Source organism: Hirundo rustica, chromosome 3, assembly GCF_015227805.2.
Source record: "Hirundo rustica isolate bHirRus1 chromosome 3, bHirRus1.pri.v3, whole genome shotgun sequence".
NCBI classification, from domain to species: domain Eukaryota; kingdom Metazoa; phylum Chordata; class Aves; order Passeriformes; family Hirundinidae; genus Hirundo; species Hirundo rustica.
Genome location: NC_053452.1, coordinates 83,836,281 through 83,980,459, shown reverse-complemented (window position 1 = coordinate 83,980,459; position 144,179 = coordinate 83,836,281). Strand labels below are relative to the sequence as shown.

The 144,179-nt window shown below is 37.0% G+C and overlaps 1 protein-coding gene across 1 annotated transcript; it reads left to right on the top strand.

The window, feature by feature from the left end:
* The first annotated feature begins 45,817 nt into the window (after positions 1 to 45,817).
* On the top strand, positions 45,818 to 107,036 carry MEI4 (meiotic double-stranded break formation protein 4). The gene is made up of 5 exons (XM_058419693.1): positions 45,818 to 45,866; positions 47,098 to 47,346; positions 58,517 to 59,076; positions 72,132 to 72,263; positions 106,713 to 107,036. Exons 1-5 carry the CDS (start codon positions 45,818 to 45,820, stop codon positions 106,962 to 106,964), a joined length of 1,242 nt encoding a protein of 413 aa, XP_058275676.1. The 3' UTR covers positions 106,965 to 107,036.
* Positions 107,037 to 144,179: the final 37,143 nt, after the last annotated feature.

The following is a 144,179-nucleotide window of genomic DNA, read 5'->3' as shown; positions in this document are numbered from 1 at the left end:
ACAGTTTACATCTATAATACTAGGGCACTTTTATAAGGGGAAACAAATCCTCATATTCTTTGTTTAACTGGTCAAAACGTGTCACCCCAGTATGCTGATCTCTATAGGTCCCTGCTGTATTCCTGTCCAATTAAAAATCTTCCACATTTTGAATTGCCAGAACATCTTATTACAAGAGCCCTACTCCATCCCACTCTAAGAAATGAATAATTTTTCTGCACATCGTTTCCTTTTCTTTCAAATGAGACAAGCTTCCCTAATTTTTGGAAAAGTCCTGGAGGACCCAGAGGTGAAGCACAGTCTTTGAGAGGGTGATTCAACCCATCCTGAGATGAGCATGAAGACAGATAATGTACATTACCTTTGGGAAGCACCTCTCTCCTCACTGACTGTGGAAAGTAAACAGAACATCTACATTGTGCAGTGCTGCACAAGTATCTGGGCTTGGTGTTAAAACCAGAAGCATAATGGCCATTCCACCCTCATGGGATGGTCGTTCTGAAAAAACACCAATGTGTCTGACCACAGCATCTCAGTTTGTACCTCTGCTCGACGGCTATTCAGAACAGCCTGGAGACTTTTCTGTGGCAATACACTGCAAAGGCTCAGGCAGATGTCAGATGCAGATGGCAAATCCGGGCTCAGAAGCAGCCAGGAATGTGACTGTATCTTGTCTTTGATGCTACCCACAGAAACATGAGGGTGTCACATAAAGGCTGAGATGATAAGGTAATGCTAGAAAGCAAAGCCTAAAGAGAACCTTCTGACTTTAAAATTATTAAAATGGAATCAAAGAGAGAATAAATTTCTCTAGCAATTTAAGGATTTTGAGGTTTTAACTGATTATATAGGCATTTTTAAAATTTGTGGCTCCATTTCCCTCTTTTATTATTGAATTTTTTCCCATTTCAATGTGTAGATTTTCTTTGTGTATATAGAATTTAAATCAAATTTCATTTTTCATTTTAACAGAGAAAACCAGATTTGCACAGTGGAACGACACTAGAAGAAAAAATTAGTAAAGAATATGACTTTTACCAATCTAAGACTGCTACTTATTTATTAATTCTATTTTCATAATGGATTTCTTGACAGAATTAGGTGCAACAAAAGTGGAAGCTTCTCTAATCTATCCCCATATGCCATTTTACTCAATTACAACCTGCTTGCCTGGAGCACAGGTTAGCTGTTTGCTCAGGTTGATCATAGATACTGGATTTATTCTAAACATGACTAATGCTTTTAACCAGATGGCTGTACAGATAGCTTTTTTTCAAATTTTTTTTCCAGTATTTGTTTCCTGGTTCTCTTGTTTATATTTATCATGAGATTTTATCACCATATGTCCATTTTTTTACCTTTTAATTACTTGGACTTGGTACACAACATTTTTATTTTGAATGACTCCACAAAACAGCAAAATAACCAAATTGTTGCAATTCATGGTCACTTTCATACTCTAATGTAATTTTTCAAAATCTATTTAAAAGTAATTCTGGTACCTTATTCAACTAGTGCTGCATCCTCTGAGAAATTCCAGAGATATTCTCAGAAAACATGGAAGGTTTTTCCATTCATTGAGCAAAATGTTAGTGAGACAAAGTTCTCCATCTATGACATTCCTGATTTTAGATATGCAAGTCTCATCATCAGATGGCAAGTGATCTTGTTCCTATGTAGAAATACCATTAATTTTCCTTTATAATTGAAATCTGTGTGAATGAATACTAGATTTTGCAAATAATTTTGGTGACTACACAAATATGTTCCCAGTTTGGGACTCTATTTTCAACTCAGATATTGAAAAACTTAAGTGAATAATGTAATGGAAAATATTTCTTTTAATTTAAACATACTGCATGTAGAATGTCTCACTAAGGATGTCTATAGACAATAGTATTGGCTCTAGTCTGTGCTCTGAACAACAGTTACAGGTAATTGCTGAGGTAATCTACAATAGAAAGGAAACAATTTAAATATATGTAACCAATTTCTTCAGAAAAAATGCAGCTTTTACTCTAATTTACTATTTGCAGTTAAGTGATCTGAACTGGATCTAGATTTTATTGATCCAAGATATCTTCCTGGATGTTGCATGTGGTGATTCTTTACTGCAGGGAGACCTCTCTGTCTCTGTGTTTTCAGTTTAGTTCCTCCTTTCATGGACAGAATATTGGCTCTGATCAATGCTCTCATCATCTCCAGTATGAACACGTACATTATTTTTTTTTGTTGTTCAGGCAATTTTCTTTGTGCTGCTTTGAATAAAAGTGAAATTCCTTCCCCTTTGGAGTGGAAAGCTCTTAAACCTTTCCCTGAATTTGCTACTAGAAAACTAGTACCCACCGAAAAGTCAAAATGTATTGTGCTCATGTAAAAGCTGTTAAATATTGAACACAGCTTAAATAAAGTCTTCAGCCTTCTAGAAGATTTCATCTGAAGAGTTTCTTAGAGGAAAAACACTTGTAAGCATTAAAAACTAATTCATATTGGCAATGGAGTCACAAAGAGGAAACATTTCTCTCTTATAGTCAAAAACATGATACTTTTCTACTCATTAAATCAGAAAGCTGTCGTCTTGCCAAGCAGTACAGTGCTGTGGTCCAAATACCAGATTCTAAAACTAAATACAAACAGATTGTGGGACACGCTCTGGACAGCTTGTTCTCAAACAGCCTGTAATGTGATGTGCCCTTCAACTGAGTGGTGGACTCAGGTTGTGCTTCAAGAGGCTTGGGAGATGGTCACTGGCCCCAGGGCAAGGAAAAAAAGTGTCTATGGGTGACAGAGACATGGCAAAAAGGGAGGAACTGTAGCCCACAGAGATAGTACTGGAATGAGTAGAGTGACTGGGGTCACCCATAGCCCAACCCCTGCTGTGGCAGAGAGAAACTCTTTAGGGATGAGAATGAGTTGGCTGTAAATCAACACCTACTGGGATCGCAGCAGCCAAGCAGCAGAGAAGCAAGAATTTGCCTGTGAGTATATGAATTTGCCGGTGAGTATATGTAAATGGAACAGATTTGCTTATACAGAATTTTATTTCTGTTCTGTCTTATTTAGTTATTCTTAGTATTCTCTCTTTAAAAGACTTCTTATTTTTAGTTTATATTTTAATAAAATCTGACTTTGAGTTGAAAGAGTTTTTTAGTCTTCTGATCTCCACCATAAGGCAAGGGTCTCAGAGACATGCATCTCAGAGAGTCACCTGTCTCTCCTCTCACTCCACTCACATCCTTTGATTAGCAGTGTGCAGCACTTGAATTTATCATAATTGACTGCAAATTGATACTTACATCCTGTGAAAATGCCAGGGTTTCAAAATTTGGGCTGTGTTAGGCAGAAGAAACATTGACCCTTTTTTTACACAGCTTCCCATTCTTTTGTTTTGTCATTCTAAGCTGAACAACACTTCTTGACATTTTCACATACTGGGTTCACTGTGAGTTTAAGTGAAGCCTTTATTTTCATCTTCCTCTAATTTACTGTGGATTTTGAGCTGCTGCACTGACTCCTGAAGAGCTGGTCTTTGTGCCTCCGCTCTACTTTAACTCAACTATTAATAGTAGGTTTTTAAAGTGAAATTTAACCATCTTGGTGTTGTGTAATGCAGGCCCGTAGTAATTATTTAATCACCCAGTGGCAAGCTGAAATATTTCAACATCTGCTTTTGGGTTTGTCATTTCATTGTGCTTTAGTTTTGAAAAACTCCCAGTAAAGTCTATATGTAATTTATAAAAATATTTAGCTTAATTTTAGGAGTTCCAAAGGAAGAAACGCCCCAAATTATTTAATAGTTACTATTTATTTATTTATTTGTTTATTTTTATTTATCCTGGCATTATGGGGCACTATTGTTGGGATTCAGTTATGTTTTCTCCTAGTAGGTTGCTTTCCTAATTTGGATTTAGTCTTAGATCATCCAGGAACTTGGGAAAAATCTCCAGACAGTCTAAGAAATTGATTTTTGCTTACAGAAATACTCCTTCCCCTTCTCTCTCTCTCTCTCCCTCTCTCTCTCTCTCTCTCTCTCTCTCGCTCTCTCTCTCTCCCCCCCTCTCCCCAGATAATTATATTACTATTGACTTCATAAAGTATTAAGTTACAAATATGGGAATATTACTAGGTAACTTATGAAGTCCATGCATTTCAAAATCTACACTATTATTTTCAGTAGCCTTCTCAAACCAGAGTTCTACTTCAGTTTCTGGAAAAACTGGTTTTGGACTCTGATGCCCTGCTTCTCTGTTAGAGTTCTCCCATCTTATCTCCTCCTTCACAGCATTTCCTTTCTTCCCCACGAGGTTTGCACAGCTGTTTCCGCTTACCCCACAAGTACTACAAATTCTCACGTTCCTGAGAACTGGACAGGGTCATCCAGAAAGGCTCCTTGGTACTGTGAGAAAGGCACAGATAATTGTGGGTCATCACATTTTTTACTTGTTTATTTATTTGTAGGATGAGATCCTGATTATGTAGTCTGAATTGATTCAAAGTGAGATAAAGGTCAAACTCATTTTGGCCAGGCAGTTGAGATGATTTGTAATTCATGTTTCTCCAGTTTTAGCCAGGGTCAAACATTTATGAGAGCCATGGCTGGGATGTTAACAGGTTCCTAACCAAAAATACATAGGAATATTTTTACTATGCACTCTTCTCTATTTTCTCTATTATTTTCTCTATTATTTTCTCTTTTTTCTCTTTTCCCTTTCCCTTTCTTTTCTCCTGAAATTTTTATTTTTTAAAATGAAGAACATACAGGAAAGGTAAATGAGAACATCCTATTTCGTCATGCACTCACAGAGAATAACTATGTTATAACTTTGTGTGTGTACATAGACATATGTATATATATCCATCCTAAACCTATTATGAATTATTAGCAGAGGATTTAATAACTGTTCCATGGGTACCATTCTGAATATTCTGAAGCTATTAAATAATGCATTTTCACTCTGATGTTATGTCAAGTAGTCACAGTATTTGTAGCATTTTCTGTTCTAAGTGACTATAACCTATAATCGCTGTATAATGAAATTTGTATTTGTGTATAAAATTTTGTGGATACTATGTTGCCCGCAATAACTCCACTTAAATATGAGGAAAGGCAAACAAATAATTTTAAAATGTTTGTCTATAATCCTTTTAATTCATTGACAAATTGAATTTAGATTTTTTTTAATGTTATCTTTTGTTTTCACAGTATCAAGTAATGATAGACTTCAGTTTATTGAATATAAAACTATTTTCTTGGAACCTCTGTTATCAAGGTCTCAGACAGAAAAATTTTCAATATTTCTATGGAGAAGAAATGGTATTTTTCAGAATGTGCTGGTCAGGAAGCTATTCTAATGCATAAAGTGCCTTTAAGTGGACAGGTACTTCAATTAAAATAATATCTATCTGCAATGTGACAGGCTTGAAATAACTGGATTACTTGTCTAGTAGTCTAATTTGAAACCCCAGAGGTAACCACTGAAATCCTCAGGAAACAAAGCTTAATTTGACTATGTGATCTTGTGCATTGATATAGATTAGTTGCTTGATGGTTTCCAAAACCCTAATCAGTTTAACAGCCACCCTGTAATAAGATCACAGTAAACAATTCTTCTTCCATCTACCTATTTTTATTTTGAAGAAGGCAAAAGTTGGGGAGATGCAGAATGAAAATTAGAAAACAGTGAAGCAAATATTCAACTAGATAGGAAACAGCAAATTGTCACACTACCCAGACTTCTTATTCTGTTTTGATTGCAACTCCTAACTGCTGCATACATCTAATTTAAATGCAGAATAACACTGTAGAGCTATATACTATGTATAGCTAGTTTAGAACTGTTTTCACAGTTTCACATGATGATTTCTTCATATTTCTTATTCCAAAGAAATAGAACTGTTCTCTTGCAAACAAGTTTGGTTTGGTTGTTTTTATGTTCTTTGCCCGATCTAATGCTAAGAATTTTATTGTACTTTATCTTCACTTGATGTATTCATCTGCTTGATTGGTTAAACAGTGATCACACATGCAGATCTTCCTAGGATGTGCTTTCTCTTCTTCTTTTTTTTTTTTTTTTTTTTTTTTTTTTTTTTTTTTTTTTTTTTTTTTTTTAATGAACTTGAAGTCCTGTGTGCTGAATACTTATCAGTAGTCATCTTGGTTAGGTCTGTAGTCAGTTACAGGACTTTATGTTTCACTTCCCTATTTGAGTTAGGCAAGTCCATCCAGAAGGTTATTTGACTTGTCCATTATCATGCCAAACAGTATTTCCAAATAACTTTCTTAATTTCTTATCTACTTTCTCAGCGCCCCTTCTGACTGCTTCAAAATTTCCTTATTTGAATTCCCATGGTCTGACTTCCTTCAACATAAGAACAGGACAACCTGGGCAATATAACTAAGTATTTTGAAGTTCCTGGAATTGTAGATCCTGGTTTTCTTTCCCCCAGGCTTGACTTTCCTATACCTCTCCCAGTGTCACTACTTCAGCAAATTTTTCTTTGGACATTTTTCAGAGCCAGCATCCTGTGAGTAATATGGGGTTTTGTGGTTCTTTAATGCCATTTCTCTTATCCTGTTTCTTATCCTATTTCTCCACCCTGGAAGACTTCCAGTACAGCTCTGTCTCTAGCAATGCAGTTGTCAAGATGTTTAAAGAGTAGAATACTTTTTAGCTCTTTACACTTTTAAATTAGGCTATCTTTATTGCACTTTTTTTTTTTTTTTTTTTAGAATTTTTGAAATACAAGGAAACTTTTCCAGCATCTGGAAATCATTACGCAAAGGGGTAAATGCTACAGCCTCTGCACCATGAGTAGGTTGTCTGTATGCCAGTGAAAGGTCTGGGGACACAAAAATGCAAACTGCTAGACATAAATCTCTGTGCTTCAGGAGTTATAATATTAGAAGTTCTTGAACTCCCAGACCTTCTAATAGCAGCAAATAAAGATTTTGGCACTGCTTCCAATATCCAACCATGAGAAGGGGTAATTCTCAGGAGCACAAAGGAATATGTATGCATCTGGGTGGGACCAGTATGTTTAGCGGTATAGAACCATCTTGTCTACTTAACACCTGGGTGTGCCTTACGGAGCTGCAGCTGGACAAAATCCCCAGGGAGGGATGAGGGACAGGGCAGTGGGGTCTAACCATGCCATCTGACAACCTCAGCAACTGCAACTTAACCCTTTCATGGCAGAAGTTGCCCTGAAATGGGCATGAGAGGGGAGAGTCTGAAATCCAGGCTTTTTGCAATGTTACAGCCCACATGCAGGTAGCAACTAGGACTTGTATGAAAAGGCAAGGAGGGGACTTTATAGAGAAATCTTGTATTTGGGAAGTGAGCATTAGGAACCTCTGGCACAACCGCCACAGATGGTCCAGAGAACATCTGCTATTCTACTCAAAGAGGGAACTCTTGGGGTTACTGATGACTGGTAATAGGCCTAGCACTAAACTTTCTTGCTCCAAAAGATTTTTGCATTCTTTCCAAGGAAAGAAAGCATCTTTATGGACCACCGTAAACCTTCGTCTGATTTAACCAGATTTACATGTGAGCAGAGAAAGGAGACAGCAAAGATAGCTAATAAGGTGTGTCATACTGACTAACCAAACCAAAAGGGAAAGCACTATCTTTTAGATGTTAGACCTTCTACATACTTATTTCACATCTGCAACACTTGGGAACTCTGCAGAACAGAATTTGCTTTCAGACCTCATGGCCATTATCACCCATTGTCTTTCATTTCTTGTATCCTCCTGCATTCTTGGAAATACATGTAAAATTCTGCTGATCAGTCTGGATCTTTTTTAATCAACTGATTCTTTCCTGCACAACAGTCAGAGGCATAATGAAAATACAGTCATTAACGGGTAACAGGTTTGTACTGTCCAGGAAAAACAAGATTAAAAAGCATGGGACTAAGAATCATTGTGGTAATAACCAACAGTGAAATAAAGATTACATGAATGAAAACAGAAAGGATTTTGGTCAGTTGTATTGTGGAAGGATTGCAAGAGAAATTTCAGTGAGGTAATTTGGAAACACTGCACAGGCAAGTGAATAGACAGCTCTATATTTCCAGTAAATTCTTATCACTGTGATTACAATTTTCCAGGTATATGCTGGAGGACATGTATAAATAATAATGATAAAGCTCAATTATTACAACATAGCCACATGTACAGGAATAAAAGACAATGAAATGGCAACCATAGATGGGATAGAGGTTTTTCCACCCTGATGAGTTGAGTTGATGATTGAGTTAATAGAAACGGGTCATCCTTCAGTGGCACAAAACACAAGCCAATAATTAAGGAGTAGTATCTAGAATTTCAGCATCAAATCAAGTCACCTGTTGCAACAGTTGGGGGGGGGAAAAAAAAAAAAAGGTATCCAGCAGAGATCCTGTGATAGCCTGATGTGATTCTTCTCGTGAACAGAAATGTACTAAACGATATTCTAGCAAGAGTTTACCTGGAGTATAGTGTACAATTACAGCTGCTCACACAAGAGAATTAAGCATGCTGAAAAGCAGAGAAAGTCATCGAAGATGTTTAAGAGGGAAGAAAGTTTTCACATGATCAGAGGCTTGGAGTTCCTCTCTTATGAAGACAGGCTGTGAGAGCTGGGGTTGTTCAGCCTGGAAGAAATAAAGCTCTAGGAAAACCTTATTCCAGCCTTCCAATATATAGAGGGGCGGGTTACAAGAAAGAAGAGAGAGACTTTTTACCAGAGTCACTAGCGATAGGACAAGGGGGAATGGGTTTAAACTAGAAGAGGAGAGATTTAGGTTAGATGTTAGGGAAGATGTCCTTTACTGTGGGGGTGGTGAGGCACTGGCAGAGGTTGCCCAGAGAAGCTGTGGATGCCCCATCCCTGGAAGTGTCCAAGGACAAGTTGAATGGGGCTTAAAGCAACCTGATGTTGTGAAAGACATCCCTGCCCATGGCAGGGGGGGTGGATTAGATGACCTTTAAAACTCTTTCCAACCCAAACCATTCTGTGGTTCCATCTTGAGTTCCAAGAGGACCTTGGCTTTTACAGCCTAACAAAATGTTGCATGTCCATAATATTGCATGTTAATACACCAGAGAAAAGCCATTTGAACTAATAGCCACTGCTGGCACAAGAAAAAATGGGTATAAACTGGCTAGGTATAAATTTGTCCTGAAGTGAAGGTTTCTAAGAATCAGAGCAACAACATTTTGGAACAGCTTTTCTAGTAGCAGCACAAAATTTAATGTGGTTAAACAGCACAATCACAACCTGGATTAAATTATATGATCAACCAACTAAACAGAACTCCTATGCTTTCCTAGGTTTTGGGCAACTGAGGTATAGATCCTATATCTCTAGATAAGGTTCTGAGTTCAGTATACACTGAAAAATGTATTTGCTGCTGGTGATTTTTTGTGCTTCACTTAATGCTTAGTTTCTGTGTCTGTTGTTCATTAACAACACTTGTGAACTTGATTATACTTTGGTTTTACTACTGTTTAGGTACTTAATTACATTTCCATCATTAAATATTCACTAATTCTTTTAATTGAATTTTTTAAAGAAATATTTTTTCAGTAAATTATATCTTTCCAATATATTGTGAATCTTGTCGTTATTGTATCACATTTCAGCTTGGCATGCTGATGTGTAATGTCCATTCCCCTCTCCTGTTAGGGTTTTATTGGTTGCTATAGTTACCGACCATTGCTCCATTCCTGTCATTTATGTGGGTTAAATTCTTAGTGACCCTAAATCTGTTATCATACATATCTTGTTGATTCTATATTGTGAGATGTCAAGTCACCCAACATGTTATGAGGAAGACTTCCAAAGAAATTAGTAGAGCTTGTCTGCATGAGACTGGATTCACAGGGCTGAATCCCTCCATGAATTGCCATACTTTTACATCTACCTTAAGAGTAAATCAGCCAGGTTACATGCTGTAACACAGTCTATCTTGATATTTATTATTTAATCTACTAAAACATTTGGCTGTCTCCACACACAGTTGAGGGACCAATTAAAAGTCCAGAAAAACTATACAAAGTTTCTCATGTAATTAGACGTTTCAGGGCATGCTATTAAGGGCCATCTGTTCTCTTGGATGACTGAGTATGACTGAGAAATGAGAAGTTTCCTTCTGTACTTGAGGTTCCGTCTGTCTTGATTCTATATTTGATTAACTCTGTATGGGGGTGGGGGCTGAATTTATTTATAACGGTCTTAATCTGTATACTAGGTTAAATATGACTAGGGTAGGATATGGAACTGTTTAGTGTTTGAGATACCCTTTATTGTTTCAGTGCAATAAACACTTGAACATTTTTCTAGGAGAATCTTCCACTGCTTTTCTGTTGTTTACATTTCCCCACTGCCTGTTTTTTTCCTTTGTTATCAGTGATCCAATTTTGCTGTAGAATAAATGGTTATAACTAGAGAAAAATCACTGCCATTTTATGCATTTTGAATTTGGCTAGTAAAGCCAAGCAGATCTGAGCAGTGCAGCAAAACATATGCTGTAAACTTATGAGAACTGGCTTACTTTCCCCTCGGTAACATCTGTGAAGGCTCACCAAAGGTAACGTAGAACATGCCAGACTGCCGCAAAACATGGAGATACCCAAATTAACTTTTAATTTAGGTATTTCTGCTGTTCTGCCAGCTGTGATGTGCCAATACCCTTAAGAGATTTCAGTCGCTTTTTATCAGTGCAGCTGGCTGCCTACACTTTTCCTTCTAAGTGCCTCTAAATCCTAACAGAGCAATGAGAGACAGCAATACTTTTGTTTAACATTTCTAACAACAACTGATGGCTTGAGCTAGAGTTTTGCATTAGCACACACACATTTAAAACTTAAATCTGGCTCTAAATAATACGTCCTCTTCTTTGTATAAATTTATGCAAATAAGATCAAAAATCTCTTATGCTCCGCATACAGCAAAGTATTTACAAATCTGTGCCAAGCCAAGGCATCTGGTCATTGTGTTTTGGTTATAGCAATGTGGGGTTTTATATCTACTGTGCTTTCTTTAATATTTCACCCACTTTATGTACAGCAGCAAGTACAGTTATATCAATAGTCAAACATCACGTTCACTTATTCACTCAAATGCAATATTGTTTGAAAACTGATAAAAGAAATGAGAGTTTATGACACCGTGTTGCATACTTAGCACTGCTAATGTCACTGCCCTAGCATCACCCTTAGGCATGTAAACTCTGGCACTTTCCCAGGCTCCCAGTTGATTTTAGGAATGGTTATCATAAACAGTTTAAAACTAGTATTTGACAATAATTGTAGGCACTTAGAATAGAAACCTGTTGCCAAAATTTAGATGCAGTTAGCTATCAAGGAGTGAGTTAATTACCTTTCATTCCCTTTAGTGTCAGCAAATAATACCAAGGAAATTCCAACTTAAAGTAATTTTTCCTGACTTAGAGAAGGTATGTAATTACGTACCTCACTTGGAGTGAGGTGCATCACCTAGAAGCCCACATTCCTCATCACTATGAAGAGCTCAACCTCAACTTCTCTTTTAATTCCTTGAAGTTAACTTCACTGCTCCCATATGTTTTCTTGGCCCGCAATATGATGAACTCAGTATTTTTCAGCAATTAGTATCTGACTCTAGAGACTACTTCTTTTTTCTTTCTTGAGGAGAAAGTGAATGGATCTTTCTACAAAGAAAAAATAAGTGCAGCTACCGTGACCATGCAGCTACAGCTGTTAATGATGCACACCATAGTGAACGTGATTCATACAGTCATCTGGAATTTATTATCTACTGTGAAGGAGATGTGGACTATTCTGTGTAATCATAAAGAGAATATAAATTCCTTTTTAAGGATTTTTTCCTGAAATGAAAAGCCTCATTTCTCTTATTATTATTCAAAGTGAGCAAAGTTGTTTAAAGAACACCACAAAAGCCATTAAAACTTTGACAGATGTTCCAGTAAAATGTGAAACTGGGTTTTCAACCTTCAGGACTAACATTATTACAATTGTGAAAATTCTATGATCAGAAAACTGGAAAAATTAGCTTTGATGGATTTTTTTTTCTCCTAAAATGTTTCTTTCAAAAGAAAAGTGCACAAGAGATGTGGAAGCATCAAGATTTGGCAAGAAATTAAATCATTCAGTGTGGTGGAATTTAAATCCTTATAGGAGCTCTATTTAAAGTGCCATCTCAAAAATGTGTTTTCGTTCTTGGGAATGGTCATCTTGGCTGTCTGCTCCCTTGACAATGATAATGTACATCTGTTCTCACAGTTTTCAAAAAATGGAGGATAGTATAAATCACTGCAGATTATATAATTACTGCCTAGTAAAAATACTGGGTTTATAGATGTTTTTACATTGCTTTCTATTGTATTGCATTTTAATCTATGTGTTGTTCATGTGCTACAGTAGTGGCTTTGCTTTCTCAAAATTTAATAATAATCAGAAATCCTTAACACCTTCCTTTATAATTTTTCTCTATTTGCATCATAAAAATACACATTCTATTACAGAGGAAGAAAAATATATATGTACATGAAAGCCAAGGTTTGAAAAGTATATATATATGCAATTTTCCTGCTAAACTACAAGCAGAATGGAGAAAGGTGAGTTTTCTAGCCCTCTTGGCTTTTCTGGGCCCTAGTAAAAGTATCTAGGTTTTTCCAGCTCCTCCCCTGTCTCAGCAAACTTGTTTACAAACATGAGACATGTTTTCTTATAATTGAGACAGTAAAGTCTCTGCTATTCAGGTGAGTGTAATTTTCCATTACAATACTTCACTTATAGACACAGCAGATCCTTTTTCTCTCAGGATTTAAACTGATTACAGGTTTTTATCCCATGTAAAAATTCCTTTGTGATAGTCTATTGTTTTGCATGCTAGAGAGGAAGTTACAGGAGATCACCACAGCCTGATCTGGCTGCAAGAACCTGTGAGAAGTTCAGAGCTGTTATCAGTAACAATCCTGTTCATTGTAATTGGGAATTACAGGTGAAGTCATCTGTCACCCTTGAAGCTTGTGTCCCATCTGCCTCAGCCTGTGGAGCCCCAAAGAGCCTGGGTGACTTGTGTCTGGTGCATTTCTCCACGAGGATGAAGCCCCAGCAGCACAAAATGGGTGCTCCTGCTTAGAGGATAAGTTGTCCATAATATACTTAGGGAGCTTCTGCATCAGTGGGGTTAGTAGCTTTTTGGGGGTTTAAAGCTTTTTTCTGTAGAGGAACAAATGAGAATGATATGTGAAAGCTCTCCTGTTAGGCAGAATATTATAGACTCTGTCTTCAAGCTGTGTTTTAATTAAGGGCATCAAAAATAGAGTGTCATACAGACTGAATGCTAGGGATGATTTAACAGGCAAAACGAATGATGAGTGAGAGCTAGCAAACTAATACAGGCTTGGAAAACAAGATTTGATGACCTTTTAATCACTGACTTTCTCAGTATGTAGAGGAAGATCATTTATTTTCCCAGTGCTTCAGTTTTTTTCCTGTACAGTGGGGATAACAAAACTGCTTGAAATAAACCTTTTAGGGAGAAATGTTAAATATTGGAAATCACTTACAACTTGGATCAAAGAATCACACTGGTTATTTGGGCAAGTAAATGCTATGTGTAAATACAGAATTTCAAAGTATAATAGGTCATGAAATCATGATATGGTAAGGCATTCCTTTCAGACTCGTGAACGAAAAAAGCCAACTGGACATGAAAGGGCCTTTGACAATCTTCAGAGGAAAGAACAAGTTAGCACCTTTAAATCCAAAATTACAGATAAATACATTTTCCTTCCTTAAACCTCCTGTAGGTTCCAATTAGGGATTCTACTTCTCACTTCCCTCCCAAAGGGTGATACAATGCTGCTATGCATTATTGAACATGCTGCTCTGCCTTACTTGACCCCAAAGGTGACTGCTTCTTGGCACTGGATGAAACGAGTCACACAGATTCCTTGAGTACTTCACTGAGAGATTGTGACTAGCTTAATTAGAGAATGCTCAAGAAGTGTTGTGAGATACTTGGGTTGCATGCATTATGTAAGGCCAAATTAATAATAAGCATTAATATAATCTTGATCTGAAGAGTAACTTGAATAAGGGACGAAATAATAACAAGATCCTTTTGAGCCCCATACAGCATGCTTTGTTTTTCCATATAAAATATCTCCCACATCATTTAAGATGTTTTTGTGGAGCAGAGCAGGGCAAAGCCACTCAGAAGTGCCAGGAAAATGCACTGCCAGATGTGCATCATTGCTGAACTTCAGCACTCATTTCTTTGTCCACCTTTCAAGCCAAAACAACCTGTGCTCTACTACTGCAGAATTGCCTGCAGCTGCCTTGATGGAACATGCAATGAGGAGCCTGCCAGAAAAGGGAGGGGGAGTTTGATTTTTGCCTGAAGTTTGAGGACCTCTCTTCATCTCTTGTGAATGCCTCGGGTGACATGGCACAACCAAACTTATCCTTGGGTGAAATCCTGGCATTTCTGAATTTAAAGAAATCAAAGAAATCTTCCCTTTTCTCTTTCAGTGGAGCCTGGATTTCCATCATATATGTTCCAGTGCCATGTTCTTTCAGGTATGGAAACACTGAAGTGCTAGAAATGACATGAATTTATGTAGCCATGTAGTCAATTTCCCTACAAAAGTAGAAGAATCAGACTGAATGTAACTGACTGATCGCCAAATTTGTCTTGAAAGTTGGATGGCCAGCATAGGTTTCCACTGCAGCATTTTGCATAGTAAGCTTTATACATTTTGTGGGTACCTAGAAAGTTTGGTAGGAGGTTTACTGTAATGAACACAAGGAGATCAGATTTCTAAGCCTAAACTTTGTAAATTTCTAGGCTAGATTCTTTTGATTGAATACACATATCCACAGTATATTTAAGACATCTATTCTAGGACAAATTTAGTTACTCCCTAGATCTGCATTGACTCTTAAGAGTAACTGACTACAATTAGTCACATGAATTTCATACTTTTATACTTATTCTTTGTAAGTACTTTAGGGTTTAAATGAAATGGGCCTGGAATACTAAATTATTTAGTTACTGAGCTAGTTACCACAGAAACATGAGCAGAGAATTGTAATTTAACTTTAGAAGCAGTGTATCTCTACAAAATTCTTACTTTGATTACTACCAAATGAAATATTTCAGTTGAACAACCATTTCCTTTTCAAGTACTGGACAAATATCTCTAACAACTACTCTTCACACAAGCTCCGCTTAAAAAACCAGAATTCCACATGCAGATTTCCTTCGAATGGAAAACTTCGGGTGATAGTCTAAAGCCAAGCATATAAATGGCATTCTGAACATTTAGTTCTAGTCCATTTATTTTTGTTTACTTCTGTGCTTCATTTTAATGAGATACACGTTTTTGTGTAATGAGGACTATAATTACTCGTGTCCATAGAGCAGCTCACCAGAGAGTATAATTATTGCTCACACGTCAGCTTAAGGCAAGAATTAGACTCAAAAGTCTGACATGGTCATTACCCCTACATTTTAATTTGTTCACCTCCTAGAAGCACCTAACAGATCACCTATGCCTGTCCTAATTTTACAATACAAAGAGATTAAACTGCTTCTGTACCCTTTTTTTGTGAAGGAGATAGTCATGCCTGAGAATGAAGCTCACAAAGACACAGAGCTGGTTCAGGGACAGGACCACAGGGCAGCACAGGGCAGAGCACAGGGCAGCTGGACACGTGTGCAGCACCACCAACGCCACAGACTTGTCTGAGGCTGCAGAGACACGACAGATGGTCCTGGGTGAACAGGCATGGAGGGTGTTCTCTTTCTTTGGTAAAATCAGGCAAAGTCTTGGGGCAAGCTAGGTATTTGCCGCAGCTGGAGAGATTTATTCAGGCTGGAACTGACGCAGCCATTGCTCATGAGCTATGTGTAGATCAAAAACATTTGATGTGGCTGCCAAAGATCCCTTCAAGACTGGGGCTACAGCAGAGATGACCGGAGAGCCTGCACTGTATGCTCTCTGTAGGTGCCACTCATGCCCATCTACCTCCAAGTGCAACTTGCTCCAGAATTCAAAAGCACTTTTGGCACAGGAAGACACTGGACTGGACTCACCTGAGGAATGGGAGCAGGTGAGGGCTGCTGCCCAGCACAGATATCCATCCACTGCTGTTACACTGGCCTGTGCACTGCTGACACTTCTGGTTTCTTCAGTTTTCTGTCTGGAGTACCATTAAATTTCCTGAGAACTCTCATAGTTCAGTACAACAAAAATCTTCAGGCTTTAACAAAGTGTATTGGGTTTGTGGTTTGTACTATTATGTTGGGCTAAACCAAACAAGTTATGCCCAATAAAGCAACAAAAAACTTCAAACATCCCTCCTTTGTCTATTACCAGTGAATCCTGGGTCTCTAAATAATTTAAAAATATCTGGTACTCAGGCTTTTTTTTGGTTGCCTTTCTCTGAGTTTGTGTGAAGACTTTCCTCCACAGCAGGGTGCCCTGACCACCTCGGTGCTACACTGCAGGGCATGTATGCATACTTCCCATTATTTTGGGAACTGCAGACAGAACTACAATGCTACAGTTGGCCAAGATTTCTCCATAAGGCCCTGGTAAGGTACATGAGCCTACATAGAGTTGACTACCCTGCTCTCCACCCTGTGACCGAGTGAATAAAGGAACCGCTTTTTCCTCTATATTCGCACAACTAATTACAAAACAACAATATTTTTTCAGAAAATTGTCTCCATTACAGCAATGCTGGAAGTGGTAGGGTGAGAGTGAGTCAGTTGTGCACATTAAAAATCCTGTTTTAAAATCTTTTAGTAATAAATGTTCACAAACAAGCACAAAATAAGTTTGTTCTCTCTATTTTAATTTAATTTTTCCTCTTCAGTTTATAAGACTCATGTCTCACTATATGATTTTAAGTGGTTTCACAAAATTGCTTCAAAAGAAATTATTCTGTAGAGTTTGCATATACTTGATATATATCTTTGAAATTATTTGTTCTTGCGCATGTTTTTAGTTACAGAATACAGACTGCTTAAACTTTTATTGAGACAATTCAAGTAATTTCCTTATAACTAAATGAAAAGCATATCATTAAAAGAAGATTTAAAGGCAAGAAAAAAGCATTTTATGAGAGCACAACTCTTGAATAATTACTTCAGCTCTGGCAGTGAATTCTTAGTTATTTAATGAAATTTTAGTATGCAGTACTTTATCCCAAATGTGTCACGAGTTTTCAGTGAGAGAAAATGAACTTTGGTCCTAACGTGTACTCTGGGAGTGAGAGGCACATGGCAAATATTACAGCAGGGCATTTAAAATGTTATTTGCTCAGGTATCTTGGAGGTATCTTGAGTGCCAATAACAGCAATTTCAGGTTCTCTGTCAGGCCGTGCAGGAAGACATGCGTCATCGTCCTTTCCTCCCTCACCCACCAGTTACGGATCTCTCACGCTGATACAGCGTCCGTGTCCCCAGGTCTCTCCCCAGCACCCCTCAGTGACTCAGCTGCAGCTCTTCCCCCTCCTGTGGTGCTCAGCCGAGCCCTTCTGTGCGGGTTCCGTGCGCTGCTCAGGCCAGCGTCGCGGCAGGTGCTGCCCTGCGGTACCGCCACGCCGCTGGCCGCACCCGAACCCCAGCGCGCAGGGGCTGCAGGAAAGTGACTGCGCTGAGGCTGCAGCTCCTCACCTACCCTCAGCTTTCCAAAGCTGAGAAATATAGAGACTACTCGATTCTGTTTCCAGATAATGGAAGGAGACAGGAACAGCTGGCCAAGATTTCTCTGGGTGGATGTCACCACTCTCCAAAGGTGTCTGTCCTGCTCCTACAGGGACACCGGCTGGCTGAAGCTAACTGCATGTGGCATCGCCTGGTCTCAAGAGTTTGCAGAGACAGAGCTTGACCTTAACGTGCACCAAAATTATTTTAGCATTAACAGAACCATTTTTGGCAAGCACGTTGCTCTACACAAGGAAAGATCTGCACGTGGTCTTCCCAGTACTTGGGCCTAATATTTCAAATGTTGCAGATCATAAGATGCAAGAGCAATACAAACAAAAAGTTTACTCAGTGATGAAGAAACATCATTAGAAGCTAGTGAAATACTTTTCTAAACCATTTAAAACTATTTTGCCAATAGGTCAAGTGCAAACTAAGTTAACTCAAAAGGGCTACAAATACTGATTTTTGAAAATTCGTAAAATAAATTCAAAAATACTAATATTACCTGAGCAAAATTAAAGGCAAAACGAAGAAAAGTATAAGCAAATTATGTATATTTCTCAAAGATAATTGCTGGAAGTATATTTATAGTCTCTAAGTACGAAGGAAAAATTGAAAATCATATTATTTATATCTCAGCACATTTAAAGTAATATTACATAAGTAATTCCAATGCGTATATGTCCAATTAAAAGCCCTATAGCATAGAAGAACTGCACTCCCTTTGTGTGAAGTGCTTTCTAATAAATAAGTGAACCAGTGAGCAAATTCTTCTCATTCATAACCTGCACAGAAGACAACGGTAATCAGCGGGACAGAAAAATTCTGTCAGTGTCCAATATGAAGTTCTTGTTTAGTGCCAAATTAAACTTTCTCAGTTTTTGTCTGTCACTTTTCTTTGCTTTTGTGTTAAAGAGATATCTGAATAGAAAGCCATTTGCAAATACAAAATAATGTTACTTTTTTACAAATACATTTTCTGTACCTTATTTTTTCATGATGGAGTTGTTTTGACTGATGTCATAGTTTTAAAAGTCAGTGAAAATCTGTTTCACTGAAGTGGAAGCCCTGATCAGGTATTGTTTTTTCTTCTTAAACCTGAAACAAGTATAAAAGCATGTCTCTTAGAACATTTAGATCAACCTCTTTTTTTTTCCTGCTCATAAACAAAGAATTCAGGAGTGGAAGAAAAAGACAAAGACTTTCTCTGTGACAGGAGATAAAGGCAGGGGGAAAAAAAAGGCAAGACAAAACAATAAAAAGCCTCACCATTTCTTCTTAAAATACTTAGGAGACCAACTCTCCCTCTCACTTTGTGTTTTGTGGATTGAGAGATTTGAGCTGATTGGTGACAGAGTTGAGTTAGCATAGGGACAATTTACTGAAATGAGGAAAAGTAGCTCTTCAGTCAAATACTTCAGTATCTTTTGCTTTTTCCAGTGGCTCTTCTGTACTGTTTTCTGAAACAACATGACTATGTTGATTACCGCTGCAAGAAGATTATTACTGTAAAAATGCTCAACTGACAAAGATTTCAGAGTGTATATTATCAATTTGTATGAGTCAGACCTTTGTTGGCATAATCTCAATGGAATTGCAAAATACAGTTTTCCAGCTCAGCAGACTTGTACCAGACATGTACAACTCTAAGCAGAATGCCAGTTCCATGCATCAGAGAAAAGGTTTTCGGCATGTTGCAAAACAAAACAAGCAACAAAAAACCCCAAACCAAACAAAGAAAAAAATTTAAAAAGTGTTCATCTCAGAAGATGCAAAACAACAATCTGAATGTGAATATGTATTCACACACACATACACACTTCTCCACATGTGCTCTAACACATACATGCAACATCAATCAGGCTCCTAATATCTACACCCAAAATTACAAAGAGGCACTGTTTGACATAAGAGCATACAAATGCCCATACTGAACTGAAAAGGTGGGGATGTATTTTTTAAACTGTTCCTCTTACTGTTGATGCCTAAGAAAGCTGACCTGAAACAGAGACTGGACAGAGCTAGAGAATAAAGTAGTTATTTATTGGAAGTAGGTATTTAATTTATTATTATCCAAGATCCACCTTGGGCAGAACAGGAGCCAGACCAAGGCTACACGGGGTGGACCAAGAATGGTCACAAAATGGCTGACCTGTCATGAGATCTTACATTTTTATGCATTTTGGTTCATTTGCATATTGGGGTTTAATTGTCCAATTACAGCTTCAGGTTGTGAGGTCTCATTCTTCTTGTTTTCTCTCTTCAGTCCACAGTTGTTTATGCTGTTAGGCTGAAAGTTGTCCTTGGTCTTCAGCAGGAAAAGGATTTGTTTTCTTATCAATCAGCAATTACTTTTTTAATTGCTGTAGGTGAAAGCTAGCTTTAAAAACCTTGGAGCCATGAAATTTCATATAATACTTCAGTAAACAGCCAGTTTTATCAGTTTAGATCTCATTTACCTGTGAGGAAAGTATCAAAGAATTTGGAGATTATATTTGAGCTGTTTACAAAAATTTAGAGATCAATGGGAACGATCAAGTTATAATAGTATTACTGATTGATACAAAAAAAAAAAAAAATAGAATTAGTGAAGAAATTTAAATTAAAATGTCCAAGACTTCCAAAATTTTTAGAAGACTAGATTTTTTCTAAACGCATTTTTTTTCTCCATTTAGTAATGCTCAATAAAACGTAAAGCTATTAAGCTAAGTGAATAAACTATCAGAAGCTACCCACTTTTTGGTGAGTCAGCATTTCCAGTTGTAACAACAGCCCTGGTGTCAGATTAGGAAAATTTGTCAGTCTAGACAGAGGAGAAATTTCAATGCCAAAATAACAAATGGCTTGCATGTAGCTTTAAATTTTTATTTTGTTTCCTTGAACTATATAAGGAGATGAAATATTATTCTTTCATATACCGAGGAGGAGCTAGGCAAGTTTAGCAACATTATTCTGGATAGATGGTAACACATAACATACTGAGCACTGCTATAGGATGTGACATGCTGCACATTGCAAATGACATAAATCATTAAATATTTTAATGTTAAAGGCCCTTAAGTATTTAAGGGCCGATTAGTCCACAAATCAGTGTTTCAAGATTAAAGTCATACTGCTGTGGGTTGTTCAACAATGTCAGTGGTCAGTTCCCTTCTTTTCCCACTGCCTTATTTTGTGCTTGTCATTAGTGATATTGCTTAATGCTTTATTGAAAGCTCCATTTGCCTGTTTTCTCCCTATGTAGGTATATTTCTGTTCCCTGTAGCCAACTACCCAAAGAATAATATGAATACTATTATCTTTAAAATGTCGTGTCATAATGCATACTTGCTTAGCACACAAAATTTGCTTGGGTTCAAAGGACAGTAAATAAGGAGTCAAGCCAATCTCTAGTGCTATTGTCAAAGTCTCCTTATTTTTCTACTTAGGTTTGTACATACATGGAGTCATATGACTGCAAAAGAATACTGGGATCACTGTGTTGGTTTAGCATGGATGGTAAAACCAATTAGTGACTTTCAACAAGGATGGCCGGACTGACCAGTTAAATATAGGTATACACCTCTGGGTCACACAAGCTTAAAATCGGCCTGGGAAGCCCAGGGACCCCTCTCTTCCTTCTGGCCAGCCACCAGGCAACACCGTGGGCAGCAGGGGGCTGGCTGAGCCCCTTTTCTCCCCTGGCTACTGGCGGGGGAGAGGGGAGGCTGCAGCTCAGTAGTGCTGCCTGTGTGCCAGAGTTCTGAATTTTGCCTCTTTAAATTGTTTGTGGGAAAGTTAACAGTATGTAGGGGGAACGAAGAGTGTTTTGAAGTGTTTTGAAAGTTTCATTTGATTCTTATTTTCTCTTTTTGGTATGTGTTAATAAAACTTTTTTCCGTAACCTTTAAATTAGGCCTGTTTTGCCTTTTTTTTTTTTTTTTTTTTTTCCTCCTAATCCTATCTCACAGCAGAGTAAACACTGAAACAATCACAAAATTTGGTGCATGGGCGGGCAAAGGTCAAAATTGGCAAATGTGAAACTACTACAATCACATTCATAATTTCTGTTGGTTTTGTAGCAGTATACGCTCCACTTTATCACGTTAGAAAATTAAGAAAGGAAGAGAATTGTGACTTTTGTTCATCACCGTTCAGCATACAAAGTGTTACTCCAATCTATTTGAAGTTCTATGTGAAAATTTTAGCACTGAGTGATTATTGAAATACACACAGAAAGGAGAATCCTATAAACTCAATTAAAATGGAAACACAAATGTCAATCACAAAAAATCCCACAAATTGTCAATTATTCCTTTAACGTCATCCTGTTCTATAAGGTGGCTGTGAAAGTAAATTACCTCCTTGTTGGAGAAAGTACCAAGCCAAATGCAATTACTGTACCCTCTGATTTTAAAAGAAGATGCACAATGTCAAAATGTTTTATTCCCAAAATGTATCTGACATTTTATTTTTCATCGTGCCTGTTTGTATGTGTTACAACATATATTTGGATGAAATGAATGGGAAAAAAAAAAAAAAAAAAAAAAAAAAAAAAAAAAAAAAAAGAGGATAGTAGAAATAAAAATTGAAGTCAAGGCAAAAATAAATGATCTATAGTTTATTAGTCATTATAGTATATCAGCATCTCTCTGTAAAAATACCAAATATCCCTGGCACTGGGATAATTAGCTGCTTTGTGTGACAATGGATATATAGGAGGCACTACCTCACCACAAACTGTGTGGGCTTTCACTGGTGGTATCCAGTCTTCCCAGGTCCATGCAGCCCAAAGTCCACCTGGTGAGAAGCTCCAGTTCCAGCTGCAGACCCGCATCTCTGTGTCCCCTAACCTGGTCACTCTTGTCACATGAAATCTTCAAGGTTACTCGAAGTAACTTGTGCTTCTTTAGAGAGGTAGGACAGGAACAGCATGTCCTACCTGGGGCTGGTGCAAGTAGTGTTTGTCTCATTTTTTTATATCATGATTTCCTTTTGTCACCCACTGATTCAAAGAATGTAATTAGACTAATACTAAATAAGAGACCATATTACATCCATGAGAAATATTACTGTAGTGTAATTTCCTGCCAGTGAATGGAGGATGGATAAACAGAGATGTTTTTTCTCCTGTGCATTTGTCTTATTAATAATATCAATGAACAATATGAGCTGTCTTCTTAGGCAGGCTGGGGAACACAAGGAACTGTGGCTGTTCATTATCCCATTTACCCAAGTAGTCTTTGCTAAATAGGCACATATTCTTATATCCTCACGGCACACACAAGATTGATGGACAAACAAACAAACAACCCCCCCCAAAAAAAACCAAAAAAATCCCCACAAACCAAACCAAACCAAAAAAAAAGACCAACAACCCCCCCCAACAACAACAAAAAACAAAACAACACAACAAACAAACAAACAAACCAACAACAAAAAAAGAAGACAAACCCAGAGGGACCACAGGTATTTGTTTAATCACAGGACCATTTAGCTGATTTTCATAAGGCATTTGCTCACTTGAATTCAAACCATTCATAATAAGGAATAACCAATTCACTGAAATTTGAGAATTAGACATCAGAACAAGTCTGTTTTATCTGCTGGAGTAAACTGAAAAGAAAATTTCAGTGTCTGGCACAGTCAAAGATAGAAATGCTTCTTCTTCATTACCCTCCCCCAATGCTTACACCTTGTCTCCAGGAATACATCACGTAAGAAAGAAACTTGTCAGTTATCAAAACTTTTAACTCTAAGACTGCAATTAAACAGCAAATAGAAATATGTTTCAAAATTAATGCAGTAAAGAACTATGGCAGTAATAAAAGAAGCTGTATGCTTCATTTTACTATGTCCTCATTTTAGTTATTGGCTTGCAATATCAGCATCACATTAGAGTCTAAGGTACAAAGATTTGAGGATAATAGATCTTCCTTTAGGCACCAGCAATTGAAGGGAAAAGGACAATTTAATATTCTAAAATCAGTGGAGCTGTGTGGGCAGTAAGGAAGAGGGGCTTATCTGTAGATTTACCGTGAAACAATTACACTCCTGCAAGCTCTAAATCCCTCTCCTACTCACAATTAAAGGCATAGATAACTTCCTAATGTACAGCAGCTGACAGATCAGATGATGGAAAGCCAATATCTATCACTCTCTGTTTACTTCTTACTTTGTATGGGGAAAAACAGGCATATGCAGAATCCATTTGGGATAAAAAGACCTTGGGTAGCAGTGCATAGTATGAAATGGTTTCATCCATCAACTCTCTTCAGAAAGACAGGACTGGATGTTTCATTTGCAGGGCAGAGGAGGAGATACCAAAGGAGGAAGCAATCAGTTCAATAACAAAGGGAAAACTTAGAATTTCAAGCTCCCAAATGACTTCCTGAAAGGCTCTTGCACAGCTCCTTATTGGTTCTTTTGTTTGTCCTCATAAAGGCAATTGCCTGAAACTTGATTTCAATTTGAAAGCTTTCATTTATAAAGATGCAGTGTCAAAGGAACCTGTGTGGGATATTAACCAGTAAAGTGAATCAAATCTTGAAGACTTTCTTCAGAGGTGTTTTACAGCCATAAAAAACTCTAAACTAGACCTGGCAGAATTTTTAGCACTTCAGATACCCCAGAATTTGGCCTGCTGGTTTTACCTGTGAAGCTCTTACCTCCAACTTTTAAACAGTTTGTACATGTAAATTCAGTTTATGTCACTAGTAAAATTAATCCCATCCACCAATAAAGCTTACATTTAATGACCATTACTGTTTTCTTATGTCAGAGAAAGCTATGAAAGTGTTTCTGCTGAATCCAAAGCATCCTATGACTGTCCTAAAGCTCTTTAGAGGAAGAGAGACTTGCCCACTGCAGGAGGAGGGATTTACTGTCTGCAAACTCAACAGCTATGACACTTGGATTGTCAGCTTAAGTACTTTAAAACTTTCCTCTGTGTCCTTATTTTTCCCATTAATCTCTTGTCTTATGCAATATAAAAAGAAGACTGACAAATAAATGGTGCAAGTAGGAATCCAAATGACTAGCTTGGCTTGCCTCCAAAATATCAGTAAAAACATCCCCATTTTCACATTACTTTTCAATTCTTCCTTCCTCCCCTTCTCTTAATTTCATAGGAGATTCCTGGCTGATCCTTATTTGTCATAAATATTTTGCAAGGAATTTTTTTAAAAGGGATTTAATTAAGATGGCTAGTAATAGCTCACTTTTGTTAACTCAAGCACAACATCAACATCCAGGCAAGGGAGGGGATTGTCCCCTCTGCTCTGCACTGGGGCAGCCTCACCTCAAGTGCTGGGGGCAGGTTTGGGTGTCACTGTGTAAAAAAGACATTGAACTGTTAGAGAGTGTCCAAAGGATGGTGAAGGCCCTTGAGAGGAAGCTGTGTGAGGAGGAGCTGAGGGCACTGGGTCTGTTCAGCCTGGAGGAGACTGAGAGGAAACATCACTGCAGTTACAACTTCCTCATGAGGGGAAGAGGAGAGGCAGGCACTGATCTCTTCTCTGTGGTGACCAGTGACAGGACTCAAGGGAATGGCCTGAAGCTGTGTCAGGGGAGGTTTAGGTTGGATATCAGGAGAAGGTTCTTCACCCAGAGGGTGGTTGGGCACTGGAACAGGCTCCCCAGGGAAGTGATCACAGCACCAGCCTGACAGAGTTCAAGTGTTTCCACAATTCTCTCAGGAACAGGGTGTGACTCTTGGGGATGGTGCTGTGCAGAATATTGATAGACTCAGTGATGCTTGTGGGTCCCTTCAACTGAACATATTCTGTGATTCTGTGACTGAGGAGATCTACACCTTCCTCCATCTGCCAACACTCCTGAGTCCAAACCCCAGTGCCTGATGTTTGAGACTTGGTGTATGTGCAAAACTGCATAAACCACTTGCACACACAGTGTGCACTTGTCTGTCTGCTTGCCTGGCCCTACACAGAAGCCTGACAGATTCCAGCTAAAAGCTGAAAAGCAGCAAATCCTCTGCTGACCTCAGAAGGATACATACCAGTTTCCTGGGTGCTAACCCAAAGGATCACTGCTCTAAGGGATATGTGAAAATAGCTGAATCAAACCAATAAAAAAATCTTTTCTTGATAAAATAGTCTATTCTGCTCATCTCCTGATAACAAAAGCAACACCTTGACCTCGAAAACACTTACCTAAGGGGACAAAGTATCTCAGTCTTCAGAAAATCTGGGTACCTTTTACAATGTTATATCTCAATGACTGAAATGAAGTCAAAACATGTGTAATCCTGAAGTGCTCCTCCAGGATTACATTTCAGTCTCAGGGAGACTGATGCCAACAAGTAATGACCATGGCAGAAACTGGTCAACAATTAAGTTACTTCCTTTTTATTCACTGACCCGTAGTGACTGGAAATCACTCTCCCAGGAAATGGAACCAAAAATGCAGGTACAGCTGTTCATGTTTAAGTCTTTGCAACAGTGTTTTTATTTTTTTGAAAGATGCTTGCTTTGAGCTTACAGATGTGTATTATTATTTTTTAACCAGTTCAATTGTACCTGATTTTGTGCTTAAACATATTGTGCAGAGACTTGCATAAAGGAAAACAATAAAAGGAATTTTAACAATTCTTGTTTCCAGTTACTATAGAAGAAGTTTCTACAGTTACTTCTATCCAGTGTCTTGGTATTAATTTCAGTTGTTATTATTAGTGACTATTTAAAAAAGAAGGCACTTCTTTATGGGGCTTTGGGGGTTTATTTTAATGTTAGGCATCAGAAGACAATGACCTGTTTCAGCAGATTAAAAACCATACAATCAGCAGCTACTGTATTGGGTGTGTCTGAGACAGGGTTAGTTTTCCCCACTGCAGCCCTCCTAGTGCCGTGCATTGTAGGGGATCTAGAAAGGTGTTGATAACACAGCATCAATGCTGTTCCTCCAAGACTCCCGTACTGCACCCAGTAGACTGGGGGTGGGTGAGGTCTTGGGAAAGGACATATCCAGGACAGCTGACCCAAAGTAACCAAAGGGATATCCATACCATCGGATAGCTGCTCAGCAATAAAGGCTGAGAGAAGGGGGGAGGGGAGTCCATTAGTACAGCATTTGCCTTCCAAAGAAACTGCTATTCACACTAAAGCCCTGCCTGTGAAGTGGCTGGATATCACCTGCTGATGGGAAGTACAGAAGAAATCTTTCTGTTTCCCTTTGCTTCCATGTAGAACATTTGCTTTTCCTTTATTAAAGTGCCTTTACCTTGAATCATGAGTTTTTCTGCTTCTTATTTTCTCCGCCTGCATCCTATCACAGAGAGAAAAAATAGGGTCTCTTGGAAGGCATCTGGCACCCAGCCCAGGTCAACCATCACAACTATCAAATATTTTTAACATCTTTTGGAATCAAAGGTGCATTTACCCTTATAATTTTTGTCACATGCTTTTTGGTAGTATTTATAACTAGAGCATTAAAGAACTCACTACCGAGCATGACTACTTACTTTTTTTCCCTCTCTTTGAAGTAGTTAGCAGATTGTTCAATGTGCTAGTCATCAAGCAAGAAACTTTAGCTTCTAAGTGATCTCAGAAATCAAAAATCAAACTAAGGGAAAATAATGAACAGGATGGGAAAATTTCCAGTGCACAGATTTACCCTCTAGGTCTTGTGGAGGCTCAAAATTATTTTATGATCTTATTATTTATTTGATTTTAAATGAAAATACTAATCCATACTTTTTTTTTTTTGTTTCAACTGTTTTAGTCACCTAGCAATCCAATGTTCATGATTTTCTAATCTAATAAAACAATATTTCCTTGAAATTATTTCCTTTGAAATCTCACTGTCTAAGGCTTTATAAAAGTCCAATTTGAGTAGCATTTATGATTTTATAGTGAAGGACCTGTCAGTTCTTAATTATGAAGTTTTACTTTCAAGGAAATTTACATCATCTTTTAATTTGTTCAGAGAAAATGGATTTTTTTTTTTTTTTTTTTTTTTTTACTTTCCCATATTTGACAGGATTTTTCAAGGTTTTTGTGAGCTATTTAGATATTTCACAGGGGCTTTCTTAGCCTTATGGTACAAGCTAACTGCATTTAAGTAATGCAGCTATAATTTAAGCATAGAAAATCTGTATGGGACGACATTTGATGCAGTATTCAATAGCAACTTTTCCAGTTATAAATGGTTTATTATCTTGTGAGTTCTGTTAGAAAAATATAAATCTCCTGGAAACTTGCAAAGACTTTAGGTTTGAGGAAGAGTGGATTGGACACATGTAAAAACCTATTCTATTTAATTTATAACCAATTTATCTAAGCACCCAGTTTTTCAAACCTGAATTAACATCCCTGATACATAAATATATATATTTGGAAAATAAAAATAGTGATGCTGTATATGGCTGCAGCCTAATTTACAGCTGTCATTTCACCAAAGAAGGAGGAAAAAAAGAGCATAATTTCAACTCATCAAAATAAGTCTTTAAGCAAAAAAGTGAAGTAAGGCTCTGTAAAATTTAGCTGATAAGCTATGAGTTTTATATAAATGGAAGGCAGTCACTTTTTAGAAAGGCGAATTAATGGAAACCAACTTCTCTTTGATGCCTCCAAATTCTTTGTTGCTTCAAGTTCTCTGACAGCTTTACTAAACTCCTCCCTTTTGCTTTATTAAAGACAGTTGCATCTTACTATCTTTCTCACTCTTACTATCTAAATTTAAAAGGGTGATATTTTCTGCTAATGGCTGTCAGGTGACTTATCTCCTGTGGATAATTAGCTAAAATCATCTTGACTATGATCAATAACACTTGGAAGGAGATATGAAGAAGGCTAAATAAATGAACATCTATGAAAGCAACTAGGTCAAAAAAAGGTGGCAAAACCTAAGTCCAAGTTAGTTGCTAATCAGTATTTTTCTTAATCACATGGGTAAAATATGAGAACTGACCGCATTAGATAGGGTACTAGTAGAGAAGCTGGAAACAAAAGTTTATTTCCCTTTCTCTGTGGTTGATCTCCTGTCTTACTCTGTTCAATAAAATTAAAGCAATGACATATTCTTACCAAAAAGATATATGCAAAACAGAAGGATCATGGACTCATAAGGTTATAGAATAGTTTGGGTTGGAAGGGACCTTAAAGATCATCTAGCTCCAACTCCCCTGCTGTGTGCTGGGACACCTCACTAGACCAGGTTGCTCAGAGCCCCATCCAGCTTGACTTTGATAGGGCATCTTCAGCTTCCCTGAGCAACCTGTTCCAGTCCCTCATTACCCTCACAGTAAAGAATCCTCCTGATATATAATCTAAACCTACTCTCTTTTAGTTTAAATCCATTCCCCCTTGTCCAATTAACACAAGCCCTTATAAAAAGGGCTCTGTCTTTCTTGTGGGCTCCCTTTGGGTACTGGAAGGCTGCAATTAGGTCATCTCAAAGTGTTCTATTTTCCAGGCTGAATAAACACAACTCTTTCAGCCTTTCCTCATAGAAGAGGTGCTCCGTCCCTCTAATCATCTCTAGAAGTGGCCTCCTCTGTGCTTGCTTCAATAGGTCTATGTCTTTCTTATGCTGAGGACCCAAGAGCTGGACACAGTACAGGAATAAAATACTGACCAGGAATGAAGGATGATAATTTACAGCAGTAATGAAGATCTCCACAGTGTCTACAAGCTGAAACAGGACACAATGGAGAAAATATATGCCAGCAAATAAACTCTAAAAAAACCATTCTAACAGCCTTTCCCACTGCACTGAGAGACAAAACTGGGCTAGATAGACCCTTGGTCTCACTTACTGAGGTGTTCATTATGTTTCCAATGTGTGCTTCCCTCCTTGGTGTTACTTGCTACTTGACTTAGTAGTTAGAGAGACCCAGGTGAAATGTATTGATTGACAGTCTAAGGAATGATCTGTGGGACATTGGGACCATCTCTTTGGCTCAGTATTGACTTTAAACTGCACTAATTCCCAGAGCATTCAGGCAGTCTATCTGATCTGTTTTCCACAAATAAAATGTAAGTAGCAAGGACAAGCTCATCTTCATGAATATTGGCTGAACAACTTTTACTCCTAAAAACAAGTGTAGAAATAATACCTAATGAGGAAGAGAGGGTTTCTCAGCGTATGAAGAAATACCAGTGGCAGCATAGGTTTCTTTAAATTTTGACAATACTTCAAAAACTCTGGACAGTCTGAAGCATTTAAAAGCTGAAGCATTTTAAATGTCTGAAGATATTTAATAGCAGAATTAAGAATAGTGCTCTGAGGGCTACATAGATAAATATTTCAAATGAAGAAACAAAGAGAAAAACTTTTTTTTAAATACAACCTCACTTGCAATGGCCACAATTCTGTTTGAGAAGGTATTTAATTTCTATTACGACATTTAGAGGTTTAAGAACATGACCTGTTGTTCTAATATCGTTCATGTTTGTTCAGTACCTAACTACAAATTATTATCAAAGTGTGGTAAAAATCCAGTCTTGCTAGTTCTGAGGTATGGAATACAAGCAAATGGATTTCTGACTATTTTGAAAAATGTTTAGGTTGCCCTTTTACACTCCAACTCATGTAGCTTTTATCTTGACATATACCTGCCTTTGGCATGTTTGAAGAAATCTGATTTTGAAATAATCAAGTCATGCATCTTAGAACTACCTGCCCTGGTCACAAATATGCCACATTGCATATTTATTGACAGCCACATTTTCTCTTGAGAGAATTATATTCATATGTGCATGGCTCTCAATGTATTCATGCACATATATGTGTGTCAGATATAGGAATAATGTATAAATAAAATATTAGAGTTGAAGAAGAAATAAAAATTATGAAGGCTATTGGAAAACAGCTCCTCTCCAAATGCAAGGTGCATGGGAATACAAGAGGATCATCTCCATAAATACATTTCTTCATCCAATTTCACCTCAGGTTCTCACAGATCAGTGCAGAGCAAAACTTCTGATTAAACTTCAATTTAATTTTCTTACAGACCTCAAGGAAATTATGTATAAAGCACATATATCAAATATCACATGTACTCCACAGAATTTATATTTCTTTATTCTCAGATATGAATTATACAAGTAACCTATATAAGAATTTCACTCTGCTGAGTTGCTGCTTTCATTGTTTCCTAAATCCTTGAGACAAGAAGTTATATAGTCAATCAAGCTTACAGTAGAGAGCAAATGAATGTCACAGCTGAAATGAAGAACTGTGCATTTATTTTACATAACATAACAGAAAGATCAAACAGTGAGTTATTTCAACAAAAGTCTAGAATTTAGTTAGAACTAAACTAAATAGAACTTAGTTAGAAGTGAATTTAGTTCATTTTATGAGCTATACTTATACAGTAGTTTCCATAGATTTGAATGAAGTGTCCTTCCCTTAACAGGGGTTTTATGTTATTGTAAGTCATGACAACTATGTCTAAGCCCCAAAATGACACATGTAATAAAATGTAGGTTCACTTTTATTCCAGCCAATTCCTTTTAATCACTTGTTTTCTTCATAATAACAAGGTTTGACAAACCTGGTTTCATTTTGGTTTTTTGGGAGTGGGGGAGTGGTTTGTGGTTTTTTTGTTTGTTTGTTTGTTTGTCTGTTTTTTTAATATATATTTTTAATTATGTTTTCTAGTCATTCAGCAGAAACATAATTAAAGACAACACCAATATTTTGGCAGATGGGTGATTACCTCTTAAATTTTTATTTAAAACCTCCTATGGAATGGCTATTTGTAGCAACTTATGGGCACATGCAATTTTCTCGCCTTAAAATATGCACAGCTCAGTCTTTCTAGTTCTAATGTACAACCCGAGTCCCACATATGGACTTTCAGATTTCTGGGCAGCTGCATGAGGACATAAGTTGTACAGACTGATTTGAATTTTAAGTTGTATCACTTGAGTCACATCATGCAACTTTTAAATGGCATCTTCATTTGTACGTACTGGTGCTCACATTTGTATATCGCCACCATTTTATATCGGGCATGGAAACCATGGTAATGTGAGCCTCTCATGCTGCAAGCAGATGTTCTTCTTCTCTAAAGCAACAGCCCAGCTGCTGGGAGACAGGATTTATGTCAGTCCACGGCCCTTCCCTGATGAGTGCCTGGAGCCACAGGAAGCACAGGTTAAGGGTTTCAAAGCAGATACAATATTGATTACAGCTACCTTGATGTGTTAGAATTATCTACAGCTCTTCAGCTGTAAAGCTGAGTGACCACTGACCCAGGATATGTGATGGGATTTTTCTGAGGGAAGGAAAGTTTCATGTAGAGGAAAGGAAGCTTCCTTTCATGTAGGAATTCAGTTGTTATAGTTGAAACATATTCATCAGATAAATACTTTCTCTGCCTCTTTACCCCAACCTGGTCACCTTGTCACTTGCATACACACCTATCCATCTGTCTAAAAGCATGTATATTTATATATATTTGTATATGGATACCTCTATTCTGTTTATACAGCTTTTGCATTAAAAATTCCTTTTACTAGTCTAAAATACTAAAGTTTTTATGAGGGGTGTTTTTTTTCTTCTCCAATCTCCTTTACACACTTGCCAGATACAAATTCAAAATCTAAATTTTTAATATTAACCTTAAGCCTACATTTTCCACTAGGAAAAATGAATGAATTAATGGTTTAAGCTTGTTAAATTCAGTTGGACATGTTTACAATTAGAGCAAACTGACAAAACTCATTTTAAGTGAACGAAATGGTGACAATTACATGGCTGAGCAGATGGTACTCCCTCTCTTTGCCTACAAGAGCAGTAGAGTATCATTGTTTTGAGGAAAGACAATAGCATAACTTTGAAGGGTAAACTGGACTTCACAGATTTATTACACACTATTTCTGTGCTCAGCCAGCCTGACATGCCAGTCCATGACCATGATAGTGCCACAATGTAGCACAGGTCCACAGAAGAGCTTCCATGTTGCTACGCAGTGCAAAGATTGTGGATTTTTTAGCGGGAGACTTTTCAGTACTACTGCCAAGGATCCTGAGAGAGATGAAACTGGCAAAGGCAGGTGCCATGGGGGAGATTCAAAAGTCTTAACTGTGTCTAAGACTGCCAGACCACATACTATTTCCTCCAGTGTAGATCAGAGCATGTATATCCACATATGGCTAACAACCTCCAAAAACTCTCCTGTGATTTTACATCTGGAATACTAAAATTATTACAAAATACAGATAATAGCTACACTGACCAGTTTCTGTCGAATAACTCAGTAGTCAGAGGCTAGCACACACAAACTCCTTTCACTCTGTGCCAGTGTTAAAGCTCACCTCTTTCACTTTGCAGCCCAATTCACCAGGTTACAGTCAATCTTCAGGTGGTCAGAGAGAATGTCAGAGCAGAATACTGAGTTTGGTTTGGTTTGGCTCAGTTTAGTTTGAAAGAACTTCTAGAAGATATCTAGTCAGTCCTATGTCCCACTTCAAGTAAGACTATCACCAAGACAACACTGCTGTTACAGCTCTTCCATCAAAGGAATGATTCTTTGGATGAGACAGCATAGGATCATAGGATCATTAGGAATAATTGGAAAAGACTTCTAAGATCACTGAGTCCAACAATTTACCCCAAACTGCCAAGTCCAAACTATGCCATGACACTAAACCATGTCTCAAAGTACCACATTTGCATGTCATGTCGTACATAACCCCTCACACATAACTCCTCATGTGAAGGCAATTTGATTTCTTCCCTGAAAATAGGGCAAATTTCGGTTGTCTCTGAAGAAAAATACATGCTACCTGGACCAGGGAATCAAAACCGGAGCCCTCATCTTCCTGACTGGAAATTACTCTTTCACCATATTAAAGCTCCCTGTAGCCTAAAGACTGTTTATTTTCACCCAAAGCAGAGCATTTTTGGCAAAAGGTATTGAGACAAATCTTTTCCAGAACACCACCATAATTGCTGGGCGCAATGCTCCTATAGGAAACAAGGTGAAAACTACCTCAAGAAAGAAATTTACTCTGTATCCTTTAAGCTCTAAGCTGGTTAGACAGGCCAGGCGCTAGAAGAAATAGCACAACCTCTGTGTCTCAAGTGGGCACCTGGTCTTTCTAGTGCGTGAAGTGTGATTAAGTCAGTATGTTCCAGGAAATGAAACTCATTTCATTGAAACTTATGCCTGACCCAGCTGAGTCAACAGAAAGAAATGGAGATTGTAACCCATGATTCAGCTGACACTTCATGCTTGCACAGAGGAATGCTGAACAAAATGTCTCAGGATTCAATCTCAGTAATGTGGATATTTCAATGCACTCAATTTTCTATACTATGAGGCAGTTAGCAAGGACTGCTCACATGTTGTCTGTATATAGAAGTGTAATCTGTATTTTTGATATCCTAGGACAGCTATATCATAGCAATTACCTATTTACCTCTTTGCCTTTTTATGAACTTCATGAAGAAAACCTTGTGGAACTACAATAAAAAGTAGTGAATTAAATGAAAACTCTTTATATGTTCTTACTCTAATTCTTCTTTCTTCTCAGACATCTGTTGCTGTATACAAAGAAAGTCTTGCAGCACCATTTTGCTACATTTACATAAATGAATGATAAACATAAATGCAGAAAATTATCTACTATATTGTCACATTAATTTTTAAGTATCACTCTGATAACTTGTTAACATGCTTTTATAATTTTTCTTACTTAGTGGAGTGAGAATCTTTCAGTACTGATTTCCAGACAGTGAAATTATTTTAGGGAAAATTTTATCTGTCCTTAGGATGTACTGTATAGAAAGGAATGGAATCTGTTGTCATTATTTTACGTAAGTGATGACAAAGCACTATAAAATATCTATTCATAAGTGATGGTATGATGCCTATAAACAGCAGCAAGTTTTTTAGTTTCTCTGTTCTCTTCATACCATGTCTAACTTTTTACATTGTTTTTATAGAACAATGTTTTCATTGCATCAGGCACTGGAATGTGATCCTTTTTTCCTGATGATATTGCTGTTTCTGAATAGAAAAAAAGATGTCATTGCATAACTCACTGAACATCCAGGATCAAATGATTTATTTGGAATTGCAGATTATGCTCAAAGGGACTGCTTGAGCCATATTGGTTCCATCAGAATTACATAGAAAATAGAGCCATCATGAACACATTATAATCTGTTTTGAAAACAGCTTGATGCTGAGTAATGAAAAATTATGATGCCAATTTTTTTTTAATTTTTAATTAAATATAGCACCAAAACACATGAAAAAAAAGGCTCAAATGAGAAGATTTTGATGCTCCTGCTAATGATTTTCACATGCTTTTTAAAAATAGTGTATCTCTTGCCCCACCTCAACTAAACAAAATTGCAGCTATGATAGTTGAAACAGCAAGCTTCATATGTGTTTTCAGACACTTCCAGTTCTCAGGTAAATAGACATAAAATATAAAGATGTCTTATAAACTCAGACAGACTGTAGTTCTCAAAATTAAAATACATTCTTCCATGCTCAAATTGTTGCTGATACTGTAACCATCCAGTAAGAGCAGGGCATGCCTGTTTGACAGTAATGTAATCCATTTACTTTTAACAACTGATTGAAGCCTACGGGTTTTGGGTTTGTTCTTAGTTGACCACTCAGTTGTTTGAAAGCATTCAGCATGTGGTTTTGTTAAATACTGAGAACTCATGACCTCTTATGTGATTAAACACCTCACTGCTTTTATGTTTAGCTAATAACAAAAGCAGCTAATTATTTTGTATGACCTTTAGCCACAAAGATATCCTTTGACTGTTCTTGAGATCAAAAGATATATTCATAAAAAGATCAAAAGAATTTATGTGCAACTAGGAGAATCAGCTTCCTTCACAAACTACAAACTGCTTATTTAAAACTGAAGCCTCATTTCACTGTTGTCTCACTTGAAATTACATACAGTGCTAATCACTCCATGTTTGGATAGCTTATTTTTTATTTATCAGTTATAACATGAATTTGCACCATACACCAATACATGTGCATGTACACACTGTTCATTTTTGAAAAATTAATGTTAGATTATGCTGCTTGAACATCACAAAGAAACTCTTCACTGAAAATGTGGTCAGGCATTGGAATGGGCTGCCTAGGGAGGTGGTGGAGTCACTGTCCCTGGAGGTGTTCCAGAAATAACTGGATGTGGCACTCAGTGCCATGGTCTAATTAACAGTGTGCTGATCAGTCAAAGATTGGACTTGATGATATTGAAGGTGTTTTCCAACCTTAATGATTCTATGTAATCACGGGGAATACTCACTGAATAAAATTAATGCAAGTTCTACATATTATTTTTGAAAAATGTTCTTCAATAGAACAGGAACACACATCTCAGTGTTTCTGCAGTTGATTGTGCCCAGATTTTGCTGCTTTCAGATGAATTAAAAAGTTGTTAGAGATGATCTGTTAATGGTGGGGGTGCATCAGGTTTTTTCCATCTTGAAAATATTGGGATGCTTCAACTTATTTTAAAAGCAAACCTATAAACTCTATGTAGTAGGTTGTAGTTTGGTTGGTATTCCGAAAGTTGTGCACAGTAACTTTTCAAGCTTAAGAAACATTCCTTTGAACTACCACTAGCTCCAATTTAAAAAAATATTAAAAAGTGAATTGTGCATCAGCTGCCTAATGGTAGAAGGCCTCAGGATTTTTATGTGCCTCTCAAAAAGCCTACAATTACAAGCAGAACTGGTAATCTCAGAAAAAGCAAAGCCACTTTCTTTTTTAGAACAGTAATAATGTTGCCCCTGCCTATTTCTACATTTTAGATTCAGCTCTGTATACAGGTGACAGGTTTGCAGTAAAAGTACTGATGTCTCTGAATCTTTTATTTCAGTCTCAGCTGAAAAGATTATATGAAAACATGGACGTTCCAATCTACATAATGAGTGTCCAGTTTGCAAAACATCTGCATTACTTATATGCACAAAAGATGCACAGAAAATTACAGTGTAGCTGCTGATATGTCACTTTTAAAGAAGATTGGAGAATGTTTTATTTTTTTCCCTTGAGTTTCTCTGAGAAATGAGGAGTGCTGTCAGAATGAAAATGCTCTCTAACTTATTCTAATTTATTTTTATCATTTGAAGTCTAAAATGAAAGTTCCAATGTATTAACAGTTTTCTGTAGTTTGGAAAAGAAATATTTTAAAAAGAAAAAAAAAAAAGTGTATTAGATCAGAAAAATAAGTTTCTTAAGAAAACCCTCCTCTATTTAAAAACTTGATGTATTGTGATAAGCCTAACTGCACCTAAAATGCATCTGACTTCATTAATAATTTCTTATCTCTCTTGTCCTCCCTCCTCTGCCTCCTTAACTAAGTATCAGTAAAAAATTTCTCGGGCCGTCAAGCATTAGAACAGGCTGCCTAGGGAAGTGGTGGAATCACCATTCCAGAAAGTATTTAAAAACGTGTAGACGAGGCACTGAGGGACATGATTGAGTCATGAGTGGTGGACTTGGAAGTGCTGAGTTAATGGCTGGAATCAATGATCTTAAAGGTCTTTTCCAGCCAAAATGATTCTGTGATTCTATGCCTCTATAGACTCCAGTTCTGGCCAAGAAGCCTTAACAGTCTTTTCAACACAGTTTGCATAAAGAACAAAATTTTTTATACAAAGATAATTTCTTAACTGGTGAGCTTGGCTCACAGAATTTCCACTAAAAGGCAGCTTCCACTTCCAATGTAGTGTTAAAGAAATACTGTTCTGAAGTTTCATGATCCCGTTTCCTCTTAAGATATTGTGCTAGTTTTGGCTGGGATAAATTTTCTGCACAGTGGCTAGTATGGGGCAACGTTTTAGGTAAAAAAAAGTTTAAAGAGGCGTAAGTTAATCAGCAAAACGCCTTGAGTGACTTTCATACAATTTATAGCACTAAGAAGTATAAAAACGTGTGGGTTGGGCGGGGGGGGGTGGTGTTCCTGGTGACCCAGGTGACGGCGAGCTCTGCCACCTGCACCCTGAGCAGGCCCAGCTGCGGCCGGACCCGCTAAAAGCCTGCCCACAGCTCCGCTCCCTTCCTTCCCTGGCGGAAGCACCCTCAGATGTCTCCTGCGGGGTTCCACGGCTTCCCCCTTCCTGCCCCTTCCCGACGGAGGCGGCCTTTGCAGCCAGCCGTCCTTCGCGCTTCCCCCTTGTCCCGGCAGCGGGAAGCGAGGCCCGCGAGTCCGCGGGCTCTGCCGACTGCCGTGGGGAACAGCCGTGATCGGCCCACATAGCCAGGAGCGGGAGCGAAGGGCCCGCACCGAGGCGGTGCCAGCAGTGCGCCGCGGCGCCGGGGCTGTGCCTGACCCCAGCGGGGGCGGACAGGTCGCGTTCCGGCCCCGGGCCATGGAGCCGGGGCGCGGCCCCCGCGGCGCGGCCGCCGCTGCTGCAGGTGGGTCGGAGTGCGAGGCTGTCAGCGCTTCCGGGGAGGCTGTGAGAGGGCTCCGAGAGCGGAGCACCGGCCCGGGGAGATGCCCCCACCCCGCGGTGTCAGTGGCCTTCGGGGACATCCCTCACGTGCAAACCCTGTGCCCAGGGCTGCGGGTGTGGGGCCTGCCTCGGACAGACTCCTGGTTCCCCTGGCACACCTGCCGCGCCTCCGTGCGGGAGGCCTTACGTGGGCAGCCTCAGGTGATCAGAGAGTGGTTTCCTGAGGAAAGATTGAGTTTATTTGGGAGGAAATGGGAGCCTTCTCGTGAAAGTTGCAGTGCTTTGGTTAATAATGATGAAGAATATCAGCTATTAATTGCTCATCTCTATAAGTTAAAAATCTGAAGTTTTGTCCTGTCTGTTTCACTAAATCACATGGAGAAACACTATTGTGAAGTTTTGTTGGATGGATGCTGGGATTTAATCAGTGTTGTTAGTGCTCCTGTTTAAAAAACAACAACAAAACTGTGACTATGTAGCTATAATAGAGTATCAAAGAATTATCAAAGTCATCAATATTTTTACCTGATTATTTCTAGTGTCAGTGAATTGAAATTATAGTTTCTGATCACTCTTACCTTAAGAATTCAGAAATTATAGGGCTTAGTCCCTTGCATTTCTCTCATTGACTGACAAAAGTAATGATTATTTTTCAATCATCTGTTTATCACAGAAAAGCCTGGTGTTTTAGGTCCTTAAAGATCACCTAGTTCCAACCCTCCTGCCATGGGCAGGGACACCTTCCACTAGACCGGTTTGCTCAAAATCCCATCCATCCTGGTCTTGAACAGTTCCAATGATGGAATTTAACCCCAGCTGGAAACTAAGTACCACACAGCCTTTTGTTCAGTCCCCCTCACCCCAGTGGGGGTAGTCATAAAGAAAAGGTAAACTTAATGGGTTGAGATAAGAATAATAATTGAAAAAAAAAATAATAGTGATACTAAGTATGCTAATAATATGGTTAATAAGAAGAATTGTCATAAGGAGAGGAAGAGAGAGTAACAGAACCCAAGAAAAACAAGTGATGAACGTGGTTGCTCAACTGCTGTTAACCAATTCCCAGCCCATTTCTGAACAGAGATCCCATTATTGCTTTGGTCAATTTGGGTCACCTGTCCTGGCCTTGCTCACCTCCCAGTTTTCAGTGAGGTTTCTCAGTGGCAGAGCATGAGACATTATAAGGACCTTAACTTAGGGTAAACACTACATAGCATCAGCCAAAACATCAGTATGTTATCAACATCATTCTCATACTAAATCCAAAACCCACGGCTTTGTATCAGCCATTAAGAAGAAAATGTCCCAGCTAGAACCAAGACTTGCATCCACAGCTTCTCCAGGCAATCTGTTCTAATCTGTCTCATCACCCTCACAGTAAAAATTTCTTCCGAAGATCTAATCTAAATCTGTCCTCCTTCAGTTTAAAGTCATTCTCTCTTGTCTTGCCCTTGTAAAAGTCCCTCTCCAGCTTTCTTGTAATACCCTTTTGGTGCAGAAAGGCACACTAGAGAATTCTCTTCTCCAGGCTTAGCAACCTCAACTCTCTCAGCTTGTGTTCAGAGGAGAGGTGCTCTACCCTTCTGATCATCTTTGTGGCTTAGATGTTGTCTTAATTTGAATAAACTACTAAATGAGCCAAATTAAAGTGTAAAAAAGTATTTGTCTCTGCACTTGGCTGCGAATCCTTGGCAAGCCTTTTCAGTGGACTGTTGTCTTTCATAACCTCTAGTGCTTCATAAATTAATATTTAGACATTCCATATTTACATGTGGTTATAGTTACGTTGCTAAACTAACACATATCTATAGTATATGTAAGGATTAATTCTTTATTGTATGCTTTTTAGAGGACTGGATTCTTAGCAGTATTCCCTCCTTTCCTTATCCTCTATTAAAAACATTTTCTTTCTTTCTGCCTGTATTAAATTTCTGTAAGAAACCCAAACCCAGGGTTTTTAAAATACAGTGGATGCATTCTAGAAGGCTACCTAATGAATCAGTATCACTGAAAGATACTGATCTTGTCGATTTAAAAAGTTGTGGAAACTGAAGTGTTCAGGTATGGTGGAAGTGTAAAACTGAAAAGGAAATTATGGTGATATTTTAGTCACTATATTTTAACATGGGAAGAGGAGATATGCAAAATAGTCTTCATATAATCCTCCAAACTCTTGATGATTGCCTTTTTTTGAACTCTGCTTTGAAATTCTGCATTCAAAAGCTAATAGAAGTCAGTTGCAATAGGTAAAAACGGGGAGATAAGGGCTGCTTTCTTGTTGTAACTTGGCGGTGTATAAAGGCTGGGATTGTTTTCTACAGTCCCTAATGCCAGCTGTAAATTTAATCTTTATGTAGTTATTATTAGCATATATGAAACTTTGTAAAAGAATAAGGGTCTGAATTACATAGTTTCATAAATTTCATCTTGTAAAGCTATAATGAAAAGAATGTCCTCAGTTCCCAAATCAAACTGATTTACACCCAGCTGATTAAGTGAGCACAGTTCTGTTTTGGTAACGGAAGAAATCTGTGCTGACATAAGAACAGATAAATTTACACCACTGAGTTACACTTTAATTCCTGAACAGCAGGTTTTATAGAATAAGTTCCCTGTTCTAGAAACACGTTGGTGCCTGTAGTAGTCAAAATAGTGAGGAGAAGCATGGTAATGGTACTGTGTGCCAGGTTCACTCTATATGGTTGTGAGTGACACATAAAAAAGGCCTGTTGGAGGAGAAAAAGGAGAGTATAAGGAAGAACTCTCAGCTTGTAGAGAGAATATATACACAATTTTAAACTACCATAAAACTCACGCTTAAATTATTATTTTCAAATGATCTTGTTGAAGAGTGAGGCAAAAAAACTTTGAGGAGCCAAACTGATTTTTTTATGCTCATATAATTTTGAGCATAATTGATGTTTCTCATGTCTTTAATTTGCACCTGTCTGCTATTTTGTGTATTGTAGGATGTTCATAATGTTATTCTCACAAACTTTTTTCAATGACTTTTGGGTTTTCTTCTGGAAAGTTCCCCCCACCCCTCCGAGATATCAAAAAGATCTAGAATTACAAACCTCTTTTAAGGGGTGCTGCTCCCAGCCTTGCAAAATTTCTCTTCTTAGTTAGGTACCTTAAACAGGTCTTTGAAGGTCTCAGTTTTAGCTGCCTGTGGTGCACCAGCTCATCTCAGTTGCAGCTGGCTGTCCACAATACATGTGTGTGCATCTGATGTAGTCGTGTTAACACTCTTTGTAGTCTGTGGGGGGGAAACAAATGTTTCTGGGTCATGACTTTACCTCAAAATGGACAAATGACTTGGCTTATTTTTAACATTAGAAATCTCTGGTTTTGCCTGTTGATAATAAAAGAAGTCGAGACAGCTAGCTCAGTTGTAGCCAACTAAATTGTAGGTTTCTGTAGTTAAGAGGAGATAAATCCTACGTCAGAAATGTTACTGAAATCCTGAGGGATTATTCTTGCTTATGTTCTTAAATTCTCAGAAATGGTTATAATTGAGGAACATTAGTAAGTGCTAAAATGTTTTTTTCAACTCATTCATGTTATTTGGATTTGGAGAATTTATAAGATTTGATTCTAGAAGCTTAAATTGTTTAAAAGTTGGAGTTTGAAGAAATAAATCATGCTACATTGAAGTTTCCTTGTGCTTTTGACATAAAGTATTTAAAATATTTATTATTTTCAGTATTGTTTTACCATTTCGAGTTCATTTCAAAAAAATATGCTGGAGTTATTATTCGGCTTATTGTAGGAAAAGCAAGTTTTCCCCACATTGAGTATGTTCACATTACATATCTTTATGCGTTGTGAGCATAGGCTGTTTGAAGATGACACTGTGGAGTAGCCTTGGTTTATTATACATTTTTACAATAAAAGCTGCTTAATTGGAACACAAGGCATACTTGAGTTCATCTTGATTATGTAGCTGTCCCATTATCATTGTTTATTATATACACAAATGACATTGTGCTAGGCATACCAATTAAATCAAGTTTATTTTATTGTTGCTTAATGTTGTGGCCATATGTGTCTGAACTCAGCCCAGTTCCACTAGAGCAATTACAGCATTTTGTGCTCCATCATAATGAGTCAATATCTTGGTTTCTGTTGTATAAAGAAGATGAGGTTACAAATATGTGGGTAATTTTTTTTACCTTTATTTGTACTGTGTAATTGACAGACTAGTTAAAGTGAAAATCCTGGCAACAAGACAGTCTTTCCTTGAATGTTTGTGCCTTTAAGGACAGACCATTCTCTTAATTTAGAAGGAGAATTATTATTATTATTATTATTATTAATAATAATAATAATAATTTGGGGTTGTCTGAAGATTCTTAGCTGTGTAGTAGTGGTAACTGGCAATTTGCTACTGTCCTAACAACTCCTCTTATTTTTAAATTAAAATTTCGTATGTGGAGAAAACTGGGCCTTGGAATGGCCTCGAAGTTACATGAATTACAGTCTATTTTGTATCTTTTGCTCATAATTTTTAAAATTATTTTTTAAATTCATATGATAGTGGTCTGAATAACAAATGAGTTTCCTGATGTTAATCAATAAGGTTTTGTCTATGACATTTGCAGCAGTTTCCTCCATTACTAGCCATGAATTTTGTGGCCAAACTTGGAAATCACTCCTAAGGTCTATAATTTTATGGCATTAACGACTTTTACTCCAATGTTAAATTATTCCAAGTGAGTTTAGGTTTTGGGTTTGATTTGAGGTACCCTATAATTTTAAATCGTAGCATAACTTAGCTACCTTCCCCCCATTTCTCTGTGACTTACCTGTTTCCGAGGTCAGTGAGAAAACTGTATGTACCACTCAGAAGAGTAAATTGTACAAAATTCACCACCTTTATCCATAAGCATCCCTGAAAGACTTCTTGAAAGCTCTAGAGTTGAGGATTCACCTTCTTCTGCAAATGGCTGATTCTTTGAGTCATTGACCCTTAACGTTTCAATCTCTCCATATGAGCTGCTCCATGAAATGCAGCTGCAAAACAGGACTGGCAGGTTGATCCTGGTTCTTTCTGTTGTCCTGTTTCCTGCTAATATCAAAGGTCTTCAATGGATCTTGCACCACATCTCATTTCCCCTTGGTAAGCTGTACGGGACAGTTCATCACTTCCTTTGTAATTATTTCAGCTGGTAAATAATTGCTCAGCAGTCTTCCATGGCTAGGATCTCAGCAGGCCTGTGGGTTCTCAGTACCCTCTCTCTGCATGAGAGCTGGAAGTGTGGAATGTCATTCTGGTGTTGGAAATCTGTAGATGTAGCCCCGTTCAACAGTACTGTTAACCCATCGTGTCCTCTGAGCGCTCTTCCAGTATCAGTTTGTGGATTGAGTGTTTGCATAGGGAACCTGTCACCGGGTGCTATCTGTTGTTAGGGTGCTGAGTCCTGCTTCCAGCAGAGTTTGAAAGGGATTATTGCTTCTCTCCTTAACACTGAGTAATCACAGGAACGGAGCTTTGGATAATTCTTGAACCTTTGTCAGATGTATTTTGACATTAGCAGCTAGAATTGGACTGGTGACTCCTTTCTGCTCTCAGTTGGGTACTATTCTCAGTCAAGGAAAGTTTTTGATTTGGTTCTAAAACTTTTTTCTGCCCAACCAATGGTGTCATTTCTGTGCTGATAGGAGCAAAAACATTATTGATAAAACTCTGTAGCTGCCAGTATGCTTTCACTGGAATATATTTGGTGGTTCAGCTCTTCCTGAGAGCAACAGATTGCTGTGCAATTTTTGCTAATGCACAGTTGGCGAGCATCCCCATATTTCTAATAGTGTCATCCAGTGTGTTATTTTCTAGAAGACTTGCGTCGTAGTTTCTGAGAGAGAAGTTGTCACTTTGAGGGTATGGTGAAAAACCTCTATCAGCTCTTAGAACCTTTGCTTTTCGATACACAAACTTCTCTTTTCCTAATCAGAAAAGAAGTGAAGAGAGATGGTGATAAATGTCAGTACCAGAGAGCTGTTATATTCTCCATAAAGTCTTTAAGAAATCCATTTTTTCTGGAAATGCATGCAGGAATATTGCCATTTGTCATTAATTATCTGTTTTTAAACAAGAGATTTTGTGATTCCAACAGAATGACTTCTCCAAAAACTGTGCTGTGTCTTGTTCCTGAGAAGAACCAGCTGTGTTCTGCTGTTGGGGTTTTTTTCTAACAGGATCTTTGCAAGTAATTTTTTCCAGAAAAGGAGTGTGTTTTTTCCTCCAGAGTAAGAATGTCTCCCTAAACTCATTCAGTGTAAGGCACTCCTACAGTAGAAGTGAGTCTGTATGAAATGTTAAAGAGGAAAAGGCCCCCCTCAAACTCCAAATTGCATTAATTCATTAATTAAATGTATGTCTTAAGGTGGAATGCTATTTAAGATTCTTAAAGCAAAATTGCATAATGGTTTATGTGACTTACTGGGGACACATCTACTTTAAAAAATAGCATTTTGGAATGTTGTGGTTGAAAGATCCCTTTACTTTTCTCCGTTGTACTGTTACCTTGTGCACTACAGTTTTTGTTATGCTTAAAACACAGTAGTTCCTTTTAAAACAAAATGAAAAAGTGACTCTCTTTATTTTAATAATGGCTGGTCAAAAAATGCTACCAAAGTAGCATTTCACACTAGTAGCATAGTGGTAATATGTCAGCGGTCAGACAGCAAACTTTGCAGTTATTTTCTTTGCATTTATAATATGTCCCATCAGGAGAAATAGAATACGATAAATAAAGTATTGGTGGTGACTCTGATGATAAAAGGCACCTGAGCATTCATGAAATGCTGGAATAAATACCACTCCCTGACCTATACTGGAATGCTGGTAATTTTGCAACTTCTGTGAATATAATTTAAAGGAAAATACTAATACTGACAAAGCATGTTATGAAGCAGAAAGTAAATATGTGTTTGTCCTTAAACTGAAGATGAATCAGAAAGCTTTGGCAGAGTAGTCTCTGGAGGCACCAAAATGTTAAACAAGCAGTGTAAGTGTAAGACATTTTTCTGCCTGCCCTAATTTATCATTCTGCTCTGCATGGGGACTTTGTAAGAATGGAGCTTGACAGACACTGTTGAGTAATATCTGGGTGACATTTCTATTGATGGGAAGCACCTTTCACATTCAAAGCCAAATATTTTGGATACCTTACTGTTACTATTTAATCTTCTTTCATTGTGGTTCCATGTATTTCATTTTATTCACAGCTTTAAAGGCAGTTCAATTACTTGCATGCTCTTGTATTTGTAAACATTTCCTTTGATGTATAAGGCAAGCAAAAGTCTTGCACCAGTTAGCTGTTCCACAGAGGTGCTAATCCTTTGAGAGAACCAATTTCTACTTTTCACTGAAATTCTAGATATGAATTGAAAAGTTGTGTGAAATAGATTTTCTTTATCAGAAATTTTGCAGAAGTACCATTTAATGTATAACTGCTTTAAGTAAGGAGATATATATATAGTATAGTTCAATTTCTAAAGGCTTACTATTTAATTAGCTTTAAGAATGGACTGGTGACTTGGATTAAGTGATTTTGCCCTGACACACGACAGCAATAGAATATTTCAAGTGGAGAAGAGTAGCTTAAAATACAGCTGTAGGTAAATAGATCCCAAGGAATTTTTACACTCTTGTCCTTTGTGCTCTGTACTGTATAAAGTGTTAACTGGCTGCTGTGTCGGAATGGACAGTATTGAAGAAGTGCACAAGGGATTGTTTGCGCATTTCAGGAGTATTTGAAAGGTGAAAGAAATACTTAAAAAGCAGTTCCTGCTGTAAGCGTCCCTGATGGATAAGTGAATATAGGAAGATCTATGACTTGCTATCCAAAGTCAAGTAGAACCAGAGGAAGAAAACAGCTTAGTGATTGGGGATGATCTGGTGAAAGGATGACCAAAAATACCTTTTTCAGACCTTGCTGTGACTATTTCAGAGCTGCTCAACACAATTTATTAGTGCCTAACCTGCAGTTTTGATGGATAACAAGAAGAAAACAGCACTATGAAAAAATTGTGTCAAGGTCGGGCAAGAGTGTAGGAAGTGATTTTTTTTTTTTTCTTAAATTACTATTTTGGGAGTGATTTTTTTCAGGAAAAGAATACATCAAGCAACTGAATGAAAATGGTGTGGAATTAGGAAAAAAAAGTGACTTTGCTGATTAGATAGGCTGGTTAATATTAGTTGCTTTTAATTTCATTTTTTCCTTCTGTACTCCTAGGCCCTGTGCTGTTGCACATGATGTAATCATCTATTTAAGTATTTTGTTTCTCCGACTCTTATAATGCCTTTTGCCTCATCCTCACTGTTTGTAACAAAGCGTCTATAATTGTCTTCTTCACTTACCTTAATATCCAGTTGCCTCACTTTGAAGATGTCTGTTTAGCTTTCTGCAGGCTTGAGGCTTAATGTAGACTTAAAACTTGAAGGGTGCCAATACCAGGTGTCCAAAACCAGAGACAACCTCAAGGTTTTATCTTTTGAGCACTGGGACCTTTTGGTACACCTTCATGAAATCATATGTATTGTATTTAAGTATAAATAACCCCAAATGAATTCTTCTGTCATGAGTTTAGAATTCTTTTGGGGGGGGGGAGGGAGTGGTGTGTTTTTTGAGGTTACTACTTCTACTTTTAATTTTTTCATCCTTGTTTTAGTAGAGATAACATTTTCATTGAAAATTTTGCTAGGATAAGCCTATTTGAAGTGCTTACTACTTACACAGTTATTCTCAAAACTGGCTGAATTTTTTTTTATAGCTGAGTGCAGCTCCTATATGTTCTGTTCTCACATTGTGCATAGACACTTGTATTTCTGTTCTCTAGATGATTTAGGAACGCGCTAGAAATGAAAGAATTGGTCTCCCTGTTAAACAGTTTTCAAAGCCAAGAAAATATTGTGCATAATTTCCTTAATGGAGTCATAGTGAAGTAACCTTTTTGTTTTCTCTCTTTCTAATGCAATAGAAATCAAAAGCAGAGGAGAAAATCAAATTTCTTACTTGAAAATATCAAAACTAGCATTGGCTTTTGCAATTATCCACTCAAAACCACCAGGGAAGAGTTCCAAAGAATACACAGAGTACCTTGCCAAAACTGTATCTGAACAAGATTTTGGATGGAAATGGAAAGTTGAAGTGCTGGAAGCTGAAGTTCTTCGATTACGACAGGAACTTCTTTTGAACAGGATCTCTCCAAGATTCTACTTGGAAAACAGTAAGTTACTCAAATAATTTCTGGTTGTGTTGCAATAGCAAGGAACCAAACAGCTTTTGTGTTGCTTGTACCATTTCTTGTACCTAGATGTGAGAGCCTTCAGTGTACAGCTTTTTGTTTTTCCCAAAGTTCTGAGGTAGTGGAACACTTAGTCCATTTTTAATGGGATTGTGCTTGAGAATTTAATGCTTATGCAACCTTCAGAATCAATAAGTATTATACAAAATAATTGCAGAAAAAAATTGTTACTACACAATGTTACCACATAACTTTGGAAACACTAGTTTGTGAGAACTTGTTCGTATTTACATTTGGAACATGTCTTAAAAGACATTTTAGATGTTTTTTAACCACCTTATAGATTTTAAAATTAGAATTAAAGTCTAAAGTGTTGGCAGCACTGATCCCCAATATCTGTAAGAGGAAGGTAGGGCAGGCAAAGGACTGTATAGCTGTTGTTTCTGAGAGAATATTGACGCTGTGGATACTGTGAATGTTTTTTATGGCATATGGTAAAATACTGTGAGTCTGATATTATTGGATTCAGGAAAGCTTTTAGTAAAAGAAGATAGAAAAAAAAAGATGGTCTCAAACAGCACTGTTTCTCTGACTTGTGCATGTGTAGTAAGTCATGCTTAATTCAAGATATCCATGGTGCTGTGTGAGCTTGGAAATCAGGCAGTGGAGGATTTCTGCAGGCTCTGGGGCGATACTTTCCTGGGAGATGGAGGTCAAAATGCTCTGTGCTGAAGGAGAGAGCAAGTTCACTGTTGAGAGGATCTCTAAAATCAAGATGTATAGCTAATTGCTTTATGACTTGAGAGTTTTATAAGGTTCCCTGGTGGAAAACTTGATGAGGCTGTAACACACTGCCCTTGTAGTGAAAAAGTAGCATTTTCGTTGCCTTGCCTAAAGATTTCTAATTTGTAATGTTGACTGATGGGGCATCGTTAGACTTCAGCTAGAAGCTCTAATGGTTTATGTATTTAATCAGTATCACAGACGTTTCTCAACAGAGAAGTCATTTAATGACTGTTCTTATTTTTTTATTGTCTGTGTGTCTATTTTCTGCAACCTGTTGCAAACATGACACTTAAGACTAAAAGTAACTTTTAAGATGCAGTTTCCAACAGGTGTCTTATGTTTTGAAGAACAGGCTGCGTATAATCAGGAGAAATTTATGAACATCTAATGTCTGGAGAGGATATTCTAATTGTGGGTTAAGCAGAACACAGCAAACACTACCAATTAGCAAAACATAGCAAACAAAATCAATTCACTTGCAACTTCTGTATTCTAAGTCAAATTTTTGAAAGGTTCTCTGAACTCTTAAGTTTTACTTGTGAGATAGGCAGAGAAAACTGCCCCTGGCAGATAACACCTTTTGCAAAGGATGTTAATTTTCATTACCCTAATCACACTGGAGTTTGTTCACAGACTTAAAATGTGATAAATCTTTTCTAATTTTAAATGTCTTACAGCTGCACTGAGTGTGTATTTCTACTGAGTGTACATTCATGATTACATGATTGTTACTGGTACCTGATGAGATCTACACACTCCTTGGGATATCAAGTTGATGATGTATATTAATAGTAGAACATCAGTGGTTGACATGTTTGGGAAGATGGTTGTAGAAGCAAGGCCTACCCGAAACAGGGGCCACTACACCACTGACATCTTCTGCCCCAAGATAAAAAGCAACACCTTTCTTGTGTTTTGTGCCAGTTTTGGAATTTTTCAAGCCCATGGAGAATAGAAGCTGTGGCTACTGCTGAGCTACAAAGGCACAAGGAGCTTGGATCTAAGTTAGGAGAAAAAGTGGTAATAAGGTTTCATCCTTTCGAGTGAAACTGCTATAGATCCATCAAGCCATCGTTATGGTTTCCCAGATTTACTACTAATATCACACCAGAGGTATGCTCTTTAGGACTGAGGATGATAATTAAGATTGTTCTTAGCACCAAGTAATCTGCAGATATCATGGATAGATCCTTTTTCTCCTCCACTCATTTCTCCAGCCTCATTTCTGGAGTTGGTGTTCTGCTTAAAATAATGCAGCCTCTTTAAAATATTTAAAACCCCCAGCCTTTCTATGGTTTTCTTCTGTTTTGATTAACAGCTCTTTAGATACAGGAATATCTGGGTTTCAAAAAATTCACCACCAGAAAATTGCATGCAATAAGGATAAGACTGCATTTTTTCCTGCTCGTGTCTCTTGAGAACTAAAGAGTTTGAGTCCTTCAGCCAAGGTTCACTTTGCGGCTGTGTCTTCTCTGCTTTGCATCCCAAATGTGAGAGCTTTCATCTCCCACCTGCTGTTTGAAATATTAGTGGTAGGTCTTTCAGAGGCTTCAGGAATAATTAGAAACTGCCCATGGAGTTTTATTTCCCTGATGTGAGAAATTCGTGAGCTCTTTGAAGCTGTGGTACCTGTTTTCCCCCTCCACATACAGTTGAACACAGTAGAGGTGTGCAAATACATGAAGGATAAAGAACAGAGAATCCATTTTTAAAGGAAATGGTGCCCAAATTTCTTTGTCCCACCTGAATAGTTCTTTGCCCTCAGAGACACTAAAAAAGTTGTGGGTTCCTAATTTAGGGAGAGAAGCATGCTTTGCTGCAGGTAAACTGCTTGCTGGTATGAGTTCTTACAAATTAATGTGGGGTTTTTTTGTAAAGTGCAGTGCTGAGTATTCACTGACTGTGCTGTGTCTGGAAGTTCCTTATCTGACTTATTTTTCAGTTGTCTTTCTGAATGCAAGGACTTTATCCCTGGGTGGTGCTTTTGGCTGTATGTCAGTCATAGGAGGAGGAGAAACAAATCTTTTTGCAATTATCTGTTACTTTTCACCTTGACAGTATTGCACTGACAACTATGCCTGTGGGTAGAAAAAAAAGTCAAATTTCATGTTAAATCAAAGTTTCATGTCTTTCTTAGATTTAGATTAATATTTCACAAAAGGGAAGGATAGCAACTTCTTGATGTTATTCTAAGATTATGCATTTATAGTATTTGAGCATTCTGTTGTCACTTTGTTTTGGAACAACAAGAAAAGATAAAGGGTCTTACAAAGCACTGGTGAATTGATAGATTCACGGATTGAAGCACCTGTCCTGCAACACAAATTCCTTCACTCTTGTCAGTTCATAAAATCAATGATCATATTGTTTCTTGGCTGGCTGTGTTTAAGAGATCTGAAAAGCCTGCAGCTGTTATTCCAACCCAAGAAGGCATAAATGCAGTATTCTACCCTTTTTTTGCCAAGCATATATTTTAGGAATGACAATTTAAAGGATAGATGTTTATTATTTGGTTGCTTCCAGCTGATATTCTTGAAGGTTCAAAATTGATTGTCCAGGGTATATGTTCAGCAAAACTGGTCTCAAGTATGTGTTCCCTCTTCCTTAGCTTCACCTTCAAATTTGGCTCAAGTTTTTCCCTTTTTATGCAGTGGGTAGGAATTTGCTGAACTGCTTTCTCCTCCAATTAAAATAAAAACCAGATTCTCTCTACTCTGTACCTTTTTAGAATTAGGTCACTGTTCATTTTATAGATCATTTACAGTAGAACTTCTTCTGCCATGCCCTGGAGTTCCCTCCTGTTTTTAGCCTCCACAGTAGCACATGTGCCAGCCGCCCTACCACAGAGTGTCCCTGTTTAGGGAAATGCTGACCTCTGAGTCACAATGTGATTAACCTGAATGTCTGATTTTTATCTGTATCCTGGGACTGTGTTCTGCCTTTCAGGATACTGTCCCCTGAATTCTATTCCATCAAAGAAGCAACTTGTATCTCTTTTGGGAATAACACTCAGAGAAAAAAATAATTTTTTATCTCCTGCTTCACTCCTTAACTTGGTGCGTTTCTTGAGGCATTTAGTCGTACGTGTGGAAAAAGGGAACAACTTCCTTTGTAGATTAGTATGAATGAACACACTTCAGTCTCATTTCTTCTCACTGGGAGCTTATAGAACTGAAACCAGCCAGTTCAGCAGCTGAAGTAAAACTGATTATAAGCATTACATAGCTGCATTTTACCAGCAGCCTTGCTTTGAGACACAGAATTCAGCCTTCTCTTCCCTTTCCACTTCCTTGTAAGTCATGGCTTGGGAATTTCTTGCTCAAAAAGGGAGGGGCAGAAACTCTAGGCGCTCATCTTACACCCTAGGATTTCCTTGGTAGGCAAGAAAGGATCAGATAAGACCTGCTTTGATGATGGCAGGAAAATTGATGGCCAGTCAAAATATTTTCTGAATAATTGAATTTCAAACTTATGAAAGGGCAAAACTCTCGACATCATGACTTAAGTAATGTAGCTTGTGATGTTTCCTCTGCCTCCTTACATTAAAAGGAGTGTTGAGAGGACATCATTGATAATAGATTATTTTTAAGCTCATTTTCAAAGAGAAGCCAGATGACTTCAGAAAGGTCAGACAAAACCTGAAGATTTCCTCAGTGGATATGTTATCTGCAGCCTGATAAAGAAGTCTTCCCTGTTGGTGGGGGTAAGAGCAGTCCACATCTGACTGAATAGTAATGATACAAACATATTCATCTATTAGGAGAAATTATTTCCCTCCCCAGAAGACAGATGAAATAGTGTGAAAAGTTTACATGTGTTGTAAATAGCACTTAGCAACAATTTTAGTTCCTATGACATGGTAGTAATGTAGAGGACTACAGACCAGAATTTCCAAGTTATCATGGTATGTTTAAGGAATACGTATTTTTTCAGGTTGGTGTGTTTAAATGAGCTGCTGTTACAGGTTGCTGTGTCCTGTCATCACTTTCCCCTCCTGGTATTTGGAAGGCGTAAAAAGCACAACAATTGCAGAGGAACTGTCAGCCTCTAAGGTGTATCTTTTACTTCTTTCTTTTTCTATCTTCTTTTTTCTAAGGTCAGAGGATTCTCCATTGGGCAGCAGTCAACTCTTAATTTGATGTTGCCATGGAAAACACTTCTGATTATTTTTTTCAGGTGCTTAGGGATGTGATGTTTCTGCATAAAGACATTCTATCTCCCTACTTCTTGCCTCCCCATCACCCTAAATAAAAATAGGTGTCTTTCTCTCCATACAGATCCATAAGGATAGCTCAATGTGTCATCTCAGCATTTTCTCTCTAAGACATAGGGGCGTCAGGCAAACAGTATTTCAGAAATGTCATTTGACATCTTAAGTGTACTGGTGTACTCCCATGCATCTACAGTGGTAATAATGCAAGTAGGCAGCATGGCAAGGAATGTCTCACAACCTAAGAACTATTTTGTTTTTATGAGGAGAACAAAGAAATGAGAGCAGATCTGTGAGATGGCAAAAATGAAGTTAAATTGTGTTTAGTTTTAACACAGATTTGTAGGAATATGGCTCTTGGAATATGATGATGAGGTAAATCTGTTCTCTGTAATTGTATTGACACAATGGGGAACTTTATGAAAGCTGAGGCCTTTTCAGGATAATTAAATAAGTTAATTTGCAATCTGCAAAAAGCACCAGCTGGAGTGTAATGATTCATTGAAATCTCAAAGTACTGCTCCTTCCATGGAGAACAGGTCTGTTTCGGTTGTGGAAACTTTCTCCTTTTGAAAGCAGGTGCTGCCTGTCTTATACAATGGCATTGCTACAGCTGTTCTAAGCACATACTTTGGGCAAAGGGACCCAAGTAGCATCCTTTTCTTTCCAGACTTCTGTGTAAGGAACCTATTCCAAGGCAAAACCAACCAAATTTTCCCAGCAAGAGAAAGGGTTTGTTATCATTTTATTAATTTGTTATAAGATCCATAGTGATAATTAGGAATAAGGGTCATAAAAGTAAGAGGGATTCATAATTTAGTGTAGATTAATTTATTTTCTTCTGAGTAACAGAATGATGGTTTTGGGGAAAACTGAATGTATATGGTAAAAACAGGTTAAGAAGTGTGGCCATGGCAATTAGGATCCTTTTGCCTTTAAGTCTACTGTGGGAAGCTAAGAATCAGCCAATTTTTTTTCCTGGAAATACAGAATCACAGAATAGTGGAGGTTAGAAGATCATCTTGTGCACACCTCTTGTAAAACGTGGTCACCTAGAGCCAGTTGTGCAGGACTGTGTCCAGACCTTTTCTAAGCATCTTTGAGGATGGAGATTTCACAACTCTTTTGGGCAACCTTAACCCAGCTCCAACTCAGAATCTAGTTCCTCAAGCAGATCTTTCTTTGTGTCGTTCTGCGTGTATAAGGACAGAAAAGCCAAGCATTTATATCATGTATTCAAGAAAAGTGATGTTTTTAGGAAGGCATGCTTTAGCTGACCTCTTAAGGAGTCTACCTGATTTTAGCCTTCATCTCACTTTTGCATCCATTTGCATCCAGATTGCATCCATTTGCATCCAGATCATTGCAGTCTTCATTGGCTGCTATTTCTTGTTTCTTAACTAAGCTCAGTTTGTTTCATGATTCAGAGCATTTTTGATAAGACATAATGCTTACCATTTGGTACTACCAGTTTGGTCAGGTAGTCTTTAGAGATAACATTAATTCATTTAGTATTTTGGAACATCCTCTGTCTGGCTTAGAATTCAAATTTCAGCCATGTCATTGACATGGTCAATATTATAAAGCTTGTCAGATCTTCTGTTGTCAAAGCTGCTTGATGAGTATTAACTGATCCAAATCTGTATGTTTGTCACCTGATTATTTATCCTTTCATATCTTTACTGCAAGTTTGCTTTATTTGACTCCAACTACAGAGGATTTGTGCCATCATCTGCAGAGATCCCTTAAAAATTAATGTTTATATCCTCAAAATCCTGCTCAGTTCTTACTGAATTCTAAACATTTAGGTGCTTTATGTAGGCAAAATCCCTAACAAATTGAAGTGTATGTTTCTAAGCCTTTAGAGAAGCATTTAAATCCTAGCATTGAACAGTTGGAGAATTTTACATACTCAGTTCTGTATTCATTTCTGTGAAATTATCCCTAAATGGGATAAAATACGTCAGCATGCACCTTTTGCATTAAAAAGCATTAAAAAAGCACCTTGCATTTAAACAAAGGACCTTTCTTTTCCAAAGCCAGTTAAAAAAAACCCAAAAAACATGGAGATGCAGAAGCAAAGTGTGCAATGCAAGCCTTCTAAAACTTCTTATTTGGAGAATTCCAATAATACTCTATAATAGCATTTTGGCATTCTTATTATGGATTAATGAAAATAGAAGTTTGGGTTGGTTCCAGGTCAGGACAACAATGGGGTGCTAAACACGTAAGAGTTCATGAAGGGGGGAGAGTTGTTTTTTTTCCTCAACCAGTCATCTTGGTTAGTAATGAAAACAGCAGACTAGAGACAGAGTTATGAAAGAAAGGCAGAGAAAACGTATGGGCTTTTAAATAAGAGAATAAACTTATTCATTGTTCATGGAAAGTGCACTTCAAACAAAGCTCTCAATGAAAATTAAGAATAACAGAGCCCTGAAAAAAATGTAGACGTGGACATAATTTCACTTAAGTTTTCATTTCCTTTTAGAGGTTATTGACTGTACACATACTTGAAAAGCAGAATGCCGTATCATCAAAGAGGTTTCTATGAATGTCTCATTTTTAGTTGTCTCTTTTTTCTTTTAGAAGTGGAACTGAGTATAAATGGTAACTGAGTTTTAAGAGAACTTTACATGTCTGATGTCAGTGGTTTTGATTTTCAGATAATAATCCATGTGTCTGCTCATGAAATGAAAGAATATAAACAAAATCTAATGCTTGAAACTGAAGTAATTTTTTCTTTACAGAATTCAGATCATGTCTTCACTTTGCTTCTCACCTTTACCACCTTCAAGTGTGTTTTCTGTTCTGCAGTCCCTGTTGGTGATGGAACTGCAGGTAGATTAAGTTTTTCAAAAGACTTGAAGATCATTTTACCATTTCACACCAATTTCATTAGCTGAGGCTCCTTCTTCCAGTTTTTAAATTTAGAACTACATGTAGCATTGGGCCTTTTTCATTCAAATGATCTCTGGTCTGAGGCAGCCACCAGCAGAGTGTCTTAAGAAAGCATCTTCTACCACCCCAGCTCCTACTACATGGATCTTAAACAAGCTGCCTCTTTCACTCTGCATTGGGTAGTGAGAGAATGAATGTGGGATATGGGATTGACTTTGGTGTTTTCTAGAGCTCTGCTTCCTTAGGACTAGCTGAAAACTCCCTGTTCTCTAATCATGAGGCTGGTTAGCATCTCACTGCCCTGTTGAAAGCCTCTGTTTTGTGGTCCCACAGCAGTATGTACATCTGAGTTCTTGTGCCTGCACACCTTGCTGACACACTGCAGTATGTAAGTCACTCCCTCATCCCTTGAGTGGCTTCTGATTTTCAGGCCATACTCTTTCTGCAGTAGTGGATATGTGTAGAAAAATGTGAGTTTCACAAGGAGCCTTTGCACCCCAAGGCTCCTTGTAGGACCACATCTTGCTTTGTTTAAGGCTTAGGATCTTGCTTTGTTTTTCAGCTCAAGATCTTAATTTATTAAGGAGCTAAAGTCCTAAAAATTAATTAATTAATTAATTAAGAATTTTAATATTTCCTGAATTTGATGTGACAGATTTAAGGAGACTGTAAGATTGTTCATGACCAGATATTTCATTTATGGTGTTGTAAAATCTGTGGTCACATTATCACACACACTAAATTTTCATGTTTCTTGTTCCAATACACTTATGGTCAAATGTTCTTGAAATTAGTATTTTAAAATTCTTGTTAGTATGAGGCAGGCTTAATGCCATTCCTTTTACTTATTTATTTTTGTACTTGATTACTACATGGTGTGAACATCAAGACTGCTTTCTCATCTGAATATTAGGTAAGTACAAAGTGAGGAGTTTAGCTTCTTTCAAGAAGTAAGGTACAAGCTATTTCTAGACATTTTGAGGGAAATAATGAGTATTTCCTTGTGCATTATATATATGTATTTTTTTTACAATGTAACTGCCACCTCCTCCCCAAATGACTGGAACATGTAAATGGCTTAACAATTTTAGACATTTTTTATTACTCATTTAGCTGGAAATACACTGATATTGAGGACTTACTGTAACAGGGTTTTCTGGAAGCTCATCATGGAACAGGAGTTTGATATTGCAGTGGATAGAAACCTAACCATAAATGCAACGTTGTCTCCTAGTAGAAGGAGTATTTCATTGAATACCCTACTTCTTTTATTTGGGAACATCTTAAGTTTGGTCTCTATGGGTATTGCTATACTATTCTTCCCTTTTTCTTGTCTTTTCTGCACCTTTCTTTCACCTCTTCTATTTTTTTTTTGTTTGTTTTGTTTTGTTTTGTTTTACTTCCACCAGAGAATCAGCAAACATACATATGGGGGTTTTGCACATAGTTTTTGCTTTGCTTCTTCTGACGTCTGACATTAAATCCTCATGTGCAATTTTCATGTTGTCCCATGGGATTAAGAACAGGAACAAAATAACCACATAGTGGAACTCAGAGTAGATGGAGTCCCTGGAAGGGTTTATTTTCCTTAAATGGCACCAAAAACAACTTTCAGTTTTTGTCTTCTGAAATGTGTTTTGCTCAAAACCCTGGGGAGAGGCGACATGAAAGATGGATGCCTGTTCTTGTTAGTCAGACCATGGGAAGTGTGCTTTGCTTCTTTGCTTGCTTTCCAAGTTTGGTTATGCAGGGCATTTGGAAACAGTTTAATCTATAAATGCTAGGCTGGCCTTAAACATCCAGCTCTACCTACCTCCCGGAAATTGCAGTTGATTTCCATACAGTTAGCCCTTTCATTTTGAGTCAGTTGGTACCAATACTGTGCAATTTCAAATATGTCTGAATGTTAGAGACATGAAACTCAACAATAAATAAATAAATAAACCACGTTTCCAGTTTTGATCTCAGTAATACGGGGGTACTGGTATGTTTTCAGAGACTGAATTAATGGTCAGAATTTATTTTGAAATGGTGAATTTAATGAAATCCATATCAAAATTTTAGAGTAATGTTTTGTTGACATACAGAATACTGCAGATTGTTGTATAGGGTTGCTGCTTTTCTGTGTTAAAAATACTTTTTTTTAACTTGCCATGCAATATAACATTTATTTCCTGTGAGGCCAAACCATCTGTAATTTGTTTTAAGTAATTTAAAAATACAAAGGCAGAGGAGTATGGTACTGCATTGCATCGTGGAAAATCAACAGTATAGGCATGTTTTCCAAGAGTGAGAGGGGAAGCAGTTTGTAACTCTGCCCCAGTAGGCAGGGCTGAGCCAGGGTTCGGTCAGATGGGGTTCTAGCCTTGCCTCATAGCACTGAGATGTTTGTGTGTTGGTCTTCCACTTCACTTCTCTGGCTTGTTTTGACTGTGATCTTTTGGCATAGGTAGCATGTAGAACAGGTCTTTTGTCACCTAGAGCTGAGTTTATGTCGAGAGGCATTGCCTTAAATGTATTTAATGTGTGAAATGGGATGAGAGTCTGCAGTAGCACACGAAAGTAATTTATTGTTGTGAATGTACTGTATGCTTCTTGTAATGTAGTTTGTGTGTCTTTAAAGATGGTATGAAATAGGTGATGACTGAAGAAGCTTTTGATTCTGAATGTTCCTCTCTGTTAAATAATGAAAAAAATCAAATCTAATCTTCTGTTCAGCTTTGACTGTTGTTAGAATTTTTTACCTGACTGGGGAGCGAGAGTACACATTAAGAAGAATATTTTATTTGATGCAGTTATAGTAACAGACTTTCATTGCCTTTTAAAAGCAGTCTGAGGTTTTGGGAATAAATGCAGTGAAAATGTTTGGAGGCTCAGAAATTTACATGCATTTTCTTCCCTGGAAATTAATGGGGGTATAGATATTCACTTAAATTGTTTGGTTTATGTCTACTTTAATTATATCTAGGAAAATTTAAAATTTCTGACAGTTTTAAACTCAAAATTACTGTTCATATTGCTATGAGCATAAGACATCTTGTTCACAGATAGACATTGACTTCTGAAAATTTTGACTTTAATTTAAAAATACCTTCTTCCACAGCTAAATTCTAGTAATGGGAAGTTCTTGGGGAGCCAACATACACATGTATTACATGATTTTTTGCATGGAAGCGAAAAAGAGAAAATGTATATGGCATTTTCAATAAGCATGTATTTAAGCATTGGACAAATGTAATTTTCATGTTTGCATTTCAGGAAAACAGGATACCTCTGCTGAAACTCTCCTGGGTCAGGAGTCTATAAACCCTACAAACTACTCAAGCCAGCTAGAAGACTCTGGATGTGATGTCTGTAATGACTCTGCATTTGATTCTCTAGGCATGGCTTCAGATTTTCACCAATCTGAACATAATGTCAACACTTCTAAACTTTGGTTGGAAGGAGTTCCCCCACTGAATCTTTGCCATACTAGCAAGGAGCAATCTGTGACTGCTCCAGTGCATTTTTTGCAACGTTTGCTTGAAATAAGAAAACTGTCAGAAGGAGGAATTCTTCAAGCAGACTTCTCAGAGCTTGAGAATGATTCTTTCACCATATGCAATTCAGTGTCTCAGTTGCTTGATGGACTGACTGTTTTTTTCAACAGTCCGAAGTTCCCAGCTCCAAGTTTCCTTACTGAAGGAGTTCATGTTTTGATGAGTTTGATAACTGATACTAAATTATCTAATCATGTTTTGAAGAAGTGTTTCAAGAAGATGGAAGAATTTAAGAAAAATCTAATTCAAATTATTTTAAGAAATAGGAGTATCAATAGGGTAAGTTTAAAACATTCTCCTTCTTTTGTATACCACTTCCATACACTGTAATATTCTTCTGGTTTTATGCACTTTTAAAATGCCAGTTTGTCTTATATTTTGAAGAGTACTACTCAGAGATTTTTGTGATTGTTCTTTTCTGTGCTATGGATAAAAAATGCTCTGAAGCACTTGAAAAAGTTCTTGCTCATGTTCTAGCAAGTTCTAGCCTATTCCCAAGTACAGGACTTTTAAATAACTGACAAAAATGCAGTTTAAGACAACTTCTTAGAAAATAGGAAAAACACATTGTTTCTCTTGTTATATGGAGATACACTGTAGCTATTAATTCATATGTAATGATTTTTTTATTCTTTCTTGAGCATCTAAATAAAATCATCTGTTTGCTTCAGATATCCATAATTTTCTAGCTACTTGCAGATGTGTTTTAAAAATATATAAGCAAATGAATGCAGAGTTCAAAAAATGTCCCTATCACGAAAACAAATAGGACTGAATAGCATTTTTGTGTGTGTGTGTGTTTTCCTCAGTGTGTGCTGTTCTATGTATCCTCTTGTTAATTTCCTTATTCTGCTGAAATATCCCTGGTCTGTCTTCACAAGATGCCCTAGGGGTAATGAATTTCATTGCCTGTCTTAGGATTTTTGGTTTTCATTCTGCCTTTTAAAGTAATTTGGAAAAGACACTATAATGGTATTTTTTTTTGACACTTAGATGTACCAATCTAGTGTCCCCATGTAGCCATTAGAGCAAATTAAGATCTTATCCCTGTAATCCTTGGAGCCTAAAGAATGCATACTAGATACTAGGTCCCTAATTTAGGATAAATTCTAAGGTTGCCTCTCTCAAAATGAGAGAGCCTGGATATGTGGTATGCCTGTGGATGGATGTCCCCATTTGTCTTAATTTAAAATTAATCCAATTCACTGTGTATTGGGTGTTTGCCCCAGAACATGAACATCCAACAAATATTGTTACCAAATTAAGAAGGCATTGGGTGAATAAAGGGCGTGTAGGAAGAAAATCGGGGAGGCCAAAGCTCAGTTCAAACTTAATTTGGCAACTTCTGTAAAGGGTAAAAAAAAAAAAAAAAAAAAAAAAAAAGAAAATATTAATGGTAAAAGGAAGGGCAAAACCAACCTCTGTTGGACATGGGAGGGAACTTAGTAACTACAGATGAGAAGGCGGAAGTGCTTAATGCCTTCTTTGCCTCAGTCTTTAGTGGGAAGACAGCTTGTCCACAGGACAACTGTCCTCCTGGGTCAGTAGATGGTGTCAGGGAGCAGAATGGTCCTCCTGTTATTCAAGAGGAGGCAGTCAAGAGAACTGCTGAGATGCTTGGATGTTCATAAATCTATGGGACCAGATGGGATCCATCCCAGGGTGATGAGGGAGCTGGCAGATGAGCTTGCGAAGCTGCTCTCCATCATTTACCATCACTCTTGGCTCACTGGCAAGGTTCCAGATGACTGGAAGCTGGCCAATGCAACTCCCATTTGAAAAGGGTGGGAAGGAGGATCTCTGGTAATTACAGGCCAGTCAGCCTGACCTCAGTACCTGGAAAAATAATGAAACAGCTTATACTGAGTGTCATCACACAGAATTTACAGGATGGCCAGGATCTCAGGCCCAGCCAGCATGGGTTTAGGAGAGGTAGGTCATGTTTGACCAACCTGGTCTCCTTTTATGACCAGGTGACCCACCTGGTAGATGCAGGAAGGCTGTGGATGTTGTCTATTTGGACTTCAGCAAGGCTTTTGACACTGTCTCCCACAGCATACTCCTAGATAAGCTGGCAGCTCGTGGCTTGGACAAGAGCACTCTGTGCTGGGTTAGGAACTGGCTGGATGGCCGGGCCCAGAGAGTGGTGGTGAACGGTGCTGCATCCAGCTGGTGGCCACTCACCAGCGGTGTCCCTCAGGGTCTGTGCTGGGGCCAGCTCTGTTCAGTATCTTTATTGACAACATGGATGAGGGTATTGTCTTTCATTAGTGAGTTTGCAGACGCTAAGCTGGGAACATGTGTTGATCTGTTGGAAAATAGGAGGGCTCTACAGAGAGACCTGGAATGCTTGGATGGATGGGCAGAGTCCAATAAGATGACGTTTAATAAGTCCAAGTCCTGCATTTTGGTCACAATAATCCCCTGCAGCGTTATAGGCTGGGGAAGGTGTGGATGGACAGTGCCAAGGCAGAAAAGGGCCTCGGAGTACTGGTGACAGCAGCTGAACGGGAGCCAGCAGTTAAACATGAGCCAGCAGTGTGCCCTGGTGGCCAAGAAGGCCAATGGCATCCTGGCCTGTATCAGGAATAGTGTGGCCAGCAGGAGCAGGGAGATCATTCTTCCCCTGTACTTGGCACTGGTGAGGCCACACCTTGAGTATTGTGTCCAGTTCTGGGCCCCTCGGTTTGGGAAGGACGTTGAGATGCTCGAATGAGTCCAGAGGAGCCAACGAGGCTGGTGAAGGGCTTGGAGCACAAGCCCTATGAGGAACAACTGAGGGAACTGGGGTCGTTTAATCTGGAGAAAAGGAGATTCAGAGGTGACCTTATCTCACTCTACAACTTCCTGAAGGGTGGCTGTGGTCAGCTGGGGGTTGTTCTCTTTCTTCAGGCAGCAACTGACAGAACAAGAGGATACAGTCTCAAGCTGCGACAAGGGAGATATAGGTTGGATATTAGGAAAAAAGGTTTTACAGAAAGGGTGATAAAGTATGGAATGGTCTTCCTGGGGAGGTGGTGGAGTCACCATCCTGGGATGTGTTTGAAGAAAGATTGGATGTGGCACTCAGTGCCATGGTTTAATTGAGGTGTTAGGGCATGGGTTGGACTCGATCATCTTGGAGGTCTCTTCCAGCCTAGTGATTCTGTGAAAAGGATGTACCTGTATTTTGGTTAGGAAGCATTCAGACTGAAATTTTTTCAGGACTAGAATCTTGGGTTTCTAATACCAGAAACGCTTCTACTTTAGTGTCAGCATGGTGCAAGAGTTAGTCTTTAATTAGAGGTGTCCCTGGTCAGTATTTTGAAAGGATGTGACCATACATTCTATTTGTATGGCATCAGGAATGGAGTTATACAGGTGTGACTTCTCTTTTGTGTATGTGATCACTGAATACAAACCAAAAAGCTTATACAGTCCTTCATTAAGGACTTAATAATTGATGATGTCCAGTGTTTCCCATCCTCTTCCTGAATGGGAAGTCAGTAAATAATTGGAATAAGGTTAAGTGTGGAAGAGCAATCCAGAGATTATCCAGATATGGATTTTCTGTTTATTGGAGGAATCTGGCAAAATTTAAGTGAGAGGTATCACATCTTAAATGGGAGAAAACACTAGGATAGATCAGGGATGTTTCAGGTCTGCAAAGTGTTTTTACAAATCATTTAGAGGAGGTGGAATACATCCACGTAATTTGAAAGTGGTAAATTTTCTCTGAATAACTTCATTAAAACAGTTGGCTTTTTATGAAATATGTTGTATCTTGCTTCCACCAAAATATTGACTTAAGAGTCATTACTATTGGCAGTCATTACTTCAGTCAAACAGATTAAAAGAGTTTAAAAATTGTATAAACCAATTACTAAAGGATAATCTTGGAGGTTTCCAGATTAGACGTTTGGTTTTCTTTAAACTGAATTGAAAATGGAATAAACACGTAGCATTCAGAATTAGCAGTGTAAATTGTATAATTAATTCTTCATGTGCTGTGTACCAGATATCTCCCAGGAACACTTTATACAGGTGGTGATTGAAATAGCAAGATTATAGGTTTTAAAAAAAATTGCTATTACTTATAAGGCTATCTTCTGGAGAGAGTTGCAAACTATATGAATTCCAGGAAAATGCTTAAATCCCTACAACATAAAAATACTAAGAATTTTGTTGTATCTAACCTTACTCTCAAAAAGTATTTGTATAGAGAGCCACACAGCAATGTAGTATTTGACACAGCTTTCCCTTTACTATTCTCATCATTAAAGCTGTCAGGAACTTTCAAGAAGAACAAAGGGCTGTGAGAAATACCTTTAAAAAGCTCACAGAGATAAATGGCTGTGGATTACACTTAATGAATTACATCTTCAAAAGCAATCTCAGTGTTTTTCAGAGCAAGTTAAATAACTTTAAATAATCTTTGAGAATTGGAAGAGGAATCATTATCTCTGCCTTAAATGTAATGGAAGAAAAACAGCAGCAGAATTACTTGCTGTAACTGTAGAGATCTATTGTTTGAAACGTTTCTAATTATAAAACATTGGAAACTGTAAAACCAGCAAAGACGTGTACTCAGAAATTTTTTTCTGGATCCAGCTGCCTAAAGTTGTGTGCTTTGGCCAGAGTCTGACCCGAAACTCCAAACTGACAAAGATATCAATAGGAAAAAAAATAAATCTGTCAATTAAGGTATGTGACAGAAAATAAAAGGCAATTTTATGTAAAATATTAAATTATTTAAATCAAAAACCTAAAAATAGCCTCTTGAATTTTCCTTTTTAAAATTTTCTCCTTTCCCTCCATGTTTGGACAGCAGCTCAGAAATATGCACACAGTTGTTAGACACACAATCTTTTGGAATAAACCTTCTGGAAATATCTCAGAAAAGGAGTCTCAAGTCACAGCTGCTCAGGGTGAAGTATGAATGTTCAGAGGTTCAACCATCTGTGCAAGGCCTGACTTTGCACCTTCTGCTGGCGTGGTTTTGCATCCCTGTATGGCTTCCACAGAAAAGCTTGTGAGGATCCCATGTCTAACTTTGGTACAGATGGGATGCTGCTTTCATGCAACAAAATGTGTGACAGTCACTGCTTAACTGTGGAGAAAGCATTTTGTTCATCACCAATTTTTGAGTCCTCATCATTGAGACCCTTGGGGGTTTGTAGTGGTGTGTATTGCCTTTCAGTGTACAAATTGTTAATTTGTGTTGAGTGACTCCACTGACATACTCTGCTATGTCAGGAGAACCACTGTTGTATTTATGTAGGTTTCTTGCAAGTTCTGCTTTCAAGCAGACCAAAGTATACTATAAAACTCTGAGATTGTATTCCGTTGGCAAAGCCACTGGCTCTAGCTTTCAAATGGACCACCTGACAAAACATGGGAAAACATTTCACATGGAAAACTCTGGTAGGAGCTATGATGTGTAATTACAGCCCCAGCGGAGTAGAAACTTCAGAAGGGAAGCACTGAAACATTGTTTTTTGCTTAATCTACCTGTTTGGGATTTGACAAGATCTGTCTTCATCCACCTCCACAGAGATAAAGCAAATGTACTTTTCTCCTGCTCCTAGTTGCATCACTCACTCACTGGCACTGAAATGTGCCTGTTCTGTTGACGCTTGTATCTGTTGTCCGGAATGTGTTTGAACTGGGGATCATTTCTCATATGTCAGAAAAATACAGCAGGTGGAGGCACTGGGGGATTCCCAACTCCCTGTGCTGTTTATGGTAGTATATGTGTTTTGTATTTCTGGTGAAGGTTTTGGACAGCTCCTGGCAGTAAGAGAACTTGAGAGATGACATCCTGGAGCTTGCCTGGAAGCCTCCTGTGGTGAATCTGGGCTGGCTTTAGGTTTATCATATATGGAATTAGCTTTAAAAGTCAAATCTGTCTTACAGAAATTAAGACGCTTTATATGTCATATCTCTTGTCTATACAGCTTTGTGAAACTTCAAAACAGTTATTGTGAGGAAATCCAGAGTCTCATTTATTACTTTAGAGGTAGAAGAAAAATAGGTTTATCTTTAGCTTCTTGCAGTGCGGTTCAGTTGTGTTCAAAGTTGTCGTGGCCAAATATGTCACAGGGTGCTGCACTACATGGGATTTCTGTGGTGTGATCCTTAGTGGTGTCACGCCAGTTTGGCAGTGCTGTAGACAATTCAGTTCACTGGTTGTACTTCTTTTAGGTGCAGCTGATCCCGTAGTTCAGAGCCTGGCTAATGCTTCCATTATGGGCTAAAAGATCCTGGCCTTCAGCTTGGGTTTTTTAGAGATTGTGTCTGTTTCTTGGACCTCGTGTTTTAAGGAGTTAACCAAAACACAAAGACACTACTTCTGGGATTCTAACACTGAGCTATGTTGGGCTTCTGTTCAACAAATACCTCATCTCTCAATCTCTTTCAAGCAAGACCTAGGAGAAGGAGAGATGTCTTTCAGTGGTCTGTTGTTCTTTGCTTCTTCTCATGCTATGTTTAAAACATCAATACTGACTTTGAAGATGCTCGTAAGTCATGAATTGCCACTCCAGTCAAACAACACACATACTAAAAAAATGCTATGTGATATTTTCTTCCTTTTTTTAAAATCTTTTTCAGAAATTGGCTGCCTTTAGGGTAGTTGTTTTGAAGTTATTAACATTAACACCATCTGGAGAACCACTGAGACATCAACATAATTTTACAAAATTCCCTTATCCTGGTTGGGACTTTACTGCCTATTTTAATTTTTCTCTCATGTTTCATCTAAAAGCCTTTATGTAAAATTTTGCCAGTGCTCAAAATACTGCTATTGACAACATTTAACAGAAAAGCAAATGTAGGAGTTCTGAGTAGTAGTTTGCTGCCATTACTGGATATTTGTGTGAGAAAGAATTCACAATTCTTCATGAGAATAACAAGTTGAAAAGTAATACATTGAAAAGCAGAAAGAGAAATGTTTAAATCTCAGTGGCAATTATATAATGAAATATATATGTGTGCTTGTGCGGTTAAAACTGCACACATTCATCAGATCCATGGGTTTGAGTCTTATCTTAATGAATTTGTATGATTCATTATTGACTGAATTTTCGTAGAAGAGAGTAATCATAAACTTACACTGATGCTTGAGTACATGCAACAGTAGGCATTTAATACATGCTACAGCTAGTTGTGGGTGACAATAAATTTGTCCAGCTCTGTATAGGTTTGTAGTATCTTTTTCTTTTGTCAACCATAGCCAAGACAGGACTTAACTCATCAGTTTACAAGAGTATTTCCTGCTTAGGGACAAATAAGATTCATGTCACTGGTGATTTTCAAGTATAAAATGAGCAGGCTTCATTTTTTCTAATTAATTGAGTCCCAAGGGGAATGCTGTGGGTGCATTTTCATCAGCAAAAAGATTTTGCTTTTACAGGGGAAGAACACTTAATTTGTATGGATATTGAAACAAGTCGCCTGGATTTTGAGGTCTAGTAAGAGTCAGTGTTTGAATCTCTTGATTATTGAATTAAATTTTCTCAGCAATCTGCTGTCCTTATGTAGAGAGTTAAGTCAAATGGTAATCAAAATCCATTGTCTTAAAAATTACTATTGTCTAAAGCAATCACCAAACTGACTGACCCTCAGTTACTTCAGTAAAGTGGATCAGAGAAGAAACAAGACAAGAATGAATGAAAGAAAATGTCTATCTTTCGCTCTCAGCCAGTCTTGGCAGATGCAGATCATACATTAAAGCTACACTTACGGGAGAACTACAGGACAAAGTTAGCTTTTCCAGCAGATGCTGGGTGGGCTGAAGCTCCCCATCTGGACTAGAGCCTGTGACCTTAATGCCTCCTGCAAAAAGACTTTGTCAAGAGGCTCCCCTTGATCCGGGGCCTGTACTAGACCCCAGTCACAAGGTTCACTTTGTCACCTCAGGCTCTGATTCCTGCCCACAGGCTTTCAACCTGCTCATGGTTGTTCTTCCAAGGCAACTCTCCACACTCAATCCAGCTCTTGATACAGAGGGCAACCCCTCCATTTCTCCTTCCTCCCCTGTCTATTCTGAACAATCTTTAGCCTTTCATGATCATGTTCCACTCATGGGATTTGTCCCACTGAGCTTCCGTAATGACAACAAGGTTGTAGCTTTCTGGCAGCACAGTGGCTTCCAGCTTCTCCAGTTTTTGCCCATGTTGTGTGCGTTGGTGTAAAGGCACCTCAGGTGAGTTGTCAGCCATGTCACCTTCCTAGAGGAACACCCCTTAATTTCTTTGAGACACTTCCCTCTCTGATGTTTCCCTGTTGGCTTCTGTCACCTCAAGAGTCCCTGGCTCATCTCTCTAAGACTACAAGCCTGCTTCAGTGCGGCTAGCGCACTTCAGAATCAGCAGCAGAGGATCCTCTCTAGCACCCCATGGCTCTAATCATGGAATATCACACCACAGCTTGCTGGGGCAATACTGGCAGCCTGCAGCAGTGAAGCCAACTGATGGTTGGAGTGGAGAACATCAGGTTAAGAGGAGTGGAGAAAAGCATGAACAAGATTATGAAAGAGGGTAAATTTAGCTTGGGTATTAAGAAGAAATTCTCTACTGTGAGGGCAGTAAGATACTGAAACAGATTGCCCTGAGAAGTTGTGGATGTTTCAGGCCTGGCAGTGTTCAAAGTCAGGCTGGATAAGGCCTTGAGTAACCTGGTCTAATGGCTGCCTGTGGCAGAGAGGGTTGGGAGCAGATGATCTTTAAGGTCCCTTCCAGTTTTTACATTCCATGATTGTATGATTTTATGAAGGGGTAAGGGCTCAAGATGTGGCCTACAGAGCGAAGAGTTGAAATAATATGTATGAATTTTCAAGACTGATAGAAGAAATATTGGCATGTAAACAGGAAGAGTGAGATACATGAAAACTATCAATTAACAAAGGAAGCAATGTAAAGATAAAGGGATGCTAATATTCTCTGTATAAATGTGAGTTTTTCAACTAGCGTTAGTGATTAGGAGTGGAAGTCTGGTTGGACTAAATGGGCAAGGGTAGTGTGAAATTTTGCTGACTTGAAAGCGAAAGCAGTGAGAGACTCCAAGTCAGAAAAAACAATTTAATAGGAGAAAAAAAAAAAAAAAAGGTAAAATAAAATAAAAGCAATAATACAAAAGATCACTGACAGAGTCAGAATACAACCTGAAACCCTGTTAGGGTGATGGTAGCAGCCCAGATGAAATGGTCTTGTTGAGGCAGTGATCCCGTAGAAAGGTCTGGTAGCTCTTATCCTCTGGGAATCCAGTGGGTAAGGCTGCCTGTGCTGTCCTAAATCCCAGATTATATCCAGGTGGGAATGCTTGGCTCCTCCCCCTGGGTGGAGCATCTCACAATGGGCTGATATCATTTTATCAGTCTTGCAATGGGTCCTTGATTGCCCATTAGCCAGAGATAGCTCCTGGAGGGAGTTACCTATGAGTCATGCAGGACGGCATTGATGGGCCATTAACAGAAGATAGTCTGGAGGGAGGGGGCAAGGGAAACACTGTCCAACCTAGTTTCAACAGCTCATGGAGATGGTGATAGACTACCTACTTTGGGTACATCTTACATTGTAACCTAGGACAGAAAGCAAAGGTGAAAATAGCTTTGTTTGTAACACCTCACAATTTGGGGGTACCTGCAGTAATTATTTGTCTGTCCTGTATTGCCAAATATGTCAGTTTATTGGGAAAGAGAGCTGTTACTTGGGACAAAAACTGTAAATTAGCAAAACAGAAAGTAAGGTGAAGTTATCATAGTTTAATGGTGTAGAGAATCACACGACTCATGAAGGAATTAGCTCACAAATTTTAGATATCCACTATTAAATAAAATCTAACACGCTGATAAGTGAGTTCTAAAAAACTAATTTGTAAGTTTTTTATGTTGTTTCCTGGGAAACAGGGCTTACAGGAGTGTGCTGTCTGCTTTGGTTATCAGTCATTTCTTCTGCAAGTAACTTTTGATAGCCAGCTTGAAATCACTTGGAAAGAAGCGAAAGGTCAATAATGCCTTCAAGTAGGCTTTAAAATCTGTAGCTAGGTGAAGGAGAGACCAAGTTAGTATGCCTGAGATAAGCCGAACATTGACATTATTTATTCATTTTGGCAACAGCCAGGTCGACAATCCACACGTCCTTCCCAGCTGCTGTCACAGCATTGCCCTCTCTTGCTCTGCATCCTGAATAACATAGGAAGACAGTAGAGCCTGAGGTCTGGGAGGAGGGCTAGGGAGAGGTGATGCAGGACCTGAACAGTGAACCAGGCTCCATTATTTCCTGTTTCGAATGGTGTATATTTTACAATCTAATTTTCTGACTGCTTTTACCTGAGGATTCCTGAAATGCGTTCGTTTTATTTAATCTACAACATTAAACAAGCCCAAGGGATTCAAATATTTCTATTCCTTTTTAACATTGGATAGATTTGAGAGCTGAACATATGCTTTTATCTTTAATGAAATTACATATTATCAGATTTTTTTTTTTTTAGTTTTAATGTTTCCAGAGTACAATTAGCAATACATGAGCATTGCTGTACAACAAAATATTACTTCTGTTTGCTGTTTTTCAGATTTATTCCTTATATGCTATCAATTTGTTCTGCATGCATTTAATACATACAGTTTATCAGCATTATTTTAGCCGCCTTTGCTGTTATTTTCTCAAAATATTCTTATAGGAATATTAGAGATCCATCAAGTTACAGTGTAAAACCAATGCTCTTTAATAAATTGGTAGAATTTTAAAATCACTATGAATAGTTATTAAATATAATAGTAATATATTCCTATAAAATGTTACTATGAAATATTTTATTATAAAGATATGTTTAATAATAATATTGATTAAATATTAATAAGTTCACCAGTGGGATTTTTTTGTGCCATTGATACCCATATCTGCCACTCTTAAGTGGCAGCATTACAAAATACTTATTTACTTCTCTTTAAATTTCAAGGTCCTCAAAAATTCCAAATAGAAAATGACAACTCTTGCCAAACCACAAAAGGTACACAAATTTTGTGAAAGGTCTTACTTTAGTTAAATCTCAGCTGCTAGCATTAATAATAATTGCACAAAAAAATTTCATTGCTTCATTATCTGCCAAAAAATTATGTAAGCAAATAGAAGAGAGCTTAAACAAGAACAACAACATTCATGTTTTACTGTGACCTTTGGGAGAGGTTACCTTGAAAAACTGCTCTCGATTGCCTAGTTTGCTTGCTTGCCAAATGCAAATTAGCAAGTATACTCAGAGTTTTGCTCTGAAAATATAGAACTGTAATATTTGTATCCCACCTTAATTTATTAAAATAAATAAGAATGAATGGTAGCTTCACTGAAAAGTGTGCTATTTTTATGCATTTTTTTTAGACCATGAGTTGAAGCAATTGTACCCTTGGAAACATGGGTGCTGTCAGGGCAGAACTGTCCAGGTGTTGAAAACTTGTTTCTAGTAGATACTGTGGAAGACACTTTCAAAATTGTAGTTTCTACTTTATTTTTAGAAAGAGGAGTCATTGTTTTGTTTGGAAGGGTATATATTTCCAGTATGTGAAGGTCTTATTTTAGTTTACGTATCCTTGAAGCACAGGTAGGTGCATGCATTACATTAACTCTTTATATCATTTTCATTGTTCAGAAACCTGTTTTTATCACATCTTCATCCACCTTTAATATTTATAGACTCTTTGGTGTATATGTTGATGAATGATTTTTAATTACACAGGTTTTTGAAGCTGTATGCCTACAATTTTTGAATTCTTTTTAATTGGAGGAGTTTACTTTGTATCTCTGCATGCAGGTTTGATTCTAAACTTGAGACTTGTGTGTCTTTTGTAGATTTCTTTTGATACTCATTTTGAGATTGCACGCAGAAGTGAGATGTTCAAGGGCAAAGTTTTATTGAAGTTAGATTGTTCTGACTGTCTATAGGAGTCTCATGTTGGGCAGATGATAACTAAGCTGATCCAACTCTTCAGCTGGAAGAGGCTGCTAAGTCGGCATTGTATCAACTGCCGATCAGTCAAGCAAGAACTGTAAATGCAAAGCTGCCTAATTGATGAGTTTTACAGCAAAAGATTTCAGTCCACCCTGTTGTCTACTTACGTAGCCCAAAATTTGGTCAGTGATAATTTTGCAAGAGACAGTGTTGAAAACCATGTTAAAGCCGAGGTAAATGTTTCCCCTAAATAAAATCATGCTGACTGCTCCTGGAACACCTTCCTGCCTTTCGTGTGTTTGGAAAAGTTTTCCAGCAGGATTCATCCAATGCAAACTTGTAAATGGTGGGCAAGTATTTTTATTCATATATATGTGTATGTGTGTATATATATATTTATGTTTGCATGTGTATACACATGTGAGTTGGCTGGAGGTATAATCCAGATTGTTAATAGGATGCAGCAATGTGCTTTGAGTGGTTAAAACATCATAATTATTCTTAGGCATACAAATTTGTGTAAGAATATCCTTTTGTCAGTCAAAAATACTCATTTACAAAGAGTTGCTGAATATTAATGTTGTAGGGGGATATATACATTTATATAAAAATACAAGTTATAGTAATTGTATTTAATGTGTCTTACTTATTTTTTCCTTTGAAATAACTCCAGTATATATACATATAGAAAAATCTGGTGTATTTTGTAAAGCAGTATGCCTCATTACATAATAGCTATTTATTTCAATTTCAGGGAATAAAGAAAACAGTTTTGTTCTTTTTTTTTTAGTAGAAGAAACTGTGGCAAAAAATTACTAACATAATTCTCGTGTAAGTCTACATCACTACTCTTGTGGTTCAGGAGAAATTCATTGTTAAAGAACAATATGAAAGTGAATTGTTTGAATTTGAAAATACATACAGATATATAGTGTGTCTTCTAGCAGTTAGCATTTAATTAAGTTTTTTTCCTGATAACTATATTGAAAGAACACCCTAGTACAGCTCCCAGCCCACATGTTTGAATTTCAGAGAATTTGTTTATTCATTTGTCTAATTTCATTTGTGAAAAGTTAAACTGTATGTGCAGGGTAGTTGCCAATTTGCTATGGGAGGAGATGGGCATGATGGCATCTAATGCTGAAAACCAGTGTCCTGGGGAGTTCACCCTTTTGGAGAAGTTTGTTCACATGCGTTTCCTGTAGTATTAATCTTGTGAGGATGGATGTGGATTTCTCATTGATCTCATGTGTCTGTAATCAATAGAATTTTAAACTCTGAAATTTTGAATTGGACTTTTTTCTTTAACATTTTATGTTAAATCCCATTTCTACTTAAAGTAATTGTTTTGGATTAAAAAAGATTGAGATGCATTTTGAAAGACTAAATTTACAGTTATTTCTCTTTAGTTTCAGGCACTGCATTCTGTGTCACAAACTCTGGGTTTGCTTGGAAGGAACAATATACTAAGAAATTCTTTAATATCACTTCTCCTATCAGAAGTCCGTCAGTTTGCTGAGCAGTTGTTGCAGGCTCACCAGGTACTGTCATCTTTTCTTCTTGAGAAAGGCCAAAGAGTGGCATTGGGGAGTGTTTTGGCTGTATTTATTTGTTTCCTAAAATGTAAAAAAAAGCATAATTCTATAGGCTATTCAGATTAAAGAACCCAGAAAATGCTAGCAGCAACCTTAAACAGTAAATTCAAAAAGTGAGGGGGGGGGAAAAAAAAAAAAAAAATCCATATGGAAAGGTAAAATTATTAGTCTGGATAATAAATAGGCTGTATAGGTTTTTAGATCATACTATATAGTTTGCAAAATACTTGAAATAATGAGTTAGAAGACGTAGTGCAATGTATAAATTGTTGACAATACAGGAAATACAACTTTGTTATTCAGCTGAACATACAATAGAACTGTGATATTCTTTCTCTGGCTCATGTAAAACTGGAAAGTCAGATTTCAGAACTATTTCAGAATTAGATTTCATGTCTCACATTATTATTTCAAATTATTAATTTTCATGATGCAAAAGTTATCTAGCATATAATACTGTATTTAGTTTGTTACAATGAGTAGGAGGCAAAGAGCAGAATAGAATAGTCAGTAAAATTTATTCTTAAATTAAATTTTTTTCCAGTAAACTATAGAGGAAAAAGAGAGAGAGAACGGATGTTCCTTTAACATTTGAAAAAGAGATATATTAAATAAATAGAGGTTTCATAGGTTTTTCATGTATTTATATATGTTGGTATGTATTTAATGCAAAATGTTCAGCTTCACTTGGGATTGCAGCTTGATTTTACACTATCCTAAGAACTTTTTATTTGGTGGAAAATAAATTTATTGATACATATCAAAAACATTCACCATAGATTTATTTTGCAGCTGTCTAATTTAACAAAAGGCATAAGTGTTGCTCAAGCAGTCTCAACTTAATTCTTCTTCTTTCAAGGATATGATGTAGTAGTAATTTTGGACTGTTGGAGAGGGAGTATGTCATTGCCAACCCAAATTTTTAGTATGTTTGAATCATATTCTGAAAATGCCAGTTTTGAAGGAATTAGACAATGAGCTGTGTCTTATTTTAGGTCACTTAGCATACTAGATTTATTGCAACCAAAAGTCAACAGACTTTTAACAGTTGTAAGGATAGGGAACTGTGTAATTAAAGCAGTTGTTAATTTTTAACATAATTAAATCTCCCCTATTTAACAGAATTAGTCGTCTTTCTTTTCAGAGTTTTGCCAGTGGCAATGCAAAACCTTTCAGTGCTCCACAGAGATGTCAAGGTCATACTGAGTATTTTGCTTTACTGAGTTAGTTACTATGGAACTGCTTGACCTTGCCATGCTGTAATTATTTTTATTGCTTTCATATTTGGTGAAGCTTCATGAGCTGGGCATCTCTCAGTCTGTAGCTGACACTCTGTAGGACTTTGAAAAGCTGCAATACATGAAAGGAAAGTAACTGAAGTTCTGGTTTGCTTAGCTTGTGGTGAAGTCAGTGTTTTTAAAGTTTATTTGTCCAAATAGCTGTATTGTGTTCATTTACAAACCCTCATATATTCTGTGTGTGATAATATTCTGGAAATATATCACAATAGGACTCTGATTCTGATGGCCTGATTTATAGACCTGCTTCCAAATGTTTCTGAATTTGTGTTGCATGACTTCTGGTAAAAAGATTTAAAGTATTTTTTCTTGTTTAATAATCAAATCTAATGATACAATATCAGTTTGAAAGAAACAAAACACCAGCTTAAAAAAAAAAAACCAAAAAACACCCTCTTAATGAATACTTAAATTAGAGCTTGGAGAAAGATAATACTTCATATAATCAAACTTCATTAGCTGACAAGTATCCTAATTGTGTTTTGTTACTTAAGCAAAACCACTGTTAATTGCAAAGAGTATCTCTCATTTAAAACAATCAAATTAGAGATTCTGAATTTTAGTTATGATTGGAGGTGTGGAAATACATGAGGTTTCTTTTGCTTCGTTGTTAGTTTTATTGTTGGCAGATAGGAGAAATAAAGAATTATCTAAGGCATGTATCCAGGTTAGTTTGCAATTAACCTTTGAACATTTGATGGAAAACAGAAACTGAAAAAAATAGCTTATTCATCTAAGAAAATTTCTGGTTTATTTTTTCATAGTAATACTTTTTTTTTTAATTGAAGATGTTTTTCAACACTGACTTGGAATAAAAACAACATTCTTTTTAATTTTTCTGAATGAATCATCCAGATAGCTCAATATTTCTGTTTTAACTTCCTCATTAGGGCTTGAGCTAAGTTCCAAATAGTTTGTCAAATACATGAATTCAAGAATATGCAACTTTATATTCCATCACGTCTTCAGTAGGAAGTGTGCTCAGCTCAACCCCTTGCAGGTTTGTGTATACATCTTTGATAAATATTGAAAATATTTTACTTTAGAATTCTGACTGATTTTAGAGAGTTTGTAACTCTTGGAACAAGCTTATCAGTCTGTGACCCACAGTTGTAAAGCGCATCTGTGCCTATGCTTTACAAACTAAAAAATTAGATTTTCTATTGGAGAGTGTTTGTAATAAACTACATCAGAAAAGTACAGAGAATACTCTGAGTATTTTTATATTGTTTTCTAATTGGTTAAATCCTTTAATCTTACAATATGGCAAATTAGTGTCAAATACATGAATCATACTATTTTGTATATAATATTTCCGCATATTAATATGGAAGGTAAAGTAATTAAGAAGCTTATAAAACAGTGTAGTTATCCTGATTTTCCACGCTGTTGAGTTTTATGTTACTAAACTCTCAAATAAGTTAGTATTTGCTTTAATTTGTTTAAGTACTTCATCATGGGCTCAAAGTAAAGCTAATACTTAAGTTCTTTGCTGACACCAGTGTGCTGAATTCTAGGCAAAAGCATATTAATATAAACGCAGTTGGATCTTTTTTTCCTACAGATGTTGTATATGGACTTCTGAGTTTTATAGGTAATAGGAACCTTTCATGCTTCATAAATACAATTTATAAGAATACTGTAATTGAACCTTAACTTTCTATGAAATAGAAATTTTCTGATCCCCAAATGGATTCCTACTGCAGAACAGATAAAATTGTAAGATACTAAGATTTCAGATGTGGAAGATGGATTGTTTTTCAAATGTTGAGCTCTTCTTGCGATAGCAGATCTTCCTGTATGATGACTTTCAAAGACAAGAGAGCCAGAAGTAGAAAGGACACAGTGGTTTACTGGGTTTACTGCTCATTTCTAACCCGCCTTTGTTAATTCCAAGAATTCTGGAAAAGAAAGTTAGAAACCAGAAAATAGATTTTGAAATAGGAAAGAAAGACATACTATGAGGTTTTGGAAAGCTCTGTTATTTGGTAATTGCTTATGCATAGCTTGGGTAGCATTACTCAAGTTTTATATCACATTACTTTCTGTAATGTCTTTTTTTCTTTCGTTTTTACTTTTTTAAAAACTTTTAAATAGTTTTATCACAAAACCCATACACTGAATAGCTGTTTGTTTGGGATTTTGTAATCAAAACACCAGTTATATGAAATTCTCAGTATTATATGTAAAGCAGTAAGTCCAAATTCAGATGTGGGTGCCAACTTCTCGCCTGAAGTGAATGACACAGGATATAAAGGGTGTGATTAATCCTCTTTACTTTAGGTGTATGTAGTAGACCTTGCTGTCTGCTTCTTGTAAAAATCAAGTAAGCAGCTAAGGTTAACTAAAAATTTGCCAACATGAAGACAGATAGTCATGCATGACTTTGTTTGAATGTTGCATAAGTTCTTGATAATTGAGCTCGTTACAGCAAAACAGCTTTGACTCGAAAGAGCCAAAGGACTTAGACATAAGGTAGGATTTGTCTCATTTGAATTCAGATTTCTATGGTGTTTCCATCTGACTTTCTTACTTTAACTTCTCATTGTAGTCAACGGAAGGGAAAAGTAATTTCTTGTCCAACCTATGTTCTTGTACATAATTACACTAATTGGCCCTAGAGTTGTTTGCTTCTTTCTTCTGGCTACGAGAAAGGACAATTAAGTTGATAAACTGAAATGCAGATATTTATGTTGTAAAATTCCAGAGTTAAGGGATGAAAATCCCATAATATGTCTATGAAAATGTCTTTTTGGATGATCTAGGCAAGAGATGTTACTTGAAGGAAGACCTGATCCTGCAGAACATTGTAACAGGTAGTCATGCAAAGCATAATTCTGTCTGACAAACTTATGTATGTAAGACTATTAGGTGTTTGGAACAAGTTTTATTTTAGTTACTGTAATTAATAAGTTAACTCAGTTACCAGATATTCAAATTCTATTGGTGTCCACAAGAGGCTGGTGACTAATGATGATGGATTGTACAGGATATGTGGATTGGAGCTGCTTGTAAGATGCATTCAGCTATGGTGTGTCTGATGCATGTACCTCTAAACAGGAAGACCTGTAAAACCAGCGGTCTATGCAGGCAATGTATTAGGGCAGAAAAAGAACAAAGGGGAGCAAAGAAGTACTATGATTTTGAGTATTTCCTGAGATTTTCATTGTTATTCAGCACTGTGTAGCTAACAGTCATGTCACTGGAATGTCAAACTGCACTGGAACAGCTCTATATGGGAACAAGTAAAGGGTAGAAATATTCCTATGGCTGGAGAGCCTTTTTTTTTTTTTTTTTCCCTAGCTGGGCTGCAAATTTGAGAGACGTTATGAATGTCAAGCTGGAGTAGCTCAGTTGGTAATCAGTTCATCAGAGAAAATGGAGTTTTCATGTAGCTGGGTTCAGCTAGATGATCAAAAGGTTTAAAGTGCTGAGAACTGAGATATTAATGTCAGAGCTTGTCTTCATAAGCCTTTCTCCTTGTATCCATTCTGTATCCAATGATTGCTTTGGGCAGGTGTGGTAGGCACCACATGCTTTGGAATAAAGCTTTCTGATGTGATGTAGTGAATTCTTCAGAAAAGCTCCTCTTTCCCAGAGGCTTACTTCATTTATGCAGTATGTCTAATCTCTTCAAACGTAAATTCATATATGTTGCAATAAAGGTCTCTTATGGGTTAGAAAAAAAAGCTATACTACTTTTTCCCAACTATGGTAGAAGATGGCTAAAATAGTTAATAAGAAAAAAACTACTGAGAATATTATGCAGCTAGAGAAGCTAAATACCTTTTGTAGTTTACAGTTGTTTGAGGTACTAAAATGGCTATTGAGTATATTTGGCTTTTTGTAATTTCTAGTGTTGGCTTTTGCTGATGCATCAGATTAATAATACTTCACCTAGGTAAGAAAAAAGAGATTGGTGTTATGTAGACCTTATGAAAATAATTTAACTTGCATATGGACATCTGTTCATCCTTTTTAAGATGTCATTTCTTTCCTTGTTATGCTTGTAAGCAGAAATTGTAGCATGTTTCAAATTGTGAATTGTTAACGATGCTGCAAAATAGTGTTCTGAGTAAATGTAATGTAATTTTTATTCCATGCAACTGCTGATGCTACTGATAACAAAAGAAATAATGGATGGATAGAATAATTAGTGGATCTGCATTTTTTTCCTTATATACTTAGTGTGGAGATACGGATTTGGGAATAAGTAAATCTCTTCCCTGAAAGGCAGGAATGAAAGAACCAGTCAAGACTTGGTATATGACAAAAGAGTGCCATGCACCTTTGAAGTGTACACCTGCTTTTGCTGCATATGTCATCCCCTATTACAGATTAGATTTTAAGTTGCATACATGTTAGACAGAACTGGAAAATGACAAATGGTTCATGCGGTTTTCTCTTCCCTCTTATATTACCTTGAAATGATAGCATTTAGGAGAAAGGAGTTTAGAAGTGCTCCTACAGAACTAAAAGGTAGCAGGGCTTTGACTACACGTCGGTGCTGGGCAAAATTGAGGATGACATGTAATCAGAAAACCTCAGGTGTGTTTGGGAGCAGAAGCAGCAAATATCGATTACATGAGGAGAACTCTGTCAACTAGGGTATTATTACTCTTAATATTGGTGAGTCATGTCATTCATGGAAGCATAATACTGGAACAGGAAAAATGCTTCATTAAAGATACCAAAATATATCTCAAAAAGTTACTAAGTAATATTTCTGGAAATCTTCTTGTTTCAAACTGAGCAAAAAAATTCAAGCATAAAAAAACCCCAAAACTAAAAAATCCCAAAAGCCAAACCCCAAAATAACATGATTATAAATTAAATTAAATTACCTACTTGCATTTCTGATTCAGTTAAGCTTTCATCACACCTTTTTTTTTTTAACATGGGTTGATGCTGCTTTTGCTTCCTTATTCTCAGTGTCTTTTACTGTCGTTTTCCTAATGCTTTCTTTACAGCTCGTTTAGTTCTTTTGCGTGCCTGAAAGCAGAACATGAATAAGGACAAAGCAACAGATTTTTGTGGCATGTGTGGTAAACCTTCTAGTCAGGAAGAGCATTTGATTTTTACTTAAACCTGCATCTTCAAATAGATAGTTTTAATATTCCTGTTAAGCTCCTTTCCTTATTGAGCATTCCTGCTTATAGACAATGAATTGCAAAATGGAAGGATGTTACAGAAAATTGAGCATTGCTTCGTTAATGCTTTTCGGGTATTGCAGTTGTCTATGTGAATAGCATATATATATGTGCTCTTAAAAGTACAGTTTTCAGGAAAGGTAGCAGATTTTGTTACAGATTTACCTCTGGCTTTTGATTTTGGAGAATTGTTTAAAGTTTTCATTATGCATGCTTTTAACACAACTTCACTAAATGCTTTTTTGGGTTACATTTTAAATGCACAGTTCCTGTGTCAGTGGCTTTTCAGTCTATTTGCTTCTTTAGTATTCCACATCTTCATAAAATGGAAAAGTAAAGAGTTGTAGTCCTAGAATTTCTAACTGGGAATTGCTGATAAAATTTTTTTGTTTAAAGAGTAACTACAGCTTATAATTAAACTCTCTTTAAGACCTTAGGTAAATATAGTAAAATGTAAATGGAAACTATGGAACTATAGAGGATGCTGTAAAATCATAACTTCATCTTTCTTTCAGAACATTCTTTTTATTTTACAGGACACATCAATATCTTGGATTTCTTGGCTTTGCACACACTTGTCTCTCTAAACATGTGTGACAGATCTGTACATAATGACTTAGAATATCAACTTGCCCTATTGGAATCTCGTTTATTGGTTTCATTTGGTTTTGCTAAAAATACCTTTAAAGCTGTGTTTATCTACCTATAGAGCTTATGCATAGCCATCACTGTTTTAAAGACCAGGAAGATTAACTGATGTTTGTTTAGTGCTTTCTAAAATCTTCGAGTGCTGCTACCACAGCTGGAAGCAGCTTCTGTCCCAAGTTTGGCTCTGAAACAAGCAGAATTTGTCTCTCATAGATATAACTAATGCAGAAGTTATTAATAGAGTAGGTTTATATCTGGGATGAAAGGTATTAGCTGCACAGAGTTTGCTTTGTAGCTAAGATTGGAATTATGATTTGCATGGCTGAGACATGTGGAAGATGAAATCTGGTTCCGTAACATATTTTAAACTTAGTATATATATTTTGTGACAGCACTCTCCCTGGCTGGTTAAGGCTTGATCTGGGTGGCCAGCAAACCACTGTTGATTCTGTGCCATGAAGGGAAAGTAGGTTTCACAACTGGTGTCAGCAGCAACTCCTATTCATTGCTACATTGACAGCATTTCTGGTGTAGATATAATTTAGGGAGGTTGGTTGGGAGGAGCCAAAGCTGAACATCTTTATAGAAGGTATCAGAGATAGATTTAAGGTTGTTGTGCAGGGGACTTAGGAATCTGGGGCTTCCATTTTAAATAGGTACTGATGATGTAACCTCTGTCCACAACTAATTCAGTGTGGGTAATGTGTTGGTGATGCTAAGTGTCAGAGTAAGAGTGACCTTATTGGGACTCAGGGGCTTTGGAGATACGGGAATGGCATGCTGGACTAGTTTTGTGGTGAGGGAGAAAGAGAGCAGCAGCTGAGTCTGTTTTAACCTGCATGTTAATTAAATGAGTTGCTGGATTAGTGTCAGGCTTGGATGTCCAGAATTTGTGGAGCAGAGGAAGTTTTGCTGAAGTTGGAGGTGTTCTTGAAAGAGAAGCTGTTCTCAGGCAGGATATATGATTTATATGTCTTGATTAGATTAAGGATTAACACATTGCTGGTCACAGTCTTGAATTCGTATAAAATGCAAGGTAACTAGATACCTCTGCTGAGTTAGACCACAATTGTCAATGCACACTTGCACACATATATTGTTACAGAAGCATTTATGGCAGCACAATATGTATTGCATATCTTGTACAATTATTTCTTTTCTGCTGAAGTATACGTTTGAAATGCATGTAGCACCATCATTACAGAATTAAAAGTAGTTTTAGAAAATAACCTTGAATTGACTCCAGTTTAGCTTCCTGTTATATAAAAATGGATTCTTTTCACTTGATTCTAATAGCAATTCACATAGGTAGAAGTCAAATGCATAGAGCAGAAAAATGAGAAAAATAGAAGAAAAATATATGTGTACTTCTCCTTTCTCATAGACAATAGCATCCCAGGTTGCATGATTATAGTGCAGCCTTTGAAGATGTAGCTTGTATGTTCTGAATTTCCCGGCATCTGTCATTCGTGGAATTGAGTTGGCAAAGCCCAATTAAACCTCTGGGTGTATTGTCTTGAAACAAGATCATTTGGTCTCTATTTCATCTTTATAATTAATTCTTTCATTAAAAGTTAGTACTAGTGTCTCTTGAGTATTCAGATTATTAAACTTCTAGCTGAACTTGCAGTTTTCAAGAACTCTTTGTGGAGGCTTATCATTTAATCAAAGCTCTTCTACTAAGCCTAGCTACAACATTTAATACAGAACACTATGGTGAATTGTGCATGATAAATATGAGAGAATGGAGTAATAGAGTTAAAAGTTTAGTAATATTTCTGTTTATTGGAATAAATTATTAAAAAAAACCTTAGAGTAACTGCATAAGTTAACCATTTTGAGCTCTTCCTACATAATTTGATTATTTTAGCAATGATTCAGTCCTGTTGATTGACTTTAACAGAGTGAAGTCATTGAAGGATCATTGAAGTATGTAATGGAAAAGGTTGGAAATAACATTTGGAAATGATCTACTGAAAGCATTTTTTGTACTCCAGTTTGCGGCAACTCAGTATTTCTTTTGGCCAGTTTCTCCAGCCTTTTGAGTTCATTGTGAGTGGTAGCACAATCCTCTGGTTTGTCCATCCCTTCTGCTGTTGTATCATCTCTAAACCTGCTGTGTTTGATAAATTTTCTAGAAGTGAGATAATAGTTTCAAATTAGTTGAGTTCCTAAAAGAAAAGATGTAAAGACATCATATAGAGACAAGTCATTTTTCTGCCTACCAAGGAGTAATACTGTTCAGAAAAGCTTATTGGAGCTTCAGTAATGCTCTAGGGGTTGCAAACTAGTGAAGGTAATGATTTTCAGTTTATGGAAACATAATGTGAATATTGAGACATGCTCTGAAACTCCTAGTTTTTTCTCAAACATCCTGTAGAAAACCTGTCATATACCTAAGAAACCTGGAGGATAGCACATAACCCACTAAATTAGCCCTTAGCCTTCCAAGGCTGAAAGATATTTCAGAGGAAACTTGAATAACAGCTCAAACTACTTATATTTAAGTATGTTCCTTATCTTATCTTTTGTTATTTTTATATTATTTTAATGAAGGAAGCAGTTTCAAGGAAAGAACACATTAGCTTCATTAGCTTCTTTATCTGTTTAATTTAAAACTTGCCTGATTTTAAGAAGGGTCTTGAATAACTTAAGCAAGCTAGCAAAATTATTTTTCTAGAAACTGTAGTACTTGGATCTTGTAGGAGCTGTTTTGTTTTTCATCTGGATGTGCAGTTTAGTTGGGAACCATGCAGCTTCTGTGCTACGCTTGATGAACCTTTATTTGTGTCCACTCATGTCAGAGAACATACATTCTTTTTGCTTTTGGGACAGGTACAGTGCTGCTGTTTAGGCCATGCAGAGGGAACGGGTAAATGACTAAGGATTACTGAGAACTCAAATTACATCTAGAGCAGTGCTTGCCATGAGCAGGAGTCATCAACATGGGGATACTTCACTGTGATTAACCTCCCTTCTGTACCCATCTAGATATTCTCATGGTCTGCTACTATTGTGTTGCTGCTAGGTCTTTGATGTTCTCACACCTCCCTTCCAGCCGCCTAAACCCCATCACAATTACCTTCCTTTTACTTCTCAGACCTAATTCCATACCAAACCTTGTATGTCTTTCACAGACTGTTAGCTCCAGAGTAGCCAGGAGAAGGTAACACCAGAAGTCTGGGGCTGAAGAGGGCAAGGCACTTTTAAGCTTGAAAACTCTTTCTCACTGAAAATAAGAAGTAATTCTAGATGATTGGTATGTTTTTCTCAAAAGTAAATGGTGTATAATTCCAGCTGGTATTTCCAATATTGATAGCAAAATTAGACTAGTGGGTTGTGCTTCTGTCAGATAAATGCTGTATTGTTGAAAGACATTATTTTACCATCTGCTGAAAACAGAATAAATTTTCAGGTACAATGTGAAAAGAATACCTTTCTCTCTCAGAAGCAAGACAAAAGAATCAATTCTCACACAGTAAAATTAGCCTGCACTGTAGATGGGGTAAATGATTGTGTTTTCTATCATAAGAGCTTTTTGTTCAGTTTGTAAATTTTGGAAAATGTTTACCATTCAGACTGAAACTTTTTTTTTTCTGTAGATTTCTTTCTCAGGTCATTTTTGTATGTGAAGAGGATGATTTAAGTGTCCACAGTTTTCACAGAAGCCAGCATGGGCTTTGCTTTGAATTTATGCATTTCTGTGTAATGGCAGGCATTGTAAAATAATGTCCTGGACAGCCAAGAATGGATTAGCAGCTACAGTGAAAAGATTCTTTCTTAAAAGTAGGAAAGCATTACCTCACATAAAAGCATTTGTGAAGTTAAAGTAGTATTTGTGGTATGTGTGGGATTATAGTCATGATTGTCATTAAAAAAAAGAAAGTATTACTTCTGTATTCAGAGAGACACTCAATACTACACTTTTCAAGGCCGTGCATATAACAAGAACAGAAAAAATACTGAAGAATATTTCTTCTGATTGACCAGCATCCATTCTCTGTAGTAACAGAAACAAGAACCCGTTTCAAAAAGAAAAATAAACCAAAAACCCAAATCACAGCCAAACACCTGTAGGCATAAAAGAAACAAATTAGGCTTGTAGTGTCATTATATGGATTTAAAATTGCCATTCCTAGTAAATGCAGGGAGCTAGTAGTACATTAAGAAACTATATAAAATAAATAAGAACATTATTTGCAATATTAAAGGACATAGTCTGAATCATAGACTTTAATTTCCTCAATGTTTCAGAATTCTGTGGTGAATGCTTTGGACAACCTTTGGAATGTATCCCACTAGTTTATCCTGCATGGTGGTTGCTCGAGAACTGCTCAACTCCACTTAGCTTGGAAGAGGAATCTACTTAAATTCGAGTGTCTGAATTTAATTAATGAGAAGTTCGTACCTATGTTTTTGTAATGTAGGCGCCAATTCCAGTCTGTGGGTTATTTAAGATACAGTCTTCCATGGCCATAGGTTCTTTAAAATGAATTATCATGCAAAAGACAGCCCTTTCTAAACTGTACCCATCTGTTTCTCTAGAGTGTAGATACCACTGTAGAAAAAGTAGAGGAAGTTAACTTTCAGGGAAAGCATAAAGCTGCTCAGATTCCCCTCTTCCATGATTTAAGATTAACAAAAAGTCATTCTGTTCCCCTAATGACTTTAGAGAGTCACATGGGAATTAAACTGCTTACAGAATTATCTTTTTTTACGGAATAGTATTTTGTTATTTGCTATACAGCATTACTAATCACCTTTAAAGTGTAACTTTTGAAATAATGGAAAAAATATTAATATATTTCTCAAAATTCGTCTGTTTTCTTCAGATAATGTTGCTAAATAGGCCAAGCAGTAAAAGGTGCTTTATGTTGAGGACTGTGAAATCTTGCCCAATATTCATTTTAATTGTAATGTAATATTCATTATAATTGTGCTAGTATATAACTAGGCAACATATGATATATGAGAAAGAGTTGATCAAAATGTCAAAAACAAATCAAGATTACTAAAAAAAAAATTATTGGTTAGTTTGTGTCTTTGGTTTGTTTTTAAAATTTTGCCTCTGTTTAAAAATGCAGTAAATCATAGAATAGTTCATTTCCATCTTTTATAGGTAATCTTCATGGGATTCTCTGTGGGTATGTTTGATGTGTTTAGAGATATTGTTGACAAAATATCAGTTTCCATAAAATAATCTGGAAAAAGAGAGGACTGAGGGGGAAGATAAGTTATAATTGTCTCCCAGAAAATGAAAAATTGTTATACAAAGAGTAATCCTCGTGTACTGGAGTGAACAAGAAGAAACATACTTGGTGATTAAGGTTAGATGTCAAACTTACTGAGGTTCTGAAATACATTCATAATGAGCATCTTTTGGATGTGACATAACTATACTTGAACCTACCTCAGGGTGAGGGGTGGGGTTAAACACTTTCAGCCATATATCTGAACTGCTAAACTCCTGTTTATATTAATAAACATGGTCAAAATCTTCACAAAAGGGAAAAGGAGGTAAAACTACACTGCAGATTTCCCCTGGTTCTGAGCTCTAGAAGAAACTGAAATAGCATTCTAAGAGTGTGAATGTTAGTTTTGAGGAGATTGGTATAATAAGGATGTAATAATGCTAGTAGGTGAGGAAGGAGGCTTTACAGAAAATTTACAAAATTTGACTAATTTTAGAAAATTACTAACACATCCCACAGTCAGGATTTCAAATTGCAGGAGGTTAAAACTCTCTTCTTCAGGCAGTAATAAAAATTCAGGATGTGGATGCCTGTCCTGGCAGGCATGTTAAACAGGTAATTTTGCGAAGTGACTGGTTTGCATTACAGGAAGCCTTTTGGGGATTTTATATTTGGAGTCCTGTGAATTCTGTGTTTCTCAGATTACTTCTGATGCCCCTGCTTATATTCAGTATTCACTGTAACACCTGTGTTTAATATATCTCTAAATATGGAGGAAGTGGTAATCTTAAGAGAGGGCTTGGAAACTGGGGCAAAAAAGTAGCTGAAGACTGGACTGCACCACTGATCGAGACCTTTAGAGAGTTGTGCACAGTTACGCCTAAGGATCTGAGTAATGAATAGATTACAACTGTGTTTATTTCAATAGTGTTTCAAAGAATATGAACTGTTCTGGGTTGTTTTATGCTAATGACCAAAATAAATAATACTCAAGAACCTTTTTTCTCATTTTTGAATATGTCTATTTATAATAAGATCTTCTCTTCAAAATGTATTTTACCATACATTTCAGAACCTACTTTTTAACTTCCTTGCAAAATATTTTAAATTTGTTTGAAAGTTAAATTATATTATTGATTCATGAATTCTGAGGTCAGAAGGAGTCATTTAGTCCAAACACCTTTCTACACAGAGCAATAGACTTTTCCAGATGCTGAATTTAAGAATGTGTTATAAATACATCAAATCTGAAAGCTGTTATTGATTCTGTTCATTGTTTACAATTATTGTTCTCCTCATTCTTTAATAATAACTTAAGAGTTTTCGCTTTATCTATCTGAATTTTATTGCCTAAAATTAAGTAACAGCTAATAAAAAACAAAGCAAAACCCAACAAAGATCCTTGATCAAGATAGAATATGCTGAAATAGTATTACAGCTGCATAAAGTTATATAGGGCTATATATAAAATATAATTGTATAGTAAGGTAAATCATGAGTGAAGTGTAAGCAGTTGTCCAACAAAGTTTATGTTGAATCAACTCGAATGAGTAGTATTGACTAGAAATTGTTTTGGTTTGTTATGTATTATCTATTTGTTAAAATAATTATTTGAGGGAGAAATCCATCTGTGGGAAACTAATTTTTTTTTTCCTAGAATTCATGGTCTAATAGTAATTATGAATGCTACTAAATTCAAAATGTGAAGACCAGATCCACAGCTGCTTGCAATCACTGGAGGACTCTATTTTTTTCATTTAAATTACATTAAACATTTGGATTTATTCTATGATAACATTATATAGTTACTGAGTTTGGGTACGCTTGAAATAATAGAATTAACTTAGAATTAATATTTAAGACAAGAATTAAGAATTTGTTTATGGTAAGTATAACTGAGATTCCTTTTCTTCTATTTAGAATCTATATAGAATCCTTCTATATAGAAGGATTTTTTCTTTTTTTGTTGTTTATGAAACAAATTCTTACCTAATGCTACCTGTACTTATCAGTGATGGTTGTCTACTCTACCTGATGCTCTGAAACACAATTCTCTCCTCTGTCTCCTCATTCACAAAGTGTACCACATTTAGCCAACCTGAAGTATTCTATTTGTATTCAAACTTCTTTTGTTATGATTCCTGTAAGAAATACAGTAATATGTATTCAGTATCAAACACAAATGTCTCATTTAAAGAGAAAAGAAATCTCAATACTACTTTATGATTGTTTTCATGCCATCCACATTTTCCTTCTCTTACTGCTCTTGTTTGAACAGTTTTAAACTGCAGTGTAAGATATTCGAAGAAGAAATTAAGTTGAGATTTTAAGGGGCTATCAGGATACAAAGAAAAAGGTATTTGATATTGCTCCAGCAATTCACTGGAGCAACTTAACACTGTTTGAATGGGGAAGAATTTTTTTTGTTTGTTTTAACCCAACCCCCAGAAAGATATATCCAGAATAAGACATACTAAACACAGAAGAGTTCATAGGACAGTTTCCACGGCGAAGCTATTCCTTCTGTGATGAGGGAAGTAACTGGGAGGGCATGTGACCCTGGTAGCCCATCAGTCTCCAGTCCTGTGGGACAGCACCCCGGAGAGCTGCTGCCAAACCAGAAGGCAGCAGTTCTCCCTTTAGAGCCAAAGGATCATCTGCTGACTTGGCTCCCTGGCACATCTTTTCGTCCTCCTGAACTGCTTCCTGATTGATTCTCCTGCCTGAAAAGTGAAGACAGAGGAACCAGTGCAGGGCATTTTAAATATCTTTTCTGACATCTTTAAAGACACTTTACTGTGACACTTGCAGGTAGGAGAAATTCTGTCAGAAAAGCAGCATGCAATATTGCTTTTATTTCTACATACAGCACCACCCCCTCTTCAGCCAAAAGATCTCAATTTTTTGCTGCTTGTATTTTCTTTAAAGATGCATTCCTCATGACCACTTTTTCTTCAACTGAGCAGTTCAGTGTTAGGAAAGAGTGTGACTATTCTTCTACCTTAATCAGTATTCATCTGCAGATTTCAATTCTCTGTGAGCAACTGAATGCAGTTCATGTGTGCAGAAATTATGGTTCCCAATGAATATCTGCACATACAGGAATTGAAATAAAATATAAACATGGCAAATTTTGTTGTAATCTGTGCCCAAAGTACCTTTTTTTTTTTTTTTTTTTTTTAATTGCAATTGACTCAGCAGGAGACAGACTTCTGGAATTTCACTGACAAGGATAACATGCCTGTAGCCATTTGATCAGTAATATCTTACTTGTAAATTACCTCCCTATTCTAAATTCCATATTCCAAAGAAGACTTTAAAAAAATAATAAAAAATATCTAAAGCCAAGAGTCTAAAATACCAGCTTATTCCTAAGGAACCTGTTTCTCCAGTCGGAATTTAAAAGACACAGGATTTTCAGTCAAATATATCATGTGAAATACAAAGACTTTTATAAATTTTGTTGCTGTCAGTGTAGTTATGAAACTAAGTTGACAGTGCAGCCTGTGGATTTTTTATGGATTTAATTATGTTGAAATTGAGGCATATTGATTTAAATGCCCTTATGGTATATCGAGGGTCTGCAGGAGCAGCAATGGACAATTCTCTGATCCAATGATAATTGTATCTAGCATTGGCAAAAGATTTTTTTCTCCCAAGGTCTGAATAGTTAAGTAAAAGCATTTGCATGTAGAGAAACAAATTCAGAACTCCAGTTTCAGTTGACATATTTCCAACAAGACCTTCAGGGCTTTGTTACTATAGGGAAATATTAGCAGGTAATGTGAAATTCAGTAAGTGCGCATCTGTCTGCTAAGCTAATAAATAAAACATAGATGGGTTGTATTAGTTGCCAATTGTATCCAGGAGCATAGGCAGTGAACTGTGATGCTTGATACTTAAAATAAATTGTCATCTTACAAATACTGTTTGAGAAATAATTATGGTCCCTGAAATGATTAGCCATAATAATAAATTTCATTTTTCCATTTCTTCATGCTATTTTAAAATTAATTAACTATGTGGAAGTAAAATTATGTTTTTGTAATTTAATCAAATACCTGTTAGTGCCGAAAACTTTCTGAGGTTGAAGAAAGGTCTGCTTCCTTTGATATTCTTTATTTGCAGTCCAAACCATGAAATACTATGTTTGTATTGAACATGACGCTTTTTACACTAGAAAATTTTGTATTTTCATAAAATTCAGTGTGAACGTGGAGCCAGAATAGTGCTAAAGTCAATTCTGTACTAAAGTCAAATAACTGTACTAGAATAAAAAGAATTCTCTAGCAAACAGGCCCCACTGCCTTTTTGGCAAATGCATTATTCTGTTGAAACACATCTTCCAAGCAGTGATCTAGGATTAATATACAAGTTTGATGTTCTAATGTGGGTTTTGACATATATTCATTGTGTGAAATACTGCAAAGGTGTTGTGGGATGAATTTGAGAGCATCTCCTAATGAAGTCTTGGGTTGTTGCAGATGACTTTTCATATGCCCAGTTTTTTAGTTCCATCAACGCTATTATAAGGAATAGAAATATCCTTTTCTTCCACTTCAGGATTGGAGTAGAAACCATTCTGGACTATATCTGGTTTGGCTTTTTTTCATAACTACTTATTTTCTTACTTACATTTAGTAGGGTATCTTTCTTTTTATCTGTGGCTTTACTTTTACTTGTGACATCTTTTAAAGTTATTTTGGGGGGGGGGGGGGAGTGGGGGGGAGCGTTGTTTTAGTTTCACTTTTACATGAGTGTACTTTTTCATTTCCAGTGTTGGTACTTGGAAAATTCAACTGTAATACCAGCAACTTACACAGAAAAACAGCAACTTCTGTAGTTTGTCATCTTTAAAATAAAGTTATGTGTATTTCTCAAAGAAATTAACTTTCTGGGAACTTCAGATCAAGCAGTGTGGTCTTTGTGGTCCTTTCTTGACTTAAAAATCAGGCCATGTAAAAACTTCATAATACATTATTTAATACTTTCATATTCTTTCATTAAGAACTTGGATATATTTTTTAATAGAGGTAGAATTACTTCTCTGGTTTGTTTTTGCATTTCTTTACTGTAAGAACTTTAAGTAAAAATATTTGTTCGGAAAAAATAAATTTGTTAGTTTAGTTTGGATTTACCTACTCTTTCCAACCCTTGAAGGGCAGTTGTGCTGTAGAAATACCAATGAATGGATATAAATTTCAAATTAGGAAGGTTATATCTTATGTCATAAGATATGACTACAGCAAAAAGAAAGCCTTTGAAATTGATTTCTAAGTAAGCAAGGATTTTTTTTTTCTTTTTTTAATTAATATTCTATAGACTTTGTAAAAGTTCAGCCTTCTGCAGTCTGATTCATACACAAAAATAGAAACAATAACACATGTCACACACTTAAGGAAATGATACACATAATACACAACCAAGCTCTGTCTAAATTCTGAGTGACTGATTTCATACCACCTCTCCACTGTTTGGCTTTTTGCTCTCAGCCAGTTTTTGCTGTCTTTCTCAAATGTTTTTGCAACTCTGTCAGCTTTGGGTTATTAATAATTTTTCTCTACTATTTCACTATACAGTTGGCTTTAAGACTGTTGATTTTTCTGGTTTTAGAACTTCATACTTTTGATTGACTAGTTTTGGAAGCTAAACTGCTATTCATCTAATTTTTAGTAAATATTCATATCTGTGTCTTGATTTAAAAAACCCAACAGGTTTTCTTTGTACTGTTAGTTAAAGAAAAGGCTGCATCTTAGATTTTGTTCTGTGCAGCTCACCTGCAGGATTGCATTTTACAAACCTTAAGTGGTTTCCATAGTGAAGCACCTAAACCATTTATTTCAAGTTGGAAATGGGAAGGAGATTTGTATATGTCCTTTTAAATCAAGTCAGTAAATAAAAGTGCTCCTGATGTCTCATTTTCTTACAAAGAATTACTTTTTTTGTGAAGAGATGAATTTGTACAGCCTGTTGCTGACTTAGCCTAACAGATTGTGCTGTTCTTTACAGCTTACTATATTCTTTACCATACCACTTGACATACCATTTACATAATATGCACATTTGGTAAATAAGAACAGTAAAACCAATCTGGGAATTAACAAGAAAAATACTTGTGTCACCTTCCATAGCACTTGGACAACATGAAAGGCTTAGCAGCACAGGATGTCTCCTGTTAAGACACATTGCATTTTCCCAGCGTCCTGATCCCAGCCACGACAGGATTAATTTTTGCAGTAGCCAGGAGGGGGCATGGACAGGAGCAGGATGTTATTCTGTGCCACCTCACCCAATTGACAGGGGCAAGAGGAAGGGAAGGGTGTCTCTTCTAAGGAGAAAGAGGTTCCTTCCATATTGCCATGGGGTGGGGAGGGAGCAGCCAGGTGGTGTTTCTGTGTGACTCATTCCCCTCTTTCTTGTACACTCTGTCATTAGTATTGTTGCTGTTACTGTTCATTTTCTTATCTACTTGCTATTTCTCGTAAATTACTCTATCTTGACCCATGAGCTTTAGCTTTTGTACCTCCAGTTCTCCTCTCCAGCCTTCTGAAGGGAGGGGAGCAAGCAAGTGGCAGCATGGTTTCAGTGGGAGCAATAAATTGGAGAATACCATTCCTAAAGCAGGACACCCAATCTTGCTATCTCACGGTTTCTCACCAAAACTATCCTTAAGGATTGTGTTATGCTAATTTTCTTATCAATCATTTGTATTTGTATTGCATTTCCTCCTCTTTCATTTGTCTTTGAACCATGTTAACATCCAGAGTTCATTCTTCAAAGAGATTATTAATTTGCATTAGTCTCTTAATCATCTGTGTCAGTAGGCTCTAATTATGTTACTATTGTGCTGTATCTTTCTAAAACAATTTTGAGCTTTGATTGTCTTTGCAGTGAATACGGCAGTTACTGGAGTAATCAGTGTACATGAATTAGTTAACTTTTTTTAAAAAAACAAATTCCAAATAAATACTTTCAGACATGCACAAAGTCAAAATAAATCTAAAAACGTTCCTGTGTTCTTGCAAAATTATTCCCACCACTCAATGACTGTCTTCTCAAATGCTTTTAATATAAATGGAAGGAGAGCATTTCAAAACATGAGTATTATAAAAGCAGTAGAATGGCAATTACAGTCTGTGTAGAATACTAATGTGCTACTTAGTGTGAAGCAGGCCTGTGTTACAAGTTCAATTTATAGGTGAGCCAATGTAGATTGTTTTCAATATGAAATATGACAGGCAATGATATTAATAAAAACTTGTTGCACATATTGCTGTCACTTAATATGCAATTAAGCACAGTTTTAAATCTTAAGATAAATCATACTGCATGTGAGAGCAGCAAATTAAAAACCACTCCAAGTATTTTGTCATTATTCTTTCATCAATTAAGGTAGCAAGGTGGTGCTAGCTATTGTAAATTTAAATTTTGAAGATTGTGGTTACTGTAATTTTTATTCATTAATGTAATGAGTGATTATTTTGTTTAACCCTCAAGAGTTAGTTCTTTAATGTCATTAACCAAGTACAGAAAATGGGGTTTTAGCTATTGTTTCAATGCAGAGCAGCTGTTCTGAAATATTTATTAAAATTGTAAGGGAAACAAAGATATAAATGTTGAGTGGCAGCAAAATTGGTCATGTGATAATGTCAGAAAATACATAACATACTAGAGAGAGTTTTGGATAAACACAAGATATTTAGAGACATGTAAAAGAGACCTTTAAAAGCCTTGATTCTGAGAGAACAATAGATTATGATTTAAAGAGCAAACAAATGAGAGTTACAACAGAAGTATATAAACCAATGTATGATAGAAAGAAGAGAAATTGAGTATTTTTTCCTGCCTTAATCATTGTGCAAGGACTAAATTGAAATTTGAAGGTAAGAAAAATCCTTGCATCTAAGAGACACTTTGTTCAAAGATAGTATCTAGTATATTTTCTTTCCTGATCTTCAGATCCTGCACAAGAATGTTTTAGCTACATTCTCTGTGTGAATATTCCATAAAAGTTTTTGTCATATGAACTAATTCTCTGTAGTCTTTCTTCCTTCTCTAATTCATCTTTTATCTTTGGGCTGTTGATACCACTGCAGATTTGCTTCTCTCTAAGGCACAATTTTCAGCCAATATTTGGTGCTTCTCTGAGAATCCACATCTAATGGATCATAAAGGGTGAATAAGAAGAGTAAGTTCTGAAAGTACTGAGATTCTAATGTAGATCTTGTTCTCAGAAACTGTCAGAGGATGCTGCAATTTAAAAAGGGAGTCCTAAATGTGCTAAAGAATTTAAAAACTGGATTTTTTTTTTTTTCCCTGTTTTCTGTACAAATGTGGTGAGAAAATGTAGTTTAAGAGGAATGTTCTTTTGGCTGGCTGAATCTCCCAATTCTTACAGTCCTGCTAATCGCTGAATATAGTTTACCTTTTTTGCTGTTGTGCACTTTTGCTTGACAAAAGGGCAGTGTCTTAAGTCAGGCAGTATGAATTTAATATTCAGACAAAGCAGTGAGGTGAAAGATTTTTGTCCCAAATGATGGTATCCAACTGATGAGTGAAGGCAGAAAGCTGACTTTTCAGGCTTTACTACCTTTTTTCAGTGTTGAGTAAAAAATTCACGAAGCTTTGCACAATTTTTGCTGTTAATAAGAACTTTGTCATTCACCTCCAATGAAGCCGAAGAAAGGCAGCAAAAGGCATTGACTTTATCCAGAAGGAAGTCTTCAGTCTCATGTTTCAATACCAGCAGGAGATGCATATACTGTGTCTGGCATCACATTCATTATTGTCATTTAAGATCATGGTATATCAGAAGACCTACCTTTGGAATTGCTTGAATTCTTTCAGACAGCCTCAGGCTAGACCAGCTGGCTTGGGGATTTGGTAGTATTTCGAAGCTCCTATCTCTTCAGACTTGTTATGCTCCTCATGGTGTCGCAACTGACTTGCTTTTGTGAGTTCTGACTTCCCACAAGCATGGGATTCTGCCTCCTTCATTTTTTCAGTTGAGAGCGCAGAAGAAGCAACACAAATCCTTCTAGAAAATTAGTTGTCATCCTCATGAAAGTCATGAGGAGGTATTGTACTGTTCAGTATGTGTATACTCTGTATGCTTCTGGGATGAGCCTACATGTTTTTTCCCAGGTTGATCCCTCAGGTCTTTCAGCCTGGCATTCATTCTGGTTTCATCATAAGAATACTGTACATCCATGTCTAGAGTGCTTCCTTCGGCACCAGATGTTGGCCAGAATATCTCTCTGTTACCAAGGCTATTTTAAATCTGGGAAAGTAATAAAAATCTCCAGTTTCAACCTATGTAATTAATAGATAAATTAAGCTAAAATAAAGCAAAGCTGACAGAAAACCCCAAACCAAGCAACCAACCAACCAAAACCAAAAAACATCGGCATAGGTTGATTTTCTTTTAATTTCATTTAAAATGGTGAAGGAGGTTTGTTGGTACTTCTGTGGCTGCATGGGAACAAGTGGATTATAAATGTGAATAAAAGTTCTAGGCATAAGACCAGAAGTGTGACATTGGAATTGGGAAGAAGTTGGCCTGATTTGCATCATTAGCTTCTCTCGCTAGTTATTAAGGTATTTATGCAAATTTAAAGTTCTGCCTGAACTGCCATCCCTCACCAGTGTTTTTGTAACTCTCACCAAGAGTTTTTCTTCCAAGGTTTATTCATTCATCATATGGATGTTATAGGCAGCAGTGGCTGCATTGATATTCCCTGTCAAGAAAGGTGTTGTACAGTTTTCATAAGGAGTACCTTCAACTTTGAGTCTCTATGCTTACCTAGAAAAATGCTTTTCCCTATAGTCATCTACCTGTGGGTAACTTCATTCTTTCAAATGATAGAGTAGATGAGGTGTTTCTTTTCAATGAAGATTTTAGAACCATATTAAGATCCCTTGCCTTAATGGCAATTACTTTTCAGAGGAATCCACTTCTGTGGATCATACTTAGTAAGGCTGTACTTCTTCACTGTTCCCCATGTACAGCCAGAGTTGGGTCCACTGAAATAATGGCGTTCGCATCATCCGTATGATGGCCTAATTTGAGAAAAGTTCTGTGAGATACCTCCTCTCATAATCTAGTAGACCCAAGAGGCTTAATTCATTCCTCTTATTATTTATTACTTTTTTCAATTTTGACTATAATCCCTTCTTTTAAGAATTGCATTTACTCTATATCTTTGTCTGTACATTTGTATTATCACAGCCAGAAGTGGTTCCATATAATTTTCCATATTGTCACTTGGAACTGCTGTTAACTTTGCCCCTTTCAAGGAATGGTGCTCATGAAGATCTTTCACAACAGGTTAATTTTTCTTCTGATCCTAAAAACAAGTGCAAGTTCATATAAATAGAAAGACATTTCTTCAGTTAAGATTTTTGCCTTTTTTTTTTTTTTTTTTTAAATAAAAGACAGTGGAATTTAAATTAAGATACTAAGTTCCTTCATCTGCATATGAGTATTTGAATTTATAACTTTGATACAATCTCAGACATTCAAAAAATGGGTTAGAAAAAAATACCCCAAATGGATTTCTTCTTGTTGCTAAGTCCTGTGTCACTTGGGGACAGAGGAGTTTCGGAACAAATGATAGGTCATATTTTATTCTGAAAAGAGATTACAGCAGTTGAGAAAGTTTCATAAGAAAGGAAAGTAACAGAGTAGTAATGCTTCAGTGTTGACCTTGCTGAACACTAGACTAAGATCCCACTGAGGGAACAATAGGTGCAAGGAGCCTAATTAACCCTTTAAAGTGAAGAAAGTCAAAGTCTTTACATTCCTATTGTCAAGAGGATTGAGAAGCAAAAAGAACATTTAATGAGCCTTAGTTCTATATGGTGATAATCCTATATCCTCCCTCTCCAGTAGAGAATATAAAATACAGAGTATTAAGGAAGAGAGATGGTACTGGGACAAAACCAAATGAGAAATTTTTACGTTTCAGACTGGAAAGCTTAAAAGCTTTACTAAATAAATAACTATGTGCCCATATGGCATAGAAGAACCTTAATTCAATTTAAATGAATTAAATTCGGTAGCAGAAACAGTTGGAGCATGAGTTCCCTATTGGTTAATTCACTGTCATTGGGGAATTTTGAAGGAATGTATTGCATAGCTACCTTAGAGCCATAAAAATGTAGCAGTGTTCTCTTTCTTATTTTTTCACTCTTCAAATTACTGTATTATCCCAGAAGTTTTCCCTGTGCATACATATTCTCCACAAAAGCATAACCACAAGAATAGTGACTTTTTTTTTTTTTTTTTAATAAAACAAGTTTGAGCATTAAAATAGGAGGGTTGCTTTATACTGCAGCAGATGTCTTTCACTCATTTGTAATGTTACAATTGCTATGTCAGATAGTCCAGACCTTCTAAAATCTAGAAATTTTCTAGGGGTCGGTTACAGCTTACCAAAGATGATCTATGTACCTCAGTTCTGATAGGATTTGATTTTGTTTCTTCTCTCCTCTTTCAATGAGTCAGTCTCTAATGATTTTCTGTCATGTTTTTGTTAATGTATTCCTGCAGTCATCTGAAATAATTTTGAAGAGCTCGGTGGCCTATGCATTTAGTATGATTTGGTAATATGATCTTTTAATATCTTTCAGTGATTTAAATCTTGCTTGATAAATTAAGCAATTATGTTAAATTGCATTAAATTTACAGCAAAGAGGAAAGAATTGTGTTCCTAAAAGCATTTAAAAAGCTTTGCTAAATTCTTGTGTGTGTTCCCTACTGGTAATTATTATCTGATTGTAAATAATGTGGTACATAAAATAACATAGAGGGATTTTGAATTCTTACACAGTTAGAAACATGCTTTATTTCTTGTTCCAGATTGTTTAATTAAAAACAATTAGTGGTGTTGTACTTCCAAATTTTGACTTGACTCTGCACTCTTGAATACATTTTCCTTTAGTTAAGGCCAGTTGTACCCTTATCAGCCTACGTATTTGAGATTTACAGAATCATCCAGGTGAGAGGTTTGCCATGTAGAAACTCTGACATGCATTGCAGACATTCCCCAGACTACTTTGAATGGGAGTCAAACTATTCTCATTTTATGAAAAGGAAGCCCTCAGACTTGGTATGACCTATTAAATTTCACTATATAATAGTACTCAGAGCACAGAACTTTCTTCAATATGTCTTTCACTATTTGTTTCACCTGATATCATAAATTTTAGAATTATAACCATTTTTCTGTACATAATCCTTCCTGTTTATTTCTTATATTTTCTTCTTCAAAGCTAGAAAAACTAGTTGGCTTCTGACAGTCAATTTAGAATTTAATTCCTTTCGAGTTTACTCTGTGTTTTTGTGTTCAATCAGGATGCTTCAATTTTCACACAAGTTGCAGAAGAAGTTTCAAAAGGATCCTCCTAAGTGTAACTGTCTTTAGACTTACTGTGGGCATGCTGAACTTTAGAGGGCCGATCTGAAATGCTTTCCAGCACCAGGACACTCACACATTCCAAACTGCTGCTCTGGAGCTCTTAAAAACATGTCTTTTTACACAACTGTGCTGTTAAAGCAGTTGAAACAAAAAAAAAACAAGCCAACAAATTTTAAAAATGAAGTTGTCTAGACAACTTCTCATTTTGGATCTTTCCAGAACAGTCTAGCAGATAATTAATGGAAAAATGAAATTTGAAAGCAAATGTGTATACTATGACTGTATCTGCTTATAGTCATACCCATCTGGTTTCTGTAAAGCCTAAAAAGGTTTTAGGGAGTAATCTGTTCCATTGTCTGTTTTGTTATGTTTTTAGTCAAAGGTCTAATTCCTTCCAAATTTAAGTTTTTATGCATGTATGCAAGCTTTAAGATACACTGTGGTGTTCTCATGATTTCGTGACATTTTATATTTTATGTGATTTTCAATTAAATATGTTGAGTCTGTAATTTCTCACATCTTTAAGCTGAATAAGCAATATTTTCATGTTGTTAAATGCAATTAACCCACACAAGATTTATTCTACATGCATATTCCATATAGTTTTAAATACAATAAATAACAAAAATAGCACTGCTTGCCAATCCTGCCAATTTTTTCTGAAATTATATCTCTTCAGTCTTCCATGTCTCCCAGGTCTCTTCAGTTTTACAGTTAAAGTTTGGAAGAGTAATGTTATTCTTTAAAAATTCAGAGGTTGTTATGGGATTTGGTGACATGATTGTGCTGGAAAGTGGGTGTTTAAGACAGATGGTAGAATCACTGAAAAACCATTGTTGTCTTGTTTCATTTATATCTAAGGGAAACATTAACCCAATTTAGGAAAATAGCTTGGGAAAACATTGTATATATGTGAAATATAAACACTTTCCTAAAGACTTTTTATCTTACAATAAATACAAGATTTTTTCTAAAACAAGAGGAAGGATAAATAGATAGCTACAACACTTCTTCCTAAATCAAAGGTTGGTTTATACTGTTTTGAACAGTTATAGAATATTAAACCTCTAATTATGGAAGAGGAAAAATAACTGCATAATTAGAAGGAAATCTGTCCTCTTTAACAGTATCATTTTTTATCTCTTAAAAGTATACAGAGACTTTGATTCCTTAGATGAAAGGGATTCAGAAAGTAGATGCCAACTTCTTTTTCTTACAAACATTAAGCTTGTGTTTCAACCAGGTTGGTCCTTTTCCTCACACAGGGCAATACCTAGAATCACCGCTCTTCCTCCTTCTTAAGAGTTTTGTTTTGTCTTGTTTTTTTCCTGTATTTTCTGTTTTATTTTGCTCCAGATAAATACAAGCATCAAGCACACATTTGTTCTCAGTTAGTCCAAAACCACCTAGGTTTGCTTATGTTTGGGCTGTTTTCTTTGTGTTTTTGAACCTGGAGTGGTGGAGTCTGTCTCTGGCTTTGGAGCAAGATCTCATTGAAAATGAGAGGGGATGCATGTAGAGGCACTGCTAGTAAGCTGTTACAAGCTTCCAGAGCTGAAAACTAAAAAAAGGAAGATTTTCTTCTCTGAAGTAACTTAGTAGAGGGGGTGCAGTAAATTGAACTGGGAGATAGGAAAACATGGGAATGGCCATTCTGCCTCTGACAGTGCTTACAGTAAATCAGAGGAGGAATCTGGAGATGTTTTTAAGAACATTCTCCCAGTGTCAATCTATTTGTGCTATTCCATGTGAAGAGCAGTTGTTTTTACTTGTGTATCCGTGGATTTCACTGTCATACAACTGTTTACTTTTCTTTCACCCCATACAAGCTTTCAGCTTTCACAGTGTCCTGTGGCAAGCAATTTAAGGGCACGTTCTGTGACAGCCTTCTGCTCTGGTTCTTGGACCAGCCATCTGTCACTTGCTAGGTTCAGTTGATTCTTTCCATCCCTAGCATTGGAAGAGATCGTTTTAGGAAGTCAAGCTCTATGTAGGCAAAATTATCATGCTTTTAGGAAAAAAAAAAAAAAAAAAAAAGCCTTAGGTGATGAAAAGCATGTTGAAAAGCTTCTTTTCAAAAATTAACGAATTATGATTCAGTACAAATAAATGCATATCTTGCATTACTGTCAGGATTGCCTGCCCAGTGCTAGAGTCACTAAAGCAAAGTGATTGCTATTTATTGTCAGAATTTCCTATGCATTTTCTAAAACAGGTAAACTGTCAAATCTTTTGAAACTAATGTAGCTATATTTTTCAACAATCCATTGTTTTCTGACATGATTTTAATTAATAGAGGAATTTTATTTATTGCCATTATTCAAAACTTAATCTTATTGCCTTACCTTGTTACCTATAAAAATATTATATATAGGATGCTTATTTTCAAGTCCTGCTTAGATCACTGGCCTTGCTGTACTTACAGCATTTCTCACATGACAACTTAATTTCTTATGTCAAAAAACAGTGTCTATTATTTTAATTACATGGTTATTTTGTGTAGTACTCTTACACTTGTAAGTAGGCAAGTCCTCCAAAAACACAAACCACAAAACAGCCCTTTCTCTAATACTGAAGTGTTCATAACTGAAAATTTTTTTTAGATTGTTTTGTTGACTGCTTTCTCCTGATAGAGACTTTACATGGGGTTGCCTGGTCTATAACTTCGTTTTCAAGTTAGAAGTATTCTTAAGTAACCCATTTGATTTGGAAGGACCCACAGTATAATAGATATTTTAAAAATCTTTATTTCAGATTCAAAAAAAAAAAATCAAACCAACATATTTCACATACTTCAACTTGTGAATAATTAATTTTTATAATTTTAGAATAAATTTCAAAACTAACATAAATGTAAGAAGTCGGATTTGAAGTATATGCCTTGTAGATAGGAATAAAATGTGTTTATAAATTCCCATTATCCTAAGAAGGGTCACAGATTTATATATTTTGGCTGTTCTCTCTAAATGAGATAGCTTTTTCATTTACAGTTTAGAGTTCTTTAATAGGATAAAGGAGATCAGAATTTGGATTTTAAAGCTTTCTGTGTCTTTGTTATGTTACTTGCAAGAAAATAGTGATTCTTGCTCCAGAATGGAAACATCAGTGCTCTGCTACTGACATATTTAATTTTTTACAATATGTTGTGGAAATTGTATTACTATAAGAATAGTACTGCTTAAGATGTCTTGGGAATTTCTCGCAATTCCGTGTGTCACACTAAGCGCTAGTAACAAATGACCCTGCTAAGTGATATGTGGAAGAGGCACAGTGCAGAGATGCCTCAGGGATAAGTATCTTCCCCTTGGGGGACAGCAAAGAGAGCAAACACTTTAAATTCTATCAAAAGTATTTTCCAGGCTATGCCAAATAATGATGTCTGGACAGTTACTATTTTTACAAGATTCTTACTGTTGCTTCTGAAACCTCTCTAGCTTGAGGCTGTCTGGGACTTCCAAAGTATTGTTGGCACAATCTTACTCAGGACTAGTCACTGCACATGCTGTAGATTAAATTGTTCCAAGAGTTTATCTGATGGTCTCTCCTCTGAAAATTAACTGTTACAAATGTTGGAAATAGGCATTTCAAATCACAAAACAAAAAGCTCCTAAAGAGATATGCTAATCTGCTAAAAACTGAATCATCATAACAATTTGTAATTACCCTTTACCTTAACACAGTAGTATTAGAAACAGAACAAAAAGACTTCTAGTAAAGACTTTCATGCATGCCTGCCTTAAATATTTTAGAGATGCATATCTGCATGTTATTTAAACACTAAACAATTATAGATAATCTCTTTTATCCTACTGTCATTTCGTGTACTTGGATATTGTTGGGTTCGTAAATTTTAATGATCAAGTAGAGGTTATTTATATATTTGCAGAACATCCATTTGAGAAGATTTCTGTCTTGTTTTGAAATAAAATGCCTACTATCCAAATGTTCTTAACTGTACTCTGAAAAAATGTTTCTTTTGTATTTAGCACTTGAACACAGCAATAAGTAACCTGGATAGGGATTTCTACAAGGAAAACTGAAGGATCAGGAACAAAAGTCCCTGTGAGAATTAATCTTGTTCATTCATAAAAGGAGAATGTATTGACTTGATGGAACAGTTCAGTGATTGTTGAAACATGTTTCTATTAACCTCTGACCTAGACTGGATGAGTAGAGTAAAAACAGTGTTGATTCTACTGAAAACTTGGGTTTTCAGCATACCCTTCGTAAACAGAAAGTTTACCAAATGATAATTGTTTGTGGTTAGAATTTCCTGACAGTCACTTTTTTCTTGTTTTTTCATTATTCGGATTTAGGAACATTTTTTGCTTAAAATGTGATGCTTTCATCTAGTCAAATATTGCTCCATTTAGGAACTTTTAGTTATAGTTATATACTCATTAGAACTGTAGTGTTAAAATGCAGAAAGCCATTTCAGTCTCCCTCCTATATGCAGGCATAGTGAGCACAGAAATAAGTTTTTCATTTATGGGAGCATCAGTGACTGCATTTAGTGTGTCACTTCCTTTTTGTTTAGTCTCAGTCACCTTCCTCTTAGTTCTAGATGAAGCATCCCCTCTTACCACCAGAAAGCCAAGGCAACAAATAAAATGAACCAACAACAAAAAAAGAGTTGAGGTAATTGTCTATTAAACAGCATACCCAGGACTGTGTGTCTCTAGAAACATGTAAATCAAGCTCAGGTATTTTCTAGGAGGCTTGGTCCTCTTCAAACATTTTCAGGTGGTTTGGGTGAGTCCCATGTTCCTGTGGGATGTGAGCTTCCACTTGCTCTGTGGCCTCCTGGCCCGTGAATTTTAATTTTCTCGCCCAGAATTCAGTCTGTATTGCCTGTAATAGCCACCTGCAAAGAGGCAAGGTGGCACTGGGACTTTTTGCTGAGATGATGTTAGTTGGTATAGGCTATGTCAAGAGAAATGTATGCTCTTTGTTTCTACCTTCTGCCTGGAAGCTTTGGCTACATTTTCATGCCCAAGGAGGAGACAGACAGGCCATGGGGGATTTTACCTGGAAATGGCTAGATGGCAGGTTTGGTACTGTTCTATCCTTCATGCTGAACTAAGTAGTCACAGCCCAGCAGCTGATGCTGATTCCTGCTGCCTGTGCTTCCAAGCTGTAGCAGCTCTTGTGTATTTTGGTCTACCCTCTCTACTTCTCTGAAAAATACGCATGTAAAAGAGAAGAAACACTACCATTTGACACTTGATGTTTCAGTGAAATTTTACTTAGAATTTCTTGAAACATAGGAAAGACATTTTGCTACCATGAAAAGTTATATCCCTGCTGAATAGTAGAGGTTTGGCAAGAAATGGAAGAGGCAAAACTTGCAATAAAAAAATTAAAAGAAGCAAAACTATAAGGATATGATGGATTGGGGAGATCTGGGCAGAATACATTTCTGCTAAAATAACTGTCTAGAACTGTCAATTCTGTGACTTCCTAAATAAACACTCATCTTTCCAGTCTGATTAAAATTTGTATTGGCATGTCAGTGTTTTATGTAGAATTTTGTTGTGTAGAGTTACTTGCTGAAACATATATTTAAACTTGGTATTGCCATGGGACTTAAAGAGCCTAAACAGATGTTAACTAAATTATAGAGATAGAAAAGGAGGGAAATGTTTTGTCTCTAAACAAACATAATGGTGCTTTGAAATTAATTTTAATTGTTTTCATTTTGTCAGAAGTTTCAGCAATTAAATCTTCTGTTCTAAACCAAAAAAAGTTTCCCAAGTTAGTGCCATTCCTCCTGTATTCCAGAGAACATAGAGATGTTGCTGACACTTCTACATAAGCATCTGAGCTGCATGGAAGCAGTTGCCATGAACACACTCTATTTCATCTATTTTTTGTTTGCATTGGTATTGTCTCTGTTCTGTACATCATTTGAGGTGTAAAAGGAATAAAACTTACTTGTCTCTACTCAAGAAAGTGTCATCAGCCTTCTGCATATGAAAATTTCAGGCCCAACAGACTGTGTCACTGGAAATGTGACTTGTGGCTGGTGACATAGCTTAAGAATTGTAGAGAATTCCTTCAATTTCTTCTCTTGTTTTATATTGCTGTCGAATAAATTATATAAATGTGCGTAAACCATTAAGACAAGAAAACAAAAATATTCTAAGTACAATTAGGAATCTCTTTCCTAATCTGTTTACCAAGACTCCAAGTCTGTCCAGTAAACCAGCAGCAGCTTGGAATTTGATCTTGTTTTGCAAAGAGGAAGTATAATAAAGGGCCAGGGACCTGGAACACAGCAGTTTCTTTTCACATGTTAGTACTGACTGTGATAGCATTATAATGGAGACAGGTAAGAGAACTTTTTCCCTGCTTTCAAATATTGTAGTAAATATGTGTCCATTTCCAGGTAGTTACCGTGCAGAAGAAGGTTGGATAATTAATTTCAACCAAACATTTTGACCCTTGTTTCCATCTTACATAAAGCTCCATTTTTTATAAATAATATTTTTAAAATTATTAAACTCTAAAAAGTTTATTTGTAGCAAGAAACCATAATAAGAAAATATTTTCAAAAGTCAAATTTAAAACTAAGGTACATGAAAAATGCCTATTATGGCTACAAAACACATTTCCAAGTACTTGGTGTGGCAAAATTGGTGAGGACTGATCTCATAAAGTGTAGTGCTAAAATCCGTATTGCTTACGTGTCTGATTTATAAGAGTGATTACCTTAAACTTGATTCTGAAAAACAGAATTAACATTAAAGTTATTGAAGTTAGTATTAATATATTCTGGAATAGCAGTGTGTATATGTGTGTGTGTGTGTGTGTGTATATATATATAAAAGACTTGCTTTATAGGCACACCCTCAGAACTTTCTGGTGTGTGCACATATGTGCACAGCTACCCACTCACACACATTGGTGGGCAAGATTAATCGGCCTTTTATCTGACTCTGCACCATTAGGGAACAATAAAGACGTCCCTTTACCAATTATGTGTCATAAATTTATATTGGTAGTAATTGCATCAATCAGTGCTACAGAAGACATCTAACAAAAGAAACAGAGACACATTTTGTTCTGATTATTAAATGGATTGGAAAGGTTAATAATAAGCCTTGAGCCAGAAAATGTTCTAGACTGATTTCCCCCCCGCCCCAGTTATATAATGCAATATTTTTATGTGCATTTGTCTCCAGAAAAATAATTATCTCAAAAATTACTTCCTCTTTGCCATCATGCTTACCCTTTTCAATGTCAGTTCAGTGTGATTAAAGCAATTTTCCTTTAACGCAGTAGTATCTGTAGAAAAAGCTAATTCATTAACTTGTGGATTCTATTATCCTTAATCAGATAGTTTACTAAGCTGCAATTAGCTGCACCTTTTAAGACCTTCTGAAAGTAACACAATTGCTTAACTGCATGGAAGAGCCTGAGGTTACAGGAGTAAGTGAAGTGACGTAATTTCCCTTTCTAAAACATTTTATATTGATTACTCATGTAAAAGGAGTGAATTTTCAAGGCCAACACATGAGAGGTTTTCGCTTATAAAGTTGTACATCTAATTTCCAAATTACAGGAATTAAGAGCATAGAACTTCCATTTATGTTTTTACGTAGTCATTTTTTTGTGGGTACAGTCACACTTTATCACTGTGAAGAGTTCTGGGACGTGGTCTATCTGTGGTTGTAGTTTGGAGTGGGATGAATTGCATGCTGAGGGACCCTGGCAGCTACTCAGTTGCAAAAACTCAGACATCTAATAGCACACCCAAGGTAATACTCCTGGTTCACAGCTGCTGCCCTGAGGCATGTGAAATGGCAATAGACATCTACATTCAGATATCTGTGTGCCACCCCTTGTTCCCTCCATCAGCTGAAACAGGAACAAGGGATAACTATCTCAGCTTGTTGATGCCTGTGTTTGATCAGATGACCCCTAGACTGAAAGTCTTAGAAGCAGACTTCATAGGGCTTTAGAATCATCTGTTTCCTAGAAATTCAGTAAATCATTAAAAAATCTTGCTTTTGCAATTTTTAAAGCTGTAATTTTGTCTAATAAGCAAAGTAAATATATTTAGCTCCTCACTATTAGTTAGCGGTCAAAACAATCAGTATATAGGCGTGATTGTCTTAGAGTTGGATGTTTGATATTTGAAGAAACAGACTGTCTTATTACTTCCGTTTTGGGACAAGATTTTCCCAAATTAGGCAGTTAGATTTAACTGAACTTTAGAAATATGCAAATACTCAATATACTTTTATTAAGTAATGTAATACTTTTTCATTTTTTGCTGTCTGTTCTGATAAGAACATCAATACTGAATCCTTGACAGCAGCTTCTAAATTGTATATTTTTCTTACCAGATTCCAGAGAGACAGAAAAGGAGTATGCAAGGTTAGGGACAATATGTTGTAGTAATGAACCTAGTTTTCAAAATTTCTAGAAAACTCAGCACAATTATTTTGCTACATTGACATTTTGCAATAGGTTGGCTGTGGTGTCTTAATTTTGTCTCTGAGGTGGGAGGCTACCTGAAAACTGTTACCACACGGTGCTTCAACACAGATTTAGGTTTAATAACTACTATCTCAAAAAGCAAAGTGAGCAATGTTTGAGTCAACATCTTCCTCAGTTTTAGCTGGAGAAGGTAAAGTCCTGTGGAATTCTAGTGGTATCAAAAATTCTTTACATTTTTTGTCAAACCAATGATTGTATGCTAGATTTCTTTGGGAAGTCTTGTATGTAATCTAGACTGAATAAAATCATTTGATGCATTTTCATAGACCCATGTTGAAGCCTTGACCCATCTGGCTTTTACCACAGATCTAAACAGTTTTTTAAATTTGCTAGAGCTATTTTAGAATATATAATTAATTTTCTAGCAGCTATGATTTTACCTTTCAGTTCTGATCATCTGCCTACTGTAATTGCAACCTTTTTCAGAAGATTGTCTGATATTATTGGTAGATTTTGCTGTTGAGGACATAGAGTTTCATTCCAAAGAGATAATTTTCCAAGGTTTAAGTTTATACCTTACCAGTCATTTTCTATGTACAGAAAATGTAAAATTCTCTGTAAAATTCCAGTTTCTAAATGCAGGAAAGATAATTTATATTGGATAAAGCTGTAAGACTTTTTTTTTTTTTTTTGACTTGGTCAGTGTCCTTGTTCCAGCTTATTTGACAAGCTGAATACTCCACTTTAGATTGTTTAGAACTGGCGTGTACCTTTTCTATTGAGGCCGAGAATTTGGACTTTTAATTTGCTTTCTGGATGTGTCACTTGAATAGATGAGTGTCTATATTTAGGAGTAAAGAAATCTTTTTCGCTTGTTATTTTATTTCTCAGAAAACAGAAATCCACCAATTTAATTATATGCCCCAAACAAACAAAGCTGCTATTGTAGTTGTTTTTCTGTACATCACTATGGTATGTCACAGCCTGTGGATAATTAGGTAAAGTAAACTCTCTCATGAAGAGGAGGTAATTTACTTTTCATCACACTTGGTGGTGTGATGCAGTGTCAGTTATTTGTTACCACAAAAAGGAAAACATTTTTTAGAAGTAATCATACTGACTGTATAGGTGTCCTGATTATATAAATAATACTATAAATTTTAACAATATTCCTTAAACTTTCATCTGAGAAGTTAAGCTGCAGAAATTTTTTCACATTCTACTGATTTTTCTTTATTCCCAGGTCCAGTCTGCGTATGACATTACCCAGTATGAGAATATTTTTTTTTTGTGCATGATTCTGGAACAACTTCTTCAAAATGAGACAGAAGAAAGTAACATTTCAAGCTCAGACTATCGAGGAGAAGAAAAAAACAAATTTCTGAAGAACCTTGATCAAATTATTCTTCATCTCTCAGATGAATTCCCTTTGTTTTCTTTGTATTTGTGGAGAGTGAGTGTTCTTTTGAGCTCAGGTCAAATGCAAATTGATTAAAATAAGCAGCCTACTTTTTAACCATGCATTTGTTGTAGAATTGCATTGGAAGATTTTCGAGCCAGACAGGGATATTATTCTTATTAGAAAACATTACTTTAAACTGCTATTCTATACAGCAGTTTCAGAGACAATGCAATTTATTTCCAATTCTGAATATAGAAAAAATATAATAATCCAGGTGCCATTTTCAATAAATGCTGTTTCTTATAATAGTAAACAGTGTGTTGGTGTTTGTGTACACAGTGAAAATGGAACAGAAAAAGTTGTTTAGGTGCTGTTTAAAATAAACACTATGAATTTTAAAGTACAGTCATAATCTGTGTGTAGAGCTTCCGAGTTAGGAGACTAATGCCTGTCCTTTAAGAGTTGTATAGCTTCTCCATGATTTATAGACAGTGTCTGGTTGGCTGAAATGGAAATGTTTATTTTAAACTTGATAACTTATCCATAGAAATTCTTACAGGACAGACTTCATTACTGATAATCAAATGAGTCGTTACTTGAGCAAAATAAAATCTAGTGCTCTGTTTCACTACTTTCTTATGTCCATTGTATACTGCTTGGCTTTACTTGTGTATGCACAAGTTTAGGTACAATAGGCCTAATTCCATCTGAGTTGAATAATGATTTCAGAGATCTAATCTGAAGAAGTGTAACTCATTTAATAGTTACTTTAAACCTTTCTGTTCAAAGTTAATGAATATTGATAAAATCCCCTTTGATATATTTACATATTATCTGATATTTAAGGGGGGGGGGTGTGTTTCTGTGTGATAGTATTATATTTATAGTAATAATTAAAGTAACATATCTTAACAGAAATTACCTTAAAAGATCTTTAAATTGTGAGCTCAACAATATCTTAACTGAACCATAGTCTTTGATAAATCTAAAGGATAACTATTATGATCAATTGCTCTTTTTTTCTATTAGATAAACATTTTATTTTCATTACATTTCCTAGAAGTGTCTATTCACTATAAATGCAAAATATTTTGAACATTAGTCCTTGTCCTTCCCCTTGAACTTGTCAGATCAATTTTTATGTCAGGAAAACGCTCTGAAACACCACTGTCCTGTTAATTTGAATGCATTTATTTTTTAATAAAGCTTTGCTTTATATATATGTAAAATACATTGATAAGAAAGTGGGTTACTTTGATGGTGAATTGGTTCCCCAGAGAGTGTTTCTTAGTTAAGACCCTGGCCCCTGTTCTGTTTCTTAAACTTCCTATTTGTTATGTCTTATGGTAACATTTGTTTAATGCTTTCTTCTAGCTAACTTTCTTCCAACAGAAATGTTTGATTTGCAAAACAAGCATTCCTGACTAGTGACATGAGAAAATCAGATATGTTCAGCCAACCTAAAGAAAATAAATCAGTGTGAAAGTTTGGTAACTACTCAGGAACTACTGTGCCCTTTTTGTTACTGCTTTACTTGTTTGTTTGTTTCATTCTGGTGGAGATCAGTTCTTCCTTCTTCCTCCACAGCACTGAAAGTATGATTGCAAAAACAGAAAGGAAAGGAATAAACAAAATGAACAATTATTTAATTGATTTAATAATTTATTTTTTTTTTAAAGCTTCATTCAAATATAGTGTGTATAAGACACAAAATGCAGAAGGATACTGGTATTTATATAATGGCTAAATGTATATTGTATCTTGTATAATGTATATTGTATAATGTATGTTGTATATTGTTTCAAGCATGTTGTTCAAAAGAAAATTTCAAACCTAGATTGTACACCATATTTGCTCATTGATTGGAAAAATGTATTTTTGTTGTTAGTAAAGTAACTCAGGCAAAAAGGGACACATATTTTCTTCTTTGCAGATCATAGCACTTTCTCTCCAGTTAACTCTCTAGGCCACTGGAAAAGCAATGGATATTTTGGGAAATATATTCATCCTTGGTGAATTTTGAAGTAACTGCTCACTTGGAGACATGATTTTTTAAATGTTTTTTTTCAGAAAGACAAGGGTTTGTATCCAGGGATGACACAACTACATGGCACTTAAGCTCTGACAGGGATTTGGAACAGTTGCACAGCTTTGGAAGTGTTGAGGCAGAGTGAGAGTTCCCCTTGCAATATCATTGCAGCAATCTAGGCACACACTCACCTCTCTGTAAAAGTGCTGTTAACTGGTCAGCTGGGCTCTCCTTATCTGCTTAGTGCAGAATTAAATAGGGCAGTGAACCATATGAATGAGCACCTCAGCTTTGGTAGAGGCAGTAGCCCCTGCAATCAGAATACTTGCTAAATTGTTGTCTCTTGTTTCTCAGAGATTTTTCACTAGGAGGGGACTTGGCTCAGGATGAAAATGCACAAAGGTAGACTTGTACGTTCAGATGTCTCCATGTGATTGAGACATCTAATCTATGAAACACTTGCAAAGTAAATAAGTCTTTTGGTCTGTGTGTCTAGCTGCTACCCCTAAGGACTGTAGATCTTCTCCAAGTCTTGTGTTAAATTTTCTCTCTTCATGTAGATGCCTCTGATGCCCTGAAACATTTTTAGTGGCACTGTCACTTTAATGTGTCTGCTTAGCCAACTGAACAATGGTGATAGCATGAGCTTAGGTATGTAACTCACCACCACAAACATGCATTTTAATTGTCTTAATCTGAAAACTAAACCCCACATTTGTGATAACTTATATGTTTTAAAGTAGGAAATCCTATGTTTAAATCCATGCTCTTCAGACAATTTCTATTCTTGTCTAATGACTATTAGATGTAATATGAGTAAACACCACTGTCTTTAGTTTTGAAATAACCAGGATGGCTGAGATAGTCCCTGGAGGATTTGCAACCAGATTACAAGAAACCTGTCTGCAGATTTAAACTAAGTCTTCAAGTACTTACTAAGTAGGTATGACCATGTCCCAGTTTTACCTGTCTGGCCTCCAGAGAGGAATACCAAATCCAGAAAAAGTGCTCTTTGCTGAGTGTAGACTATTGGATGTTTCCAAAAAGCAGTCTCAAGGTCCGATGTGCTGAGTATAACATCTCATACACTTCAATAGGAAACACTGAAAAAAATTTGGTCTGACCTGTCATTGTTCTCTGGAGTGTTTTACATGGTTTACCCTTACAGTTTTAAAATAAACAGTTCAAGGATTGCACATCTCTTTTTTTTTGTAAATACATGTACTTTAGATGTTGGCAAAATGCTGTTGTTCCTCAGATGCAACTTGGTCAGCCTTATAAAAGTAAATGTATATATAAGCACACACAGTTAAATAATATATTTATATGGTTGAATTAGCAATTATTTATTAGTAGGCTAACAACAGTTTATGATTTTATAATTTGTTGTTCTGCCACATTTGTAGCTTTATGGGTGACTAACTTTCATGCTATCTCTATCCGTTTTAAAAAGAATTTTGTGGTAGAGTGTTTCATTTTATGAAAATAGAAAAATTATTAAAGAAAGAAAATAAATTCTTATTCTAGTGCTGCTCCGTTGACTGTTCTGTTCCCTGAAGAGTTTTGCATGCCTGCTGAATAGTGGCAGTGGGTGCAATTTTGAAGTGGACTGTCCCAGAATCTTTTTGCAAAAGTTTATTAGTTTGGAATCTTTTGATAATCCATTTATTGATTTTACAAGTTATTGCTTGTATATGTTGGTAACAGTGAAAATGAAGTTGTACCTTATTTTAATACTGTAATAATTTTTTTTCATTATGTTGTCTGTGCATTACTGTCTGATACAGTTTGTAGTTTACTGTGGTGCAACATTAGTTAATGTTCACAGGATCATAGAAAAATTTGGGTTGGAGGAGACATCAAGGTCTCTAGTCAAACCTCATGCTTCAATCAGCATTAGCTGTGGGATCAAATCAATGTTGGTTAAATTAATGTTGTCTGTTGCTATTTCAGTATTCAGTCAGGTATTGAAAACTCTCCAGGATGGAGCCTGGATCTTCTCTATTGCTTGACTGTCTTCATAGTGAAAAAATGTTTCCTTGAATACAGTCTGAACTGATATACAGTTACTTCATTTATGATCAGTGTCTTAAGGCTTTTTGCCACCCAGAGCCTGGATCTGTTCCCTTGATACATTTCCCGTAGACACTGGAGGCTGCTGTTAGGTCGCCCTTGCAACCATCTCTTTCCCCGGCTGATCAGGCCCAGCTCCCTTAACCCCTCTGATAGCACAGATGCTCGAATCTCAGGCATTTTGGTAGCCCTGTGCTGAATACACTTCAGTTTATTGGCATCTGTTTACTGGGGGTCCAAAATGGGCAGCAGTGCAGCCGCAAATTAACGGGTGCTGATCAGAGGGAGGTAATCCCTTCCCTTAACTGTGCTCCTGCTGGCGCAGCCCAGGATCCCTTGGTGCTCATCACTGCCACCACAACTGCTGTCGGGGGCTTTCCCCGAGATTCGCGTGGTTTTAGAGTCTTTTGCCCTCTGCAAAGCTCCGAGCCAAATGCAAAAAAAGAGACTGAGTCTTCAGGTCCTGATTTTTCAAGGTTGCATGCTTCATTTATTTTTTGTTATCTTACAGTTTTCATAGTGCCCCACAAAGGTCTGTGCAGCTGCTCGGGCATCTGGTAACCCCTCAACTCCTCCCGCGCAGGGCTGTCTCTATCTTTTATACTAATTGCTACGTATTCTTTATTTATCATTACTCACCAATACCTATCACTTATACTAAAAAGGTCATCTCTACTTTGACCCAATCTCTTTAAACTACTTTGTGCCACCGTTACTGCTGAAAATGGAGTGAGGGAAGAAGAAAGAAGAAGCAGGAGACAACGCCCCAAATCCTCCATCTTGCCCCCATTCACCTCAATGCTAAAAACCCAAATTTACTGTTTCCTCACCCTGTGATAAGCTAAATTACTATCTTTCACACTTTTGTGGCCTGCAATCCTTCCCGCAGTGCAGGAAGCCTTTCCCATGGACTGAGATCAAAGCCAATGTCCCTCTGGGCTCTGGGCCAGGGTCCCAGACCCCCCTGTCCAGGTCTCTGACCCTCCAGGGCAGCCAAAGGAATGCCCTGGACTCCAACAAACTGCAGGCTCACGATCAGCTCACTGCCCACCAGGGCCCCAGAGGGCTTTGCCCGCAGAACTGCTCTCCAGCCAGGCGCTCCCAACCTGTACCACTGCAAAGGAGACTTCCTTCCCAGGCTGGGCACTTTCCACTGGTCCTTCCTGAAATGCAAGCCTCAGTGATCAGCTTGAGAGAGAAGTAATTAAAAACTGCAGTCAGATAAAATCGGAGGACTGCATTAACATTAGCATCTTTCTCTATTTCAGTTTAATAATGAAGGGTGAGTTTTAAAGTATTTTTAATTATTCATAATGCTAAGCACAAATACAGGAAAAGCAAAGGACATTTGTTGTGTTTGTTTTCATTCCCTGAGCAGCTGTCCATATATGTATGTTTCCCTTTAGAACTCAAACAAGTTTTATTGATTTTTTGCTTCTATAGCTATACACTTCTAGCTTTCCTGGATTGTGCTTTTCTTGTCTGTCACATGTCAGTAAGGGGTTTTTTCTGTTCTGCAGTTCTTAATTGCCTTGATTTGCGACAGTTTCTGCAACTTCATCCAGATGGTCTGCTTCACTTAGGCCTTTATTAAATAGCTCCTCCTTATGTAATTTGTTTCACCTTCTTTACCTTTTAGTTTTTCCTGTTTTGCATGTAAGTAAATTCGCTTAGTCTGCACCTGCTTCTTTAATTGAACCACCAATGCTAGTTTACAGCCTTGCTTTAATTAAGCCATTCTTTCAGTATGGTTTCTACTACACTTGCTGATTTCAAATTCATCTTGAATTCTTAGGGGTTATGCCCACCCTTAAAATAGTTATACTAAAAAGTGGCTCATCCTTGAGAAGAGCACTGTTTGCATATCACCTGCTTACCAGGCTTGAGTTCATGTTTGAGACAATCTTTCGAATTATACTTAAGGAAACATTCTCTGCAAACCAGTAGCATCCCCCAGGACAAGATCTTTGTTTGGGGGTGTTTAAAAGAGAAGTCTTTTTTTTCTTTGCTTATTCTCATAAATGCCAGTGATTCACGTGACTTACACCAATTCTGGCACCTTACAGAATTCAGCTCTTCAGTAGATGCAGTTTTAAAAGCAGCACACATGCATTCATTAACTATTTCTTTGGCATATAGAGAAGAAACTGTACACTAAAGATTTTAGCAGTGATGCTGGTTACTCCTCCAAGATGTCTCAGTGATTTCTTGCTTTCTTCTGTTAGCTGCTGTTTTCTGGTTTTTGTCTGTCAGAGTATAGGGATATTTTTTTTTTTTTTCAGTTATAATTACTGAATTTAGTTATATTCTTTAAAGAGTTTCTTTCCAGCCTGCGAAAACTGAAATTCATTTCTGTCTTCCAGAGTAGCTGACCTCCCCTGACCCCAGCATGATGACACCTACGAATTTCATAAGTGTACACTTTGATGGATTCAGCTGAGTTTGTACAGTCAGAGAAATATTATGAAGTAAAATCTCTGGAGAAAACAACAGAAATTTAAACTCCTGTAAATGACTACTATGTTCTGAGGGAAGATAAAACATTGAAAGTAAAGGTACTATTACAAGGCAAATACAGAGCCTAATCTGTTATCTTGAAACATAAGTGAGCTCCATTGCTTTAGTGAAGCACTTGCTTTGTGTTTCTGCTGAATGCAAGAAAAAATTGTGTCAGACTAATTTTTTATTATCTTTTTGATGTAAAGAATTAACAAGAAGGGTTTACAACCGCAGAAGACAGTGAACACACTTCTATACTACACCTTTTTTTTTATCTGATGGAGATACCGGGTCAATTCTGACCTTTACAGCTCTTCATTCTGTCTTCCTCTGGAAAGTTGTTACTTTTGGCCATTGTGTATTTGTCTTTTCAACTGGGGATTAGGAAATATATCTTGAGCCAGAAAAAGAGAATGGAAGATTGATCTTGTCATTTACTACATTTTTTAGATCACCAGGGCAGACATCTGGACACTTAGTGGGTAATTCACTACAGGTCTTCATTATAAAGCTAAGCATAGTCTACTTCCTAAATTATGAGTCATTTTCACATTTTTCATACGTGTTTTTTCAAAAAAAAAAAAAAGGAACACCTCATAACTAGGGAATGTAGATGAATGTAGATTGCTAATGTCCCATTCAATTTTTTTTTTTTCTGTTATCACTTTTTAAGGCAAACAAGCTAACTATTTCAAAGGAGACTTTGTTTTTCTCTTTTTGTTTTTATATAAAATGTTCTTTGAGTAGAGAGAATTTATAAGAAACTATGCAACACTTTATATGTCAGGCCACCACCATTAGAATGTAATAGATTTTTTGGTAGCTTTTTAGTGAAGCAATTTATTCTACTGTTCAGAAAACAGATTGTACTATTTGAGCTGTCAAAAGTCTACTCATATATTAGAAGCTAATAGAAGCACAAAGGAAGCCTGTTCCACATGGATACTAGTAAAAATTCCTTGTTACACTAGGGTATGGTTGCAAACACCAGTGTGTGACATTAACATATACTTTTGAACAGCATACTCAACTTCACTTTTTTTGTCCTAATGATTATATAAACCAAAATTGACATCCCAAACGGTAAGAAGTAAACAGACTAAAACTTTAGGATTCTGTTTGGCATATCAAGTTTTTGCTCCAGATGAGAAAGAAAATCTACTTAACATTATTTATGCTGTAGTATTAAAACTACTTTAGGCAGTAAGTGAAACAAATAAGTTAAATAAATACCTGCTAGTCGTGTATTTCACTGGAATTATTTTTGACACTTTATGTTTTTTCTACTCATTAGTTTTTAGTAAAGTTAAAAAAGGTACTGGAGGAAGGTTGTGCTCAAAGCATTTCACTGCTAAGATAATGATCCTGTTCCACACAAAGTTCCTTTATGGCTATTTTGAAATAAATTAAGGGTTTCATTTTTAACAGGGGAAAATGTTGATGGCTGAAAGACTTTGTTGTGTTCTGTGTCTAGACTGCACACCAATACCACATTTACCCTCATTGCTAACACCTTCCCTCATGACTTCAGCCTTAGTTAGGCATACAGTGAAAGCTAACTGTACCTGTTTGGCAGTTAATGAGAAGAAAGAAATTCTGAAATTGTGTGATCATGTTTAAAATGAAACAATCCCAAGGTACTCTTACCTATTTTATTTTTGCAAGATCTTTCACCTCTGTTTTGGTGGCTGCAGGCACATTGATGTAACTAAGGGTTAGATTCTACATTCTTTACTCAGGGTAACTTAGAGTGGAGTATTTTGTTCCTGTTCCTGGTTTATTAATTTTAGCTTCAGGATGCACCCATGATGCAGGAATTAATAGAAAAACAGAAGCATGAATCCTAATCTCCCATAGCACTCTTGTCCCAAAGAGCAAAGACAAAAACCTTATAAATTACACTGATGACAAAGCCTGTGTAGTTTTTATGGGGGCTTTATGTATTTCTTCTGGATGGATTATTTTAAAAAATATTTTGAAGAAAAGGGCTTATCATAACCAAGCTATCAAATCCACTTTCAAGCTCAGTGACTGAATTCATATCAGCAGCACTTTAAAGGAAGATGAGAAATTATAAGTGAAAAAATATCTTACTAATTTCCAGACTGATAAATATCGGAACATTTCACATGTTGTCTTGGTAATGTGCTACGAAGTGTTGATAAACAGGAATATATCCATTTAATATTCCATGTCCCTGTCAAACCTTATATTCTTCACTGGCTTTCATTTAACTCTCTATGCTCTCACCTATGATTCAGTCTTTCCAGGCAGCATTATTTGTGTTGATATCCTGAGCTGGTTTGATAATAACTTTCTGATAACATTATTCTGCTTGGAGAGTAGTAATTCTAGCTGAGACTGTACTTGGTCTGCTTTGTATAATTGCAAACTTCCTTGAGCATGTTGCAGCAGCTTGTACAAAAGCACCATACATTGGGGTAGATACATTAGACACTCAGGTCCACTAACACTACTGGACAGGTTTGTGCATTAACATTTAGACGTAGGGGGTTTTTTTGGGTTTTTTTCAATGGAAGTGGCTAAATTCTTCTAACCAGTCTCTGATCACACTGGTATAGGTGTTTGGTTAGGATGCTCAGTCTGGCACAGATGTACTCTTCATTTCAACTGAGATGGTTTTGATGTGTGGAGAAGAGCAGTTCTGTAGGCTGTCCTGATCCCAGGCAACTGCAGGCTAGAAGTAATTTTGGTAAGTGACCTTTTCAGTCAGTTCAGATGCAGTCAGGAGAAAGTAAGTGTGTCTGCAGCCTTACCATTTCCTGGGCTCTACTTGCCTCTTTGTGGGCTTAACAGTTTTCTCTTTTCCCCTTCTTCTTTTTAATTTTCTTCTTGTGATAGATCCTGTACTGTTTGCATCACTCACCACACAGATTTATCAAATAATTATCTTAAGCCAATATGGCCTGTAGGGCTTCTCACAAAGTGCATTTGAGGTCTCCTGGTTCAAAAGTTGGTCCCAGAAGGCAGTAGTAAGGATATTCATTTGTTCTTCTTATGTGGTATCCAGGTGGCTCACCCATCCAAGTGTGGAAAATCAGAGATCCCTGCTCAGTCTGACATTTCAGCAATAGGTGATTCTGCCTCTCTGTCCTAACGCTCTCTAATTCACCAGTGCAGAAAGACCTCAGGTTTCAAAGGTCATTGAGAAAGGTTTTTGCACAGATGTGACTGTTGCCAGAAATTGTGTAGATGTGTTATGTTTTGCCTAATATGTACTTATGTGTCTTTACAAATTCCATTGCAGGGTTTGTGCCCTTTGCATTAAATGTCATCCTACCCTGAAAGAAATGTCAGCAGAGGTTCTCGGCTCTGGAGAAGGTGTCAGGAAAAGTCCTAGAGGAAGCAGAGGAGCAGAGCATTAGGTGGGTTACAAGCCATGGGGTCTGAACTTCCAGGAAAGAGAGCAAAGGGAAGTCAGAGTAAAAGGATTCCTGAGAAACAAAGCTAGTACCTTGCTTCCAAAGCAGATAGCATGTGAGAGCTAGATCACAAATCAGCAGCTGGAGACAAGATGTTGTCCTAGGCTGAAATCTCTAGTACATATAAGATTATTTTCTTCCTAGAGATGTTAATTTTCTTTTTTTCTGTTAACTGATTTTTTCTGTGTTTTATTAATTCCTCTGATTAATTTTGCCTGTTGAGTTGTGATTTGCAAGTTCTCCCCATATGCCTTGCATGTCTTTGAGTGTCACTAATACAATTTCTGCTCCTTCTTGCAGATCATTTCTGACAGTATTATACACTGTCATTCTTATCACCATCCTCCACAACACACTCCAGGATAGCTCTCTGCAGTCATTCCCCAACATGTAACATTACTTTTTCCTAATGCTGCTTTTGTCAGTTTTTACTTTACTCAAGTAGTAGCATGTCTGAGCCATGGGCAAAGTTCCAAGGGGGAATTTAAATGACAGTCCACGTAAGGTCCCCAAGGTAGAGGAGCACAAGCCAGGCTTAAAGGGGGAGGGTCATCAAAGCTAAGGATCCTGTTATATATTCAGATTCCATCTCCAGCACCTGTTTAAACCTTTGATAGCACCACTGATCTTACCCATTTATCAACTCCGGTGTTTATCATCCTGAAGGAAATAGTAACTGTAAGGGGGAGCAGCTGACAGTAAAGAAATTAAGACTCAGGGGAGGGTAGATCACTCAGAAAAAGAAGAATGTCTTGGTTTGACCTTCAAAAGGATAGCTTTAGTGGGAATAGAGCCTCAAAGTATATGATGGAAAAAAGAAACTTTTATAAAAATCTATAACAATTCAAAAAGTTGCAATAGGAGATACATGCTTTTCAGTAAAGGTTGTCTCCTGAAATAGCTGCAGATGAATTATTACAGAAGAGAGAAGCTGAAAGTGAAGATGGATTCAGTAGTGCGCAAGAAATTAAGACAAATAAATAATAAAAAATAAAAAGTATATTAGTGCAAGTAATACTGACTTCTTCAGCTTTAATAAGTTCATTAGTGATTATGATAAAATTGTGATTGTGTTTGTTGTTAATTTATGTTGTGAAATTGTGTTAGTTTTCACAGCACTTTAAATATTAACCTTTAACCTTAGCACTGATATCATGACAGTCCACATGAAATCAGGAGGGGCAAGATTTCATTTACAGATGTTGAGATTAAGGTAGATACATTAGAGTTAGTAGTGTATATTTTTTGCAAAGAAACTAATGTATTCTGGACTTTTATTAGAATTATCAGGCATTCCATTTCTATTTTTATTAGGTTTTATAGAATTTTTTTCAAAAACCATTTGCTTCCTAAGATTAATACATGGAAGTAAGCAGATTTTTTAGAATTTTAAATTCTAAAAATTGAGGCCACCTACACCCAGTAACAACTTTCATGTATTGAAGTCTTAGGTTGTCCAAAATTGTAAGGATAATCTTCCTCTAGCACAGAAACTCGGTTAAGTTACAAAAACAAAAAGTGTAAAAATAAAAGCTAAGATGAATCTGGAATGAATTGAAAGTGCTGATATAAAAATTTGCTTTAGAGTTGTAGAGTTGAGTATTGTGTCCAGTTCTGGGCCCCTCAGTTTGGGAAGAACGTTGAGATGCTTGAGCGTGTCCAGAGGAGGGCAACGAGGCTGAGGAGGGGCTTGGAACACAAACCCTGTGAGGAACGACTGAGGGAGCTGGGGTTGTTTAGCCTGGAGAAAAGGAGACTCAGAGGTGACCTTATCACTCTCTACAGCTTCCTGAAGGGTGGTTGTAGACACTGGGGGTTGGTCTCTTTCTCCAGGCAGCAACTGACAGAACGAGAGGACACAGTGTTAAGTTGCGCCAAGGGAAATAGAGGTTGGATATTAGGAAAAAGTTTTTTACAAAAAGAGTGATAAAGTATTGGGAAGTACTGGAATGGCCTGCCTGGGGAGGTGGTGGAGTCACCATCCCTGGATGTTTTGAATGTGGCACTCAGTGCCATGGTTTAGTTGAGGTGTTGGGGCATCGGTTGGATTCAATGATCTTGAAGCTCTTTCAAACCTAGGGGTTCTGTGAATTATGAAATTTTGATAGTACTTACTTTACATGAAATATAATTACTGCAACTCCCCAGTTTCTTTTGTTGTTGTTGTTTATTTTTTTTTGGGGGGGGCATGTTTTTTGTATTGGAATCGGCTTCAAATTTCACTTTTTAATTATAGACTGGGTTTATTTCTGTTTTGTTTTTGAATGTATATACAAATATACTTATTTGTATATTTAATTATATTTTAGATTTATTTCTTTTATGTGGTATAATTTTGTAATAAATTATGCAAACATATCAATGACTATTGATATGCCATAGCAGCTGAAACTATGATTTGCACTGTTGCTTCATCTTTGGTTTAAATCTTATAAGGAGCTGTTGCTCAGTTCTTGAAGTATGTTTGTCATTTTGTCTTTGGTGCCTCCAGTTTGAAACTTGAGATGTTTCTGCAGTCATTGCATCCTAAGACAGGTCTGGGTGACAGAAGAAAACTATCTGTCTCTAAGTTTGATTTTTTTTTTTTTTTTTTTTTTTTTTTTTTGAGTAGCACTTGCTAGAGATCTACTATCTGTAAGACTTTGGTCTCAGAGTTTATGCTCGCAAAGTTTGTACAGCTTACTTGGATTTCTAGATTGCCTGTAACTTATTACCTTTCAGGAATGTTTTGTTTTAGCATTTGTGTATAATTCCAGCTTAAACTCTCTGTAGGTGTATTTCACATCACAGTCAATTTGTCTCATTCAGAAAGTAATTATATTCAACTTAAGTGTAGAGCAAGATTGTTCCAGTACTTTGTGTTTGAAAAGGTTTTAGACTGCAAGTGGCTCAATAAAGTGCTAATAATTAAGGATTTCAGTCAGCAGATCAGATTGCATTAAGTTCAGTTCAAAGTTGTTTAGACAGGTCAACAATTAATTCTATAGAAACAAACATTTTCATTAATGAGCTGGAACCCATTAATATACACCTCTTTGAAAACATGAGCTGCAATTATAGCAGAATGTAGTCCTCTGATGGAACAGTTACAAAGTTTGTCTCTTTCCAAAAGCTTTCCTAATGCCTCACTGATTTCTATTTCCTACTAGTTAAATTATGGCCTAATTAGTGTAGAGCTTTGTTTTAGAGAAACAGTTTTCACTTTCTAAAATGTGAGTCTTTTCATAGTTCTACTTTCAGCAATATTTTCTGTCTAAAAATGATGCAGCTATGCATCAAAGTTGCCACTTCATTTACTTCATTTACAAAATGCTGAGGTGATGAGGAATGTGGAAATTGCTGTAATTATGCAAGTATTTGTGTTTGCTTATTGTCTCACAGCTGCCTAAGTGTTATTTGAAGATAGGCTCATCAGCGAACAAAATCTTCATTTACTGAATTTTTTGTCTTTCACATTAAATTCCTTCCAGTACAGTAGAAAAGACAAACCTTCAACCAAGAGAGATCCCTCACCTAGAGCAAATGTCAAGCTTTTGGCTCTTTTGCAGTCTGGATGAATAAAGATCTTGAATCTGTTTTTATCATTCTGTGTGTCTTACCTTACAAATTGTCCATCTCTCTGTCTCTCACAACTTGAATATTCTTGGTGTGATTAAAATCTCATTTGCCTGGTATTTAAATCTGATTAAAAATCCTACCTAAATTTAAGAAAACTTAGTCATCAAAATTTATTTTTTAATGAAATTTGCCCTGAAAAATAGGTTTGTCTGGTGGGCATTTTTCTACAAAAAAAAAAAAAAAAAAAAATTCTTGAAAGTTCCCAGTCAGCTCTATTTAGCTGCTGAAAATGGGAATGCTTTGCTACTATACATCATGCACAGCACTTAAAGCCAATTTGTGGAGCAATTAAAGCAGCTACTAAGGTTTTATGGTGTGCAATTATGTTTCTTCCATCAGAACATCATTAGGAGAATACTTGTTTGCCATTGCAAGTGAGCTTGTTAAAAGTAAAGAAAAATGCAACTGGCAAGCAATAAAGGGCAGATTAAGGGACAAATAAGATGTCCAAAGAGTTCTTTATGAGTGGGGCTTTTTTGTTTGCTCAGCTTTTGTTTTTCTAGCCTTCCCTGGAACAAAAATAAGAGCACAGAAAACCCATTTAAGTCCATATAGTTGGCTGACAGTTTAAATGCAACTTCATGCATCAGTGATAATTATACTGGGTTATGGTTAAGTAAAAAAGAAGTAAGTGCTAAACTTGTGAACATCACAACATGTCATTGGATACACCTGGTTTTTTCAGAGTTTTAGTGACTCTCCAAAAGGTAGGCTTGTGATTTTTGGGACTGTAGGAAAATTTGGTTTGGAGCTGATCTCAAAATGTCTGGTCTTGCCTCCTGCTCAAAGCAGCATCAACTAGAAGGACAAACCAGTTTGCTCAGTGATTTTTCCGGCTGAGTTCTGAAAAATTCCAAGGATGCTCCATTGGAAGCATGACCAGCTCATGGACTGCATGATCACTCTGGTCAGCATGTTCTACTATTTGTTTGGCCTCATGATGAGAATCTTTCTCCCTACTCAGAGAATGTCTCTCCTTACTTAATGCCTTTTATTTCTATTTATCCTGGTTATCTCTCTTCTTTTCAGGCATCACTGTGAAAAAAACTGGCTTTGGCCCCTTGAATGTCCTTGTAGGCAGAGAATTGGTGGTGGGGTTGTTGATTTTTTAAACTTTTTCATTAATAGACATCTACTATGATGTTTGTGGAAACACTGGAAAACCAGAATTCTTTAACCTAATAAAGAGAGGACTTAGGGAGCAAATAATAGACACTTTCAAGTATATAAAAAGTGTATTTAAATATTACATCTGATTCTGAATTTATTTGAATTTTGGAATTCTGAATTTTCATATTTACACTGAAGATTATAAAGTTACTTGCAGGAATCAGCATGGTAGAACAGAGTTGTCAGATGGAGCATACTCTAGCTGAACTCCAGCCTAAAAAGGATTGGTTTAAAGTACAGACAAGACTAAGTCATGCTTTACTCTCTGTCAGATACTTGAACTTTTAGCTGAAATTTAAAAAAAAAAAAAAAAAGAAAGAAAGAAAAAAAAAAAAAAGGGCAGAAAGTAGTTTGTGGTATTTTTTATGTTTGATCCATAGTTTTTAGAAAAGATAAAAATGGAGTGAGAATAAGGTCTGTTCAGAGAAAATGTCCAAACTTCTTATTTGGCATCCTCATGTTTTAGGGAGAAAGTGAAGGCAGGAAGAAAAGAGCTTTCTGTCTACTGGGCAGGCGATTCAAGAGTGGTAGCATTTGTGTAATTTTTTTTTTTTCTTGCTGCACTCTTGAGAAGAACAGAAGTAATTCATCTCTGTAGCAGTACACTCAATTCCCAGGTGTCCACACTGAAGATGTATTTAATTTCTCATTTCAGACTTCAACTGAGTAGTCTAATATTTTGGATGACACTATTTTCCTATAGGAGTAAAAAACACAACTTCTTCTTTTAAGCTCTGCAGCTAGAATGGAGGTAAAATATGAAAACACTCAGGTCAGCAGACACTTAATAACTTGGGCAATAGATTTCTACACAACTTCACTCAGAATTTCCATTTCTTCTTAATTGTATCACCATCTCTTACCAGACTGCACTACAAGTTAACATTGGATTTACAGAATAATAAAAATATAAGTTTCTGCCATAAGTAATTCTAAATTTAACACAGCAATAAGCCAAAGCTAGAAGGTCAGTTATAACAGCAGATAACATAATAAAAAAGTGTGGGTTTGTTTCAGATTTTTAGATATAAAATTGCTTGAGTTTGGGAACTAATGTCCAGAGGGAATATATGATGTACTAGTACATGTTCAGAATAACAAAAAATCCAGTTTTGTGATACTAAAATTATTAAAAGTGACATTTTAAATTCTCATTAAATTTCTGGATAATGCATATGCCAAACCATGTCTGACTGAAGGAATGTTCACTTTTGTGATATTTTAGGTTATTTCTCAAACATTCCTTTCTCTAATGCTCTGTGTGAGACTGCCATTCAAAAACTGTGTGGTGATTCTCATTTTCTTATGTCAGCAGTGGCTCAAGACAGATGTAACATTTCCTATGTAGCACTTCTGTTCTTGTCAATATAGCTTCTGTTTCATCACTTACTGGTTTGCTTTGGCCATGAAAGTGTCATTGATTACCTTTTTTTCTGTATGTCACGTTGTCATCAACCGCCAACCTCCATCTACAGTGGCTGAACATAGCCACTGTGTTATGCATCTGTTTCACAAAAGAACACCTCAGGAAAATGAAACTAAACTCAAAAAAGTGCAGCACAAGCAGATTTTGGAGTTTTCCTCCAACTGAAAAGGGCTAGAGGCCGTGAGCCTTCAGCTTCTTGTCTGGAATGTGTCATATCTTTGGACACCAGCCAAGTTCCAAGTCCTGAGAGACCCTGAGAGGCCATTTGCTTAATGACTTTGAATCAGGACCCCATTTGGTTTCTTTGAGTAACCCTCTAGCCAGAGCTTTTTCAACATAGTCCCATGAATTCACCAATCCCATGAGTGAGGATGTATTTTCTATATTGTTCTTTCGCTGTCTGACAGCCTTCCTCTTTCTGAGGACTCTTTCAAGACTTAGGGAACTCTGACAGCCCATTTTTGCATCCCTTGGCAATGATAACACTGCATCTGATTTTTAAGTGTCTTTCTATTTTTTGGTAGTATCATCAGGAAGGGAGAAAATATTTGAGTTCTGTTGTTCATCCTCTGTCTGCAAATACATGGGTTCCCTGCAGTTTCTAAGGTTTATCTTATTCAGAGGGCTAATCTACCTGTATTCCATTGAGAACTTCTTATCCCAAAAGTGGACTCATTCTTCAGCTTTGTCAAAAGCACATTTCTTTTCACCACAGAAATCACTCCCCAAGATTGATTCTGCTGGTAATTGGGAAAAGTAAATGTAGGATTATCTCCTGCTAGAGGTTCTTAAACTACATAAATGAGTTATGTCAAGGTCCAATATGAGACTAGCAGGATGGGAGCTATCCTCAGCACTCCCTGGAATTCAATAAGAGCTCTATTTCCATTAAGAGATAGCCATGGGTAGTTATGATACAGGAGGTGTATTACTGACACATACCAAGATGCTGCTTCCACCCAAGTGCAGTTTATCAAGCATTATAATCCCTCAGGACCTTGGGTGACCTATTTTCTAGCTGTAATTTCTTTTGGTTGGACTCTGAGCCTTACACACCAGGGAAAAGTTGCCTACAAGCAATGACTCCAAGGTACAACAAAAAGATTTTTTGGCACATTCGTGCTCATATGCCCTTTTGTGCTTTTCCTTACAGACTTTTAAAACCCTGTATTGTGCTTGAGTGAGAATTAGAGCACTCACAGTGGGGCCACAGTCATGTGTGTCTTTATGGACTGCTCCACTAGTAATGTATTTCTCAAGTCTGATTTAAGGGAGCAACAATTTTGATAGACTTTTTTGATAGACGATTTTGATTAGAAGGCAGTCTGAGTGTGGTTATATGTTGCAGTGCAAATTCCTGAGCAGTAATTGTAGTAAATTTCCTATCCACATCTATGAAGCTGTCTGATGCCTTTTTAGACAGTGGATCTCTGGGTTCTGCTCCACTAATCATATTTGGGTTTTGTCCCATGCCTTTTCCCAGCAGAACTGAGACAGGCAGAAAGTTGACCAATCTTCATCTCAGCCTCTGTATCCCCTCTTGCCTTAGTCTTTAGGCTAGTGCTTTCTTTTCCACTTTCTTGGCCTAGGTTCGTGCTTGACCATGCATCTCCTGTATTCTTTGCCTCTTCTGGCTCCACTCCCATCCTGGCCTCAAGGTCTTCCTCCTATTTGTTCCTAACAACCCCCATGAGGAACACTGTTCAAGCAGGATCTCAGATCTTAAACATCTACTGTCCTGATCTTTTATTGGTTTGAGGTTTTTATAATTTTATGTTGGCTATTATCTAAATTCATGTAGTTAGGATGAAAGAATTGTGCTGGAGTTGTTAATTTTTTAGTAGCTACCTCTATTTTTTAAGATTTCTCGTAATTTCTGTGAAGGAAGCATGAGGAAAAACTAATTTTATCCAGAGTGAGATTTTATCATTGGAATGAAGGGAAGGTTCTTAAATCTCATTATTTCTCTGCAATTAGCTGCCCTTTTCAGTGAACTACCTGAGTCAAAGAGCTACATTAAGAAAGAACAATCAAGTTTTTCAACTGTTAAGTCAAGGCCACGGTAGCAGATGGCATTAGTTGTTGGGCAGGAAGGAGATGGGTGAATGAGTTTTCAGCTTTTATGTTTTCTGAAGCAAGAGATGTAATACATCTTCCAGCAATATCTCTATGCATGAATTGTTGCGGTTTTTAAAAAGACATTTTTTCCTTATGTCAGCTTCATGGTTTATTCTCTGTATTAATTCAGTGACTTGATAATTTCAAAATCCAGGACCAAATTATTATTGATTCATTGGTTGATTCACTCAGTCTTTGATTTGATATATCCACTGTTTATTTTTAATTAGCTGAAAAATTTACAGTAATTTAGCCCCAGTCATTGTTATTGTTATTTACTTCTTCCTTTAATCATAACCCCTACACAGAGAAGAGAATTGATCTTTCAAATTACATCGTTAACTCCAGGTTTGTCAATAAGCTGGCAAATAACTTCAGTTACTTAAGCCATTTTTTCTAAATTAATTCTTCTGTGACCCCCCCAAATGAACTGTAAAGTCAGTAATTAAAGGCAAATAAGGACCATTCATGTGTTTTGAGGGAAAGATATACCATAGGTGAATACAAAGCCAAGAGACCATGGCTCTGTGTCAGCCAGCGTGTATCAGTGCCTGCTGAGTGGTGTGAGGTGTCTTAAGGAAGCTGTGGAAGATACTCCACATTTGGGCTGTCCTTCAAATCAAGGCAACATGAATTAATATCTGGGGCTCCTCTGTGGTTTCCAACTGGTTTAGCTGCATTTTAGCGCATTATTCCCAAGTGTAAAGCTGCCTCTGTTTCTCTCATTTTGGTACGTTCTTCTGTTGTGACAATGCTTTTTAAACATTGTGTCTGTTGTCAACTTATTTCACCTTTCATTATCTATGAAAAATACTAATATTCTTAAATAATCATAGAATAGTTTGAGTCGAAAGAGACTTTTAAACAAATCTTTTAACCTCTAGTCTAACCCTCAACTAAGATCTGTCCAGAAGGCAATGTTCAGAGGAAATCCTCATCTGTCCTTTTAGTCCAACTGCGATGATTTTCTTCTATCCAACGCTTGATGGCTTAGTTGTATCGCACACAACTGTGCGTGGTTACTGCATGTGATTCAAAAAAGGTAACATTGTTTCTAATTCCCATTTTACAACAGTGATAATTAAGGAAGAGCAATGGTCAATAGATGTGGCTTTAAAGAAATATCATGGTAACCCAACTTGATTAATACATTAACTACTTTTTTACTGTTATTATGCAAGGACATTTACTAGTTTATGATTTCTAAGAAATGCTGAATTGCTTTTTTTCTTTCCCTCTGAGAAAATAATTAAATATGGAGGTCTGGCCTGACTCAAAATTGAGCACTGAAACAATTCTGTGATGCTCTCTAGGCATATTTTTCCTGACTTTATAAGACCAGTTTATTGGAAACATTCAGGTAAAATGTTTTGATTTATGGCCTTTCTATGGTAGATTTACTGAATGCATGAAAATTCAGTGAAACCGAATAGAATTTTCATTAAATTATGCATGCAAAAACATTTTGGTATGAGTGAGAGATCACAATTTTAATTTTATTTTAATGTGTACTTTTATGCTTCAATATTGTATCAATTGTACAGTCTTTTTCATCCCCGATGTCTTCTTGTTAATATTTCAACCATTCTTCCATGTGTTTGAAAAAATAGGGAAATTTTAAACACTGTGATTTTTTGTGTTCCATTTGATGGATTCTAAACCTGTTATAGGAGTGTATGCACCTAAAATTAATAATGTCTTTCATGTTCTGTGTGAAATAAGAAATGAGAAGTACATCTTGTGTCCTCTTAACGTCATCTTGTGATGAGATACTTTAAACAAAGCTCTGATCATTAATGTTAAGAAGAGCCAAACCTGTCCTTCTCATTACCAATCAGGAGGGTGTGCCTACAGAGAAACTGAGACATTGCAACTCCTCAAGGGCTTCAGGAAAAAAAAAAAAGATACTAAACACCACAGATGCCCATATGGTTGGAGAAAAAGATCTCCCACCAATAGGCTAAAATCAAAAATCTTGCCTTGAAAAAGGAAGGGATGCTCTGGTGCAGGGTGTTCTATAAGGGCTGGTGTGGTTATTTACTTGGAGTGAATAAGCAGATGTTTCCTGGAGACATTAAGTTTCCTGTAGGGCATTAAGTTTCTCTAATAGTGTGATGGTTGAGGGATTTGAAATAAATTTTACATAAGCATACACTAGTGCTTCAGAAACCTATAATAAATTATATGGCTTAAATGGTATTTAAATAGCATAAATTTGCTCCTGCTAGGCTGGGTTTGAAATAACTTTGTATGATTAAGATCACGTAACAAAGATAACTTTAATTTTTTTTCCCCATCTCAAACCTAACATCTGAATATAAAAACAGGATCTAAATTTAAGTTTTAATGATTTTTGGTTTAGAATTGGTAATTGAGCCAAGTGTTCATTTATAAATTCTAATTCCTCTGGCCATTGCTGGGAAACAGTAGTTACACAGTGGTTTTCTTTCTTTCTTGATTATATTGAAATAGGTTCTTGATAAAATTGAAATAGGTTACTTCTGTCTGAAGTTAGAAAAAGTTTTTTTCTCTCAAAAACTTTATTTCCTTCCTGTCGTAGAAAAATACACCTGTCAATATCAACTTATTTCTTAATCTTTTATGTGGCAAACTTAGTAATCTTCAAAAGGCTGGGATAATTTTTAGTTCTAAGCATTTCCAGCATGTTCCACCTGGGATATGTTGTGATTATTGGAGCAAAACTCATTTGTGTTGGAACACTGACATATTTTATTTAGCAGACTTTGATAGGAGCAATTTTAATGGGAGAAATCACAAAAGCTTAACCAATTTCCCCTTCTTTCTGCAGTAAAAAGGTTTTGTAGTAGAACAAATAGGCTTTTCTAAGTGTTCTATACAATGTTACGCATGAAATGCTTTAGAATGATTGCCAAACTGGTGCTAGTATTTTACAGAGAAGCCATTCTGTTTGTAAAAGGCATTGAATTAAGAGACAAAAAGAACAAAGCCCTTAAATTACTCTTCATGTAAATGTGCACATTAGGAAACATTGCAAAACAAAGCTGTTGTTTTTTTGTGGCCCTTGCAAGAGCCACATGGATTTTGTGACTGATGTCAGAAACTGCAGTGACGTGGGAGCTCAGAAGTGGATAGACTCGTGTCTGATGAGTTACTTAATAAGCTCTATTACCTCAGAAATTAATTCACAATTAATGATGCAACTCTATGCACTCATATGGGAAATGGTATCTAGTATGCTTATCACCTGGAAAACTGTTCTGTTTTTGAGTGAATAGGTTGAATACCAATGGAATACGGGGGGAAAGATCCAAACACACCGAAATTCCAAACCTGTCTATATAATGAAGAATCTCAACAGATATGTCTGACTTTGTTACATTCCAACAGTATATAAATAAGTACATATATATGTGTGTGTGTGTGTGTATGTATATATGTATATAAGTACATATATATATATTTTGAAATACATATTTGTATATTTTGAAAAAACACCATGTACTTATTTCCCCTAAGTTAATTGTGGGATTTTCATTCATTAGGGAAACTCATTTATTACTTTAATTTCATTTACCCTTCATCACAGGAAACTGTATAGTTTTGCCTTTTTGATGTAAGATGAAACATGATCAACCTTACAAAGGAAAACAAATAAACATGTCTTTGTTTCAAAACTGTTAGTAGAGTTGTTTCAGAATTCATAATTACTGTAGCCCTACTTCATTAGTCTTAGTTTTATAGTGATTGCATTTGCAAATTTCAAATGCTAGTGTTTAACTAAGGCTGTGCTTTGTCTGTGACTTAGTGGCATGTATCAATATATATTTCCTTTTCTGTTTGTCTGTTATCATTAATGCCTCTGTGGAAGCTATGTTATAAAAATGGAGAAGGGATGATTTTTGGAGATAGTGGAGATGATGATGCTGCAGCACATTTGTAGAAAAATTAAAATGGATGTGGCTTTGACGTATAATAAACTTATGGAGGCAGCAGCACCTGCATCTGACTGCAAACTTCACTTCCAGACATTTTCAAGCCCCAGAAGCCACCTCAAATCATAGAATCATTTAGACTGGAAAGGACCTTTAAGATAAGTCCAACCATAAGCCTGACACTGCCAAGTCCACCTCTAAACAATTCCCTGAGCACCATGGTCTACACGTTTTCTAAATACCTGTAGGGATGGTGGCTCAAACACTTCCCTGAGCAGACTGTTGCAGTGCTTGACATCACAGGTAGTTATCCTCGTCTGAGTCAAGAAAAAGATGTGAAGAACCAGCTGTGATGGATGGTAAAGAAAAAGAGGTCACAGGCTGTCATGCACTGATTTTGCTGGCTCCTTGCCCCTAGCAGAGGAAGGCAATGGGGAGCTCAGCCCACCAGCCCTCCCTTGAACCCCTAGTGCTGCTCTGACAGGGCTTGCCCTACGTGGCATCTGATGGGGAGAAAGGGGATATTGATTTTTCCGATCTGTGATTATACAGGCTTTACAATGGATCTGAACAGACTTCTGTAAAGTATCTCCAGAGCCCACCAGTGAGTCACAGGAGGGAGTTCAATTGTACGTTGTTTAAACGAATCCAGTGTTTCTCTGAGCTGGGGCATTTTGTCCCTGTGTGACACATCAATGAATCTACATCAGAGAGAGAAACACAACCAGCTGATAATTTCACACAGGCAGAGCTATTGTTCAGTAATTATCTCTCACCGTTCCTATTTTATCCTTTAAACAAAATCAAAGGAACACCAAAAAAAAATAACTTTCCCACAGGATTGTTCTTTTAAAATCTATTTGTCCTCTTAAAATGCAAAGTAAAATTGGAATACTTTCACCAACGGGATTATTTTACAACTCCGTTTCCTTGGATAGTATTTTTTCTTCTTCTTTTTCTAATTGTGCCTTCATAGAAGCCAATCTATATGTAAGAGATGTTTATTTTGTTTTCTAAATCATAGTTTAATAACAGAAATACTGTCCTATGTGGAAATGGAAACTGAGTTTCAATATGAAGCATGCATGCAAATTACAGTAAACTGTGCATGCACAAGAACTCACCTAGTTATGTCTGAGGGTTACTGCCAAATTTTGGAGGTAAAAAAGCACTGTGCTTTAAAAGACCCGCTCTATGTTTATTGCATGTCCCAAACTCTCAATAAACTCTCAATAAAGAGGCAAATCTGTTAAGAAATGACCATCGGACCCCAGGGACTTTTGCACTGACTCTTGGGTGAGTTTTAAAATAATACTGGGTACACCACGTAGTGTATCATGGAAATCTAATAAAGTAAAGAGAGTTTGCATTTCTGTAAAATTGAAAGGCTGCTACAAACACATTTTCCTGAGCTGAAAAAAGTGATGCTTTTGTTTGTTGGTTTAATTTTGATTGTTTTGGTTGGGGTTTTTGTTTGTTTGTTTTTGTCTGCAGAAGTATGTAGAATTCATACAGATTTTCTATGTGAATATCACTTATTCCAGCATAATTATTTATTCATATCATTCTGGTTGCCATAGTGAGAGGATTTACTATCCCATGCTATGATTTTTCACTCTGGGTAGTGAGGAAGAGAAAATCAGAAAACATTATCTGAGCAATAAGAAGAAGGCATGTGTTTTTTAGTGACATGTTGCCCTTGTGTTGTATGTGTACAGCAACATCCATAGTGTGCTGAGTGGGAGCCCTACACCAGCAGAAAGGTTCTGGCAGTAGAGGGACACAGCAAGGAGCAGAATAGGAGGATGGAATTTAACAGCTGCTGAGTTTGTAGTGGAAACTTTCAGGGATGAGCTAGTGAGAGGGCACTTGCATGATGAGAAACAAAAGGGAAAGTAAAATGTGTTTCAGTGTCAAAGGCTAAATTGTAAAGCAGGTTTCTAATATAAACCAGAAGTCCAGATAAGGAGAAAAATCTTCAGGATATACAGGATAGTGCAAATAGAGAAAAGGGAGGCAAAGGCAAGATCAGAGGTGTAGAATAAGCATGTAGGAGAGTGTAGAAGAGAGGTCAGAAAGTCTGCTGGAGATTCTTAAGAGAAGGAGGAAAAGTTTTAATTTGATTTAAAAATACCACAAAGGCTAAGGAAAGTGATTGATAAGGTGCAGCTTCTGCAATATAAAATATACGCCACCTGACATGCTGCATATATCTGCTGAAAAGACTTAGAGAGATGAAGAGCAACAGTCAAGACAAGAGGACTTCAAGTCTGAAAGTGTTCCAGGAGATGGTTAAAGCAGACAACGGAAATGCAGGAATGAATTGTAGTAAGGTTTTGAGGATGACGATAGGCTTTCTCATAGCAAAAATCATATGAACGAAAAGCATACGTTAGCTATGAAAGCCTCTCAAGGTTTTCCTCATAACTGGGCTCTAAGAAGAAAGTCAGAGCCTGAAATTCAGTGTCTAATCAAGGTGCCCAGCAAAGAAAAACTCATAGTTATGTCCTGTGACTGAGCAGCCCTCTAGTTTATCTGGTCGAGTTGCATAAACAAGAGCAAAGTTTAGTTGGAAAGGAGATACAACAGAGTAAAGAAGCCTGTAGAAGATAAAGTTAAAGCTTTCTTGTTTCTGTGAGTTCCTGCCACTCAAAATAGGCCTAAATTTAGATAGTTCACTCCCAAATGCAGTGCAAGGGGAACATAGTTTTAAAATTGAAGCAGGTGAGGTATGGAGTCACCGAGAGCTGGAGGAAAGCACAGATGAATAAAACAGGGAAATGGTGTAAATAAAAATCTGGAAGCCCAGTGCTGGTCACCCATTCATCACTTTGGGATATATGGCTTGAACACAGTCTTGATCCTATATGCCCTTTTTTCAAAGAGCTGAGAAGGGATCCTTCAGATGCATGACAGCTATTCTACACCAACACGAGGCAAACTTAAAACAATTGCCATGTTAGATAACTCTGTCTCAGCTGTGGAGTTTGAGGCCTCCTTTTTCTTATCTTTTAAGTTTCATGCAGAATTGGAACAGAACAAGATTTTCCCACAGGATGTTTAATTTGTCCAGCCCCTTTTACTATCTCTCCCCAGCGTTCTAGTTGCTTAGAGGTTTTCCAGTCTCAGCAGCGTGAGTATCTTTTGCCTTGCATGTTAAAGAGACACTTTTCTCCGTGTGGCCGGAGTAGGTGCTAAAGGCAAAGGCCCACAGCTGTTTCTTCATTCACCATCTGAAATGAGATGACAAAAGGATCTAGGAATTATACAGTTATTTAAGAAAAAATTTGAGATTACTGGAATAAAATGCAACAGCTGCTCTCTGTGGAAGCCAGTAGCACTATGGCAGGAGTAGAATCAGCTCTCTTTAAGCCAGATGTTTCTAAATTAGGAGCAGACCAAATAAAATACTTTAATATTGATGTGCTGTATGAAGATACTGTAATCCCATAGTTTGGATTTTGTTTCTGATAAAGCAACCCAAAGCTCACTTCAGTACACAGTCATAGTAATTTTTGTGTGAGGACCATCAGGCATGTCAGAATGAGATCCAAACACTGGATAAGGGGTTGTTTTAAGATGGATATCCAGGAAGGTTAGGAAGAAGGACAAATGCAGTTTGAAGACCCCCCTGATATTCCAGAGCAGACGGCTTACAAATACCTATATGGAAGGTACATATTCTTCTGGTCTGCTCACCCAATCCATAGCCTTCTTTTGAGAGCATGTCTATGATTATTCATTAATAGAGGACAAGGCTAGCCTTTTCTTTTACAGCGTAGGTATTTCTTATACATTCAAAAAGTTTGATATTCAAGGAAAGAAGTCTTGAGTTCAAAGTTCTCTTTAGCCCCTGTATTCCTGGCTGTGGTCCTGAAGATTATCTTAACCACCAATTTAGAGGTTACAGTAGACAGGGTAGAGAGGTGCTTCTTTAAAACTGAAAGGAGTAGGAAATTTATTGTCAGACATCACACTGGTTGTCATGGTAGCTAAGGCAGTCACGCTTTTCTGGGAGCAGCACCATTCTGCAGGGCCCATCAGGTGCAATCACAGCAGAGCAGCTCTGCTGACTCAAACTCACTTTGCTAGGAGTGTATAATATTAAAAATTTAAGCCACAATGGTGAATAGAGATTGAAAATAACAAGGTAATTTATGAGATGTTAGTTGGCATATGGTGTACATCAAAAAAGAGCATTACAAAATAAGTGGAGTACCACCTTTGTGGTTAATATTGATGACATCAAGCAAGCAGCAGTTGAGCACGTAACAGCCACAGCTGAGTGACTCCAAAGGACCACCTGCACTGCACTGATACAAGGAGGCCAGGCAAATGAAATGTCGTCCATGTTTGCTGTACTGAGTATAATCTGTTTAGTCACATTACGTCTCTACTAATTCACTTTAGCAGAAATGTTACATTCTTTGGACAATACCATTTCTCTAAAAAATAAAGTCATCTAACAGGCAAGTCAGTACTTGTATGGCAAGAATGGACACTAACAAAAGACTAAGTTACCTGAGAAATTCAGAATTATTGCGTTGTGAATACTGGTATAAGTGCTACATAATGCCAGTGAAAAATACAGGTGCTTCAGTTTTTTGGGAAATAAATCTTGCTTTTGAATTTGAGTAAAGTGATCACACACCAACTATAAACTCTCTTTGGTAGTTCAATTTAACATAAAAGTCAGAATTTTCAGGCAACACATTCTAATCAAGTTAGAAAAATATAAACAGTTTAAAATCTGTTGAAAGATGAATGAAAGAATATTTAATATAAGAGTCATGTGGTTAGAAGTAGGAAATTCTGGGCAGCAGAGCTATGGATTTTTTTTTTTTTTACCTTAAATCTTTTTTTCCCTGTAACCTACCATGGTTATTATCAAGTGGAAAAAGCAAATAAAATAGCAGCAAGGAACGTGTTTAATATTGAATGTCATCCTTTATCATAGATACATATAAAAGTATTAGAAGTGATTTCTCATTGTTAGAGTTCTCAGCTGGAGGCACCCTGTGAAAAAGAATGCAGCTTATTGAAAATAATACAGGAAAAGTTACTTTTGTGACCTTTACATGTACACATGCACTGTTTGTTTATTCAGTTGAGGAGATTGGTGCATTATGTTCTGGGGCTTGTTATGCATGGGCCAGATGGTACTGTCACTTGCACTAGGTGAGGAGACAATGCAGGATCCTTCTCAATGAAGCAATCCGTAGTTTGAAATGCATTGTTTGGTAGTGTTTGTCAACCAAATTCATCAGAGGAGCCATGGTACAAAGTGCAGATAGTTCAGCTTGTCTGTTCTCAATGAAGAAGATGAACATGCATTGCATAGCAGCATGCAGACTCCATTTCCCTCTGGTGCTGGTCTTATCAGGACTGCTAAAACTTTCTTGTACACAGAATTTATACAGGCTACAAAGGATTCCACCAACCAAAAATCACCAAATAAGGTTTGAAAATTTTGAGGCTTATGTAACTCTTTAGTTTTCTGATGAAGAGAACTAAAGTAATGATTACAGAGATGGAAGGATAATTTGCCTTATGCATGGTAGAAAACATTCAAGAGGGTCTCAGTCAGACCAGCTAGTGTTGCTGCGAAGGACAGTCACTGAGATGTTTCCCCTTTCTCTCCCTCATAAACTTTTTCTGGCAGCTTGTTTAGCTTAATTATTTTATTAATGATTGTTGGTTACCTATTCTGATCTCAATTTTCTTCTCTAAGAACTTAGAGTAAGACTTTTTTATTCTGATCTTGATCATAATACAGTGGGACAGTGAGACTCTCACTTGAAGTCCCTGTCAGCTGGTTGTTGAAGTATTTTAAAGCATATTGTTCATTTGACACAAGCAAGAGGGAATAAATGGCGATACAGAGGTATTTTCATGTTCCAAGTTGTGCTCAGATATTGCAAGGTGTCATTGAAGGTGTCACACAAGGGGATGCATCTCTTCTATCTGTAATCTAAACAAGATTGTTTATGTTTGTTACCAGATTAGTGATTACTGAATCAGCTTTAATGTTGTTCATCAACAAGCTGTAAGGAAAATTTTTAAAATCATGGGCCAAGACTTGTGATTCTAACCATCTTCGCTTGTAGAAGAATCACAAGACATCTTGTGTCTCCACTGAGAGATGCAGCCAGTCTGTCATTTTGAAGAGGTACATTTCTTTTTTCTCCAGTAGGAAAGCAAACATTGAAAAAAAAAAAAGTAATCAGGATCAGATATATTTTTAATTTCAATTATCTACTGTCCAAGAACAAAGCTCTGACTCCTGATCAAGGAGAAGCTGCCCAAAGATTAGTTCATCATTCATCTAATTGAAACTTGCATGGTAGACATGATCAGAATACGGACCAGAAGTCATGGGTTGTGTGGGAGTTTTGACTGAAGACATGACATGAGGTTGAAAAGATCTGGCAGGGATCCAGGGCAGTGAACAAAGGTGCTCTGACTCCTTGTTAGAGGGGTGGATCCACAAATATGCGTGAATTAAAGCACAACTGAAAAGAAGCCTAGTATGACAACCTGTGTACACTTAGATTCTAAAAGGTTTAGGAGCTTCACAGAATGTCTCTAGCATTTGTTCCCCTCTTGTTTTCTAACATATTTATGGAAGTTTTTACTGTCTCAATCATTCTAGTCTTCCTAAAATTAAAAATTTTTTAAATTCAAGTATCTTCCTGTGCTGTTAGTCCAAATTTATTTATTTATTTATTTATTAAATAAATCATGTTCCTTGGTTTCATTCTCAATCAGAAATATTCTGGTCAGCATTGCTAGAATATAGTCTTATTGATTACAGTAATCTTACTACATACTAAGGGCTAGAAGAATTTCTTAGCATGTGCCAATTTTTTCATACGTTCATAAAGAGATGGCGCATTGAAAAGATTCCCCAAGAGTCATCTCATCCCACTTGTGCAAGCTCAGGAGATATTTTATGATGACTGTTTCTTTAACCTGTTCCTAAAAATCTTCCAAGATTTGCTATGTGAACCCATTCTTTCTACAATAAATAAATAAATAAAAACTGCAGTGGTTTTTTTTTCACTCAAAAAGCTGCATTGAATTTGTGATAATTTTTTCACTATAAATTTTTTAGTAGATATTTTAGCTTCAAAAGCATGTTGAAGTCCCTTCACTTTAGTATTATTAGATAAAAATTGTATTCTGTCATCTTTGTTCACCATTAACAAGTGCTTTACTTCTATATACTGAATTAATAAATCAAATGGATTCAATCCCTGGAGAAAGAAAGGAATTTTTAGCAGATATATAGGAAATTACTTGATCTCAACAATGAATGATGTCCTAGATGACAGCAACTACTTTGAGCTAAAAAACTGACAACTATTCTCTATCCTTGAGCAGAAATACAAATCACTGCTTGCTCACAATTGCAGCCCTCAAAGCTTATCTATTTTGTACTGAAGTCACTTCACTGCACAGCAGCCAAGCTTAACACCCCATTTTGGTGTGTATAACAGCTGAACCCCACTGAGACAGTGTGTCTGTACCCCTAAGCCTCAGGTGTGCATGACCCTTTGGGTGTGCCAGTGCCCCAAGCTAAATTCTGTTTGCAATGACTTCATGAGCACAGCTTGAGGTAGAACATGTGATGGGTTTCTTGGCTGGAGAGAAATTGCCTGCTATTTCCTGAAATCGCATTACATTGCAGTTGCTGGGATTGATAATAATCTCGACTTGGAGCTGAGCTCCTGCATCAAAGTTGTGCTAAATGGCCAATATAATTTGTGTGCTGGAGTGGAACTGTAATGGTTCAGTATTCTTATTATTCAAAATGGTTTACATTTTTGTTTTAGATTTTGGATTGTGATCTAAGTATTCATTGCCTGTAGAAACTGGGGAATATCCTTTCCTGCTGTTTTTGCGGCAGCACCAGTGGATTTCTTCACATTTAGTTAAAATGTCTAAGTAACAATCTGGAAATGCTCAATATTTTTAATAGGAATCAAAGGATTAGTAGAAAATGTGATTTCTGCAAAACAGAGTAAAACAATCAAGCCTTATAACTTCTGATGGAAACTTAAACTTTTGGACAATTTTTTTCTTTCTTAATACTGTAATAAATACGATTGACCAAATTCAATAAATCAAAATTTAGAATTTTATTTTGAGACAAAATAACAGTCTCCGATAGCCACAATTAAAAGGTCAGTGTCAAACCCCGGGGTTTCGGCACTGGGTGAACACGGTAACACACTCTGTCAGTATGTCACCCCCTAAGTTCACATTTTCAGTCTGAGGTGGTCCATTTTTATACACTGGTTTGCTGAGGAAAAATCGGGACTCCAAGACTCCCCCTTCCGAGGCAGCTTCATTAGATATTCATGTTCGGGTTCTGGTGGGGTTGAATGGATTTGCGCTGGAGAACAATGTCTTGATTGCTGTGTCCGGATACAGTGCAGAGATGTTAATGTTGGGCGGGGACAGATAAGATATCAATCTGATGTAATCATCTGGTTCTCCGGGTTATCCATCTCCCTCTTCCATCATTTTGTTCTCCTCTAACGATTCCCGGCAGAAGTTTTCTCGTGTCCCTTTTCATGTAATTCTTGGCATACTTTTCTCATGTCCCTCCCTTGCAATCTCTAGCAAAAGAATTCCTTGTGTTCCCCTTCGTGCTGTCTCAGTCCCAGTAACCCATGGTATACACGATTAGAAATGAACTTACATCTTACAGAGAATGAATTACATATTATAACATTTAACATGGATTAACTTTAGGACATATATCACAATACCATTAAAGCATTCACTCTAAAGAAGGTGTTGTAAATATCTTGCTGCTGTCTCTCACAGGATTGTTCTGGACAAAATGTCCAGCCCACAGTAAACACATCATGGGATGGGTGAGAAACTGGCTCACAGATTGGGCACAAAGGGTTACAGTGAATGGGGTGACATCAGACTGGTGACCTGTCACTTGTGGGGTTCCACAGAGCTCCATTCCTCAGCCCTGTGCTTTTCAGCATCTTCATAAATGACTTGGAGGCAGGACTGGAAGAGCAAGTTTACAGATGATATAAAACTGGGGGGAGCTGCTGACTCCCTCCAGGGTAGGGAGGCCCTGCAGAGAGAGCTTCACAAAGGGGAGGCTGGGCAATCACCAACCACATGAAGTTCACCAAGGGAAAGTGCCGGATTCTGCACCTGGAACACGCCAGCCCTGGGTGTATGGACAGACTGGGGAATGAGATGCTGAAAAGCAGCATCTGGGGGTGCTGCTCGATGGCAAGTTGGATCTGAGTCAGCAGTGCCCTGGCAGCCAGGAGAGCTAACACTGTCCTGGGGGCATCAGGCACAGCATTGCCAGCTGGGCAAGGGAGAAGATTGTCCCCTCTGCTCTGCACTGGGGCAGCCTCACCTCAAGTGCTGGGGGTAGTTTGGGTACCACCGTGTTAAAAAGACATTGAACTGTTAGAGAGTGTCCAAAGGAGGGCAATGAAGATGGTGAAGGCCCTTGAGGGGAAGCTGTGTGAGGAGCAGCTGAGGGCACTGGGTCTGTTCAGCCTGGAGGAGACTGAGAGGAAACATCACTGCAGTTACAGCTTCCTCATGAGGGGAAGAGGAGGGGCAGGCACTGATCTATTCTCTGTGGTGACCAGTGACAGGACCCAAGGGAATGGTCTGAAGCTGTGTTAGGGGAGATTTAGGTTGGATATCAGGAAAAGGTTTTTCACCGAGAGGGTGGCTGGGCACTGGAACAGGCTCCCCAGGGAAGGGGTCACAGCACCAAGCCTGACAAGTTTCAAGAAACATTTGGACAGTGCTCTTAGCCACAGAGTGTGACTCCTGGGGATGGTGCTGTGCAGAACATTGATGGATTCAGTGATCCTTGTGGGTCCCTTCGAACTCAGCCTATTCTGCAATTCTGTGATTCTGTGCCATCTAGACACAGAAGTGACACTTTTTCAAATTCAAAATTTTATAGCAAGATCTGTTCTTGTAAAATCATGTGTGTATAAAGCTTAAAGATACATTTTGAAGCTTTGAAAAATATTTTCTTGTCCTTTCTCTTCAAATTTTGTATCTTAGTTGCCATAAAAAACATACAAATAAGTTGAATATAAATGTGTTTGCTATTTTTTCCTGGGATAATTTATTTAATTGGACTGTCATTTGGTCAGTGTGAAATTCCAGTTTTTAAGTGGTAACCTTATTATAAATTAATATGCCTTATAGCAAAAGAGTTTGGGTTTGGATTGTTTGAGCTTTTTTGGTATGATATTACTAGCTTTGTTTCTAAATTACAGCCCACTGGTCAGTGAAATTATCCTTCGTCTCTGCAGTTACACTCTTTCCAAGCAGCACTAATCTTGTTACTGCTTCTCACCAGTCTGCAGAGGGAAATAATGGCTGGGGTGAGCTGGGAAAGAGGAGAGGCAGGAGGAGACTGCAGAGCTTAGGAAGGGAGTACCGCAGTAGCAGCTGCTGATACTGCTCTGCAACCAGAGGATTGCTTGGGTAGTATTTCTAGAGGTATCCCTGGAATTAAGACTTCTCTATGTTAGTCCTGGGGATGTGATGCAGCTGTTGATGCATTCTGAACATGAAGTTAAATGTAAAAAAGTGTTTGTGCTTCCCAGTGTTTCGATTACAGTCTGTGTCTCCTCATGCGACAGTAAATAGTTCTCATTCAAGGCTCAACCTTGCTCCTAAATACCAGCCTTCACCAGCCTGGAGGGGAAGACCATAGATTTCAGAGTCTGGCTTATTTCAGAGGATGATCTTACTAATCTTCTTGCTCCTTTGCAAAGATGAGGAGGAATAAGATAGTTTATAAAATGTTTTCTCTCCAATGTCAGAAGTTGTACCCATGAGTAGTGTCCCCTCTACATTTCTGATGGGGCTCAGCCTGACCACGGTGCTGTCCAGGAGAGATGACTGCCATCATGTGAGCAGTGCTGGGACTTTCAGCCACTCTGCCCCTGCTCTGTGTCATAAAGGCAGCTCTGTAAGTGACATCTCTTGCCTTCTGGCACAAATTAATTGTTTTCAGGAGACACTTCTTTTAATGTGTTTATTGACAATTACATACAAGAAGCAGACTGTGGGCAAGGGAATGTGCCTGCCTCAGTGTGACAGTGAAGACTCCATTTTTTTTCATTCAGTTCCAAAAAAATAACTTATCAATGAGTGCTGCAAGTTCCAGAACAGATCTCTGATTGTCTGAAATAATCATTTCCATTGCAGTCCCACACATCCTCCAGGATCCTAACCATGGAGGATGTTGAAATTTCCTTCCCTTTGCAGATCAGCTCTTACAAATACAAAGATATGTAAGAAATAGACAGAAGAACTCTATAATTAGAGTGCATTGCTTGGTGGCTGCCTTCCCCTTTCCTGCTGGGATTCATTTGGTTTAGTTTACTCCACAACGTTTAGTTTTCTGGTCAGCCTCAGTTTTCTAGATGACATGATAATGAGCATATCTATGGGGAAGTTTGTCTGGTGTGTTTCACATGTGATTTTACTCGTTATTTCTTTCTACTGACTGCAAAGAGTGGAACTGCCGGCAGACTTATGTAACTACTAATTTGAATGTATAAATAAGGTAAAATGGACTCCACCTGAGATGTTTGTCTAGTTTTTGTCATTTGTGAAGGATTTATGCCTATGTGGATGGGAACCCACATCAGGTTTATTTGCCAGTAGGTTTCTGGCACATTGCAGTGGCCTTGTGATAACTGAACATTCACTTCTCATAAAAAATTGAGGTTGCGAGATTCACTGTTAGTACTCAGAACAGTAATTCTTGCAAATAGGATTTTTGTGGTAGATTTGTTCTTGTCAAAATAATTTTTATGTGTGACTTCTTAATTTGCTGAGAAAAAAATGACAGATTTCTATTCAAAAACATATTCTAAAAGAGCAATGAAGAGAGATAAGGGGAAAATAACATCTATTTGCTTGTGGAAGACAGAGGAAAGTCAATATTAGTCAAGCTGCCAAACACTCACCTGAAAGTACTGAAGGCTGCCAGAGTTCTCATGCTGGAACAATAGTGGACTCCTTAAGTTTGTTCCTGAAATAAGTAGAGAAAATCAGAACAGCTCCTTCGGGACATAGCATTTTGGTTTTATTCCACTGCAAATTTTCATTCCAATACTTTACCTTGTTTAGTGTTCAGGCTTTTTCACCACCCAAAATTTGAGTGTGTTACTTAACTGCCACCTGCCATAGGAAATCATTCTTCTTGCTCTATGGTGAATCCCTATCTGCAACTGCTGTGTTAGTGCTGCCAGACACTCATGTGTCTCTGGGTCCTTCCACTTCCCAAACCAGTTCTTTGTCTGCCCTCCATATGCTCTCATGTGGCCTCCTGAGCCCCAGTCCCTGCTCTGCCTGCTGCCATCTGCCATATCAGATGTGAGAAGAGCTGAAGAAAGAATGATTGAGAATGTCTGAGAGCAAAGGACAGGTGCTCTTGTCAAAGGGCGGGCTGTAAATGAAGGAATCTAAACCCAAGACCTGAGGCTGAAACTGCACATCCTCACCTCCTCTTCCATGAATGGTGCTGGGTTTCTGAGGTCCTTTGTGGGCTTTTGGCATAGGGAGACCACTCTAGGACTGGATTCAACCAGGCTGGGCATAGAAAGAGCTCTGTGGCCCCATCTATTGCTGAACATCTTAAAGATTCATCCTTGAAGAATATGAGGATTTTATATTTTTGTCCTACGAATCATTTAAAACTGCTGTAACTTAGCAGGCTCACGGGCTAAGAAGGAAGCTCAAGTCTTGTTAGTGTTCCTGTTCTCCTCTCCCACAGTGCCTCTACAAGGTGTGTGGAAAGGTAGTAGTTAAAATACTGTCTAGAGCTAAACACTCACAAAACCTATGGGCAACAACAGCAGGGCTGAGTCCTACTGAGCATCCATCTGCTAAGCAGCTTTAAGAACCAAGGTTCCTACAGCTGAATTAATGAAGTCATAAGATTGGGTGGTTTCTCAGAAAAAATGCAAAAGATGGGGCAATAGGTAGGGCAATACACACCAACACTAAAGCCGTGAGTAAATGGGAAGGAAAGAAAATTAGCAGTAAAATGATATTTACTTATCAAGTACATGTACAGCTGGGTGAGGAACTGGAGAAGTGGACTGCTTGCTGTCGGCATTTACAAGAGGAAAGTCGGACTTTGCCATTTAGAGGTACAGCTAATTTTCCCTAAGCTGATGCTGAGTTTTCCTGTAGACTCACAGGTTACAGAAATGTACATCTGAAAACACAGCCTATTACAGGTACCCAGGGAAGGCATTTAGATTTGCCAGAAATTTAACGTTGAGATTGCAGCTGATGTTTCTCTGCTTTGGAGGGCCTTGGTTTTCCTGGTAGAAGATGTAGGGGTTTTTTTAGGGTTTTTCAGATGGTCTAAAGGTAAGTAGTGGTACTTGTGTCTTCACCATATTGTAAAGAGCAGCAGATTTGATGGGAGAGGTTTTCAAGGATTTCTAGGAAGCTTGGTTATTAAAACAATAAGAACATTAAAAAATTGTAGAACAACCTTTCCTTAGGTCTTGTTAGTTCCTATAATAAATTTTCTGTAAGAACCTTGTCAGTTGTAGAGAATCCCAATAGATCACACCTGCTGGATCACCTTTATCTACACACTCATTGATATCCTGCTCGGGCACCAGCTTGTTAGTGCAGCAGGTACAGACACCGCAATGTCACCTTCCCAGCAGTCCCTCTCGATCCATCTCCTTCTTGCTCTTTGTTACAGGCTCTATTGTCTCACCAGAGGTGGGAGTCAGTCTCCAGAGTCTTGGCTCCCCTGCAGAGACCGTAACACTGAGGTGAGGTTGTATCATCAGTCCTCTGGCATAATTGTTGTTTGTGTGACAGGTTACTCCTAAAGGGGAAGGGAAGGGGAGGAAACATCGGTCTGACTGCTTTAGTGGCTGAGGAGTGATCTTGCTTGTGCTCAGGAAAGAAAAAAAGGAGTGGGCACTAATTATTAGCAAATACCATGTTAAATAATGGCAAGATTTTGATTGAAGTTGCTAATAATTAGAAGCAAGAATCATTCCCAAACTGCTATCTAAGTGTCTTAGCCATTATTATATTCATACACAATTAAAAAAAAAAAAAAAAAAAAATCAGAGGAAGGATTTCCCTATGTGCCCCAGGCCTTGGGTTCATGTACACACATGCATGCACAGAGTCCTGCAGTCTGACATAATTCTCACTGAACATCCTTAAATCGTCATTCCTGTGACTTTTGCCTATTCTCATTTATTTAGGCCACTCCTACTCTCCTGTTCTTTCTAACAGTGTGGATTTGTTTGCAAACTGGGTATAAATATATTTTGAAAGTTTGAAAGGTGAACATGTCTGAGGCATCTTTAGCAATTTAAGAAATTATTTGGGATTCTTCAATAAGGCCTTTGAAGCAGGCTGCCTACAGTCAATACTGCCTACATCAGCAGTGGACAGCATCGCAGCTATAACAAAGGTGTTTCGTCACCACTTTTGGAAATACTGAGGGTGAAGGAGTACCCTCTCAAAACTGGCATTTATCAGAACTTGTGACTATTATTCTGTGGCTTTATACAGATTTCATGGGAATTTAGGTTTGGGAAGGAGGAGTCAGGAATAGATCTAAGAGGAAAAGGATGAAGAGAATGAGAAGACAGATTGTTTTACATATTATTGTATCAAAATATCTTCTTGTCTGCAACTTTCTTGTAGAACTGTGCAGTACTAACATCACGGGAGCACAACAGGAGCCCAGAAAATTTTTGGAACAGTACATATTATATACTATCATAAAAGTATAATAATAAGTCTGACTTATTTTATCTTTCAATTTATTTTTTTTAAACAGCCACAGCTGAACTTTTTAGCGGGAAAGGAAGTGTGATAGTTGTGTTTTAGTTGATCTTGCAAGACCTTTCCATTCCCTGAGCAAAAGTTCGAGATATTCTGTGTAGGCATCACAGACTACAAAGAGGGGTCAGACCTTTGCAACCCCTCATTCCATTC

Excerpts from the sequence above, each read along its gene's own strand:
- MEI4 (XM_058419693.1), top strand. The coding sequence starts at position 45,818 with ATGGACAGTATTGAAGAAGTGCACAAGGGATTGTTTGCGCATTTCAGG. Across the intron at positions 47,347-58,516 it reads AAGATTCTACTTGGAAAACA|GAAAACAGGATACCTCTGCT; the intron begins GTAAGTTACTCA and ends TTTGCATTTCAG. Across the intron at positions 72,264-106,712 it reads AGTTGTTGCAGGCTCACCAG|GTCCAGTCTGCGTATGACAT; the intron begins GTACTGTCATCT and ends CTTTATTCCCAG.